Raw genomic sequence first — 144,179 nt, forward strand, 5'->3', positions numbered from 1 at the left:
TCATTGGCTGTGAAAGCGGAAGTGACTCGCAGGAACCTTTCTATCAATCTCAACACAAACATAAACGCTCGCCTCAAGGAAAACAGGTAAGATGACCTTTACTTCATAAACTGGATCTAGCTTTTTAGACAGATAACCGTATGTCATTACTCCCAACCCGCTCTGTATTCATCTAAACCGTTACGCTTCATTTTCATCAGTTTCTTTGAAAATGTAGTCTGTTAGCTGCTCAGTTTAGGCCATGAATGTCGTTACAGATGAGGATGAGGACTGTGATGCTCTCAGTGTTCACTCGGTCAGGTGTTAGACAGTGTGTGTGTGTGTGTGTGTGTGTGTGTGTGTGTGTGTGTGTGTGTGTGTGTGTGACAGGATGGAGCTGGCGCACAGTTTGCTGCTCAATGAAGAGGCTCTGGCTCACATCACTGAAGCAAAGAGAGCCGTCTTCATCTTCGAGTGGCTCCGGTTCCTGGACAAAGTGCTCATAGCTGCCAACAAGGTAAAGCCTTCTGTCTGTGAGAGTGAACTAGTGTCACAAACGACTGTCTGACCCGAGGCGTGTGCTCGTGCTCGTGCTCGTGCCCGCGCAGGTGGATGTGAAGGAGAAGCAGAAGCAGCTGGTGGAGCAGCTGACGGGGTTAATCAGCAGCTCTCCCGGGCCACCCACCAGGAAACTGCTGGCCAAGAACCTGGCGGTGCTCTACAGCATCGGAGACACCTTTACCGTCTTCCAGACGCTCGACAAGTGCAACGACATCATCAGGAGCAAAGACGACACCGCCGCCTACCTGCCCACCAAACTGTGAGTGTGCGCTCGCGCGGGCACGTGTCTGCACCTCACAGTCCTTGGAGGGGTTAAAGAGCTGGAAGGGCATTTACAGTTTTTTACAGACACTAGGACACATTTCTCAATACTTAGGTCACTTTTGCAAAACTCTTCACACAGTTCTCCTAACCAACTTTCAGCTTGGCAAAGCAGTTCATTTCCCATTAAAATGCACTACAACTACCAAAACACTTTCTTCAGGTCTTAAATCAGCTCATTCTTCCAGAACACTAGCAAAGCTTGACAGCCGACAGACACAGTTTGTCATCCACAAAACAATGACCTAAAAAACACTAACAACATGTAGCATTGTACAATGTTTTCTTGTGTAAAACAAGGACACATCTCTGTTTATAATTCACTGCAATATATGTTACTGGAATGAATCAGACATGATGCAGAATTTGTCAATATTTTATGTCGTTTATTTATTTTTTTTGCACAGAGTAATTCCAAAATACAAGAATTTGTATCCACATCATCCACTGATACTGATACAATTTTAATGCTAATCTACTAATGTCCAATTGTTATTATAGCATTTAATTTTAAGATTTAAAATATTTCATTCAAATATTACTGTAGAAATGTAGCAAATTGCTGTCTTATTCGGTTTTGTATTGTTATTGTTCTGAACATAAGTTTAACAGTTTTGAAAACAGTATGTGTACAAAAAGTTTTTTCAGTTGTTGTGTCTGAGTGAGAGAATAATTCATGAAATTTGAGAGATGTAGTCATTGAATGCATCTTGTGCCAAAGCAATGATAATCGATCCTCAGTTTAGCCCACATAGACTTCTGTTGTGCTCACTGTGTGAAGAGTTTTGCAAAAGTGACCTAATTGTTGAGAAATGTGTCCTAGCCTCTGTAAAAAACTGTAAGACCCCATTCAAATAAGAGTATTAGAGCCATCTATTGGCCAGAAAAATAATATTCGTATGTCATGCCTTAGTGTGGCCACTAGATGACTGTATAGCTCTAGTCAACATCTGAAGTGAATCAAAAAAGATCATCAAAGTTGTCCTAAGACAAGAACACATTTTGATGAAAGGTGTTGATCCACTTCAGGTGCTGACTAGTGTATTGTATGTATGTATAGACAGGGCTGTTGAGTGTTTTCTCTGTTGTCTGCTGGAGTTGAAGTGTACGTGTGTGTTCTGGAGCATCAGATGTGTGTGTGTGTGTCCGCAGCGCTGCGGTGGCGTGTGTCGGGGCGTTCTATGAGAGGATGGGCCGAATGCTGGGCAGCTCTTTTCCTGAAACCATCAATAACCTGCTGAAAGCTCTGAAGAGCTCCGAGGTACAGCAGGTCTCAGTCTTCTGCGGTCAGATGTAGTGCGGGGGGTCTCTGAAGCTGTGGTGTGTGTGTGTGTCAGTCTCAGGGTCGAGGTGAGATCCTGCTCAGTCTGCAGAAGGTGCTCGGGGGTCTGGGGGGCGCAGCGGCCTCCTGTCACAGAGACATCTACAAGAACGCCCGCTCGCTGCTGACAGACCGCTCCATGGCCGTCCGCTGCGCCGTCGCCAAGGTGAGACGTCTCACAGCATCTACAGGAAACAGACCGATCTAGACACAAGCAGTTCTGATTGCAGTTTCCTGTTACTTCTTAATAAATGTAATAAGGTCGGTTTGTTGTATTGCTGTCATTTTTATTTTGCATCTCTTTTCTAAAAGCAATAAGTCTCAAGACTCTGTGCATAATAACTTACACTATCAGTAAGATGAAATTTTATTTTGCAAAAAAAATGATTTTTTATTCAAACAAATGCTGATCTTTTGAATCTGCGAATCTTGAAAAATAAAATGCATCCCATTTTCACAAAAATATTGGGCTGCACAGCTGTTTTCTTGAGCAGTAAATCATCATATTTTCATGATTTCTGAAGATCATGTGACACTGAAGACTGGAGGAATGATGATGTAAAAACAGAAATAAATGACTTCTGAACAGATATTCACATATAAAAACAGCTATTTTAGAATGAAATAATATTTCACAATTTGTACTGTTTTTACTGTATTTTTGCTCAATGAAATAAGACTTTTAAGAAAGTAACATCTCCGTGTCCCTGAAGGTTTGAGTGATAGTGTGTGCACAGATTGTGTGAGTGGATGGATTGTCTAGTAGATCTAACTGTGACCTGATGGATGCTCATGTGATTGTTCCTGTGATTGGCCAGTGCTTGTTAGAGCTGCAGAACGAGGCCGTGTTCATCTGGACCACTGAACTGGAGAACGTGGCCACACTGTGTTTCAAAGCTCTTGAAGGATCTACGTACAGTGTGCGTGTGGCTGTGTCCACACTGCTGGGAACCGCCATGGCCACAGCGCTCATGCCCAAGCAGGCCACAGGTCAGCCCACATCTTTATGTGTACATGATGTATTTTCATCCGCCATGGCATATGCAGGAAATAACACCGTCATACTGTTCTCACAGTCTGCATTGCACAGAGTGTTTTCTAGCGATCTGCACAGAAATGGCAGTTTTGTGTCTTTACTCTGCTCTCATTTGGAGTGATTTGTGACTGATGTCAGTGAGGTGTGTCTGCTCTCAGTCATGCGTCAGAACGTGAAGCGGGCGACTCTAGAGGAGGTTCTGGAGCTGATGTCCACGGGCTTCCTGCGAGGAGGCTCAGGCTTCCTGAAGAGCGGAGGAGAGATGCTGAAAGGAGCCTCAGTCAGCCGTGAGGTGCGAGTCGGAGTCACTCAGGTGAGACTGAAAACACTCACTCTGACTCTGACAGAGATTGATTCTGAAGCGTGGAGCAGCAGAAGTGTTTCAGTCGAGGTCATGTTGGCCGTGTGTGTCTCCACAGGCGTATGTAGTGTTCGTCACCACTCTGGGCGGTCAGTGGCTGGAGCGTAATTTCTCCGTGTTTCTGTCTCATCTGCTGGAGCTGGTGGCTCATCCGCGGGCCACACAGACTCATGTGGAGGCGGTGTATTCACGCCGCTGCGTGTCCTTCGCCCTGCGGGCGTCACTGGGCGGTCTGCTGGGAGAGAAAGCTCAAATAGCTGCTGCGAAGGAAATCTGCCTGGCCATCAGCAAACAGATGAGAGCCGTGGGTAAGATACAGATCACACTGTAGACACTTCCTCTGTCTGAATCACAGCTGTGCTCGACAGTGTCCCATTACGATCTAGATTCAGGTTCAACATAAAATGTTTCGTTTTTTTGATAAAACACCTTCTCCTTCTTCTTGGATGCATTGTAAAACACAATTTGAAGGACATTTGAAGACCACAGTCAATCTCAGTTTGAGTTTTTTAATAGCAGTGACGAGGTCTCCATAATCTTGAGTTTTAGATAATTGCTTAAATCCCATTTAATAACAGCATGCTGCTTTCTGAAAGCAGTGTTCATGTGAAGTGTCACATTCACTCGGAGCAGTGTCAGACCTCCTGACCGTGTGTCGTCTCCCTCTCTCTCTGTCTCTCTCTCTCTCTCAGAGGCTGTGGTGAATGACCCCAGCAGTGAGGGCCGGGCCGGGGCCGCAGACGTGTCGGCCAGTCAGCATGTGATGGTGTGTGCTCTTAAAGAGCTGGGCAGTTTGGTCCGGAGTCTGAGCGCTACAGCTTCCCCTCTGATCCAGGAACCATCTGTCGGTAGGAGATTGAACACAACCACGCTGTGTTGGGCTGCCAGTCTTGCCCAAACTCAAAAATCAAAAGTCTTTGTATGTTTCAAAATCATTACCATCAATGCTCAAGTGAACTATCACCCACAACTGAACTGTGAACATCAACAAAGAACTATGTGTCTCTCAAAACCAGACATGCATGTCCACATATAACCATGAAAATCATACATAAAACACACATGACCATATATAAGCACTTGGAACTGCAGTCTCACGTGACTGTAACGTATGCTTCCAAATGTAAATATAATACGCAGGCTATTAAATTACAAAACTAAGGAAAATCCCTAATTCAGTATCTCAGAAAATTAGAATATAACTTAAGACCAATACAAAGAAAGGATTTAAAAAAAAATCTTGGCCAACTAAAAAGTATAAAAATGAATAGTATGAGCATGTACAGCACTCAATACTTAGTTGTGGCTCCTTTTGCCTGAATGACTGCAGCAATGTGCCGTGGCATGGAGTCGATCAGTCTGTGGCACTGCTCAGGTGTTATGAGAGCCCAGGTTGCTCTGATAGTGGCCTTCAGCTCTTCTGCATTCTTGGCTCTGGCATATCACATCTTCCTCTTCACAATACCCCACAGATTGTCTATGGGGTTAAGGTCAGTGAGTCTGCTGGCCAATTAATAACAGGGATACCATGGTCCTTAAACCAGGTACTGGTAGCTTTGACACTGTGTGCAGGTGCCAAGTCCTGTTGGAAAATGAAATCTGCATCTCCATAAAGTTGGTCAGCAGCAGGAAGCATGAAGTGCTCTAAAACTTCCCGGTATACGGCTTTGTTGACCTTTGACCTCAGAAAACACAGTGGACCAACACCAGCAGATGACATGGCACCCCAAACCATCACTGACTGTGGAAACTTTACACTGGACCTCAAGCAACGTGGATTGTGTGCCTCTCCTCTCTTCCTCCAGACTCTGGGACCGTTATATACAAAGGAAATGCTAAATATACTTTCATCAGAGAACATAACTGTGGTCCACTCAGCAGCAGTCCAGTCCTTTCTGAAGCGAGACGCTTCTGACGCTGTCTGTTGTTCAAGAGTGTCTTGACACAAGGAGTGCGACAGCTGAAACCCATGTCTTGCATACGTCTGTGTGTAGTGGTTCTTGAAGCACTGACTCCAGCTGCAGTCCACTCTTTGTGAATCTCCCCCACATTTTTGAATGGGTTTTGTTTCACAATCTTCTCCAGGTTGCGTTTATCCCTATTGCTTGTACACTTTTTTTCTACCACATCTGTTCCTCCCCTTCGCCTCTATTAATGTGCTTGGACACAGAGCTCTGTGAACAGCCAGCCTCTTTTGCAAAGTCCTTTTGTGTCTTGCCCTCCTTGTGCAAGGTGTCAATGGTCGTCTTTGGGACAACTGTAAGGTCAGCAGTCTTCCCCATGATTGTGTAGCCTACAGAACTAGACTGAGAGACCATTTAAAGGCTTTGCAGGTGTTTTGAGTTAATTAGCTGATTAGAGTGTGGCACCAGGTGTCTTCAATATTGAACCTTTTCACAATATTCTAATTTTCTGAGATACTGAATTTGGGTTTTTTCTTAGTTGTCAGTTATAAACATCAAAATTAAAAGAAATAAACATTTGAAATATATCAGTCTGTGTGTAATGAATGAATATAATATACAAGTTTCACTTTTTGAATGGAATTAGTGAAATCAACTTTTTGATGATATTCTAATTATATGACCAGCACCTGTATTTATCGGATACATAGTAATCTGAAAGTTACACCATAGAAATATTGCCTGTTTGCATAGCTTTAGAGTTATTAAACACATTTCTTAGTAGCTTGTTATGCTTCTTTTTCAGAAGGGTAGCTTCACTTGTCTGTAGTTGAAGTGCTTACATTGAAATGTTCACTGGAAATATTACCCTTGATCACCCAGAAATGAAGATCCTGCCATCATGTCATTCTGAACCTATAAGACTTGTATTCATTTTCAAGATATTTTTAATGAAACCTGAGAAGATTACCTTCCGTCTTTTGAAATCTGTTCCACCAAACACTTCAGAAATCACTTTAATCCAGTTTAATCCAAACCTCTCTTAATTAAAAATATCATTGTTGTTTAAAGATGAACAGAAGTGTTTGTTCCAGTTTGTGGGTGGGTAAACTGTAGAATAATAGTCATTTATCGTGTTAACTCCTTCATGCCTGCACCTTGGGCCCTGTGCACAGACCAGCAGGCCGGCTCTCACTCTCTGGACGTCTTGTGCTTGTGTTGGCAGGTTTTCTGGAGACGGTCACATCAGTGCTGCTGCACCCGAGCATGGCTGCGCGTCTGGCTGCGGCCTGGTGTCTGCGCTGCGTGGCTGTGGCTCTGCCGTACCAGCTCACACCTCTCCTGGAGCGCTGCGCCGAGTGCATCAACAACCTGAAGAACTCGCCCGAGGCTGTGAGCGGATACAGCTTCGCCATGGCCGCTCTGCTGGGGGGGGTGCATCAGTGTCCTCTGGGCATCCCACACTCCAAGGGCAAGGTCCGACCGAGTCACACTGAACACATGTCATGTGACTATAACTAGGGCTGCACGAGACACAGACTCAGTATCACAGTATCAAGTTTCAAAGCTTGTGATCTGATTAAATATGTGCTGCATGTTTCAGAGTAAAGCACAGCCCTGTGTTCATCTACATGTGCAGCTTGTGATGCCCCTTTCTTACATCTCAGAAGTACTGTGTTGAGATCTGCATGAGTGTAAATGAACACAGTGCCACGCTTCACTCTGAACCTGCAGTGCATGTATTTGCTGGTAAACAACCAAAAGAACTTGGTTTAACATTTGAAAATCAAGAAATTAAGATGTAGATACTGGTCGTGTGATTTTATAATTGTATTATATTTTAATTAATTACTCTTCTTTATTTGAAAGTATTATAGTATTGTTACAATATTTTTATTTAATGATAAAGGGTTTTTCTTTTACTCCCTTTATGAATACTGAGAGTGGTTTGAGTTGGTTCTTATGATAGTATAGCCAAGTTTGGGAAACCCATATTTTTCAAGTGTTTCCTAAATTGTTCAGCCCTAAAGGAAAATTAGTTTTCTTTAGTTATGTGCTATGCAGACCCCCCCCCACCCAACAAAAAAATAATTATTTCCAAATATAGCTAGCTATTCAACAAGTCTCAATGTGAGGTTTTTTAATATCATGCAGCCCCACAAATCACACAATTACAAAATTCAGTTCAATCAAAATAAGGCCAGCCCAGATGAACGGAAGTTAAACCCACATCTCTCAAATATGAAGAGGTCCACTAATAATAATGGAGTCTGAAAGGAATCATCCTAGACCTCCATAGCAAATGCATTACTGTTAGTGTGATTTGCATTCATATTTACAAAATAATGGACAAATCAAAACAAGACGGCACTTTCCTTTAAAGGTGCAGTAGTAGAAACTTGTTTTATCTTAAGTGTCACAAAAGGCTGAAAATCACTGCAGAAATCCAAGCTTCTGTTGCGGGATCTGTGTCAGAGTCCTGTGGTGTAACGGCTTGTGTGTGTTTCAGATGGTGGTGAGTATAGCTGAAGATCTGCTGCGCTCTGCGGCCCAGAACAGCCGTCTGTCTCTCCAGCGGACTCAAGCCGGCTGGCTGCTGCTGGGAGCCCTCATGACCTTAGGTGAGTCCGTCCAGCACATGACCTCTCTCAGACTCAGGCTGAAACAGCAGTGAAGTGAGCCTCTCTGATGTGTCACCCTCTCAGGACCGTCTTTAGTGCGCTACCACCTGCCCAAGATGCTGCTGCTGTGGCGTAACGTGTTCCCTCGCTCTCAGAAGGAGCTGGAGGCTGAGAAGGCCAGAGGAGACTCCTTCAGCTGGCAGGTGATGCTGGAGGGCCGCGCCGGCGCTCTGTGTGGTAAAACACCTCAGTTCATCCCAGTCACACTCTGCTATATTACTCAATATGCTTTGTGAAAAGCTCACATCACTTGTTCCTTGCAGCCATGCGCAGTTTTGTGGCTCATTGTCCAGAGCTGCTGACGGAGGATGTGATCCGCAGGCTGATGACGCCCATCGAGTGTGCCATGACCATGATGTCTCAGTGAGTGACACTACACTGTATTGATGAAATGATTGGGCCTGAGAAGGGCTTGGTGACTCAAACTGAGAAACTGATTGGAGTTATGTACAGTGAGGTCAGCTTTAATTTGGCTTGTCACACCCATTTAATTATGAAGCTTATCCAGAACATCTGTGTTTGTGTCTGAACCTTGTCTGGACACAGTGATTATTCATCAGTTTAAAACTCTATCTCAGTCTGTTTTACTGTATCACTGAGTTTTGGTTTTTTTCTCACCATGACCAGATTCTGAGAATTCACAGCTCTTGATTCAAAGTGACTATATATAAACTCAGAACTCAAAGTGGACTTTTTTTTAGATTTGTTGAGTCTTTCTACAGTAATATAGACCTACATCTTTATAGACAAGTGGTCTCCTGTTCTGCTGTGTTGGGTAGTCCTGATGAAATGCACAAAATGCATTCGGTCTGTCCTTGGTGTAGTGAAGTGTTGTTGTGGTGTGCAGTGTTCCTGCAGTGATCAAGGTTCATGGAGCTCATCTGAAGGCCAGCGCTGCCATGGTGCGACTGCGACTCTACGACATCCTGGCCCTGCTGCCGCCCAAGACATACGAAGGCAGGTCCTTCACAGACACCTTCACTGCTGCTGTCACGCTGATGTCTTGAGAGCTGATCATGAGTTCTGGTTCTCTCTCGATCAACAGGCAGCTTTAACGCTCTTCTGAGGGAGCTGGTGGCAGAGTTCACGCTCACAGATAACTCGGCCAACACCACCACATCTCTGCTGCGCTCGCTCTGTCATTACGACGACAGCGTGCTGATGGGCTCCTGGCTGCAGGAGACCGATCATAAGTCCATTGAAGATCAGGTAATTACTTTAAAGATGACCGATAGCAGTCCGATAATATCGTGCACCTCTTTTACTGCGGTGTTTGTGTCACAGCTGCAGCCCAACAGTGCGTCAGGCAGCGGCGCTCTCGAACACGACCCGTCCTCCATCTACCTGCGCATCCCTGCAGTGGAGGCCGTGCCCGGACCGCTGCCGCTCGGGGTGTCTGTGATCGACGCCTCTGTCGCTCTGTTCGGAGTCGTCTTTCCACACGTCTCTTTCAAACACAGGTGCTTTCAGTCAGCAGTGTGGTGGCCTTCCTCCTCTTTCTGTGTTTGATGTCATTTGGGGTCACAGACGACAGTGAGACTTTATTAGTCCATCTGTACATTAAAAAAAAAAACTAATACACAACTGTGCATGTTGCCTCTGTGAAGATAAACTCATCATGTCAGATAGCATTAGCCATTCTTCTGTGCATCATTTGTGATCTATTTCATGTCTTGTTGGTCTGTTCCAGGTTGCAGATGCTGGATCACTTTGCTGAATGTATTAAACAAGCTAAAGGAGTCCGTCAGCAGGCCGTGCAGCTGAACATATTCACTGCGGTGCTGAGCGCTCTCAAGGTGTCATGTCCTGACTGGAGTGTCTACTTGTGTAGTTCATCATCCTTTAGCAGAATATTGATGATGATTGTGTGTACAGGGTCTGGCTGAGAACAAGAGCAGTCTGGGCCCGGAGGAGGTGCGTAAATCAGCTCTAGCGCTGGTGATGGGTGCGCTGGACAACCCCAACCCCATCCTGCGCTGCGCTGCTGGAGAGGCTCTGGGACGCATGGCACAGGTCGTGGGAGAAGCTTCTTTCATCGCCAGGATGGCCCAGCACAGCTTTGACAAGTATGCAGCAGCTCTGCACTGAAGCTGAATGATAGAACGCATCACATTTAAAAGCATTACTTGTGTTGTACACTAGATTGGCTAGAAGCAGAACGCAAACATTCAAAAACCATGAACTGAACGCCCAATCAAATCACTGGCTCTGAATAAGGCCTGGGTGTCCGTTTCTTACCTTTCCAATCGACTGTGTAGAAAATTAGCTCTAAAGGGAAATATATATAAATAATGACAATTAAACGGCGCAGGTGAATGTCTGAGAAGAGTAAGAGCAGTGCAGAAGACTGATGTGAGCCTCGAGGGGTCAGGGAGACAACAGTGACCCACACTTTCAGAGGGAAAGTTTATGACTTTGTCTTCGAATATGCTATTTTACATATGTAACTGAATCGTGCGCTGATGCAAAAACTGTTAAAGATTCTTAGAACAGTAATATGTTTAAATTTCAACATAAAGTATTCACTCTTATTTAAATCAAAATACCAATTCATAGATACCAAACATGCGATATGTGAGGTCATATTAACTATTGATTCTACCATAAAGCATGCATAAAACAGTCTACAACACAAAAGACAATATACAAGAACAGTAATGATACAAACGATAACCTGGGATATGCATGTTCATTCATAGAAAGGTTTAGCTATTAATTAAGGAAAGAAGTCTTGTTTTGAAGTCACTTCCTGTTTGGTGAAGTGAATATTGGCCCATAAAGCCAGCCGTATCTGGTAATGTGTCCTGGCTGTTATGGTATCCAGTGGTCTAGGGGGTCAGTCCGGTCAGGGGTCTGCTGGATTGGTCCATCCGTCACAGCTGGTTTTGTCACTGTGTGGATGTTGTAGCCGTTTCCTCCTGTTTGATTGATTCTGTCTTCTGTCCAGGCTGAAGTCTGCGCGGGACGTGGTGTCCAGGACCGGTCACTCTCTGGCTTTAGGCTGTCTGCACCGTTATGTGGGCGGCATTGGCTCGGGCCAGCATCTCAAGACCAGTGTGAGCATCCTGCTGGCGCTGGCCCAGGACGCCACGTGTCACGAGGTCCAGGTGAGCTCCGAGACAGCAGGTGTTTGAGAGAGCTGTGCTGGTCAGGGCAGATGTGTGAGGAGATCCTGTGCTTGTTTCAGACCTGGGCGCTGCACTCTCTGGCTCTCATCGTGGACTCCAGCGGGCCCATGTACCGCGGTTATGTGGAGCCCACGCTGTCTCTGGTGCTGACGCTGCTGCTGACCGTCCCCCCCTCACACACAGAGGTGCATCAGTGTCTGGGCCGCTGTCTCGGAGCGCTCATCACCACCGTGGGCCCAGAGCTGCAGGGTACCTACAGATACACATCAGAGCACTTCAGATTGAAACACATTAGGATTTACAGCACACCATCATTTCATAATGCCATTGTTTTGGTAAAGCATCTGTCAATCAAGATAAAATTATGAGATGTGCGCTTATCAAATCACTAAAGGCTTTGATTTCATTACATAAACCTTTAGTCTATAGTGCTGCATGCTTCAGAGCACAGCACACTTTGTCCACTCGATCAGTTCGTGTTTGATTGATGCTTTCTCAAAGTCTTGTAGTGAACACTGTATATTATACATGATGTACATTATCTGCATATTACTTAAAGAAAAACATCGGGACAGTTAGGAAAAATGTGTTTTGTTAGTAAATGTGGAATAAATCTAGTCCTAATGTGATGATTAATCAAAGAAATAATCACTGGATGAATCCGTTTTCACAAATTGTTAGTTGCAACCAGTGCATCATTTAGGATTTCTCCCCATCCCTGGTTGCAGCAGTAGTGTTGAGAGGAGTATTTTATTATTTGCTGATCCAGGTAACAGCGTCAGCATCTCTACGATCCGCTCGTCGTGTCTGGTGGGCTGTGCCATCATGCAGGATCACTCAGACTCTCTGGTCCAGGCGGCAGCCATCTCCTGCCTGCAGCAGCTGCACATGTTTGCTCCGCGACACGTCAACCTGTCCAGCCTGGTGCCCTGCCTCTGTGTGAGTGAGCCCGTATGATCAGGAATAGACAGCTCTCCCATAGAGAGTACATGCAGTTAAATCTGTCTGTGTGTGTCCAGGTGCATCTGTGCAGCTCTCACCTGCTGTTACGACGGGCCGCGGTGGAGTGTCTCCGGCAGCTGGCTCAGCGCGAGGCTGCAGAGGTCTGTGAATACGCCATGAGTCTCGCCAGGAGGGCAGGAGACAGCAAAGACAGCACGAGCATCAGTGCGTCCCACGCCCGCACTCTTAACACACACACACACACACACACACACACACCGTTTCATCCAGTCCTAGAAACTCTAATCTCTTTATTTGATCCAGATCTGAACATCACAGAGACGGGTTTGGAAGGAGTTCTGTTTGGAATGCTGGACCGGGAGACGGACAGGAAGTTGTGCTCGGACATTCATGACACGTTAGGTCACATGCTCTCGTCTCTGGCTGTGGGGAAGCTTCCTCACTGGCTCAAGCTCTGCAAAGATGTCCTGGCAGCTACTACAGGTACAGCCGTTCACTGGCAGTGCTTCTGAGCTCTCTGACTAGAATGATTTAGTCCAGTACAACCAGGTCTTGATGGTCAATATTGCATTTTTCTAATGACTTTACACGGTAGGATAGAAAGAAATGATCTGAAACTGAGTACTGAATGAAGCTTCCTCATGCATTTATCCAGATTTCTTTTGAACGACTCAACCTAAACCTTTAGACTGTTCTTCACTAAATCCAGCCCAGTTTTTCCCTGTTATAACAGTCAATGTTCTGAATTCTTCTTATAATAGTTGTTCAGTGTTTTCTTTTCCTCCTGGCATCCTGTAACAAACCACTTAAAGAACAATCTGAGCCATGTGACCCATGCACACACAAAACATTAATAATAATGATTGTTATCATGGTGGCACTTTATTTCACAGTGCACTCAGGGTCTGTTAACTTTAGGGTAAGTGATATCACAATACAATATTGTTTTAACAGTGTGCAAGCTGAGACTGAGTATGTCACTCGCTACGCAAAACAGTACATTTGATAGATTTATTGATGAGATGTGTGAATCTGGTGATGTAAAATTGCCTTGTAGTGAAAAAGTTCATCTCTGTCTCAGACCGCTGCACAGAATATGAAAATATTTGGGAGTTAGGCTCAAGAAAATAAAAAAGACCAAGTAATATTAGATGACTACATAAGCTTGGAGCATAGTCTAAGGTCAGGGTTTGGTGTTCGAAACAGTGCCTAGTTTCCTGTAGTCTGCAGGATGTGTTACTCCATCTGTGCTTGTGTGGCAGAGGTGGGGGGGACGGTTGCATCCGTCGGCAGAAGGAAGGACGAGGAGGAGGACTCGGAGAAGAAGGATGAGATGGACGATGACATCATGTTCACATCACTGGGTCAGGATGACAAGTCCAAGCCGTCCGTGGCTCCTCGCTGGGTCACTCGAGTGTTTGCTGCTGACTGTCTGTGCCGGATCATTCATCTGTGTGAGAACGCAGACAAGGCCCACTTCGACCTGGCCGCTGCGCGGGTCGCCAACACCAGAAACCCTGAAGGTACACCTCTGAGTCTTCATCAGAGCAGGGGAGGGAGAACAGTCATCCTAGTTTATATTTGATTTAAAATCAGAAGAGAATATGATTTAGCTGCACCTGTCTTCTGCAGAGGACTTCCTGGTGCTGCACCTGTGTGATCTGGTTCGCATGGCCTTCATGGCTGCCACGGACCACAGCAACCAGCTGCGCATGGCCGGCCTGCAGGCTCTGGAGGACATCATCAAGAAGTTCGCCGCTGTGCCCGAGCCAGAGTTCCCCGGTCATGTGATACTGGAGCAGTACCAGGCCAACGTCAGTTTCTCAGTGTGCCTCGTGCTGTGAACGTCACTAATACACTGATTCAGTTCAATCATCACTCGTGTGTCACAAACATACTCACTTAATGTGTTTCATAAGAAGTTAAATACATTTTTTTGGGGTAAACATTTCCCCTTGCTAGTCGTAGTATTGACAGATTCTGATGTGCATCGAGATTATCGATAAAGAAAAAATGTTGTGTGTGACTTGGTTCTGTGCATCAGTTGAGACGTGAGCATGACACACTTAAGTGAACGTGAGAGACTGGAGAAGTCCTGCATACGTCATCAAAGAGGAAAACACATACATGATGAATGTTCACAACAGGATCTAGAATGTGCATTTAGAAAACAGATGGGGTGAATTGTCTTTTTATGCTGACATTAATGAATTCCTCTAATTTTCTCAAACCCCAGGTTGGTGCTGCGCTCCGACCGGCCTTTTCCCCTGATACACCGTCAGACATCACTGCCAAAGCCTGCCAGGTACACGCTACACCCTTCACACTCAGCACAGCCTGGCCTTCAGGAAAACACACTGAGGTTTCTATGAGCTTGCCTAATTTACCCCTCAATGGCACATATTAATACCTTTTATTTTGTACCTTTTGAAAGGATACTAGCCCAGTGACTGATCAAATTTCTTTCTGACTAGTGTTTTTTTTTGTACCTCATTTTAATTTTTCTAGTGTCAGAAATCACTTCAGCAGCACTTATATACACCAAACTGCACAGTTTTGTTCCAGTGTTATTATTTTGTTGTATTAATCTATATTCTGAATGATTTTAGAGAGGTATTGTTCATATGTCAGTTTATTCTTTAAAACATGATGGAAATACTGTATGTGTTGTTTTGGCCATTGACAGTATTTTCTGATTTATGAAGTGATAAAAATAGAAGCCCAAAATGATCCAGTGATCACATGTGTTCTGGACAATCATGTAAATGAGTGCATATTAAATTGGATAATCCCTCGATCACATGTATGAACGTGAGACACATAACCGGTAGTACAAGCGTGAGTTGATGTGCGGTGATTGATCAGCTGAAGGTCGGCTCTGTCTCTGTATCTCATGTTCCTCTCATGTGTCTGTGTACAGGTGTGCAGCGCATGGATCGGCAGCGGTGTGGTCAGTGACCTCAATGACCTGCGGCGCGTCCACACGCTCCTGGTGTCCTCTCTGGACAAGGTGCAGACTGGGAAGAGCCCGTCCAGCCAGCTGTACAGTGAGAGTGCCACTACTATGGAGAAGCTGGCGGTGCTGAAGGCATGGGCCGAGGCGAGTTCAGCAGCTACACTTACATGATCCTCCCAGTCTATCATCAGCTGTACTTACAGTCTGTCTCTGGTCTCAGGTGTTCGTCGTGGCCATGAACATAAAGAAGGAGTCTCAGTCCAGGCCTGCACGCCGTCCTCAGGCTGAGGATGAGGATGAGGGAGATGAAGGAGACGTTCTTCCTCCAGACAGCCTGATGACGCTGGTTCAGCCGGAGCTGCCGTCTCTCAGCCGTCTGTGGCTGGCGGTGTTGAGAGACTATGCTCTGCTCACTCTGCCGGCTGAGTTCTCCAGTCAGCTGCCTCCTGAAGGTGAAGTCAGGCCCGGGGACCCAATGTTTCTGCTTCTGCAGCTCACAGTTTAGGAGCCGAACACATTCATGTCAAGAGATTGGTTATGATCTACTGTTGTTGGTGGATTGTGATCTTGTTTATTAGATGGTAGAGAGATATTTTGCAGATAGGAACATGTTAAGTCCTCACTGAATATGTGCCCGAGCCTGTTTAATCAGTGAGACTGACGCATGATGTAATTTAAGAGTGTGTTTGTTCTGGATTAATTGTAATTGTTCAGGTCTTAAAGATGTTGAGTTGTACTCGCTCAGCGGAAGCCGATAACAGCAGTGGCTCTGAACCGTGTGTTCATCAGGAGGGGCTTTCTACACTCCTGAGACCATAGACACGGCCAGGCTTCATTACCGGAGCTCCTGGGCGTCTGTCCTGCACGCAGAGGCGCTGTGGCTCAGCAGCACAGGCTTCGGTTCGGCTGAAGAGTCTGCAGAGGGCAAGAGTGCCCCCCTCCCTGCTCCGGCTAACACCGACGACCTCGTCAAAGACAGACTGCACCTTCTTCTGGGTAAATTATCTACGACTCATTATGAGTGCAAGTGTGTGAAGGGCTCTAATGTCTCCGGTAATGTTTCAGGCATCAGCATCGAGTTCCTGTGTTTCCCTCGGGCCGAGGAGCCCATCGAGGATGTGATGTCATGTCTGCATGCTCTCTGCACACTGCTGGACTCACCGAGCGCTCGGACGCACATCGCAGAGGACCAGGTCAGAGCACTTCCTCTTCATCATGTGTTTCACATCAGGCAGTAGTGAAGCTTTCTAACAGCAGTGTGTGTGTGTGTGTTACAGCTGCTGGCTGTGGAGCTGCTCAACGTGCTTCACCGACTCTTATTGACACGCGACCCACCCAGTGTGCAGCTGCAGGTGACCACCGTCGTGCAGAAGACCATCCGGGCAGCCCAGGAGCACCTGGAACACATCAGGAGCACCAAGAGTAGGTGGTGTGTGTGTGTGTGTGACTACAGATTGTGTCGAGGCATTAAACAGGACAATAGTTTAAAAAAAGTGTGTGTGTTTTGTGGCAGCTGAAGAGGACGGTGGAGATGAGGAGTGTGTTTCAGCGCTCGGTGCAGGAGGAGAAACCGGCGAGCTTGTTCCAGGGAAGTCTCTGGTGTTTGCAGCGATGGAGCTGCTGGTGTTTATCTTGGTGCGTCACCTGCCTCAGCTGAAAGCTCAGGACACCGAGAGCGTCAGACAGCCTCCTCAACAGCTGTCTGACCACAGCAACCGTCTGGTGGCAGCCACGGTCACAGTCCTCGCCGAGCTGCCCTCTCTCTGCTCTCCTGCAGGTACACGTCTGTGTGTGAGCTGCTCTTCAGTGTTACTGTGCGACATCAGAGCATCCAGTGTTCAACCAGCACCAGTTTGAATGTTGAGCTCTGGTGTGAAAATAATGTGGCAGATCTACCTCAAACTCATTTAAAAACATCCAAAGTCAGGACCTGAGAGGATCCAGTCTCACCTTCTCTATCAGTTAAATTAACATAAAGCTGATAAATTAAGTACTACAGTCATTTGTATGTATAATGTACAATATCAGTAATCTAAAAGTTACTAAACAACATTAATTACTTCAGTAAAGATTTGACCGCAGAAAGACACTGGACGTTTGTACAATTACACTAAAAGAGCTTTGACTTGATAAACTCTCAACTATCAATGAGGCGACAGAAGGCAGGAGGAGACCCAAAGTTTGATCATGCTGATCATTTACAGGCCCGAGAAGCTGCTGGATTATTTCTAGGGTTAATTGAAGCGGTTTTATTTCTTGTAGGAAGCATGACCATCTTGCCCACGGTGCTCTTCCTGATCACTGGTGTGCTGAGAGACACCGCGGTGAAGACGGCAGATAACTGTGTGTGTGCGCCAGTGTCTGCGGCTCTGCAGGCCATCAAGACCATCCTCAGCTCTCCACTGGCAGCTAAGAGTCAGCCGCAGTGGAGCGCTCTGGTCAGGAGCAGTCTGGCCACCGTCCTGCAGCACTCGCAGCCAGGTGAGAGCACACGCGTGTCTGTGTTCAGCATCAGCGGCTCGGCTCGGCTGTGTCTGACGCTCTCTCTCTGCTGTAGACGTGTGCGGAGCCAGCGTGGATGAAGTCAGTCTGCTGACGGCCGTCACACTGTTTCTGCTGTCGGCCAGCAGTGCTCTGGTGGGAGTCTCTGTCCTGCAGGAGGGATGCATCGAGCGCTTCAGACACGGACTCAACTCTGCCGACCCCTGGGTGAGCGACACACACTGTGCTCTCATGCTGTCTGTTCTCCTTGTTGACTCCGGGTTAGCAGTTACAGAGCGCTTCTGCAGTGCTGGATGAAGTCTGAGGAGGAGTGTGTCATGTTGATGAAAGCACTGAGTTGCTCTTGTTTCGGTGTGTGTGTGTGTTGCAGACTCAGGCGCGCTGTTATCAGCTGCTGCTGTCGGTCTTCCAGCACTCGTGTCGCAGTCTCTCCACACCCTACATTCACTCGCTGGCTCCGCTGCTGGTGGAGAAGCTGAAGGCCGTCGAGCACAGTCCACCGTCCACACCTGCGGAGCTACAGGCCGTACAGGAAGGAGTTAAAGTGCTGGAGAGCCTCGTGGCCATGGGGGAGGAGCAGAACCGTAAGTGCTTAGGGTTAACTGCCAAAATCACTGGCCCAACTATGAAGCTACTGTAGCTGTAAGTGTTCAACAAGAACCAAACTTTGCACACATTCTCCTCTGATTAATAGTTTAGACACTTTTTAATGTAATTGTACAGTTGTCCAGGCTTTGCAGGGTTCTACAGAAAAACAGATTTGAACAATACAAAATAAAATCCTCTTCATGTTAATCTGTGATCCAGCTTCCTTTCCTGAAGCTCTTCCTGTCTGTCTCAAACAGGAGTTCAGTTGCTGGCTCTGCTGGTCCCGACCCTCATCTCATACCTGTTGGATGACTCCACCTTCTCCACGGCCTCCAGCTCCTCTAAAGGCCTGCACGAGTTTGCCCTCCAGAGCCTGATGCACACTGGTCCTCTGTACCCTGCTGCCTTTAAGACTGTTATCGGGGCGGCCCCGGAGCTCAAGACCCGGCTCGAGGCGGCCATCAGATCCAGACAGGCCAACAGTAAAGCCAAGACCGCCGCCAGACAACAGCAGCCCACTGTACAAGCGGCTCCCACCATCAAACTCAAGACCAGCTTCTTCTAGTCACTGCACACACTCGTCTGTCCATCACACTGCTTCAGAGTCATGTGGCTGTTCCTTTCTTCCAGTGAATTCAGTCAGCCTTATGAAGTGAATAAAGGTTACAGTGACATTACCATAAGCTTCGGGGCTGTTAGAAGCATCTGATTGTTTTTTGGGCACTTTTGAAATGCACCTTAAATGCACCTAAGGTCAAAATGAGGAACTTCCTTTTCAAAGCTCACATAACACCAGTGGAAATATTAAAAATTCCCATTTACCTGAATATTTCCTTGACTACATTCCCATGGTTTTTTTTTTTTTTTACGGTCTTGCTATGTTGGCGTTTTTTTATTTTATTTGTATTATTATTATTATTATTATTATTGATCATAATTTAAATCTCTTTTTCTTTCTTCAAATATGATACTTCTGATTTGGCTAACTGATGAGTGTTGTTTTAATCTACTGTTCAAGATTATTCAAAAAGTGTAAAGCGCTTGACTTGTGCTGTGAGTGTCTGTGTATTCAGACCAAACGTGAAGCTCTGTAAATGTAGTAGCAGTGTGTGGGTCTATTGTGTGTTTTAGAGAATTAGTTTGAGCTTTTAATAACTTGATTGTAACGTCTGCTTTCTTCCTGTTATTCTTAAAGAAAAACGATATGATGTATGACATGTGTCTGTCCACATATAATGTATCAATCAATATTTCTGAACTTTCCATACCAGACTGGACAGTTATTGATGAGCTGCACAGTTGTTCTCATGTAATTAATTAAACTAACAGGTATAAAACCTAACATACAAAAGTGTTGCCTGGGTTTGTTTTGTGCTGAACATGGAATAAGCCCTGATTTAATGAAGAGACTGCTGAAATAGTCCATGTTGTCTGATAGCATGCACTGCTCAGGATTCCCAAGCACAAATTATTGTAATGTATGGCTTTTCTCCACTGACATTAATTCAAAAATAGCTTTTTCTAGTTCCATCATTTAACTATACTTTCATTATGTAGAGTACAAGTACACAATCTATGAACTGCATCCAACCAGAAGTGAATATAGTAATGCAGACTATAAATTAAATGTGCAAATTGGTCTTCTGAGCTTAAAGAGAGCATTTTCACTTGGAAGGAATTTAACTGATGTGAAGTTGACTTAATTTCCTTTTTAATCTTCTGAGTAATGAACCCCACAGACCTTCATTTGAGATGTTTACATGTTGAGTAACTAGGTTTTTTTCTCTCATTGCTAGTTTATTCTGTTCCAGGTACTTGTGTTTTGAGGTTTATTTTATTTCATAGTATCTGCATTTTACTTCCTGGTTTCCTGCATTTGCCCGGTTTCATTGGTTGCCACAGTAATAGGTTATGTTTACCTGGTCTTTGTTTCTCATGATCCTGTGTTTATATAACTATTGATTTACCTCAGTTCACTGTTGCTTATTGTCTTTGTTTTTTTCAAAGCTGTTCTGTTCTTGTTTCCCCCTTTTTGTCTTCATCTTGGATCATCTTTAATAAATTGCTGCACTTCAATCCATGCCTCAATTTATCTCTACTCCTTAGCTGAACAGTACAGAATAAGCGACCCAATAATGGGTCTAGCAGCAGTACAAATTCTTCTTGCTCACTCGAGGACTATACACAAGGTAGCATCAGATGAGTATTTCTGTGCATTTTTCTATGCCCAGATCAAGGGACACCTGCCCATAGATGGTCCTCGGTGTAATTTTTCTGCATGTGTAAAATAGGTGTACCTATGAGGATCCCCTTCATAGTGGGTGGGGTGGAAGTTCTTCCAGAATTCCCTAGTCCTGTATGTCCTATTCTAAGTGTGGTGGTCACTAGTTCGTTAGTTACTGTATCTTCTCATTGTCATGGCCAGGAAAGCTGTTCTTCTTCTGTCGGCTCTGCCTTGCATATATGGGTCCCCTGATTCCACCAAGAGTTATGAATCTTCTTCCTTCATGTTTCACCATGGTGGTCACCATCTTTGCCAAGAGTCTAGAGGTCTCCTGCTGCCCTGTCAGCTACACCCCCCCAGCTCCACCAGGGTCTTCTTGGAAGTATCTGTACAAGCTTTGCATACCTCAATTTGGTTAATCTCATTATTTCTTTTATCAATTGTTTTGTGGATGGTTCTGTGTAAAACTTTATGCTCTGCCGTCTTGACCAGGTTTCCCTGGAAGAAGAGACTGTGAATTCTCAATGGGACTCTCCTGGCTAAATAAAGGATAAATAAATAAATCAGTGGCTTCAGTGTTGCTAAAAGGGCCTGATTACTGCAGAGATAGATGTCTGTCCAACGGGTTCTCCCATCTCTGCAAAGGACTTTGGGTGATCTTTCAGAACGACCACTGGGTTCTACTCAATGCCTTGAAAAACAGATCAACAGGCAGTTCCTTGGATTTCAAGGCTTGGTTTTTGTCTTGACAAAGCAATGTAATTTGTGGGCCCTTATATATTCAGGTGTGTGCCTTTCCAAACTAAATCCACCTATGGTAAAGAGGATCCATACTTGATTTTTAAATCCTTTCTTTAGCAGAGGAGAAAATGGCAGAAAGACGAAGAGGCAGAAGAAATGTGTTGCAGACAATGGATGACAGTGAGTTAATAAGATACTATAGATTAGATCGTGCAGGGATCATGTTTGTGACTGATCTTATTAGAGACGTGCTAACATCTCCGACAGCGCAGAAATGCCATAGCACCAGAAATTAAAGTAATCACTACACTACATTACATTTGGCAACTGGGAAAATGCAACAATGCAATAGTGATGCTTTGGGTCTGTCACAACCTTCTGCAAGCAGAGTGATCACACAAACAATTACAGCACTCTCAGAACATCTTATTGTGTCGCAGTTCATTTAGTTTTCACTGGACATTCCTTATAGGTGCGTACAAGCAGGGGGAACGAACCGTTAATAGTTTGTGCTCTACGCTCCCATGTCTGCTTCTTGTCCCTTTCTGTGACACCCGGCCCGCATTTTCCTTTAAGAATGGCCTTGTGTTCATCCACTAACTGGGCTAACAGTAAACACTGTTCTTCTGTCCAGTTCGGCTTTCTCGCCCTTCTTGGTTTTGATTCCATGTTTGATACATTAAAACCAACATTCAAACCGCCACTTAAATAGGACAGCAATCACTGTAATTGGAAAGAGTGGAACAATTTTTATCATTCTAAGTCAATCAAATACCTTATAGGAAATTAAAAGCATGGTAAATAAAAAAAGGATTTATATACACACATATAATGTGTGTGTGTGTGTGTGTGTGTGTGTGTGTGTGTGTGTGTGTGTGTGTGTGTGTGTGTGTGTGTGTGTGTGTGTGTGTGTGTGTGTGTGTGTGTGTGTGTGAGAGAGAGAGAGAGAGAACGGTCAAATAGGAAAAATTACGCATGTAAATTCAAAGTGAGAATTAGAATAGACCCTATACTTAAAATCACTCTTTTTTTCCTTCTTGGACAACCAACCAATCACAGTCTTCAAAAGATTGTGTCATACATAGCAATGGGGTCAACCCCGCCTCCTCACTAAGATGAAAGTTTTTGTCTTTTCCTTACTCAGAGTTGCTCTCAGATCGGTCCCGAATCGCTCTTAAGCTAAGACTCCTACGTAAAAGTTTTTAAGCTAAATTAAGAGTTTTCTGAGAGGATTCTTAGAATCTTTATGAATACGGGCCCTGGTGTTTTTTTCCTAAAAACTGTCTTAACTTTAAGATAACCCCACTGGTGTCCCAATTACAAACCTTTTTTAAATCCAACTGTAAAAAAAAAAATATATATATATTTTTCAAGAATGGCATCGCATTTATTAATCATACAAGATTAAGAGAAGCAAAGTTTGATGGTGGAGAGACTTTTAAAGGACCCAAAAGATGTGTTGCACTTTTATGATGAAATACTCATAAATATTTATATATTTCTTATATATATATATATATATATATATATATATATATATATATATTATATATCACGCGATGTACGTCGAATGAAGGCCTATCTGACAAATCTATGGCCTGTCTCCCCGTCAATTGGGAAACTTCCTGGAGGAGTTGGATGTGCTGCTTTCAAACTTTCCTGAAGATGGTACTCTTCTGGTACTCCTTGGTGACTTTAACATCCACCTAGATAAACCCCAGGCTGCTGACTTCAACACTCTGCTTGCCTCATTTGATCTCAAGCGAGTGTCTACTACAGCGACTCACAAATCAGGCAACCAACTGGACCTCATCTACACGCGCTGTTGCTCTGTGGACAACTCTTCAGTTGTTCCTCTGCACACCTCAGACCACTTCCTCTTTACTGCTAACCTAGCACTTTCTCCTGAAGCGGTACACACTCCAACGCAGGTCACCTTTCGACAGAACCTACGCTCACTCTCTCCATCTCACCTATCTTCTGTGGTTTCATCCTCACTTCCTTCACTCTCTCAGTTTTCAGCTCTGGACAGGAACAGTGCTACGGACACTATTTGCTCCACTCTAACCTCTTGCTTGGACAACTTTTGCCCACTGTCATCTAGACCAGCACGCACCCCCCCCCATCTGCCCCCAGCTGTCCAAGGTTCTCAGTGAACATCGCTCTAAACTCAGGGCTGCAAAGAGGAAATGGCATAAATCAAGAAACTCTACTGACCTCAGTGTGTATCAGTCTCTCCTCTCTTCCTTCTCTGAAAATGTCTTCACTGCTAAAACATTGTACTACCACAAAATTAACTGTTGTGATGCTCGGACACTCTTCAAAACTTTCTCTTCTTAACCTGCCTCCACCTCCTCCTCCATCGACTCTTACAGCTGACGACTTTGCAGTTTTCTTCACAAATAAGACTAGAACCATCAGTGACCAATTCTCCACATTGCAGACTGAGGATAACTTCACAATGACCAATGCACACTCTCTCTCTCTCCTCCTTCTCTCTACTCTGAGATGGACATTTCCAAACTTATCCTGTCCAATCAGCCTATTACTAGTCCACTTGATCCGATCCCCACTCCCTTCCTTCAAGCGTTATCATCTTCAGTCATACATTCACTTACTTACATTATCAACTCCTCTCTTCACTCTGGAACATTTCCCTCAGCATTTAAGCAGGCTCGGGTAAGCCCACTGCTGAAGAAACCATCTCTAAATCCAGCACTTCTAGAAAACTACAGACCGGTATCCCTTCTTCCATTCATTGCAAAGACACTTGAGCGAACTGTGTTCAACCAGCTCTCTTTGTTCCTTGTTCAGAACAACCTCCTGGACCGCAACCAAGCTGGCTTCAAAAGCGGCCACTCAAATGAGACTGCCCTGATCTCAGTTACTGAAGCCCTGTGACTGGCAAGAGCAGCTTCAAAATCCTCAATACTCATCTTACTGGACCTGTCTGCTACTTTTGACAGTTTATCACCCAATTCTCCTGTTCACCCTCAGAAAGATGGGCATCTCTGGAACAGAACTCTTGTGGTCCTACCTCTCCGATAGATCCTTCAGCGTGTCTTGGAGGGGTGATGTTTCTAAGTCACAACAACTTGCTACTGGGGTTCCTCAAGGCTCAGTACTTGGACCACTTCTCTTCTCCATCTACATGACGTCATTAGGATCTGTCATTCAGAAGCATGCCTTTTCTTATCACTGCTACGTTGATGACACCCAACTCTACTTCTCATTCCAACCAGATGACCGACTACAGCTGCTTGCATTTCAGCCTGTCTGAGTGACATCTCTAGCTGGATGAATGACCATCACCTTCAGCTCAACCTTACTGAGACAGAACTTCTGGTGGTTCCAGCTAACCCATCATTTCAACACAATTTCTCTATACAGCTGGGTTCGTCAACCATAACTCCTTCCAGGACAGCCAGAAAGCTAGGATTTGTGATGGATCATCAGTTAAGCTTCACAGGCCATATTGCTACAATGACCTGGAGATTTGCCTTATACAACATTAGGAAGATCAGACCCTTCCTGTCAGGGCAAGCCACCCAACTTCTTGTCCAAGCTCTTGTTCTCTCCAGACTGGACTATTGTAATGCTCTCCTGGCGCGCCTTCCTGCATGTACTATCAATCCTCTGCAACTGATCCAGAATGCAGCAGCGAGGTTTGTCTTCAATGAGACAAAAAAGCTCACGTTACTCCTCTCCTCATCAGGTTACACTGGCTACCAGTAGCCGCTCGCATCAAATTCAAGGTACTGATGCTTGCCTACAAGACGACCACTGGCACGGCACCAACATACCTAAACTCACTAGTTCAATCTTATGTGCCCTCCAGAAGTTTGAACTCTACAAGTGAATGACGCCTTGTGGTGCCATCCCAAAGAAGTTCAAAATCACTCTCACTGACCTTTTCCTGGACTGTGCCCAGCTGATGGAATGACCTCCCAATCTCAAATCGAACAGCTGAGTCTCTACTCATTTTCAAGAAACATCTAAAGACTCATCTTTTTCGCCAGCACTTAACCAACTAATACTAGCACTTTTCTTGTCTTACATATAAAATAAAATAAGAAAACCATGGCTATGCGTTCTTTACTAGACTAACGTAGACTTGTCATGGCACTTGTATACTGTTGTTGTTCTCTTGTTGATCTGATTGCTTCTATTGTTCTCACTTGTAAGTCGCTTTGGATAAAAGCGTCTGCTAAATGATCAGATGTCATAAATGTCATAAATGTCATAAATAATTACAGACTCCCACCACTGTCAGTTGCAGTTAGCTCAAGAAATTTGAAAAAAAAAAAAAAAATTCTGTTTCGATCATTCATTCTGTGATCATTGCAGAAATGTAATATAAATATTATGTAAAGTGACAAATACATATCTTTAGCAACATTATTGAAATAAATAGCAGCACAACCATAGATGTATGTGGGTACATTTTCATAAGCCTTCAATAGTACTACAACGTGAAAGCTGCATTTGAAAATTTTGAGCTTTAATTCGTCATGTCAAGTCATTTAAGTTTATTTATGAATGAATGAATGAATGAATGAATAAATTACTTTTATTTATATAGTGCTTTTAACAATACAGATTGTGTCAAAGCACTTTACAGTATTAAATACTTAAATTATTTGTCAATAATGCAAAATAATAATAGTAAAGACTCAATTTTCAGTTAAAGGCAGTTCATCAATGAATTAAGTTATGTCATCATCCAGTTCAGTTCAGTTTAAATAGTGTCTGTGCAATCAAGTCGACAATATTGCTGTAGATGAAGTGACCCCAACTAAGCAAGCCAGAGGCGACCGCAGCAAGAAACCAAAACTCCATCGGTGACAGAATGGAGAAAAAACCTTGGGAAAAACCAGGCTCATAATTTATAGTCATTCTGCTATATGTGCAGATGAACAAAAGTCGTACATCATAAGACCCCATATAGACAAACATATAACCCAATTAAAAATATATACATAGCGCCTGTATACAGTATATATAGTTGACCAATTGGGACCAACATTACAGTGTCCCATGAGCTGTCAGGGAGCACTACCACTTATTCTGCAAATAAAAAGCATGCCATTATTTCTTCAATTGAAATTTTATTGTGTTGATCCCAGAAGACTCTGGCATGGCTACCATGATGACTTTGGCTCTAGATTGGCGGCCATGACTGGACGAGGCTCAGGAGTGGCGGCCATGTTGTGAAGAGGCTCCATTACGACTTCCTGCTCTGTCAGCTCCAACCTGATCTCTAACTCCGCCTGGGTTGCTTATATTGCCGGCAGATGAGCGTTTTACTCACTCAAACGTTCTGAGGGCAGAAAAGAAAATTATTGGTTTACAGATTCAACCAATGAAATAGAAGCAGAGGTGGCATCAGGAAATTTGAATGTGTGGATGGAATACTTCAGGCAGATACATTACTGATTGCAAGGTAAGTGAATTTACCATGTATTTTCATGAAAAATTTATGAGTACTCAATATTCATATTATTGTTATTTTTAGTGTGCTATGGACTGCCCTTAGGGCAGAAGTACTTGATATTCATATCACTTGTGTCTGTGTGTGTGTGTGTGTGTGTATTATATGCCATCTTCTATGACCTAACCATTGTTAGATAATAGATAATCCACTGCGTAGATAATGTATTTTTTCATTTGTTCTATATAGTATTGATAACTTTTTCCCCATTTATATTAACGAGTTATGTTCTAGTGAATGTATGCATATTTTTAAAGGTATTAAATTTTTTTATTTTTTTTTTTACAATTACATTTATAAATCAGTAGACAAAATCTGTATTATTGATTTATCTTTTATTTTATGCTTCAGTTATCTGGAGGAGCTAGCAGGAACTGGACAAATCAAATGAGCTAACACTGAAGAAGGTCCAAAATGTTGCAAAAATGGAGATGTATGAACAATGGTCAGTGTTGGGAAGGTTACTTTGGAAATGTAATAGGTTACAGATTACAAGTTACCCTGTTTAAAATGTAATAGTAGTGTAACTTTTTCAATTACTTTATTAAAGTAATGTAACTAATTACTTTTGAGTACTTTTTGATTACTTTTTAAATTTGTGAAAATTAAATAATAATAAATAAAAGCATATACATCAACTTAAATACAGTTATCTAATAAGCATGCGACGTATTGTGTATAATAGACTCCTGAAACATTGGTGTTTTTTTTAAACTGCTGTCTCTTTGTATATGATGATAGTTTTCTCAAAATAAGTAAACTGCACATGAAGTGACACAGAGCAGTTCTAGAAATTATGTTTATGTGCTCGTGTACTCCTATATTGAGATGGCAGAGGTTGAAAACACTGTGAGCTTCAGTAGGCCTATGTGTAGTAAATGAAACCATGTCTTTGCCATTAATTTACAGGAGGGGCGGACTGGGAAAAAAATTCAGACTGGAAAATTCAAACTCATACAAACAAATTCATGGACAAAACTATTTTTTTTATGGACCTGACATAAAAAAGGTTTAAATCTTTAATTTGGGGACATGCTAAATAATTAAAAGTTCTCTCCTGAACTGCACCTTCACTTCTATTTTTCTCTTCAGTCTCTTTATTTTGCCCTGTTATCCATCCCTCTCATGACTTAAATACTCAAGATTGAACAAAACTATACTTTACAATACAATACTCTACAATACTACAATATCTTTATAGAAAAATCCTAATACTGTACACGAGTCATATTTTTCCCTTACAAAAATTGACCATCCTTTTATTAGCCTATATAAAAGTCAAATAACCTTGTTTTGTTTTTTGTTTTGCAAATGGATTTGTATTTATTTTTAAATAAATAATTTGTAAAATAATTTTACATTTTTGGTTACCACAGTTAAACAATAGTAAACATTTTCTCTGGATTTATAGTAAAATAATAAAACGTTAATAATACCGTTTATAATAATGATGTCCTTTATATAGTATTTTGAGTGATGACTGATGAGCAACGTGCTGCTGCTTGATTAAATAAATAAAAAAACATAGACAAAAAAGCATCTTTACAGATGAAACTGACCTGAAACCCTGAACTGTAGTTCTGCTTCTCTGCTCCAGCAGTCCACTCTATTCTCTCTCTCTCTCTCTCTCTCTATCTCTCTCTTTGTCTCTCTCTCTCTCTCTCTCTCTCTCTCTCTCTCTCTCTCTCTCACTCACTCTCTCTCTCTCTCTCTCTCTCTCTCTCCCTCTCTCTCTCCCTCCCTCACTCTCTCTCTTCCCCTCTCTCTCTCTCTCTCTCTCTGTCTCTCTCTCTCTCTCTCTCTCTCTCTCTCTCTCTCTCTCTCTCCCTCTCTCTCTCTCTCTCTCTCTCTCTCCCTCCCTCACTCTCTCTCTTCCCCTCTCTATCTCTCTCTCTCTCTCTCTCTTCCCCTCTCTCTCTCTCTCTCTCTCTCTCTCTCTCTCTCTCTTCCCCTCTCTCTCTCTCTCTCGCATTGATTACTCTGAGTCTGATCCAAAGCGTTTGGCGGAGGCGCGGAGAGCGCGCGAGTCATGACTAACACTTCATGACTTATTAGAAGTTTAATTATTAAATGGCGGATTCGCAAATGATCGCTTTAGTACATTCGGCAGGCAATTATACAATAATGATATTAAAATAGAGGGCCAAATCGGCTGCCAGGCCACCGGGAATTGTCCCGGTTCTCCCGGTGTCCAGTCCGCGCCTGATTTCCACAGACACGCAGAACGTGCAGTTTGATGTAGTCATCCAAAATGTGGCATATTCCGTCCGCGTTAGGCCTTTTTGTTTTTATGACTGGATTCTACGAACCAGACTGTGTTTCCGCATCCCGGAAATTATTAGGGCGGTATGTCTCAGAATAGTCAGTGCAATTTGGGAAAGAAATCAGTTAAATCTGTATGTGGATGTGTGTAAATATTCAAATGTAATCCCCTTTGTAATCGTAAAAAATTTCATAAGTAACTGTAATTTAATTACTCATTTTTTCTTAGTAACTGTAACTAATTACATTTACAATAATTTTGTAATTAAATTACGTAACGCCGTTACATGTAACTAGTTACTCCCCAACACTGACAATGGTGTATGTTTGGTTCTACCTGATAAAAGCACATAATAGCCAAATTCATGATTCATGGCTACGTAAGCGATTATCTGTATCTATTATTATTGTCTGTGATTTTGTTGCCATCTGAATCCAGAATGTCATTATTTTTCTCCCACCATCCCCATAAAAATCCTGGCCGAATTACCAAGGTCATGTGGTAATTTAATTGCTGTTCAAATCCACATCTCTGAGAAAGTTTTCAAAATTAACTGTTTAAATCCATTGTTAACACTGTTTAACGCCATATACTAACTGTTGTACTTTGCATGTGTAGCGTGGACACAGAGGAGTAAATGGCAAAATGAATACTAAACAAGAATTAATTTAATGCGGACTACGCCACCCCTTTCAAGTAAGGGGAACTAAACACTGACACACAGGTTCGTTACCATGGAGGGCAGAGACATGGGCATCATAATACAAAATGTTTATTAAGTTCACAATAATCAGATAAGACACTTTAAAATGACCAGACTAAGATATAACTCAATGGGTTAAACAACAACAACTCAGTACACCACATACATGAATAGAATGACTAAGGCTTAACTGTAGCAGGGTAGGCCAGCCGTAGAGTGATTATTCTTCACCCGCGTACACACACACACAAACTGTGAGATAAGTGATCACACACACACGGCAATCCACACTTTGTGCTCCAAACGCCACCACCAGGGTACTAGAACTAGCCTCCCTGCTCAGAAGCCTAAAACACAAGAGAAAACAATTAATCAAAATACACCAAACAAAAAGTTATACCAGAGCCTGATTGGAGACATATGGCATTCTTAAATTACAAATAAACAAGATTCAGATGAAAATGAATTGTCACTTAATAAAAAGATACACAGAGGGGTTATAAAAGTAAATTACAAAATAAGCCAAATCAAATGTAGCAAGAAATAAATCAATAAAGAAACCAATACAATAAACAACACAATACACAAACAGTATAAAGGAAACAGACAAACTCCAAAACCAAAGAAACCAAAGAAACCTCAGGCCGAAGCACCCAGCCCAACATGTACAGTGTGGAGTTAGTTGGAGCAGCTACAACCAAGAGTGGGAAGGACAAATAAACAAACACACAGCAAAACAGCAACGTCATCGTAATCCTGTTTTATGAAGGAAGTGATTGCCCCAACCCCCCACAGGACGGCATGCTCCCAAAGATAGTCCTGCTAAAAACAATGATTCATTAACTTGTCAAATTTACTCATTAAGAAAGAGTGAAACTATACATACCAGCTTTTGGTCATCAGGAGACAAGTTATACAGTTGCTCACAGCACAATTCTCCACAGTTTATTTGAAGATGAATGAACTCAAACCCAGCTGGAATGGGAGCATGGAAGTTACAGCGAGTCCAAATTCCACGCAAACACTTAAGTCAAACTAAACCTATCCGGGAATGATGGCAGCCTTACAAACCACCGCAAAGCAGATGATATTCAAGGTACAATAAATGAATTTGGTTAATTGATATGCCAGAGCTCTTGCAACATTAGCCAAACGGCTAACAACATACCTTTAAGCAGAACCCACACACACCAAGGGCGGAGCTAGCAAATGACGCATCCCAGGTAGCCTAATTGCAGCCTTTATATCAGCAGTACCATGTTCTGAAAGGCTGTCGTTCTAATTACAGGGGAGGGAACTTACCCACTCTGCCACACATGCATATTACTGAAAAAAAATGTTGACAAGAATAATATTTCATATTTCCATCAGAGTGATTGGGTGCTGTAAACATTTGAAATGGAACATTATTATGGCAGTAACAGGTATGCAATAAAACTTTAAAATATGTATAGGCCTACAATTACATAAAAATGCAAACCAAGTAGCTTTGTTTGCCTTGTGTAAATAAGAGGTTGCATTTACTTATTAATGCTAATCTCCACATTTTTTATGACACCCATCATTCTGAGAGATACAATTTAAGAAAACCATTTCAGCTATATTGGGTCTATTTTCCTATTTTTAAACCAGAGATTTAAATAAATAATAAATAGTTATATTAATACATTTAAATGTATTATTCAAAGAGTATGACATTTTATTTACAGCAAACAACCTGTAACTTCTGCTTTTTCCAAGAATGATATTCTGCAAAGAGAAGAAAAACTACTACAACTTTCAACAAAAATCAGTTATAATAATTTTTTCTTAGACTACTGTATTTTCAGCTGCATAGTTTAAACCAGTAGTGCCTAATCAACAGTAATATGAATATCAAGTACTCCTGCCCTGAGAGCAGCACAGAGTACACTAAAAATATTTTGAGTACTCCTGCCCTGAAGGCAGCGAATAGCTTAATAAAATAAAAGTAATATGAATATTGAGTACTCTTACCCTATGAGGACAGCACACAGTACACTAAAAATAACAGTAATATGAATATTGAGTACTCCTGCCCTGAGGGCAGCGCATAGTACACAAAAAAATAACAGTGATATGAATATCAAGTACTCCTGCCCTGAGGGCAGCACATAGTACACAAAAAATAACAGTAATATGAATATCGAGTACTCCTGCCCTGAGGGCAGCGCATAGTACACTAAAAATAACAGTAATATGAATATTGAGTAGTCCTACCCTGAGAGCAGTGCACAGTTCATTAAAAATAAGAGTAATATATGAATATTGAGTACTCCTGCCCTGAGGACAGTGCTAATGCAAATGCTAGCTGACTGATGACATGTCAAGGAGATATAAACAAGTTCTGTTGTCACTTATATCAGTATCACAGACAGTGCAGAAGCATTGGAAAAGCATGTTTTACTCCTGTTACCTCATAAACAGCTTTGGTGCAATCAACTGATGAAGCAGTCAAATAAAAAATCATGCTATGTGATATTTGGTATACTATTAGTATAGTATTTAGTAGACTATTTGTTCTGTGCATCTTTTTTGGCTAATAATCTTATTAAACATTAGAGATAATGAAAATACACGGCAAATTCACTTACCTTGCAAAAATGCCTTCCATGAAGCATCAGTAACGTTTCTGTCATTGTCGTTCTCGTTCACTTGTGTAGCTGTTATGTTTGCCTTGTCTTTTATTTTATTTCTTGTTTGGATTTGCCTGAGCTGGATTCGTACCCTGATTGGATTATCTGTTTTTTATTTATTTCCATCCATCCATCCATCCATCTTCTTTCACTTATCCAGGGCCAGGTCACGGGGTTAGCAGTTTAAGCAGAGATGCCCAGACTTCCCTCTCCCTGGACACTTCCTCCAACTCTTCCAGGGGAATACCGAGGCATTCCCAGGCCAGCCGAGAGACATAGTCCCTCCAGCGTGTCCTCGGTCTTCCCCGGGGCCTCCTCCCGGTGGGCCGTGTCCAGAACACCTCACCAGGAAGGCGTCAAGAAGGCATCCGGAATAGATGCCCGAACCACCTCAGCTTGCTCCTCTTGATTTGGAGGAGCAGTGGCTCTACTCCAGAGGCACTGTCCCCGACCACCACGCAATGCTGCAGAGACGTGGGTGTTGACCAGGTGACCAGGGGTGTTAAGATACTCAGGGCGGATCTCATCCACCCCTGGTGCCTTGCCACCAAGAAGCTTCTTAACTACCTTGGTGACTTCAGCTTGGGTGATGGACGAGTCCACCTCCGAGCCCTCGGCCTCTGCTTCCTCAATGGATGGCATGTCGGTGGGGTTGAGGAGATCCTCAAAGTTTTCCTTTCACCATCCGACGATATCCCCATTGAGGTCAACAGCTGCCAACCTCCACTGTAAACAGTGTTGGCAGGGCACTTCTTCCCCTTCCTGAGGTGCCGTGCAGTTTGCCAGAATCTCTTCAAGGCCAACTGATAGTCTTTCTCCATGCCTCACCAAACTCCTCCCAGACCCAAGTTTTTGCCTCCGCAACCACCTGAGCTACAGCCCCTTTGGCCTGCCGGTACCCGTCAGCTGCCTCAGGAGTCCCGCAAGCCATCCAATCCTGGTAGGACTTCTTCTTCAGCTTTACCTGAATTTGCAAGCACGATGTCAGACACTGTAATATGCTCTGGTCCCCTCCGTGCTTACCGTGGTGACGAGATGCATAGCAGATTGTCATCACTCAATGGCTGGATGTCTGAGTGGTGCCCACAGAATAACATAGGTTTCATAGAAAATTGGACCAGCTTTTGGGGCAGACCTGAACTGTTGAAAAGAGATGGTCTTCATCCTTCCTGGGGTGGCGCCGCAATTCTCTGTAGAAATATGGCAAATAGTCTTAGTGTTTATACTTGACTAACTGGGGCCAAGGTCAGGAAGCAAACAGACTGGCTAAACCGATCGTCTGCTAGCTGCCTCACGTCACAGATGTCAGTTAATTCTCAGCACATAGAGACTCTTTCACCTAGATATCACACTATAGAGACTGTGTCTGTTCCCCGAACTAGAAAATACAAAAAACATCCAAACCAAGTTAAGATTAACAATTTAATTGAGGTTCAACAAATAAAAAACATATGCAATATGGATAAACAATCCTCACAATTATATTCCTTCTTAGAAAAAAATGGTATATGTGAGGATTTCCAGTCAGGATTTAGACTGTATCATAGTACTGAGACTGCTCTCCTTAGAGTAACAAATGATCATCTGATCATGGATGTATCTCTCTATTAGTTTTATTGGATCTTAGTGCTGCATTTCACCACAACATTCTTTTGCATACACTTGAACACTTTGTTGGCATTAATGGAAGTGCATTAGCATAGCTTAAATCGTACTTATATGACCGCCATCAGTTTGTAGCAGTGAATGATGATGTATCATATCGATCACAAGTGCAGTATGGAGTACCTCAAGGCTCAGTACTAGGGCCGCTACTCTTCACACTTTATATGTTACCCTTGGGAGATATCATCAGGAAACATGGTGTTAGCTTTCACTGTTATGCTGATGATACTCAGCTCTATATTTCTTCGCGGCCCGGTGAAACACACCAATTTGAAAAACTAATGAAATGCATAGTCGATATAAAAAACTGGATGACGAGTAATTTCTTACTGCTAAATTCTGAAAAAACAGAGGTATTAATTATAGGACCTAAAAACTCCGCTTGTAATAACCTAGAACACTGTCTAAGACTTGATGGTTGCTCTGTCAATTCTTCGTCATCAGTTAGGAACCTAGGTGTGCTATTTGATCGCAATCTTTTCTTAGAAAGCCACGTTTCTAGCATTTGTAAAACTGCATTTTTCCATCTCAAAAATATATCTAAATTATGGCCTATGCTCTCAATGTCAAATGCAGAAATGTTAATCCATGCGTTTATGACCTCAAGGTTAGATTATTGTAATGCTTTATTGGGTGGTTGTTCTGCACGCTTAGTAAACAAACTACAGCTAGTCCAAAATGCAGCAGCAAGAGTTCTTACTAGAACCAGGAAGTATGACCATATTAGCCCGGTCCTGTCAACACTGCACTGGCTCCCTGTCAAACATCGTATAGATTTTAAAATATTGCTTATTACTTATAAAGCCCTGAATGGTTTAGCAGCTCAGTATTTGAATGAGCTCCTATTACATTATAATCCTCTACGTCCGCTACGTTCTCAAAACTCAGGCATTTTGATAATACCTAGAATATCAAAATCAACTGCGGGCGGCAGATCCTTTTCCTATTAGGCGCCTAAACTCTGGAATAACATTACCTAACATTGTTCGGGAGGCAGACACACTCTTGCAGTTTAAATCTAGATTAAAGACCCATCTCTTTAACCTGGCTTTCACATAACATACTAATATGATTTTAATATCCAAATCCGTTAAAGGATTTTTTAGGCTGCATTAATTAGGTAAACTGGAACCGGGAACACTTCCCATAACACCCTATGTACTTGCTACATCATTAGAAGAATGGCATCTACGCTAATATTTGTCTGTTTCTCTCTTATTCCGAGGTCACCGTAGCCACCAGATCCAGTCAGTATCCAGATCAGAGGGTCACTGCAGTCACCCGGATCCAGTACGTATCCAGACCAGAAGGTGGATCAGCACCTAGAAAGGACCTCTATTGCCCTGAAAGACAGCGGAGACCAGCACAACTAGAGCCCCAGATACAGATCCCCTGTAAAGACCTTGTCTCAGACGACCACCAGAACAAGACCACAGGAAACAGATGATTCTTCTGCACAATCTGACTTTGCTGCAGCCTGGAATTGAACTACTGGTTTTGTCTGGTCAGAGGAGAACTGGAGAACAACTGAGCGTGGTTTCTCCCAAGGTTTTTTTCTCCATTCTGTCACCGATGGAGTTTCGGTTCCTTGCCGCTGTTGCCTCTGGCTTGCTTAGTTGGGGTCACTTCATCTACAGCGATATCGTTGACTTGATTGCAAATAAATGCACAGACACTATTTAACTGAACAGAGATGACATCACTGAATTCAATGATGAACTGCCTTTAACTATCATTTTGCATTATTGATACACTGTTCTCTTAATGAATGTTGTTCAGTTGCTTTGACGCAATGTATTTTGTTTAAAGCGCTATATAAATAAAGGTGACTTGACTTGACTTGACTTGACTCGATGTCTCCAGCCTCCATCAGAATCTGGCCGAAACTCTGCTGGAGGGGGGAGTTGAAAATCTCTCTGACAGGTGGCTCAGCCAAACGTTCCCAACAGACCATCACAATACATTTGGGTCCACCGAGTCTGCCTAGCTTCCTCCCCCACCATTGGATCCAACTCCGGCCTAGGGTGTCCTGGTGCCACGTGCACTGATGGACACCCTTATGCTTGAACATGGTGTTCGTTATGGACAAACTGTGACTTGCACAGAAGTCCAATAAAAGAACACCACTCTGGTTCAGATCAGGGAGGCCATTCCATTTATTTATATATTTTGCATGTTTTCTTTAATAAATTTTGTTGCATTTAGATTCTCTCCTCAGCTTTGCCTCAACGTAACAGCCTGTCGTTTTGTTATGAGAGCAAGCTGTTGCAGAATGTGCACAAATAATATGGTGAGCTTTCAGAATTCAATGGACATTGCAGGATAGACAGGGTCCTTTAGCACAGTCTGATAGTTTTCTTATAGAGTTGTTTTTGCAAATGAATTATTCAAAAAAGCAAGGTTTTAACTTCAGTATGCATTACCTTGAGATTCTTTATGAGTAGCACCTTCTTGTACACCACTGGAGATGAAGGGAACCTAGTGAAAAGTGCTGTATGCCATCTGCCATGACATTCGCAAATTATACCTGGTGCTCAAGAACTGCTGGTTTTATCTGGCCAGAGGAGAACTGGCCCCGACTGAGCCTGGTTTCTACCAAGGTTTTTTCTCCAATGGAGTTTTGGTTTCTTTCTGCTGTCGCCTCTGGCTTGCTTAGTTGGGGACACTTAATATCCAGCAATATTGTCGACTTGATTTCACAGATACTATTTAAACTGAACTGAACTGGACGATGACATCACTGAATTCAATGATGAACTGCCTTTAACTAAAAATTCAGTGTTTACTATTGTCATTTTGCATTATTGACACACTCTTTTCTTATTTAATACTGTAAAGTGCTTTGACACAATCTGTATTGTTAAAAGCACTGTATAAATAAAGGTGACTTGACTCAACCAATTTTTTTTTGGTATTTTTTAGCTACTAAAGCAACTGTATCTCCATTTAGATTTTTGTTTTCCTCAAGTTGCTTGTGTCCTTATGATGACTAAATTTCCATAAGAGAACAATAAAAGATAAGAAAAAATTTCCCTACCTCTGTACCACATCTTGGGCAACTCAATACAGCTATACTAAGCAAATCTGCACATGTTTTTGTATAGCCAGAATGTAATTTGCATTTGTCATTTGCTTGTGGATGTAATGAGCAAGATACAAAGAACAGACGCCAGATCACATGCAAAATCACAATTCCATGTTATGGTCTAAAACACAGCTGTCATCATCTCTTGCCACAGAACAAAAAAATATTTGTAAATTTTCTGTGATCATTGCAGAAATATAATATAAATATTACGTAAAGTGACAAATACATGTCTTTAGCAACATTATTATAAAAAAAAATAGCAGGCACAACCATAGATGTATGTGGGTACAATATGCATCATAATTTTCATAAGCCTTCAATAGTTCACACTATGACGTGAAAGCTGTAAATTGAAAATGAAAATTTGTCCACTTGTGCGAGTGTGTTCAAAAGCTCTGTTTTCGCTGGACTTGTTGTAGACGATAGACTAAAATATAAAGAAAAAGATGTGTAGAGAAGAAGGTATCCAGATTAATGTGGATGTAGCCTGAGCAGTGGTTACTCGAGCCAGCTTTAATGCAGTGGGAAAGTAGCCAGTAGTGAAAGATGTGCTGATAAGTCAAGAGTCAAGAGTGACTAGCAGTGTGGGTGAGATTTAGTAGATGGGAGGGGATCAGACATTGGACGGCTGGCACAGATAACTTTGGAGACCTTGTTTTCTTTGAGGGGTGAGAAAGAAGAGTGGAAATGTGTGGGTGAAGGTTGGTTGTAGAGCACTGGTTGATGATGGATGCCATCTTATAGCTGCCAAAGTCATCAACTGTCAGAGAGAGAGTGGAGCTGTGCGAAGTCCCTTCATGCTTCAAACGCTCCACCATCATCCCCATCCCAAAGAAATCCAAAATTACAGGACTAAATGACTACAGGCCTGTGGCTCTAACGTCTGTAGTCATGAAGTCATTTGAAAAACTGGTGCTGGCCCACCTGAAGGACATCACTGGACCCTTGCTGGATCCTCTTCAGTTTGCCTACAGAGCAAACAGGTCTGTGGACGATGCAGTAAACATCGGACTGCATTATGTTCTGCAACACCTAGACAGACCGGGGACCTATGTGAGGATCCTGTTTGTGGACTTCAGCTCTGCCTTCAACACGATCATCCCAAACCTCCTCCTGCCCAAACTAACTCAGCTCTCCGTGCCCACCTCCGTCTGTCAGTGGATCAACAGCTTCCTGACAGACAGGCAGCAGCTAGTGAGGCTGGGAAAATACACATCCAGCACCCGTACAATCAGCACCGGAGCTCCCCAGGGCTGTGTTCTCTCCCCACTGCTCTTCTCCCTGTACACTAATGACTGCACATCTAAGGACCCCTCTGTCAAGCTCCTGAAGTTTGCAGATGACACCACACTCATCGGCCTCATTCAGGACAGTGACGAGTCTGCTTACAGACAGGAGGTTAAAGAGCTGGCTGTCTGGTGCAGTCTCAACAACCTGGACCTTAACACGCTCAAAACAGTGGAGATGATCGTGGACTTCAGGAGAAACCCCCCTGCACTCCCCCCACTCACCATCATGAACAGCACTGTGACTGCAGTGGAGTCATTCAGGTTCCTGGGCACCACTATCTCTCAGGACCTGAAGTGGGACATTCACATTGACTCCATTGTGAAAAAGGCCCAGCAGAGGTTGTACTTCCTTCGCCAGCTGAGGAAGTTTAACCTGCCACAGGATCTGCTGAAACAGTTCTACTCCACCATCATCGAATCCATCCTCTGCACTTCAGTAACTGTCTGGTTCAGCTCAGCTTCTAAATCGGACCTCAGAAGACTACAGAGGGTAGTCCGGACTGCTGAGCGAATCATCGGTTCAACTCTCCCATCTATTCAAGAACTGCACTTATCCAGAGTGAGCAAAAGGGCTGTTAAAATCACTCTGGACCCCTCACATCCAGCACACTCCCTCTTTGAACTGTTGCCATCTGGTCGACGCTACAGAGCACTGAGCACCAGAACGACCAGACACAGGAACAGTTTCTTCCCTCAGGCAATCCATCTTATGAACAGCTGATAATAACTGTGGGACACACTACACTATTTATATTTATATACACTACACTTTTTATCCAACACACATACTTAGCGTACACGTAAATCTTTTGCACATAATATACATGTACATACATGGAACACACTATACTACTTATATTTATATTTATATACACATACACTTATTTATCCAAACACACATACTTAGCGTACAGTTACAATTTTTCCACATAATATACATGTACATACATAAATGCTCTTTTTAATATACCTGCCATACATTGTCAATTTGTATATTGTCAATCCTTACCCACCTATTTGTATTTTTTTGTATTTTTTATTCCTTATTGTGTTTTTTGTTCTGTCGCTGTTATGTTGCACTGCGGAGCTCTGTCACGAAAACAAATTCCTCGTATGTGTGAACATACCTGGCAATAAAGCTCATTCTGATTCTGATTCTGATTCTGAGAGTAGAGAGGAGAATTTTGTGAATAGTTTCCATGTTTCAGGAGTCAGTGTTCGGTAGAAAACAGTATGTGTTTGTTTGTTTGAGATCTGTGTGCCTTCTGTATGAGCTGATTACTGACAGGTTCTCACGACCTCATTTCCATCACCTATGCTTCATTTCCTGTTTCTATGTCCAAATGACCAGACCGTTCATTCACTCACTGCAAATTCTCATTAGCTGAGCTGTGTTTCCTGTTTCCTGCCATTGTATGTTTGATTGTGGCTCTAATCTGCAGTTCAGTGCAGTTTAGTTGATTGCATTTTAGATTTGGTAGCCTGTTTCTTTTGGGATGTTCTTTTGGACTGGTTATTTTTGGGCTTAAAGGGACAGTTAACCCAAAAATTTAAATTACCCCATTTACTCACCCTCAAGCCATCCTAGATGTATATGATGTTTTTCTTTCAGACAAATACAATCAGAGTTATATTAAATAATGGCCAGGCTATTCTATCCTTTATAATGGAAGTGGATGGTAGCCCAAAATTTGAAGTCCATAAAATTGCACCCATCCATTATAAAAGAAATCCACATGGCTCCTGGGTGTAAATAAAGGCCTACTGACAACTTTATACAACTTTATAAACCTTAATCTCTGGCTTCGGCTAACTGTCGTACACACATTCATGAGAGAGTGGTGTCCAGCGGATGATGTTGGCAAATGCGTGATTAACATGGAAGTGATGAACATGGAAGTGATGAACTTGGAAGTGATGAACTTGGAAGCGCAGAGGAGAGAGCGAAACAAAACACTGGTCAGGAATTAGTAGTACAAAACAAGGATTTGTAAAAAAAATAAATAAATAAAAAAAAAATAAAAAGAATTTAGGAGGATTTCGATATAAGCCAAGAGGACAATGGTTTTCCTGTGCTGTAAACAAAACTTGATTCTCACTAGATTAGCATAATCTCGCCAGAGCTTATGCTACGCCTGTGTCCTACATCATCTGCTGGATGCCACTCTCTTGCAAATGTGTGTATAACAGTTAGTGGAAGCTAGAGTTTAAGGTTCATAAAGTTAGGGTTTATAAACATTAGTTATACATAAGTTTAAGGTTTATACACTAATGCATCGCATTGCTTCAGAAGGCCTTTATTAAACCCCGGAGCCGTGTGGACTTCTTTAATAATGGATGGGTGCAATTCTTTGGACTTCAAAATTTGGGCTACCATCCACTCCCATTGTAAAGCATGGATTAGCCTGGACATTATTTAATGTAACTCTGATTCTATTAGTCTGATAGAATGATGTCCTATATACTTAGGATGGCTAGAATCATGGGTTAGTTTTCATTTTTGGGTGAACTGTCCCTTTAAACTCCATATTTAGTGCCTGGATCATTATTTCTAGCATTGCACATGTATGATAAATACATTAAATAGAAAAATATGTTTTTTTAAGGGTAAATGGGGTTTTATATTATTAAGGGTTTTTGAAATCACTAAGAAAACATATAGTTGAGCCTGTTAATAACTGATTACATCAAGAAATATTGATTATGCATCAAGTTGCAACACTAATATATATATATATATATATATATATATATACTGTGTATATCTCAAATCCAAAGCAAAGTGAGGAAAATAAATCAGTTCTTCACTGTGGACAATTACTTGTTTTCATTTGATCACTTTGTACATGTATTATATTAATATAGTTATATTTATAAAGCATCTTGCCTACAGCTCAGAGTCACTTTACAATAAAAGGAATACATAACAAAAAAAAAAAGTTTTTAGTAGGGATTTGAATACGGAAACTGAGGAAATGCTATGAAGTGAGTGTTCCAGAAGTATACAGTATAGGCCTACTGCTCAGATAGAGGACATTTACGACTAATGCATTAAAACTGTAAAACAGTATGGACAATATGACACTGACATTAAAACCTGGCTTATTAGAATAGAAGCACAATGCCTGGCATCAGTGAGTTTATTAAGGAACCTGTGGGGGGAGCCACATCCTGCCCTTCCCCGAGCCCACTAAACAAACACATCAAACTCCTGCAGCGGGAAACAACCTGTTCACCGCTCCCACATTCCTGCATCGATGATGGCGTCATGAAGTGTTCCTCAAACATCACTGACATTCCCATACTTACATCAAACCCTCATCATCCACAGGACTGAGCTCCAAACTCCTGACTATTCTTACAGCAGGTGAGAGGGGTTTTATGGTATGTTGTCTAGTATATCATACTCTACAGTACATGAACGTTAAGTATTATATGAGTTGTGATATTCATTTTATTTTGCACAAACATTTTGATTTAGAACGTAATTTAATAGAAGTAAGTGTTAAACCATGAAATCATGAAACAGACCCTGTGCAATAACAGATCACATGTTGTTTTTTCTGTGTTACTGTGTATTAACGTGAAGTATCTAACTTTAGGCTGATGGTTTGAATTAAACGCAATTTTCTAAGTGTTTGATGGCTACTTGTAATAGCTTTTTAAATAGTTTAATAGTTTAAATAGCATTTCTAGAGAGGTATGCGAACTGCATGAGCTCTGACTGGAGTTGAGCCAATGAAAGCAGATTAAAATGTTCTCACATGTACAGCAGTGATGTAACTTCAGGTGTTATGTTGTTGTTTTGATTTGTTAACCCATGCAGAACTATCATGATGTTGGAAATCTACCTGGTAATGACAATTGCTGCCAGTGCTGTTTCTCAAGAGGGAGAAGAGACTGTATCATATACGGCAAGTGTATTTGCAGTACATAATAAATATAAATAATACATATTAATGAGTATAGAATTTTGTTTATTGCAGCTCATATACATTTTAATTTGACAGATAAAATGCTCTTATACAGTGATTTATTTGTTTTCCTCACAGCAGTGCACAGAAGGCTATGAATATGATCCCATTAAAGAGGTATGCAAAGGTAATAAAATAATGTGGTTGATACAATATTCTCTCTCTGGCCTTTTATGGTCAACAGTTGTCTTTTGCCTATTTTCATGTCTCTGAGAAAATTATTCTAAAGCCTAATGCCAGTTTTCTCTCCATGTTCATGAACAGATATTGATGAGTGTGCCCTTGTCTCTGATGCCTGCAAAGGAGGCATGAAGTGCATAAATCACTATGGCGGCTACCTCTGCCTCCCTCAGAATGCCCAGATTTTTGTCACCAATGGAGATGAATCATCCAAGCCCACAGACACCATTCCCCAAACCCCCCTTAACCCGCTGAACCCCACTAACCCACAGACCCCTCAAACTTGCACCCAGTCAAACCATAGAGGTGTAGCAGCTGGAGCCACACAGTGCTTGCTGGGTTTTACACTGGATAAGCAAAACTACTGCCAAGGTAAGCCATTGTTCTTAACACAACAACAGTATATGTGGTAGCATTAGTCTCACTTATGGGCTGGCTAAGAGAACTCTTTTTTTTTTCTTCAATGATTGATTTTCTGCAAACAATGCAGTTTTTGCTAAATTTTCTGATTTAGTTTGAAAAGGTTCTAAAAAAATTTCTTTTAAATACTTTGAGTCAGATAACAGGAAAGCCATAAAATAAAATTATAATTCCAGTAAAGGCAAATTTATATAAATAGAGTTTATATATGCAAAATAATATTCAGGGCCCTGCACAGACATTTTGGGTGGCATGTACTCAATTGAAAAAAAGGGCACCCCTTTTATTTATATATATTTTTTACTAACTTGTCACAGTGTCACCAGACTCCTCCGTCACTCCCTTGTTCCGTTCACAATCACCTGCACATCCACCTCGTCAGCAGCCTCATCAACTCCTGTATAAAAGAACACACTTTTTTAACCTGCCTAACCTGCCTACTTACCTCCTGTGATTACCTCTAGCGTTGCCCCTGTCTCCAACGTCCTCTATTGTGTGTCTACTCATCCAAGTCTTCATCCCTGAGAATTGTCTATACTCCAGCTAATTCACATGCAAAGACAGTAAACCTCTTCATTCTCCAGTATTGCATTGGTCCAATACTACTTTATTACTTACCCATTGCTACTCACCCATTTTCTCTGTTAATAAAATCACTGTGTCTATAGCCTGCTAAGTCTGTCTCTGAGTCCGGTTTTTCCATAACAGAAGTCCAGAACAAACACAGCAGCATGAGTTCCACAGACCAATTTCAGGAGATTGTGGATTCGCTGCGATTGGCCTTAGCATCCACAAGAACATTGATCACCACACCAGTCACTCCTACAGCAACTGTTTGTGTAGTCAGTCCTATGGCCAACCTGGTGCTCTACTTTGGTTTGGAGGAAGGCTGCAACAGATTTTTTTTCTAAAATTCTCACTGGTCTTCAAAATGCAGCTGCACCAATTTCCCACTGAGAAATCCAAGATCTCCTTTGTCATCTCTCTTATCAGGGCAAGTGCTCCAGTGCACGGAAACCATTTGGAACAAGGATGGCCCAGTCACCCAGCCATTCAGCAGCTTTGTAGCTCATTTCTCATTTCAAAACAAGGAAAAATTTCATTTTTGCACTCTGGCAGCCACTAGTGGGTGGAATGAGTGCTCGCTCCTCAACCCAAGTTGCTGCTGCATTTCTCTGGCTACAATGATGCCATCAGTCTCTAGTGCTTTCTTCAACTCTCCATCCGTGTGTATGGAAGACCAACAGGGCCAACAGTCCTCCTCCTATGAATAGCCAAAGTATGCCAGCTCTCCAGAACCAGGTACAGAGCCCATGGTTGTGGACAATGCTCATTTATCCTCTGCTTAGCGGCAACAGTGGCTGGTCCAGGGTCTTTGTTTGTTCTGCAGAGTATGATAGCATATCATCTCTGTTTGCCCTATCCGTCCTCCTCAACCTGTGGTGATTTTCATTCATACTCTTAATTCTCATGCATCTCCACTCACCACTGAGGTCATCCTTACTGCTCGTGATATCTCTATTTCAGTACTCTCCCTCCTCAATTCTGGATCAGCTGGCAGCTTTATCTCGGGGGAGCTCTGCCATCAACTCCAGCTCAAAAGAAGTCCAGTCAGTAACAGGAAGACTGCTCAGCTTCTGTCATGTGTGTTTCCGTGTGGGACCCATCAAGCTCTGGCTTGGCCAACTCCATCAAGGATCCCTGGATTTCCACGTTATGGAGCGATACACCATTGGCATCATCCCAGGGCATTCATGGTAAATTAAACACAATCGAGGAAAACAGGAGAAGTCCTAAAGTGGTGCGAAGGCTGTTACCCTGACCATTGTCTGGTCTTCTAGTTCATGTAAGGACCACTTACCTTCTGTGATTCTCTCATGCGATTACTGCCAGCATTTCCCCTGTGTCTCCAATGTTCTCCACTGCATGTCTACTCGTCTAAGTCTTCATCCCAGTAAAGTGTGTGTACTCCAAAAGCCTTTTCATGCTCCATTTAATCACTTCATTCTCTAGTATTTCATTGTTCCATTAATACTTATCCATTCCTACTCATCAATTCTCTCAGTTAATAAAATCCCTGTGTGTATTGTCCGCTAATCCTGTCCCTGAGTCTGGTATTTCCATAACAAAACTGTAGATAATCATTAAAAGGATACTCGATCCCAAAATGAAAATTTTGCCATTATTCACTTACCCCCATGTCGTTCCAAAACTGTAAAAGCTTTGTTCGTTTTCAGAACACAATTTAAGATATTTTTGGATAAAAACTGGTGGGCTTGTCCCATAGACTGCCAAATAAATAACAGTGTCAAGGGTCCAGGAAAGTATGAAAAACATGGTCAGAATAGTCCATCTGCCATCAGTGTAAATGCATCTAAAATAAATTCCACCGAAGATACAGCTTCTCTGCCCCCTTTGCAGTGAAAAGATTTTCTTGATAATTATTTCATTTGATAGATAACAGCCCTATAGTGTCTTATTATTATGATTATGTCCTTGTAAAGGTAGAAAAAATAAATACTGTGAAATGCCTATCCAATTATGAAACTGTCTTGCACAACCGAGCACAAAAGCACTCGAGAGCCTGGTGTAGAAGGGAGGTCAAGACTATAAGCTCGTATAAACATGGGGAAGACCATCCCACAGCTTCACAGATCTCCTGGAGGGGCACCCCCAACAGTAAAGCTTTTGAAGCTGTCACACTTCTAGTAGAATGAGCCCTTAATGCTAGAGCCATGCCTCATAGGCACTAGATATCTCTTTCACAATATATTTGCTAATGTTTTCTTTAGAGGCTATCGACCCCTTCTTGGGGGTCCCAAAACATACCAGTGACATGTCAGTTTTCCTCCACTGAGATGTTTGAATATATAAGTATCAAGGGCCCTGACAGGGCACAGTAAATAAATGCCTCTCTTGGCCTACAAAATCAGAGATGGTGCGATTTTGAATGGTTCATGGTTTATGACCAGATCAAGAACCCCATGGACAGAACCTAGGCTGGGACTTTACCATTACTGTTAGGCTTTATCCTACAAGTGCTACAAAGGAACAGAGGTATCAAATGGTGTCTCCCCAAAAATCCATTGCATAACAGGGCTTGAAAGGACCACCACATAGACCTTAAGAATGGAAGTGGATAGACCCACAGAGAAACAGTTCTGAATGAACTCTAGTACTGAAGCCACTAGGCAGGTAACTGGGTCCAATTCCCTGCACCATGAGGTGAAAACCATCTTCTTGGAGGGAATATGCAGTGACACAATGCCCCCAGCACAGGTCCCTAGGACAGAGACTTTCTTCCTCCTCACCAAGGAACGAAGGCAACCGTGCATCACATTTATCATGTGGAATTGGTTTAGTTCTGAGCCACCACTGTAACTCATGTGCTGCAGGCCAAAATGTATCACTTGGATGCAGCTGCCATGAGACCAACTGCTGAAATCAGCCAGTCATCGATACAATTGAGTACATAGATGGCCTGGAGTCTCAAAGAAGTCAATGCTGAAACTATGTACTTCATGAAGGTGCTAGGGGATAGTGCTATCGGTATGCTTCATCCCAGAAAGCAAACCTCAGGAATTTCCTGTGTTGAGGAAGGATAGATCTGTGGAAGTATGCATTCTTCGGATCAAACCAGTCCTTGGATCTGATTTGGTTCACAATGAAAGGGATGGTACAGACTTTTGAACCTGTATCTTCTCAGAGTATGGTTTAACAGACGTAGATCTATTATGGAATGCAACACCTCCATCTTTCTTTGTAATAATAAAATACCAACTGTAGAAACTAGAATCACTCTCAGAAGAAGGGATTGAACTTCCTGTTCCATTACCCAAGCTTGCTTGGGGGCCACCATTGACAATATTACATCACATTTTGATGGTCTAGAATCAAACTGGACTCTGTATCCCCTTTTCTATTGTATGCAGGACCCACTGAGACATATTTCTCAGAAGTTTTCAGGCTGCCAAAAATGTCTTCTAAGAGAATAATCCTTTCGAGGCTGACCTCTGGTGTATCTTGGAAACTGATCTTGATGACCTGAAAGAGATTACTGCTGCCTTTATGAGTAGCTGTATGTAGATGGCTGATTGCTGCCCCCTGGCAGGAGACAAAGTGTCTCTTCATGCACACCAGTACTGACATGGAGCAGCCGATGACTCAGGATGTCTCCTTGGTGGGCCAGAGATACAAGTCGGTGGCCTGACGGCAGTCATAACTTGCGTTAAACGTACTTTCCATCCAGTAAATCCAGTAGCTACACTTCGGGCTTTGGGTTCTATGTGGAATGATTACCAATTGAATGTTCCGCTTTTCATGTTAACTATTTTCATGATACTTGTCAGTGACCCATTCCCCTTAACTGCATTTGAATTTCTGGCTTTAATAAAATACAATTTAATGTTATGATGTGCACTGATCAGACTGTGTGATTGTGTGTGTTTGGGCAGATGTAGATGAATGCTCTAAAGGCCTACACACATGCAATGCAGACCAGCTCTGCTATAACACCAGAGGCTCCTACACCTGTCAGTGTCATCCTGGATACCAGAAACATGGAGAACAGTGTGTGGGTGAGTTCACACTGCAATATAGTCATCAAAGTGGCAATATATATAATACATACAATCCCATAATAAGTATATATAATCATTCTGGTAAGTACTGGATAGTACTGTTTTGGGCTGTTCTAGGAAACAAAACTTATCTGGTTAAACTTGTCAGCCAGTGTGGTTTTTCTGGTCAATGTGGTTGCTGGTTAAACTGGAGGTATTTTGAACTGGTCTAGGGGGAACTTTATTTGGGAGGGGGCACTTTCAGTTACCTTTTTTAGTGTCTATTATATCTTTAACTTAAAATATAAATACTTCTGTAAAACAGTATTACACTTATTTTTTATGTAAATAATATGCTAATAATGTCCTAATACTGATAATTGGTTTTAATTCACAATAATCTCAGAGTTGCACTGAAATTTAATTTGTATAATTTTTTTCTTAAATAATAGACACATTTGCTGGAAATATTATTAACCCATAATTAGTGTTGGGTAACAATAGTGCTTAGGGGAAGTCATGTCTTAGTGGTTAGAGAGTTTGACTCCAAACCCTAAGGTTATGGGTTTGAGAATTCCACTTCAGACTTGGTCCAAAAAGAAAATAATCTTCATCTATGGAACAAAAAGTTTTCCTATCACCCTGTAAATGTGTTAAGAATTCTAAAGTTTATTCAAGCAATGTGTGTGTAAACCTCTTTACAGATAGAAATGAGTGTATGCTATCACACTACTGCATGCACAGTTGTGTGAACACTGCTGGCTCTTATTACTGTGAGTGTAAAGATGGCTACCAGCTCGCCAGCAACAACCACAGCTGTGTAGGTGAGTCAAAGACCTAACCTGATTTCCTGTCTGCACAGTTTTGCACAAATGTGTGTGTTCAATGGGATTCAAGATGACCTGCAGTATCTCTATAAACTTCTGTTTTGTATTTACTCTCACCCACTTGCTAAGTACAGGCATTTATATGTATGCCTGTTCTTAGCAACATAGTCTATATTTTAATGCACAACCCTTTCTTTTTTAAGTAGCACATTACATTGAGCCAATTAATTCAAAAATTGCAAGGTGTTGAAGGGGATTGTCTGAGTTAATCCGAAAAATATTAAAACATTTAATAGCAGTCTGTGTTTTTAAGAGTTATATTGACTGTAGAAGATTCATTATTATGCAACATACAGGAATCTTCTTATATATTAGAGTAGTACTCATAATCTTTTTACTCTTATTATAACTCTTAATACCATAAAGTGAAATACATGTCAGTATGATAAAAGGACAAGAAGGCATATCTTATATTACCATGCTTAACAGTTCTGCCAAGAATTTGATTTCAAATATTTAACAAAGGAATTTAAAAGATTTCATAGGGCGGACAAGAGGAGCTTCAAATTAAAGGTGTATCTGTTAGCACAACATATTTCAAAAGGCCAGAGACCCTTTGGTATCGATCCTAGGGTTTAGTGCCCACCCTCTTTGTTGATTTAAGGGGGATTTTCAAAGGTTTAATTTGCAACTCCATTGTTCAGCTGTTTTGGGGATACTAAGGAATGTGAAACATTAGCCTGATATCTAACCTCTAAATCAAAGCTTGAAGATCTTTACCAATAAATTATGTTCGTTGATCAACCACATCAGGAATTCTTCAGTGACGAAAGGTTACCTGCGAAGGTTTTTTTGTGATCTTTTTTTTGTGACTTTTTTGTGACTTTTTTTGTTAGAGAAGAAATATGTGAACTAACTGTCCAAATAAATTGTTACTATTAACCAACTAAATTAACCAACTTAACTATTGTTACAAAGCAATAGTACACTTGGAATTGTGCTGAATATAACTATGAGTAAATTACCTGTATAACTATATTCAGTAACTGTGTATGCATTTGGCTTGTGTTTCAGATGTAAATGAGTGTGATCTGACTCAGCCATGCCAACATCAGTGTTTCAACCTCCTGGGCTCATATATCTGTCAGTGTGATCAGGGTTATGAACTTACGTCAGATTCGGTCTCTTGTGTGGGTAAGTGCTAATGCTGGATGTCCCTGTGTTTGGTTTGAGTGCACTTTCTGCTTTCCAGGTGTATAGTTTGTGCACGCTTCTAGCAGTGAAACAGGCTCGGTGCTTAAGACATGGAAATGAGAGCTGACAAAAGTGGTGCAAAAACTTAAAATTATTTATTTCCAAAATTTGATTGATTTATTAATTGAAATTGATTTCAGTTAGAAATAAAGACGAGTGAACACCAGAGTTTTAAATCATCAGTCCCCAAGAGTAAAGTCAAGTCAAGTGTGCTTTATTGTCAATTCTTCCACATGTACAGCACATACATACAGAGAATTTAAATAGCATTACTCTCAGACCCTTGGTGCATACAGATATCACTTACAGTGGAGCATAAAAATATAGATAGATACAGATTAAATATAAAATACAACTATACAAATAAGGGCATGTAATAAAATAAATAAAATTTAAATAAAGTTAAATAAAGCAGCAAAGGCACATGACAGATAAAGTTCAAACCAGTGAAGTAATCAAACAGTGCAGATAAAATGATTGTAGTGCAAAAGAGCTTTATTCAGTCTGATTAAAGTGACAAAGAGATCACAGAGCAGTTCTTTATTTAAACTGACTGAAGAGGTAGTTGAATGAGGTAGTGAGCAGACCAATGCTGCAAAAAGTGTGTGGTGCAGGTCACAATTTGTTAGTGGAAGTGGGGGGGGGTGGAAGGACCTGGGGATGTGGGAGCTGGGGGGGGGGGGGGGCAAAAGAGGAGAGAGGGGGTTCAGAGTTCAGTGGTGCCTGGGGCAAAAGAGGGGAGGGGGTGGGGCAATGTCGGGAGGGAGTTCAGCTCGACAGCCTGATGAATTAAGCTGGCCTTTCAGTCTGCTGGTGCTGGCCTGGAGACTCCTGTGTGATGGGTGAAGAAACTGTGTGACAGTGGGATCACTGGCGATGCAGAGGGCTTTGGGGGTGAGACAGGTTCCGTAAATGTCCTGGAGGGAGGGGAGATAGACACCAATGATCTTCTCAGTTGCTCTCACTATACGTTGAAGAGTCTTCCGATAGGATGCGTTGCAGGAGCCATACCACACAGTAATGCAGCTCGTTAGAATGCTCTCCATGGTGCCTCCATAGAAGGTGCACATGATGGGGGCTGGGGCTCTGGCTCTTCTCAGTTTGCTGTGCTTTCTTGGCCAAGAGAGTGCAATGACTAAATACAAACATGTAAAAATGGTCCTTATTGTGATTAGAGTTATACTTACAGAAAGAGCACATTCATTACTTGACTTGTTACTCATTTTATATGTATGCGATATGTTTAGGTGTTTGGATTAGCACTTCAGATTACCTGTACTAATTCGCTCTTCAACTTTAGCTCAAACATGCCAAACATCGATCAAACTGAAATGTTTTTGCATTTTGTGCAGTTTCATCTCAAATTCAAGTGTTTGAGGTCAAAATTTTGTTTAGATAGCCCTAAAAGTAATTCTTTATCATTAGATGGATTGTTTTCAGCCTGGCTTTAGACAAAGGTAATTTGTCTTTACTCTGTGTGGTTTAAATGTCACTGTTTGTTGAGTTTGGGTTGTTCTGCTGTTTGTCCAGACATAGATGAGTGCGCATTCTCCAGCTACATGTGCCAGTATGTGTGTATTAACAGCCCCGGTGGATATTCCTGCATCTGCCCAGAGGGATATCAGCTGCAGAGAACAAGAATGTGTCAAGGTATCAGCCTCCTCCTTCATAAAATATAACACTCATCATTGCCTGGCCTCTTTTCTATCAGTCCACACCCAGATATTTCACATCAGAGCAAGACTGGCCAGGAATTCCTAACCACATGCTAATGGAAACAATGCAGAGTTCACATGGGTTACAGTTTATTTTAAGTTGTTCTTGTTGCAGTTTAATTATACATTTAAGCACTGAGTTAAATTAATTAACAACACGTTCTTACTATAGGGTTAGGGTTTGGTTTAGGGTTAGTTACATGTAATTATGCATGATTTACCATTATTACTAGAGTACATGTAACATGTTACAAGAACACTAAAAATAAAGTGTTACCTCAAAAAGGCTGTTTATCTTTTCTAAACAGAAGGAAAGCTGTTCAGATGAAGCTTATGTTGTGTATATTGCCATTTAAATTTCCAGTAACAGTATTACTTTTGTAATTCAATGTATTTCTGACTAAAATGGGATATTCAACATGAAACGATTTTGAGTGTATTTTTGCCTGGATCAGGGAGCAAGTTGTTTGGCCTGTTGGAAGGCCTGTATTTTCATATATACAGTAGATATGCCAAATTGCTAATCGCACTCTTTTCTCTGGTATCATAGACATCAATGAGTGTGACACAGGCCATGAGTGTAGGGAAGATGAGATGTGCTGGAACTATTATGGAGGTCATCGCTGTTACCCTCAGAACCCGTGTCTGGAGCCTTACGTGCTGACATCAGAAAAGTAAGTCAATCTGTGTTTATATCCTATTACTAGATCTAGAGATGAAGATCACAGAAATTGACCAGAGACACTTAAGCATGGAAAAAAATGAAGAGTAATAGTAATATTATTGCTTTCATTCCTAGTCGGTGTTCTTGCCAGTCTGCGGGTGCGTGTCGAGGCCTGCCGCAGTCTATTGTTTACAAATATATGAGCATTCATTCAGAGCGCACCGTACCAGCAGATATCTTTCAGATTCAAGCCACAAACATCTTCCCCAGTGCACACTACACCTTCAGGATTAAAGCTGGAAATGATGGAGGAGAGTTCTTCCTTAGGGTGAGTAACAAGCCTTTTATTTTTGTATTTCTCAAACTGTTAAAGCCATTTCATTTGATATCTCTTTGACAAATCATGTTTTTGGCAATGGCCAACGTGTTTAAAATGGTGGCTTATTATTGTTATTTTATGGTTTTGAATTACAAAGCGAACATGGTGGTAATTGTTAGTCAAGTCTTATGTTAACAAATTAGATAATTCTTTATCTCTTCTCACATTCAGTTTTAACAAAGCTTCTTGTTAGGCAAGGTAAGGCCTGATTTGTGTAGCACATTGCACAAATGCAGGTAATTCAGTTTTCTTTCCCCAGTATCACATCATCAAATATAAATGTCTTGATCATGCTGAATATAAAAATTTATCTGTGTCAGTTGCTGACACATTAGGCAAGAAATTAGACATTAGACAAGAAATTAGCTCCTCCCTGATTGTTTCCCCAACACTGTGGTAATATAAGGGAGCCTGTCATTTATATACAAAACAAGACAATGATACATCTTTCATATTGTTGTAAATGAAATAAAAATTAAATGAGCAATAAATAATGAACTGAAAAGTACTTTCAGATCTTTTTCCACTGATTTCTTTGGGATTTTTTCGTTGAGTGAGGATAAATTAATCTTATGAATACCCAATAAAATGTCTCGGTTACGTCTGTAACCTTGGTTCCCCGAGATGGGAATGAGACGATGCGTCGATAATGCCTTGGGAACGCATACTGCGTGAGTGCGTCTGAAGCATCCATGTCAACTAGTCCAATGGCGAGAGTGAGCGTCACGAGTGACGTCACGACCAGGAATTGATAAAAACCCCAACCGGAGCAACCGGTGTTAGCTTCGACAGTGCCGAAGCAAGTCGATCACAGGAACGAAGGAAGTATGGCAGGGAGACGCATTGTCTCGTTCCCTTCTCGGGGGAACCAAGGTTACAGATGTAACCGAGACGTTCCCCATCGAAGGAGAGACGATGCGTCGATAACGACAATATCCAAACCGCCATAATTACAAGTACCTGAGTGTCAGCCAGAAAGAACTAACACCTCAAGAATTAAAAAACCTGAGACGGGAGTAGCGTCCAGGTCTAGGCTATAAAACCTGACGAATGTGAGTGGCGAGGACCAGCCTGCCGCATCACAGACATCCTGAAGAGAGGCCCCAGATGATAAGGCTCTAGAGGCCGCCATACTCCTACTAGAATGAGCTGTGACTCCCAAAGGGCACGGTAGGTCAGAAGACTCATAGGCAAGATGGATAGCCCCAACTATCCACTTACTAAGTGTCTGTTTAGTGGCAGGAAGACCTATCTTAGGTGACCCGAAACAAACAAACAGCTGATCGGATTTCCGAAAAGAAGAAGTCCGATGAACATAAGTGTCCAATGCTCGCACCGGGCACAAGAGGTTAGACTTTTCCTGGTCCGATGATGCAAACGGGGGAGGACAGAAAGCCTGCAGAACAATAGGTCTCGGAACAAAGGTCGGTACCTTAGGGACGTATCCCTGCTTAGGGTAGAGAAATGCTTTGACCATCCCAGGTGCAAATTCAAGGCAGGTGGGAGAAACCGAGAGAGCCTGAAGGTCTCCGACTCTTTTAAGGGATGAAATAGCAAGAAGAAAAGTAGTCTTAAACGAGAGAAACTTCTCAGAGACTGTATCTAGGGGTTCAAAAGGAGCCCTAGAAAGGCCTTCTAAAACTATAGCAAGGTCCCAGGCCGGCACTCTAGTACGAGTTGCAGGTCTCAGCCTCAAGGTGCCACGAAGGAAACGAGAGATAAGAGGGTCTCGACCCAGAGATGCACCACCCACCGGGGCGTGGAAAGCCGAAATGGCTGCCACGTAAACCTTTAAGGTGGATGGACATAGACCAGAAGTGAAGCGGTCTTGTAAAAACTCAAGAACTGAGCCAACAGAGCAGTGGATGGGGTCATACTGATGTTGGTAACACCAAGAAGGAAAAACATTCCATTTGAGTCTATAAAGTTTCCTCGTAGCTGGAGCTCTGGAGCTAAGAATGGTCTCCACAACCTCAGTGGAGAGACCACTCTCTATGAGTTGCGCTCCCTCAGAGGCCACACCCAAAGCTTCCAAATCCATAGTGGACAGTGGGTCGTGTACTGAGACGCAAACAGATCCACTTCTGCTTGGCCATAAAATTCCCATATGAGCTCCACCATGAAGCCTCCATTCCCCTGGCCTCAGCACCTGCCTCGACAGGGTGTCTGCTCCAATATTCTGAGTCCCTGGTATATACACTGCCCTCAGAGAGCGTAATTTCCCCAGGGACCACAGGAGGATCTGGTGCGCTAATTTGCAGAGTGGGCACGAGCGCAGACCCCCCTGACGGTTGATGTAAGAGACCACCAATGTATTGTCTGTGCGGACTAGCACATGATGGTCCCTCAGGTCTGGCAGGAAGTGCCTCAAAGCTTTGAAGACAGCCATCATCTCCAGGCAGTTGATGTGCCAGGAGTGATGATGGCTCTCCCACAGACCCTGAGCTGAGCGGCCTTCCATTAACGCTCCCCAGCCGGTAAGGGAAGCATCTGTCGAGATAGTAACCCGATGACAAAGAGCTCCCAATAACGGACCCTGGGACAGGAACCAGTGTTCTCTCTATATGACCAAGGCGCGGAGACACCACCGCGTGATCTTGATCGTACAAAGTGGGTTTCCCCTTGGGGAGAACCCTCTGGTCCTGAGCCACCACTGTAAAGGTCTCATGCCCAGCAGGCCAAAGGGGATCACATTGGACGCTGCTGCCATGAGACCCAACAATGTCTTGAACTGTTTCACAGTGCGTGACTGGCCTAGCTTTAGCTCTGATGTGGCTGTGAGGATATTGGCTATATGAACGGGCGAAAGAGTGGCTAGCATCTTGACCGAATCCCATACCACCCCAAGAAAAGTGGTCCTCTGTAATGGAGATAGCACACTCTTCTTGATATTGAGCTTCAAACCCAACTTCTGCATATGAGCGAGGACGACATCTCGATGCCGAACTGCCAACTGTTCTGATTCCGCTAAAATCAACCAGTCGTCCAAGTAATTCAGAATACGTATGCCCTGCAGCCTGAGCGGGGCCAGAGCTGCATCTACGCACTTCGTGAATGTGCGGGGTGATAGAGCTAGACCGAAGGGAAGTACCCGATACTGGTATTCTTTGCCCCCGAAAGAAAACCTTAGGAACTTCCTGTGCTGAGGGAGGATGGAGATATGGAAGTACGCATCATCTATCATGACGAACCAGTCCTCGGATCTGATTTGAGTCACGATCTGTTTGAGTGTCAGCATCTTGAATTTTAATTTCAGAACTGTACGATTCAACAGACGAAGATCTAAAATGGGACGCAGCCCTCCATCCTTTTTTGGAACAATGAAATAACGGCTGTAAAAACCCGATGCCCTGTCGGAAGGATACACCTGCTCTATAGCATTCTTCGCTAAAAGAGATTATACTTCTTGCTCCATGACCAGAGACTGCTCGGGAAGCACTACTGTGAGCAACACCCCATTGTAGCGTGGGGGACGAGAACCGAACTGGATTCTGTAACCCTTCTCTACTATCTGCAGGACCCATTGAGATATATTCGGCAGACTTTTCCATTCTGTCAGACATGCTACTAAGGGAACCAGCCTCTCAAAGCTGGCCTCTGGTGTAATTTGAACAGCTAGTTCAGGGACCTGAAGCCGAAGCGCAGGAACTACCCGAGCTAACTGCTCTTGAACCCCCCTCAGAGGGAGCGAGCCTGACGTGCTCTACCAAGGGTTGCGGGGTTGGCAGAACGGCCCCGTGAGAGCACGGAGACGGGATGGGCACCGTATACTGAGGTGTACACCGCACCGTCTCGGTTGGGGCAGCCCTCACAGGTCTGACCCATTTGGCGTCAGGACCTTTTCTTCTGAGCCGAAGCTTTCTTAGCGAGAAGAACGTTCCTCAGATCCGGCTTCTGCTTCGATTGCTTTGGCTGTGAGTGCTGGCTCGGTCCCCGTGATTTTTGAGGAGGAGCGCAAGACGCAACACTCTCTTTTTGAAACACACGATATGAGGAGCATGACGGCTGGGGCTGCCTTGCATTGCCTTTCAGCCCTCTTATATCAGAATAAATGCACACTTGAGGGCTGAAAAGATGTGACAAATATGGCTTTTTCCACGATCTAGACAGCTCACTGTGAAGATCAGGAAAAAATGGAAGACCCCGTGATGTAGGTGACGTATTAGAAGACAGAAAACGCTCGTCTAATTTGCTTTTAGGACGAGTGCTCTGTTTGTCAGATGGCCAAAATATATGTAATTTATCTACAGCTCGTGTTAATACATCATCCAACTCCTCATATGCTGGGGAAAGAGATGGCTGATCCTCTTCCCCCCTGATTGTGTCACCTTCAATGCCCGTTACATCTAACTCCTCGGAGCTAGAGCAACGAAGCATTGGGCTCTCCCCCCGGGCGGAAGAAACCGCGGAGCGGGCTTCCGACACCGGAGATCGAGCTATGGATCTCCCAGGTAAGGGAGGAGAAAGAGCCCTCGGACCCGTCTCCAACCTCGCTGAGAGATCCATTTGCGAACCCAAGGAATGCCTCGGCAGAAGCGGGTCCTGCACCCTGAGGAGCGCGAGGCTCGCCGCTTCTCACAATGCTGCCAATCAGTCTCCTCGAAGGCTGATACCGCATGCTCCACTCCCAAACAAACTACACAAAGCTCGTGTGTATCCCCGCCCATTAAATAACGCCGGCAGGGAGAAACACACTGTTTGAATAGTTGTTTCGCCATGATATAAACTTGTACAAGACAACAGTAAATATGACAGACAGGTTTGACACAGATCGCTTGCTGAGGCACAGAAAGCTAACACCGGTTGCTCCGATTGGGGTTTTTATCAATTCCTGGTCGTGACGTCACTCCTGACGCTCACTCTTGCCATTGGACTAGTTGACATGGATGCTTCAGACGCACTCACGGAATATGCGTTCCCAAGGCGTTATCGACGCATCGTCTCTCCCTCGATGGGGAATGCACATTTCACAAAGTACATAAAATAATGATCTGCTGGCTTACACTCATCTAGTCAATGCAAACTGCTGTTGTGGATCTCAAATGCCAATGTTGCCCAGCCCTGATCTGTCCTAGCTACTGTACACTGATCAGCCACAACATTAATGGGTGGAGTGAATAACATTGAATGTATCATCACATGGTTACATTTAGTCATTTAGCAGACATTTCTATCCAAAGGAGCTTACAAATGAGGACAATGGTAGCAATCAAAATCAACAAAAGAGCAATGATACACAAGTGCTATAACAAGTCTCAGTTTGCTTAGACACAGTACATGTAGCAAGGGCTTTTAAATAGTATAATAAATAAAAAGAAAACAGAATAGAGCAAGCTAGTGTTAGAGGTCTTTTTTGTTGCTTTTGTTAATTGTATAATAAATGAAAAGAAAACAGATAGAATACAAAAAATATTAGAAAGCTAGTTATTTATTTATTTATTTTTAATAATAGAATTAGAACAGCGAGTGAGTGAGTCAGTGAGTGTAAATTAGAGGGTCAAATAAAGATGGAAGAGATTTGTTTAAAGCCGATTCTTGAAGATGGCTAAGGACACAGCTGCTTAGATTGAGTTGGGCAGGTCATTCCACCAGGATGGAACATTTAATTTAAAAGTCTGTAAAAGTGACTTTGTGCTTCTTTGGGATGGCACAATCAAGCAACACTCATTTGCAGAACGCAAGCTTCTAAAGGTCACATAAGTCTGAAGTAATGAATTTAGGTAAAGGGGTGCAGAGCCAGTGGTGGTTTTATAGGCAAAAATCAAAGTCTTGAATTTTATGTGAGCAGCTATTGGTAGCCAGTGCAAACTGATAAACAGAAGTGTGAGGTGCATTCTTTTCGGCTCCTTAAAAATGTATTTTTGCTACCGCGTTGTGGATTAATTGTAAAGGTTTGAACTGGCTGGAAGACCTGCAAAGAGAGCATTGCAATAGTCCAGTCTGGACCGAACTACTATTATTGACTATTGACTGACTATTATTAATTCCTCATTATCATTAGGATATGTCCCCAAAACCTTCAAACTGGCTGTTATTAAGCCTCTCATCAAAAAACCACAACTTGACCCCAAAGAACTAGTTAATTATAGACCAATCTTGAATCTCCCTTTTCTGTCCAAGATACTAGAAAAGGTGGTATCCACACAATTATATTCCTTCTTAGAGACAAATGGTATATGTGAGGATTTCCAGTCAGGATTTAGACCGTATCATAGTACTGAGACTGCTCTCCTTAGAGTTACAAATGATCTGCTCTTATCATCTGATCGTGGGTGTATCTCTCTATTAGTTTTATTGGATCTTAGTGCTGCGTTTGACACAATTGACCACAACATTCTTTTGCATAGACTTGAACACTTTGTTGGCATCAGTGGAAGTGCATTAGCATGGTTTAAATCATACTTATATGACCGCCATCAGTTCGTAGCAGTGAATGAAGATGTATCCTATCGATCACAAGTGCAGTATGGAGTACCTCAAGGCTCAGTACTAGGGCCGCTACTCTTCACGCTTTATATGTTACCCTTGGGAGATATCATCAGGAAACATGGTGTTAGCTTTCACTGTTATGCTGATGATACTCAGCTCTATATTTCTTCGCAGCCCGGTGAAACACACCAATTTGAAAAACTAATGGAATGCATAGTCGATATAAAAAACTGGATGACGAGTAATTTCTTACTGCTAAATTCTGAAAAAACAGAGGTGTTAATTATAGGACCTAAAAACTCTGCTTGTAATAACCTAGAACACTGTCTAAGACTTGATGGTTGCTCTGTCAATTCTTCGTCATCAGTTAGGAACCTAGGTGTGCTATTTGATCGCAATCTTTCCTTAGAAAGCCACGTTTCTAGCATTTGTAAAACTGCATTTTTCCATCTCAAAAATATATCTAAATTACGGCCTAGGCTCTCAATGTCAAATGCAGAAATGTTAATCCATGCATTTATGACCTCAAGGTTAGATTATTGTAATGCTTTATTGGGTGGTTGTTCTGCACGCTTAGTAAACAAACTACAGCTAGTCCAAAATGCAGCAGCAAGAGTTCTTACTAGAACCAGGAAGTATGACCATATTAGCCCGGTCCTGTCAACACTGCACTGGCTCCCTATCAAACATCGTATAGATTTTAAAATATTGCTTATTACTTATAAAGCCCTGAATGGTTTAGCACCTCAGTATTTGAATGAGCTCCTTTTACATTATAATCATAAACATACTAATATGCTTTTATTATCCAAATCCGTTAAAGGATTTTTAGGCTGCATTAATTAGGTAAACCGGAACCGGAAACACTTCCCATAACACCCTATGTACTTGCTACATCATTAGAAGAATGGCATCTACGCTAATATTTGTCTGTTTCTCTCTTGTTCCGAGGTCACCGTGGCCACCAGATCCAGTCTGTATCCAGATAAGAGGGTCACTGCAGTCACCCGGATCCAGTACGTATCCAGACCAGATGGTGGATCAGCACCTAGAAAGGACCTCTACATCCCTGAAAGACAGTGGAGACCAGGACAACTAGAGCCCCAGATACAGATCCCCTGTAAAGACCTTGTCTCAGAGGAGCACCAGGACAAGACCACAGGAAACAGATAATTATTCTGCACAATCTGACTGTGCTGCAGCCTGGAATTGAACTACTGGTTTCGTCTGGTCAGAGGAGAACTGGCCCCCCAACTGAGCCTGGTTTCTCCCAAGGTTTTTTCTCCATTCTGTCACCGATGGAGTTTCGGTTCCTTGCCGCTGTCGCCTCTGGCTTGCTTAGTTGGGGACACTTCATCTACAGCGATATCGTTGACTTGATTGCAAATAAATGCACAGACACTATTTAACTGAACAGAGATGACATAACTGAATCCAATGATGAACTGCCTTTAACTATCATTTTTGCATTATTGACACTGTTTTCCTAATGAATGTTGTTCAGTTGCTTTGACGCAATGTATTTTGTTTAAAGCGCTATATAAATAAAGGTGACTTTGACTTTGACCGAACAAGAGCTTGAACAAGGAGTAAATAAACAAAATAAAGGGCCTGATCTTCTTGATGTTGAATAAAGCAAATCTGCAAGACCGGACAGTTTTAGCAATGAGGTCTGAGAAAGTTGGCTGTTCATCAATCATATTCTGTTTTTGAAGGAGTTATGGTTAATGTGCCTAACTGGATGGTGAAATTGTGATGAAACAATGCATTTGCTGGAACCACAAGCAGTTTTGTCTTGGCAAATTTGAGTTGAAGGTGATGGTCCTTCGTCCAGCAAGAAATGTCTGTTAGACAAACTGAGATGCGAGCAGCTACTGTTGGATCATCCAGATGGAATGAGAGGTAGAGTTGAGTGTCATCAGCATAGCAGTGGTATGAAAAGCCTTGTTTTTGAATGACAGATCCTAATGATGCCATGTAGACAGAGAAGAGAAGTGGTCCAAGAACTGAGCCCTGAGGCACCCCAGTAGTTAGATGTTGCAACTTGGACACTTCACGTCTCCAAGATACTTTGAAGGACCTATATGATAGGTAAGACTCAAACCAATGGAGTGTGGTTCCTGAGATGACCTTTGCCAGTAGGGTTGACAGGAGGATCTGGTGGTTTGCAGCGGCCAGATCAAGCAAGATAAGTATTGGAGATTTGGATTCCGCTTTTGCCAGTCTTAGGGCTTCAACAACTGAGAGCAAGGCAGTCTCAGTTGAATGTCCACTTCTGAAGTCAAATTGCTTGCTGTCAATGAGGTTTTTCTGTGTGGGAAAGGCAGAGACTTGGTTGAACACAGCTCGTTCAAGTGTTTTTGCAATGAAAGGAAGAAGGGAAACTGGTCTGTAGTTCTACTAGGGGAGTACCATCCTCAGGAAATGTTAAGACCACCACATCTATTTCATCAAAAAAGTTACCTAGGGGTCCTGGGGGTCGATAGACAACTACAAAATGTATTTTAAGAGGGTAGGTAACAGTAACTGAATGAGATTCAAAGGAGCTGTTGATACCCAAAGATGGTAAAGGAGTAAATTTCCAATCATTAGAGATAAGCAGACCAGTACCTCAACTTCTTCCAGTCAAACGGGGGGAGTGGAAGAATGAGAAATTATTGGAGAGTGCTGGAGGTGTAGCAGTGTCCTCTGGTTTGATCCAGGTCTCTGTCAGGGTCATGAGATTTAACTTTGAATAACTAATAATAGAAGTAATGAAATCAGCTTTGTTTACCTTGCCGTTGTCCCTGCCCGGTGGAGTCACACAGTAGAGTCAATGGTCTTTGCACTCTTCGTTCTTCACACGAGGTGGGCTTCACTGGAGGGCTGCTGCGACTGCTCCCATGGTATACTAACCTTTTTTATACCCGTCAGACAAAACAGAAATTGAATTCAGCTGAACACACTTTACTGTTTATGACAACAAAGGTCTAAGCAAGCGCACGACACTGACAAGATATGCAATAGAGTATGAGACACAGTAAACAAACAAGCATTTCCTAGCAACGACAACTGCACCAAAGACTAACGAGACAAGAAATAAATACACTTTCGATCTGCTTTTAACTTCCGCTGATTTAACTGCTTCTCTCAAAAGGTATTTCTTTATACTGTCTTTTGCTAGCACTTGAACACACTTTACTGTTTATCACAACAAAGGTCTAAGCAAGCGCATGACACTGACAAGGAATGTGATACATGGTTAAGGGGTTTCATATCTTAGGTAGCAAATAAACAGTTAGTTCCAGAATTACATGGAGGAAAATGGGCAAGCGAAGAGATCTCAGTGACTTTGAATTGACGACTTGGTCACCGCAGCTCCAACACATCAAGGGTGTACTCACAATAGTCAAGTCGAGTCACCTTTATTTATATTGCGCTTTAAACAAAATACATTGTGTCAAAGCAACTGAACAACATTCATTAGGAAAACAGTGTGTCAATAATGCAAAATGACAGTTAAAGGCAGTTCATCATTGAATTCAGTGATGTCATCTCTGTTCAGTTAAATAGTGTCTGTGCATTTATTTGCAATCAAGTCAATGATATCGCTGTAGATGAAGTGACCCCAACTAAGCAAGCCAGAGGCAACGGCGGCAAGGAACCGAAACTCCATCGGTGACAGAATGGAGAAAAAACACCTTGGGAGAAACCAGGCTCAGTTGGGGGGCCAGCTCTCCTCTGACCAGACGAAACCAACAGTTCAATTCCAGGCTGCAGCAAAGTCAGATAGTGCAGAAGAATCATCTGTTTCTTGTGGTCCTGTCCTGGTTGTCATCTGATACAAGGTCTTTACAAGGGGTTCTGTATCTGGGGCTCTAGTTGTCCTGGTCTCCGCTGTCTTTCATGGATGTAGAGGTCCTTTCTAGGTGCTGATCCACCATCTGGTCTGGATACGTACTGGATCTGGGTGACTGCAGCGACCCTCTGATCTGGATACAGACTGGATCTGGTGGCTACAGTGACCTCAGAATAAGAGAGAAACAGACTAATATTAGTGTAGATGCCATTCTTCTAATGATGTAGCAAGTACATCGGGTGTTAAGGGAAGTGTTCCCGGTTCCGGTTTACCTAATTAATGCAGCCTAAAAATCCTTTAACGGATTTGGATATTAAAAGCATATTAGTATGTTATGTGTAAGTCAGGTTAAAGAGATGGGTCTTTAATCTAGATTTAAACTGCAAGAGTGTGTCTGCCTCCTGAACAATGTTAGGTAGGTTATTCAAGAGTTTAGGCGTCAAATAGGAAAAGGATCTTCCGCCCGCAGTTGGTTTTGATATTCTAGGTATTATCAAATTGCCTGAGTTTTGAGAACGTAGCGGACGTAGAGGATTATAATGTAAAAGGAGCTCATTTAAATACGGAGGTGCTAAACCATTCAGGGCTTTATAAGTAATAAGCAATATTTTAAAATCTATACGATGTTTGATAGGCAGCCAGTGCAGTGTTGACAGGACCGGGCTAATATGGTCATACTTCCTGGTTCTAGTAAGAACTCTTGCTGCTGCATTTTGGACTAGCTGTAGTTTGTTTACTAAGCATGCAAAACAACCACCCAATAAAGCATTACAATAATCTAACCTTGAGATCATAAATGGATGGATTAACATTTCTGCATTTGACATTGAGAGCATAGGCTGTAACTTAGATATATTTTTGAGATGGAAAAATGCAGTTTTACAAATGCTAGAAATGTGGCTTTCTAAGGAAAGGTTGCGATCAAATAGCACACCTAGGTTCCTAACTGATGACGAAGAATTGACAGTAGGCACAGTTGCCTTGAACTGAGCCTGAGTAAAATTATCCCCTCACCCACTCCACCCCTTTATACAAACCCGATTCCAAAAAAGTTGGGACACTGTACAAATTATGAATTAAAACAGAATTCAGTGATGTGGACGTTTCAAATTTCAATATTTTATTCAGAACACAACATAGATGACATATCAAATGTTTAAACTGAGAAAACTTATAATTTTAAGGGAAAAATAAGTTGATTTTAAATTTCATGTTTCATGATTTCATAAATTTCATCAACACATCTAAAAAAAAAGTTGGGAAAAGGCCATATTTACCATTGTGTGGCATCCCCTCTTCTTTTTATAACAGTCTGCAAATGTCTGGGGACTGAGGAGACTTTGCTCAAGTTTAGGAATAGAAATGTTGTCCCATTCTTGTCTAATACAGGCTTCTAGTTGCTCAACTGTCTTAGGTCTTTGTCGCATCTTCCTCTGTATGATGCGCCAAATGTTTTCTATGGGTGAAAGATCTGGACTACAGGCTGGCCATTTCAGTACCCGGATCCTTCTTTTACACAGCCATGATGTTGTAATTGATGCAGTATGTGGTCTGGCATTGTCATGTTGGAAAAATGCAAGGTCTTCCCTGAAAGAGACCACGTCTGGATGGGAGCATATGTTTTTCTAGAACTTTGATATACCTTTCAGCATTGATGGTGCCTTTCCAGATGTGTAAGTTGCCCATGCCACATGCACTCATGTAACCCCATACCAGCAGAGATGCAGGCTTCTGAACCTAGCGCTGTTAAAAACTTGGGTCGTCCTTGTCGGCTTTAGTCCGGATGACATGGCGTCCCAGTTTTCCAAAAATAACTTCAAATTTTGATTTGTCTTAACACAAAACAGTTTTCCACTTTGCCACAGTCCATTTTAATTGAGCATTGGCCCAGAGAAAATGGCTGCGCTTCTTGATTGTGTTTAGTTATGGCTTCTTTTTTGACCTATAGAGTTTTAGCCGACAACAGCAAATGGCACGGTGGGTTGTGTTCACCGACAATGTTTTCTGGAAGAATTCCTAAGCCCATGTTGTGATTTCTATTACAGTAGCATTCCTGTTTGTGATGCAGTGCCGTCTAAGGGCCCGAAGATCATGGGCATACAGTATGGTTTTACGGCCTTGACCCATACGCACAGAGATTGTTCCAGATTCTCTGAATCTTTGGATGATATTATGAACTGTAGATGATGATAACAGAGCTCACTCCAGTGTCTGCTCCAGCCCCAGAGGACGCTCCAGTGTCATCTCCAGTCCCTGAGTTTAGCCCAGTAAGGGCTCCTGTCCCCAAATTTAGCCCAAAGAGGGCCCCAGTCCCTGATTTTAGCCCAGTGAAGGCACCTGTCCCTGAATCCATTCCAGAACATACTCCTGTGCCTGCGCCCCTAGAGCACCCTCCAGAGTCCGCTGCTCGATAGGGCTCCAGCCGCATAGGCTGGGGTGGGGGCAGGCCTTGGAGGCTGCTCTGCCATGGCCTTCTGAACTGTCTGCACTGCCATGGCTCTCTGGACAGTATGCTCCACCATGGCCTCTTGTGCTCCCCACACCACAATGGCTCCCTGGAAGGTATGCTCTGCCATGGTGCCCCGAGCTGCCTGATCCACCATGGTGCCCCAAACTACCTGATCCGCCAAGGGACCCAGATTGGGTACCTGGGGACGGTACTGCTGGAGACCTGCTCTCCCGTGTCTTTCCTGAAGGGCCCTCCAGAGTGCTCTCCTCCGGGGAGTAATGCCAGACTCTGTTCTGTGTTTTGCTCCCCATGTGTTTTTTTGGCCATGTTTTGTCCTTCCTGTTCCTGTCCTAATCATTTGTTCTAGGTGTTCCCTGTTTAGTTTTATTGACCCAGGTGTGTCTCATCATCCCCTTGTCATGTCATGTGTAAATAAAATGTTCCCTGTTCTTAGTTCGGTGTCCAGTATTGTATATTGTGCAGTATTGTGACATTCTGAGTTCCTGAGTGTTAGTCCATGTTGTTTCATTAAAGACTGTAGGTTTTAAGCAACTCCAAGGTCTCCTTGTTTCCTTGTTTCCTGGTTTCAAGTGAAACATAACACAAGGAAGGACAGTCAGTGAACCAGCATCAGGGTCATGGCCCATGATAGAAAGATGTCAGAGCATGCAGTGCATCACAGTTTGCTGCGTATGAATCTACGTAAACTGGTCAGAGTGTCCATGACAAACCCCGTCAGCCATGAGAGCATCTACAGTGGGTACATGAGCATCAGACCTTGACCATGAAGCAGTGGAAGATTACCTGATATTTTAGTTCAGATGGATGGCGGGGCATGTGTGAGTTATTTACCTGGGAAAGAGATGGCAGCAAATTCAAATGCAAAAAAAAAAAAATGCTGGTGGAAACATAGTTATTCTCTGGACAATGTTGTATTGGGAAACTTGATGACAACACTTTTAGCAGGATATTGCACCCTGACACACTGCAAAAACTGTTCAGGAATGGTTAAGGAATATGGCAAAGAGTTTGAGGTGTTATTTTGGCCTCCACGTTCCCCAGATCTCAATCTGACTGAGCATCTATTGGATGTGCTGGATCAACAAATCCAATCCATGGATGCCCCACCTCACATGCAGGACTTAAAGGATCTTCTACTAATGTCTTGATGCCAGCTACCACATGACACATTCAGAGGTCTTAATCGACACATTAGAGCTGTTTTGGCAGCAGGAGGGGGAGCTACCCAATGTATTTGACAATGAATCCTATGTCTACTAATACACTACTTTCTTTTTTTCTTTGGTTTCTGTAATTGCCAGTCTGCTGTAAACAAAACAGATTGTATTACTTCTATTACTAGTCATTCAAGACTAAACCTCATGGCCCTGACAGAGACCTGGATCAAACCAAAGGACAATGCTACAGTTGCAGCACTCTCCAATAATTTATCTTTTTCCCACTCCCCCGATCTGACTGGAAGAGGTGGAGGTACTGGTCTGCTTATTTCTAATGATTGGAAATTTAATACTTTACCATCTCTGAGTATTAACCCTCTGGAGTCTAAGGGTATTTTTGGGGTCTGGAGAAGTTTTGTCATGCCCTGACATTTGTGCTTTTTTCAGTTTTATTATAAATATCTAAATTAATAAAGTCTAATCTCACTGTAATCAGCACAGACTGAGCTATAATAATATGTGAGCAGCATGTATGTACATGATTGTGTTTTTGAGAAAAAAATGTTATGCGTAGTTAGTGAAAAACTAAAAATGTTAAATCACTTGAATAAGGTAATAAAACACATACAGAACATTGGTTCCCGGGACTTTTTCTAACTGGAGCTTGTAGCCTAGAATTTTTCTTTCTAAATTATGTGAAAATCATCTTGTTTACTCACTTACAGAAAACAATATATTGATTGAAATTTTCTTAGACACTATTGTTGGTAAAAGTCATATGCGAGTAGGCGTCAACTACCATGAATATCATTGTGATTTACACCTGAGAAGACAAAGGCCTGCATAATGAGCTGCATAATGAGCCTTTCAGACAGCTGTGCCACTGTGAGGGAGGAGTTACAAGAAAGAATGTGAGGACAAAATAAATCTACATAATTTTATGTTTGTAGTTTATTTAGAATATATTAAATTATCCCACAACATAATTTAATATCCACTTGGGAGTGCAGTTAAACAGTTTATCAGGAGCAATCAAAGCTGACTTTGAAACTGAATTTTTTGCATCATTACTCCAGTAATCATTCAGAAATCATTTTAACAATCTTATTTTTTACACACACACACACACACACACACACACACACACACACACACACACACACACACACACACACAAAAACATTTATTGTTATTATTATCATTATTATTATTATTATTAATGTTGAAAAGAATAGTTTTTTTGAAAAGAATATTTTTTTCAGGTTTTAGGGGGGATGAATTGAAAGAACAGCATTGTTTGTTATATTTGTTACAGTTACATTTATTTGTTACATTTATATTATTAACATCAAGCTTTTGAATGGTATAGTATTGTAGATTGTTATTGAAAATTCATAATGTTTCACTTGCTTATAAATTTAGTCAGGAATTATAGTTTGGAAAAGGTCTTTGGAAAAAGTCAAACTAGTAAAATGTTTACACGTTATGTGGAAACTAGTACATGTATATAAATAAATAAAAAGAGACTTACTCATGTTTATGATCTCTGCTGAATAAAGTGCTTCATTCTTTTTTTCTGAGGAAATCCAAATTTCAACTCTTCAACCACATCACATCTTTTGGGGTGAATTATGTCTTATTCCTTTCATCGCGAAGCAAACAGTAAAATAATAAAAACTTGAAAAACAGTCTGGCTGCGCTGTTTTCTGTTATGGGCATATTCAAGGCACGTGCTTCAGTTTGAAACAGTAGAATCTGAATCTCAGCGCGGGGCCGTGGTCGCATTAGAAGATAATGAAGCTAGATGTGAAAAACATCATTGCGTTATTTTCATATGGATTACTTTTTCACAGAATATTTGTTTTCGGCAGCACTTGATTAGTTTAAAAGTAGACATGTCAGGCTTTCCATAGATATTTCTCTCATGTCTCTTCGTTGAGTATTCAATGAGTTACAGTTCATTTTAATGACGCGTGTCTAAATGAAGATCAGCGCAGACAAAGGCTGCAGACAGCACACCTTGTTTGTTATATCTATTTTATAAGTACACAAACTTTTGTTGTTCTTATGTCTGTATACAAAAAAAGTAGACCCTTTACAGATTCGATTGAAGTACTGCTCTTATCTGTCCAATCAAAACTGAAAGTGTAATTTAAGTTCTTTTCGGGGTTATCAGGAGAAAATGCTTCATAACGCGTTAATCGACTTCAGAGGGTTAACATTTCCTTTGAATCACATTCAGCCACTATTACCCACCCTCTTAAAATCAATTTTATAGTTGTTTATCGACCCCCAGGATCACTAGGTAACTTTGTGGAAGAATTAGATGTGCTGCTCTCAACCTTTCCTGAGGATGGTACTCCTCTAGTTATGCTTGGAGACTTCAACATCTACCGAAGATAAACCTCAGGCTGTAGATTTCCACACTCTGCTTGCCTCTTTTGATCTCAACCGAGTGTTACTATGGCTACTCACAAATCAGACAACCAACTGGACCTTATTTACACATAACACTGCTCTACAGATCATGTACTGGTTACTCCACTGCACACCTTGGATCACTTCCTCCTCACTCTTAACCTCAACATGGTTCCTGACACAACACATACCTCTTCACATGTCACTTTTCAATGTAACCTACACTCACCTTCCTAGCTACCTGCTATGGTTTCATCTTTGTTTCCTCCCCCTAAACAGTTATCATTGATGATAACAGTGCTACTGATACTTTCTGCTTCACTCTTCCGTGCCAGCTCATACCTCCTCTTCTGCCCAGAGGGCTGTATTTGACAGGCTATAAGCCATGAGACATAAAAGGTGGGGTGAAATCGCAAAGACTTGGGTAGCAGGAAATGGTAGGAAACAGGATATACTTTCCTTGTAATCTTGAATGGTCCTATGAACCTGGGAGCGAATTTGTGTGACTCAACTTTGAGGGCAAGGACCTTGCTTGAAAGCCAGACTTTCTGACTTTGATGCAGAGTTGATGCTGGTGTGTGCTAATGGTTGGCCAGTTGCTGTTGTAGCTGTGAAGCATTAAGAAGCACTCCTCCGGCCTTCCTCCATACTCTGCGATACCATTGAACAAGATATTTGGGCAGCTGGGACTCCCACCTCAGACTCCTGATTAGAAAACAAAGAAGGTTGATACCCATATTGACGCTCAAAATGTGACATACCCGTTGAGAAATGGCATAGAGTATTGTGTGCAAATTCTGCCCAAATTAGGTGTTTACTCAAGGATGTTGGGTTGGATGAGACCAGGCATCTCAAGGTTGTCTCAATCTCTTGGTTAGTTTATTCCATCTGTCCAAAAGACTGTGGATGAAACCCAGATGATAGACTGGCTGTAGCCCCAGTCAGCTGGCAGAAGGCCTTCCAGAACCTGGATGCAAACTGAGGACCACAGTCTGACACAACATCTTGGGGGAAACCATGCAACCTAAAGACATGCTGCAAAACAATCTCATCAATGTTTGGAGCTGAAGGACGTTTTGGTAATGGTATAAGGTGGCAAGCCTTTGAAAATCCATCCGCCACTACCAAAATCACCTTGTTACCTTGTGAAGGTGGTAGGCCCATTACAAAGAAACAGAAATATGTGACAATGGCTTAGCAGGAACAGGGAGGGGTAGAAGGAGACCTTATGGGCAGGATCTCTAATCTTTATGCTGAGTACAAATAGAGCAAGCAGCAACATAGGTACTGATGTCCTCAGCAATTTAGACTACCAGAAACGTCTGCCAATGAACTCTAGGGTCCTACTATCTCCTGGGTGGCATTGATGAGGAATGTCCCCTCTGCAAAACATCAAAGCATACTGCTTTAGTATGTGCCTTTCTAACAATTAACTCTGTTCCCCATTTGACCGGTGACACAATCCGGTTGGGGGGAATGATCTTCACCAGGCTTTTGATTCTTTGAACCTGATAGGAGAGAACAAAATCAAAGCGGTTAAAGAAAAAAGCCCATGGGGCCTGGAAAGAGTTATGTCTCTTGGCCTCTTAGATATAGGCTAGATTCTTGTGATCTGTCCATACAACAAAGGAGTGTTTGGATCCCTCCAACCAGTGCTTCCATTCTTCCAACACTAGTTTGATTTCTAATAACTCCCTGTTACCAATGTCATAATTTCTTTCTGCAGATGAGAGCTTATTTGAAAACAAAGCACATGGATGCAATATGTTGTCTCTTACGGCATGTTTGGTAATTACAGCTCCCACTCCTACCTCAGAAGCAGGAACCACTGGAAACACATAACATTCTTCCTAGTGAGAGATGTAAGTGGAGCAGCAGTTGCACTGAATGAATTTTCGATAGAAACTGGAAAAGCCAAGAAAACGTTGTACCTGCTGGGCGGAGGTGGGCTGAGGCCAATCTCTAACTGCTTGGGTCTTTGCAGGGTACAACTGGATATGACCTTTAGATATGATGAAACCCAAAAAGGAAACCTCTTGAACACGAAACTCACTTTTCTCCAGTTTGACAAAGAGATGGTTTCTGAGGAGCTGCTGGAGTAACAGGCGAACATGCTGCACATGTTCCTGGAGGTTCTTGGAAAAGATAAGAACATCATCCAAGTATGCAAATACAAATCTGTTCAGCATTTCACTTAGTGCATCATTAATCAAAGTCTGAAATACTGCAGGAGCATTTACCAAATCAAAAGGCATGACTTGATAATCATAATGGCCAATGGGTTTATTAAAACCAGTCTTCCATTCATCACCATTACGGATGCGGACCAGATAATATGCATTGCGAAGGTCCAGGTTAGTAAACATAGTAGACCCCTGAAGCAGCTCAAGGCAGTAGACATCAATGGAAGTTTTTTATGGTTTTTATTGAGAGACACCTGTAATCTTTACAAAGTCAGAGCCCACCATTTTCTTAGCAAAAAAAAAATAAACCAGCTCCAGCTGGTGATGTTGAGGGGCATATAAAGCCAGATGCCAGGGACTCCTGTATATAATCCTCCATGGCCTTCCTCTCTGGTACTGAAAGGGAAAACAATCTCTTTCTTGCAAGGCAAGTTCCAGGCAACAAGTCGATGGCACAATTGTAAGGTCTGTGCGGTGGCAAGGATAAGGCTTTCTCTTCACTGAACACCTCTAACAGGTCTGCATAGCCAAGGCAGTGCTTCCCAAACCTGTCCTGGAGGCCCCCCTGCCCTGCACATTTTGTATGTCTCCCTAATCAGACACACCCAATTTAGTTTTTGCAGTCTCTACTAACTTGCTGATGAGTGGAATCAGGTGTGTTAGATAAGGGAAACATACCAAAATATACAGGGCAGGGGGGCCTTCAGGACAGGTTTGGGAAGCATTGGTCTAGGGGAACATGTGAAAACTCTAGAGAAGTCCTGGGTAACTATAGAGCAGTCATTAACAAGCGCGGTGGTAACCTGAAGTAACCTGGGGGAAACAGAAATTCCAACATTCGGAGCAGAGAGACATTTATCACTGTCAGGCCCCCATTTGAGAAAGTTACTAGAGGGCCAGTCTATCTGGGAATCATGGAGGACTAGCCAAAGGAAACCCAGGATTAAAGGGAACCCACGATTAAAGGGCAGACTTGATTGCATAAAACTATATAGTTTCTAGGTGACACCCAACCTGGAGATATAAGGAACAGGATATATATAAGGAATATATAAGGAACAGTGTGCAGACTCACCTGTCCAGACCCCAGAGACCTCCCATCTAGTGCCATAATTGTCAGGGGGTCATCAAGGTTGGTGAGTGGCACCCCAAGATGTCTGGCGACTTCCAAATCCATAAAGTTACCATAGACAGTGCCCAATGGAAAGCAACAGTTAGTGTATCATGATTCTAGTCACTCTCCATAGCTAGGGTTCAAATATGGGTATCAGAGCTTTGCACTGCAGGGATAGGAGGTGCTAGTGGAGCCCGGGGTTGAGACTCAACTTCCCGCTGTGGGTTTGAAAGAGACTGAAGATGTTGTAGGATCTCTGTGATTGCCTGACCCAGTTTTGATACCGCCGCTTCTTGTTGTGCAAGGATTTGTTCATGTTTTTCCATGGTGGCTGTCTGGCTTGAATCAGCAGCAAGGATGCACACTGTATTTAATAAAGGTTGAGCTTTCTCTGCTGGGCACGTATCCATGGTTCAGTCCTACTGTAATGATCCAGATGAGATCGAACTTGGGTCTTTGGCATGTGTATCCTTGTTGCTTACCGCTGCTCCACTGGAACAGGTTGAATGCAAATGCGGAGGAAATAACCAAGAGGCTCAGAATCTGACTCTTAAAGTTCTTTTCTTTTTTTTCTTTTTAAATATAGTCTTAGAGGCATTTAACAGGAATTTGCCAAAGAGGAACTAAAAAAAAAAATAAACACACCTTGGTAGAAAAAAGGTAATCCAAACAGAAAAGCTGTCCTTAAATGTCAGGCGAGAGGGAAATGATGAAAAAAAAACTATCCACAAATCCTTTGCAGCATCAAACTCAAGCAAACATCAAGACTGAACAAGAACAATAGGCAGTGAGGCATTTAAATAAGGTTGGCCATTAGGCCATTTTGTTTTGTTACTTGTAGCACATCTGTACTGAATCACTCAGTACAGGTGTACTACAAGTAACAAAACAAAATGGTGTTCTGGGGTTGAAATTCAGCCATCCAGTGGTGAACCCAGGGAATCTCAGGCAGAACATTACTAATGTATATTGATCACTCCTCTCTTCATTCTTTGCTAATGTCTCCACTGTTAAAAAGACATACTATCACAACAAAATTAACAATTCACCTAACTCTCGCATGCTTTTTAAAACATTTTCCTTCCTTTCTTTGTCCTCCTCTTCCCTCTGCTCCATCACCTCTAACAGCTGCACAATTTGCCACACCACAAACTGTCAAACACATCTTGCCTGCAAACACTCATTTTTATTCTTCTCTCCACTGTCTGAGGCAGGAGTCTCTGAACTCATCCTTTCCAATCATCCTACTATTTGTCAGCTTGATCATATTTCATTTCATCTCCTTCAAGCCATTTCCCCAGCCATTGTACCTGCACTTACTCACATCATTAACACATTCCTTCACACTGGTGTTTTTGCCTCAACATTTAAACAGGCTCGTATAACCCCGTTTCTTAAGAAACCCACTCTTAACCCAACTCTTTCATTGCAAAAACACTTGAACAAGTTGTGTTCAATCAAGTCTCTACATTTCTCACACAGAGTAACCTCCTGGAGAGCAACCAATCTGGCTTCAGAAGTAGATATTCGACTGAGACTGCCATGCTCTCAGTTGTTGAAGCCCTATGACTGGCAAAATCGGCTTCCAAATCTTCTATACTTATCTTGCTGGATCTGTCCGCTACTTTTGATATGGTGTCCCATCAGCTTCTCCTGTCAACCCAATTGGAAAATGGCATCTCAGGAATCGCACTCCAGTGGTCTTACCTCTCAGATAGGTCCTTCAATGTATCCTGGAGAGGTGAGGTGTCCAAGTCACAAAATCTAGATACTGGGGTACTTCAGGGCTCCTTTCTTGGACCACTTCTCTTCTCTGTCTACATGGCATCACTAGGTTCTGTCATCCAGAAACATGGCTTTTCATATCACTGCTATACTGATGACACTTAACTCTACCACTCATTCCATCCTGATGATCCGAAGATAGCTGCTCGCATCTCAACATGCCTAACAGATTTCTTTTTGGATGACGGCCCATCACCTTCAACTCAACCTGGCCAAGACATAACTTATTGTGGTTTCAACAAACCCATCACTTTTTTTAAAATGTCACCATCCAATTAGGCACATCAACCATAACTCCTTCATAAAAAAGCTAGATACCATGGAGATGTGATTGATGATAAGCTGACTTTCTCAGACCACATTTCTAAAACTTCCTGGTTCTGCAGATTTGCTTTATACAACATTAGGAAGATCAGGCCTTTTCTTTCAGAACATGCTACACAACTACTTGTTCAAGGTCTTGTTCTATCCATACTGGACTATTGCAGTGCTCTCTTGGCAGGTCTTCCAGCCACTTCTATCAAACCTATACAATTAATCCAAAATACTGCTGCAAGATTAATCTTTAATGTGGCAAAAACAACACACATCACACCTCTGTTCATCAATTTGCACTGTCACCAGTACCTGCTTGCATAAAGTTCAAGGCATTAATGTTTGCCTACAAAACAACCATTTTTTCTGCACCCCTTTACCTAAATTCATTACTTCAGAGTTATGCCATTATTGCATTCTGCAAGTGAATGATGCATTATTGTGCCATCTCAAAGATACACAAAATTACTTTCACTTACTTTTTCATTAACTGTTTCCTCCTGGTGGAATGACCTGCCCAACTCAATCCAAGTCCTTAGCCATCTTTAGGAAATGACAAAAAAACATCTGTTCCATCTTTATTTGACCCTCTAACTCTACCACTTTCTATTCTATTTTAATTGTACTTTATCTATTTATCTCTATTTTTTTAAACTAGCTTTCTAGTTTTTTATTCTATCTACTTGTTTTTCTTTGTGTATGTGTGTGTGTGTGTGTATGACCCTGGACCACAAAACCAGTCTTAAGTCGCTGGGGTATATTTTTAGCAATAGCCAAAAAACATTGTATGGGTCAAAATTATAGATTTTTTATGCCAAAAATCATAAGGATATTAAGTAAAGATCATGTTCCATGAAGATATTTTGTAAATTTCCTACTGTAAATATATCAAAACCTTACCTTAAATGGCTACCACAGTCACCAGATCTCTATCCAATAGAGCACCTTAGGAAAGTGGTAGAATGTGAGATTTGCATCATAGAAGTGCAGCCAACAAATCTGCAGCATCTGCGTGATGCTATCATGTCAACATGGACCAAAATCTCTAAAGGGATGTACACCTTGTTGAATCTATGCCATGAAGAATTAAGGCAGATCTGAAGGCAAAAGGGTTCCAACACCTTGCTACATGTACTGCGTAGGTTAACCGAGACTTAAATTTGTGCTTACATATTGTTGCCCTTTTGTTAGTTTGGATTGCTTCTATTGTCCTCATTTGCAAGTCGCTTTGGTTATTTGGAGCTACTGTATGTTGGTATGTTGCAAATATGAACCACACAATTCCATGTGACATGGATTTATGTGTGCTCTACCTCATGTCTGCATGCAAATAATGTAGATTTTGATTAAAAGGTCTAACTACACTTATTTCTCATCACCATCATTGAGGAAATTTGATGATATTTTGGGGGATATCTCTGATTTCCATGTATTTGTCGTTAATTGCATTAGCGGTTCAGCAGCATTGGTGCGATGCTGGTCTTGACAAAGTCCCTGGAGGGCCCCCAGGAGCTGATCGTTGATCTGGAGATGATCACTCAACACACAGTGATGAACTATCGCTCAAGCTCTTTACTAAGGCTCACCATCATCGTGGGACCCTACCCCTTCTAACACTACTGCTGCTTCACACATTTATACACATACATAGTGCTTGCATTAAAGTTACACGCAGCAACGGTGAGATGTTATGAACTGCTGACTGTTCTAATGTGTCTTTGTCTTACAGTCATAAAAAAAATATCTGAATCTTATTCAGGGCTCCAGACTGCCACTAAAATGGTTTCCAATGTGACAAAAAAAATTACATTTTATGTTAGTAATTTAAAATCTAAACACAATATTTCACTAATATTGGTTTTGTCATATTTCATCTTCGTCTGTGTCGCAGGGTTGATGGTGTAGAGAGGATATTTAGTGTGATGGATCTCCTTGATCAACCACTGAAAAGTATTCATCAGCTGAGTAGAATGGATGCCTTTGAATGAATTTCTTCTGTATGTGAAGGATGGGTGATTGTTTTGTCACACACAAGTACAGCACATTTACAAAAAGCATCATCTTATAAAGAGTTTATTCACATTTGCAAGTACTGATTGCTTTCAGAGTTTGTCAGTCAAAAAACTGGGGACAGTTTATAAGTTTGAGAACAAACATCTCAAATGCTTAGACAGCCACGGCGTCATGAACTGATGTGGTGGGAATAACACGACTGGTGCCATGCTTCAATATAAAATGACACAATTTTCTATTACTAAACTATAACCATTTCTGAAAATGACCAGTTATGTTCTGTAACAGTTTTATATCAAATGTAAATTGGGAGTCTTTTTAATCAGACATTTTCAACAAAGAGTCATTTAAACCACATCACAGGAAAACCCACAATTGGCACCTTTTTGTTCCATTGTAATCTTTTTCTCTCTCTCTCTCTTTTTTTTTTTTTTACATCAAAATCCTTTAGTTTGATTGTGATCAACACAATGCTACAAATGCTTTAATTTGCAGTTTCAAATCTTGCCTGACTGACAGGCTTTTTTATTTTATTTTTAATCAGAGGCATGTCAGTAATAATTGTGTGTCTGTTATTTTCAGAGTGAAATAACATCAGCTAGATTACTGCAGTCTATTTGTAAAACTGAAAAGAGATTACACTTAACTGAAAGTTGTAGGACAGCTCTTAATTGGATAAGTTGTGCATAAACTTGTAATAATGATCTTGACAAGGAGCCCTGCTAATTTAAGAACAAGCATTTACTCAGGGCCATGTCTTCATTAAATGTGAGTCTTAAGTCGCCGGGGTATATTTTTAGCAATAGCCAAAAATCAGTGGGATATTATGTAAAGATCATGTTCCATGAAGATATTTTTTTTAATTTCCTATCGTAAAAGTATCAAAACTTTTTTTTTGATTAGTAATATTCATTGCTAAGAATTCATTTGAACAACTTCAAAGGCGATCTTCTCAGTATTTAGATTTTTTTTGCACCCCCAGATTCCAGATTTCCAAATAGTTGTATCTTGGCCAAATACCGGCCAATCCTAATAAATCATACATCAATGGAAATCTTATTTATTCAGATTATGTATAAATCTTACTTTCTAAAAATGTGTGCACGTGACTGAATGACTCTACTGTATAACAGCTTTCTTTTGCTGAGTTTTGCCTAACTGTTGTCAGCAGACAGTAGTGTTTTGCATTTTACAGTTTTTGGAGTCCTTTCTTTCTAACCCTAATCTGCTAATTTTGGTCACTAATAGATATAATACAGTGGTCATAGATTGAAGCTCAAATTTGAGATCTATCAGTTGATGTGTACTTTGTCAAACATAGAAAGTGAAAGTGGTGACCTCTGTTAAAACTTTGCCAAAGTTGTTTGGGTATCGTATGTTGGTTAAGTTACATTGCTGTTCAAATAAATAGGCTTCAGCCTGACATTACTCACTAGCTGAAACACAGATATCTCAGAGCTTTTAAGGATGAAAAATACAACATTTATATAATGTTATGGAACTTTTTGGTCTTTAACAAAATGTGATTTTTAATTGTTGACCATGATTATTTGTACACTGAACAAAAACAGTTAAAAATAAAGGAAAATACATTGATTATCTTCTTAAATGCCCCCCCCCCCCATGATTTTCTTCTTCTTTATATAATTCATATAATATTATAATCACTTCCTGTTTATCTAAAAAAAAACAGCATTGGACCCAACACACCTTCCTGGAGTTTCTAATAATTCTGAAGACATTGATTAGCTGGGTCTACATAATTAGCGCTCTTTCCAAGCAGAAAGCAGAACTCATCCTGAATCATTGAAAAATTGCCTCTTGCAATTTGACAATATAAAACATTTAAGATTCTGGAAATAATTTATTTAAAGTTAGTATCAGTGTCTGCAAAATATAGGCATGAAACTGCATGCATAAACGTATCCAGTAGAACAACATCACAGTTTCATCATGTGGTGATAAAGCATCTCTTCATCACTTTACAAATATTTTTATCTGGCTGAAAACAGTACTGACTTTGATTGTACAGTTAGTAGTGAATATGGTTCAAATAAACAGGCAAACACTACACTACTCAGACTGTCAATGTGTATATCAAATTTCCAATCTACATATCAAATATGTCACCCAGATGCCACATAAAAATACACTGTTTACAAGTTGAGAAAGCAGTAAACAAATTGTCACATTCATTTGAGATAAACATTTATAAATAGAATATCATGTATTTCAGTGAAAGTACAGCAGTCACAAAGTAAAAACACAACATAAATTTACGAGTGCAAGAGAAGATCATGTAAAAAAAACCTTGGATAATTCCAGTTGTGGTTCCTAATTAGCACCATCATGCAAGGAGTCTTCATGCTGAGAAGAGGCAGGTGAATCTGACGAAAACCTCCTAGTCCTTCATCATAATTTATAGAACAAGACATCCCAGATTGTCCTTCCAAATTTGAGTCCTTTTATTTAGTATTTTAATTAGTGATGTACTGATCATAGCCGATTCAGAATCAGATTTTATTTTCTTGTTTTAACTAGCAAATTGGCTGATTTTTTTTAAAGCAAATTTATTTAATGGCTATTTGCTTTATAAAAAACAAACTGGCATTAAACAAAAATTTCTGTAACCATTTGAAATTAGAGGCAATCACTGCATTTTAATCACAATCCAAACAAAAATGCTACACACGTTGCACGAGCAGTTGTTTTTTTATTTGAATTAGATTGTATAATTTCAAGATTTAAAACAAAAACAGAATGGTCTGACTTTAGGATTCTTTTATAATTTTTTTTTTTTTTTTTTGCTACATAAAGCCACAGACTGCAAAAAATAAACAAAAACAGCAGGTCTGCATGAAACACAAATTCACTCTCTGACAGCAGATGGCGCTTATGAACCAGCAGTGTTATCATTTCCTTGGTTATCGCTGTAAACAAAGTAGACTTGTGCTTTATTTGGAGGTAAGAGGAGAAGAAGATTGCCATCAAAACTTTTCGAGACTCAGGCATTAGGAGCATTTTTCTTTATCACTGCCCCATTAGATCCCGAAAATAACAGAAAAATACAGTACAAAGAATGTAGAAATGTAATGCATTTTTGTACATATTTTACTGTTGTTTTTGGGATCTCTTGGGACAGTGATAAAAATGTATATTATCTATTCAATCGCAATCGACCACTGGTCTAGAGAATTGAGTCATAAAACAAGCTTCATTTACTTAAAAAAATCAAAGTCTTTCTTTTTTGGATTTCAGAATTAAATATGACCTGGATGTGTTCTTCGTGAGAGCCATTCGTGAGAGCCATCTTTTATCAGTGTCCTCAACTGTCCCAGAGAAGCAACTCAGCTACTCAAGTCAAGGACCAGGTGTTCATATATACGTGTTTGCCCCTTAAAACTAGAGCCAAGAAGGAACTCCCTGTTGTCAATAAACACCAGAGAAAAAGCTTACAATCACAGCTGAAAAGATTGCCTCTCAGATCCCTGGACAAACACAAAGAGTTTCAGTTTACTGTAGACAATCAAGCTCTTAAATCACTAACAGTTATTAAAATGATGTTGCATTGCTAAATGCGTACATACACTTTAGTCAAAGCTTCCATCCCTCTGAAAAGATCTCTCGGTAGTGTCTCCAAATTATTGTATGCCAGACTTCTGCAATAACATACGTAAAAAATATTAAATGTTTTCCTCAATTTTTATAGTATAGAAAGGTCTAATGAAGAATACAACCTAGATTGCTGACTGCTTTTATTACAGAAATGCCATGAATAATCTACTAAGAAAATGTTCCTTTTATGATGCAGTGTTCCACTTGTAAACAACAGATAACGTGGATCAACAACATGCCAACGGTATTATACAGAAATACTCACAAATGTATCAATGACTTGAGTCCTCTGAAGGCAAATGGCGATATGGACTTGATTTGGTTATTTTCAATGAACCTGGGAGAAAAACAAACAGCAAAGTCAGCTCAATGCACAATACAAACCATTCCAGTCGTTACACATGAGAATCATCAGATTAACTGTTTTCTCTTGCAGTGAGACACTTACAGATACTCCAGATGAGGAAGACCAAGAAACGCATCTTCATTTATAGAATCAAAGTTGTTTGCTGTGAAAAGTCTAGAAGAGATGATATAGAGTGAGTTCGGGTGAGTGGGAGAGCTCACACAGTGGGCTGTTTGTCTTGTTTGGGATGTCTTAGTAGGTAGCTAATATCATAGTATATTGTAAAACGGTTTAAAATTGGATATAAACTGCCTTGAAAAATTTTTTTTTTTGTGTAAATTTCATATTTATTATGATTTTAGACTACAATAACTGCAGAATGACTGAAAATGCTTGAATGTGACAAAAAATGTGTCTGAATATTTAATTAGTTTTTTTGGAATAAAATAATAATAATAATAATAATAATGATAATACACCTAAATCAGGTTGAAAGTTTTTAAGATAACAGCTTTACTTTCATGTTTTATAGCATATGGTCATTTACAAGGGATAATATTTCAGAATCAGAATCAGAAGATCAGAAAGAGCTTTATTGCCAAGTATGCTTGCGCATACAAGGAATTTGTTTTAGTGACATAAGCTTCCAGTAAACAGAGACAACAACACACAGACAAAAAAAAAAAAAAAAAAAAAAAAAAAAAAAAAAAAAAAAATTTACTGGAGATTTACAAATTGGCAAATAATTAAGTGTATAAACAATTGTGCTATAAATGATAATGGAATAGGATTGAGTGAGATGCAGGAATGTTCTAGGATGGAGGGGTAACAAATAAATATAAGGATATTGCACATTTTCGCATAAGCATAAGTTTAAGTGGGAAACATTTAACTGTTCATGAGGTAGATTGCCTGGGGGAAGAAACTATTCTTGTGCCTTGCTGTTCTTGTATTTGCGGCTCTGAGGCGCCGGCCAGATGGCAAAAGTTCAAAGATGGGGTGACTTGGATGTGAGGGATCCAGAGTGATTTTCTGAGTCCTTTTCCTCACTCTGGATGTGTACAGTTCTTGGAGGGTGGGCAGGGGAGCACCAATAATCCTTTCAGCAGTCCGAACAGTTCTCTGTAGTCTTCTGATATCTGATTTTGCAGCTGAACCAAACCAGACAGTAATTGAAGTACACAGGACTGACTCAATGACGGCTGAGTAGAACTGTTTCAGCAGCTCCCCAGGTTAAACTTCCTCAGGAACTGCTGAAACAGTTCTACTCAGCCGTCATTGAGTCAGTCCTGTGTATTTGTGTATATTTCACAATGTGTTAACAATAAATTTTGTCAAAGGATTAATACACTTCCAGAATGAAAACTCTGTCATCATTTACTCACCTTCTTCCAAACCTGTATGAGTTTCTTTCTTCTGCTGAACACAAAAAAATTTATATTCTGAAGAACGTCGAGGCACCACTGACTTCCATAGTACCCCCGCCCCACTATAGAAGTCATTGGTGCTCATCAACTGTTCGGACACCAACATTTTTCACAATATCTTCTTTTGTGTTCAGGACAGTGTTCAGGTTTGAAACAAGCGGAGAGTGAGTAAATGATGACAGAGTTTTCATTCTGGAAGTGAACTAATCCTTTAAAACAGTTAAAGGCAGTATATCTGATGCTCTATGAAGATATTTATGCAATGCACACTTCACTTCATTTTAATAAATTATTTTAACCATGCACAGTTAAGCTTGCCTATTGTTTGGTGATTGTATTGTATGTTTAATGTATACTGTTATAACAGAATGAATACATTTATAAGACATTATACTCATCAAAGGTGTAAGGAAGTCTCACTACATTTATGACAAAGCAGTTAATGTGTATCAAAAGGCATTATGAACATTATATATATATATATATATATATATATATATATATATATATATATATATATATATATATATATATATATATATTGACACCCTTCACAAGGAGTTTAAGTCACAAAAATGAATTGCCAATAAGCTGGCTGTTCACAGAGTGCTGTATACCAGCATGTTAACAAAGTTGAGTGGAACGAAAAAGTGTGGAAGAAAAAGATGTACGACCAACCGAGAGAACCGCAGCCTTATGAGGATTGTCAAGCAAACTGGATTAAAGAATTTGAGTGAACTTCACAAGGAATGGACTGAGGCTGGGGTCAAGACATCAAGAGCCACCACACACAGACATGTCAAGGAATTTGGCTTCAGTTGTTGTATTCCTCTTGTTAAGCCACTGCTGTACCACAGACAACATCAGAGGCGTCTCACCTGGGCTAAGGAGAATAAGACCTGGACTGTTCCCCAGTGGTCCAAAGCCTCTTTTCAGATGAGAGCAAGTTTTGTATTTCATTTGGAAACCAAGGTCCTAGAGTCTGGAGGAAGGGTGGAGAAGCTCATAGCCCAAGCTGCTTGAAGTCCAGTGTTAAGTTTCCACAGTCTGTGATGATTTGGGGTGCAATGTCATCTGCTGGTGTTGGCCCATTGTTTATTTAAAAAACAAAAGTCACTGCACCCATTTACCAATACATTTTGGAGCACTTCATGCTCCCTTCTTTCTTCTGACCAGCTTTCTGAAGATGCTGATTTCATTTTCCAGCAGGATTTGGCACCTGCTCACACTGCCAAAAGCACCAAAAGTTGGTTAAATGACCATGGTGTTGGTGTGCTTGACTGGTCAGCAAACTCACCAGACCTGAACCCCAGAGAGAATCTGTGGGCTATTGTCAAGAGGAAGATGAGAAACAAGAGACCAAACAATGCAGATGAGCTGAAGGCCACTGTCAAAGAAACCTCTGCTTCCAGACCACCTCAGCAGTGCCACAAACTGATCACCACCATGCCACACTGAACTGAAGCCAGTAATTAAAGCAAAAGGAGCCCCCTAACAAGTATTGAGTACATGTACAGTAAATGAACATACTTTCCAGAAGGCCAACAATTCACTAAATGTTTTTTTTTTTTTTTTGGTCTTATGAAGTATTCTAATTGTCGTGAATTGGTGGGTTTTTGTTAAATGTGAGCCAAAATTATCACAATTAAAAGAACCAAAGACTTAAACTACTTCAGTCTGTGTGCATTGAATTTATTTAAAAACACAAGTTTCATAGTTTGAGTTGAATTACTGAAATGAACTTTTCCTCAACATTCTAATTGATTGCGAAGAACCTGTACATACAAACTGTATTGATCAGACAAAGCATGGGTTTATATCTACATAAAAAACATGCTCTCTCTCGCACTCTCTCTCTGTGTGTGTGTGTGTGTGTGTGTGTTGAAGTGATGCTGATTAGTCTTACAGAAGATGGAGGGCTGGCGTGTGAATGAAACTCTCTTTGGGGATTTCATTAAAGCCCGACTTGACGAATGATCTGCAAATAAATACATAAATCAATAAATGAATAAACCAAGTTCTGCACACAAACTGAAACCGAACCATAATTGTAACAACTGATAACGACTGCTAGTGCTATAGTCACGAGGACTGCTGCGCTCACAGAGAGATGACATCTGGCGGGAAGCTCCTCGGTATTGATCCGGTATCGGCACACAGGGCGTTATCTTTACTGCACGTGCATGACGCGGGGCAGCGCGCGTGTCTCCTCCGGCTGCCACGAGCGAGCATCAGCGAGCAGAAGAGGCAGAAGAGCGCAGCCTTCATCATCTTCATCTCAGCGCAGCATTTACTGACAAACACTGCCCTGAATGTCCCTGCTCATCGACAAAGTCCCGAGGATCACACTGCTGTGAGACACGATCTCATAACGTAAAGAAATTAACCAAATAACAATGTATTGTTATTGTGTTTATCCAGATTTGTGTTATCTGCACAAAAAGGTAGAATCCATAGAAGCCCAATCAGCGGACAGAAGCACAGCCAACATCACAAGTGGAGAATGGGCGGGGCTTAGCCGAGCCACTTATTGTCTCAAATCGGATTTGATTTAATTATTCAATAGAGATTTGCGACGCGGATTCCCATTTGCATGTCAGGGGATACACATTGAATTGATAGTTTTAAAATGTTTTAAGTTTTTCCAATTGTTTGTACTTGCAAAAGAGATTTGAATGTGAGCAGTGAAGGTTCTGCATCGTGAGTCTCACAGCGCCATCTGCAGGAGAGAACCCGCATGTCTCGAGAAGCACCCGGCTGCAGCCTGCAGATCGGGGCGAAAATTACTTTTCAAAGTATCTTTTTAAAGTGAAATATGTATTTTTACAACTTACTTGTGAATTATTTTTATAGAATTTTCAGATTCTGAGATGTCAGAAGTGTAGCATGCCCTTTTCCATTTTCTGGAAATGTTGTCAAATGATGCTGAAATTATCAAAGTATGTGAACTTAATTCATGAAAACATTAAGCTGTGGAATGCCATGTATTAGTGATTTTGTCATCTGTTTTAATAATGATTTATTTAAAGTGTATTTTAACTTGCTTACCCGACTCATGTAGAATTCTGGCCTGATGCTTGGTCCAACCCTTATCTGGCTGTGGTGCCTCCATCAACCTGACGCTCTTTAGTAACCGGTCCAAGTCTTTGTATGGAGGCCACCATGAGTGGCCATCTGAGTACCAGGACTTTGCTACAGGACCGGTACTCCCTTCTCCGACGAACTCCACTATCAGGTACATGTTCTTTTTGTTGTTGTTTTGTTTATTTTAGCTGGAACAACCTAAAGCCCCATAAAGTGTAACGATTATTATTACATTTCAGTTGTTCATATGCATGATTCAGTTACCCAAAATAAAAGTAGCAAGTCCAAAAAAAATTAGTGTGTGTGTAAAAGAGGGACTGAAACAAAATTACCGTCATAAGGAACTAAGAAAGCTTTCGCCTCAATGTTCTCAAACTTGCAGAAATGTGTTGGTCCTGAGATGCCATCAGCTAGATGAATACCAAGTTCTGAGGATGGAAGGGGATAATCAAAAAAAGGTTCATGATTGTTGAAGGTAGTGTAGGCCACGTAAATGTCATCCCTTGCTGAAATTATATTTTGCAGCTTTGCAACTTTCCCATCAATGTAAACAAAACTGTTGGCCTGGTCTAGTTTAAGAGTGTAAGAGCAGGTTTTTATTTATTTGTACTGTGAAGATCCATGAAAACATTCAGGTAGAGGGCCAGCCATGTGTTGTTTTCTGAGCAGTGGTGGGTTGTTTTTCTCCTTTTTTTTGCTGCAGCTTTGCATTTCTGAGAACCTTCTCACAATTTGACTCAGTGGACATGTAGGTTTCCGCAGGAGTCTCTTCAGCTTGTTAAGGTGATCCTCATACTGGAAAGCACTGAAGTTGTCGAGGACACCATGGTGTTTTGCATCTTCTGCAAGATGTACAAGACAGTGGACGTTGTAGGACAGGAATTTGGGGCCGTATAGCTGTCCAAAGTGTGTGACAAAAAGTCGCAGAATATCATTGGCATAGTCGATGTGATCACCAATTAGGCTGTTATTGCACAAGATGAAGATTCCCACAAAAAACAGCAGGAAGTTTTTGTACACCTCCGTGCTGAGTAGGTCTTTCAGCATAACAGGGCCTGTGTACAATAAAAACTGTCTAAACTCGGTCGCCTTCCATCGATCTATTTCCCTCGCTGCCCTTGGTTTGCGCGCAAATTCCATAGGCACATTTTTTTGGCACCAACCAACCTTTCTGTCAGCACAGTGGCTTGAAATCCTGACAGCCTGCAAGTTAGAGGACCCAGTCGAAGCCACAAGTGGAGAAGCTGCCTCATGACACCAAGGCACACAAGGTGCATGTAATCAAGGGGGAATCCAGAGACCATATCCAAGGATGTTTCTTCTAGTGGTGAGATGCCATGGTGGTGATCTGGATCAGTCTTATTTCTGAAGTTGTCATTATTTCTAAGAGGCATGTCATTTCTAGGGAATGTCATCCTGTTCTCCAGGTGCACACCATCCTGAATGCACTTTTCGCATCCATGGTAGCCTGCATGGCCCTTCACTTTTTTCAGAAATGCACGTGCAGGTGCGTCGCAAATCATTGAGGTAAGCTGTAAAGTTTACTTGAGTCCTTCAAATTCAAAACCATGACTTAAGTCTTTTATTTCACAGATGAAGTCCTCAAGATACTCATCCAGTGAGCTTGGTCCATAAAGTCATTGTTGTCATCAGCGATGCTGCTTGTGTCACTGTTCATGCCACCATACTGTTCCATGTTCCATGATGATGGTAGTGATGCTTCCATTGACTGGAGTTGTTTGCCCACCTTAGCCTTGGCTTTTCTTCGCAATGTCCAGTAAGATGGTTTTTTGCAATCCATGGTACTGTGATATTTACACACACAGAAAATGCAGTGCACTAACCTGATAAGCCAAATGCAGTGGTTCTCAACTCAAGTTTTGGAAGACCCTTGCATTGCACATTTTGGATGTCTTTTACATGTGGTTTAACTCATCATATAATAGAATCCCCTTAACCCAACAGAGCATGCTAGATGAGACGGACATCCAGAATGTGTAGTGTTATAGGTCCCCAAGATTGGAATTCAGAACCAATGTTTAATATGCGTGACAATGCGTAATGTCTAATAATTCTGTCACAATAAATACACATACCTTGGTTTTGATCAAGTGTGAACTGTGGATATCGTTGAGTGAGTGTGGTTGACTGTAGAAAACTTTCAGTGATTGGGGAAGCAATATAACAGGTAATGTAAGTTTTGTCGTTGTGTTTAAAGTATTGGATCTAAATGTTTGCCTAGAAATAGCATGCAAAAGCTTAATAAATATGTGTGGTCACTTATTTTAGATAGTTTATCCATTAAATTCAACTAGTTGAAAATTTTTCTCTAATTCCAACCAGATGATAATTGTTGGATGAGGGTTGGAACTTTGGGTTGATCTGCCCAAAATTTAATGACATGAGTAGGGATATACTGGTATCAGATTTTCATGTTGCGATTAATTACTAATGCTTTATCACGGTATACGGTATTATCACAATATTGAAATTTAGTATTAAAAAATGGTTATAATGCAGTATAACAGGTTTAAAAACTTTTTTTCGTAAAAAAAACTGAATATTTAAATAAAAATACAATAAAGCAATACAGAAAACTATATAAAGTTAAGGTTTTACACAGATTAAAGTGCAAAAGAACTATAAAGACCAATAGGTATTACGGTTGCACTTTTTTTACAGTACGTGTACTAACACATACTTATAGTGTACTTAGATAACAAAAATAACAATTTATTTCAACTGCTATTCTTCCCGAGTTACATCTTTTGCCATTTTGGACAGTACCCAAGAGCGTAATTGATGTAATCAGCACATGAACATGCATAATTAGCATTCGTGTCAGCGTGCGTATGTAAGAATTGTTGAATACATTGTTATTTTTGTTTTCTTTGCAAAACTGAAGTTGAGCCACTGATGCCACATGGACTGTTTTACCCATGTCTTTACTGCGTTTCTGGACCTGCATTACAGTTGAGTTGTTGTCTACGGGAGGGTCAGAGAGCTGTCAGATTTCATCGAAAAATATTAAATTGTGTTTCGAAAATAGAAATGACGTGGAGGGTGAGTAATTAATGACAGATTTAAAATTTTTGGGTGAACTATCCCTTTAAAAATGTGAATTCCTGATATCAAAAATCAATTGTTATGATGAAACTGGCAAATCAGAGATGCAGGATGCTAGTATTTATGTATGTAAGAATCTCTTTACTAACTTGCTGCATGATGTTGTTGTAATTGATCTAAACCCAAATACTGGGTGGTCATTTAAAATATATACTTACAAAGTCAAAGACGTTCTCAAGATGTGGCTCTTAAAAGAGCCGTTGTGGTGTATGTAGCTGCTGTAGACAAACAAAAAAAAGAGAAAATGAAGAATGCATTTAAATGAGATGTCTGTACACATTAAAATGTTTTCACTTTCATCAGTGATTATTGATTAATTAGGATGTTATGATGAATCTGGCAAATCAGATGCAGGATGCTAGTTTTGTTTCCATTTCATTCACACATGCATTTAATATATATATTTTTTATTCCTTTATTTATGTATTCCTTTAATGTCTTCATTAAGACATTACTAACATGCTGCATGATGTTGTTGTAATTGATCTAAACCCAAATAATGGGTGGTCATTTAAAATATTAACTTACAAAGTCAAAGACGTTCTCAAGATGTGGCTCTTAAAAGAGCCGTTGTGGTGTATGTAGCTGCTGTAGACAAACAAAAAAAGAGAGAAAAAGAAGAACGCATACGAGTGAGATATGTCTGTACACATTAAAATGTTTTCACTTTCATCAGTGATTATTGATTAAACATGTTGTGATAAATCTGGCAAATAAGAAATGACATTGACTCCACTTACAACAATAAGACGGCAATCGACACTGAAAAAGAGAGAGAAGATAATACCACTGGAGGTTACTCTATTAAATCCTAAAGTTTATAAAGTCTCTGATGGATATGTATAATATTATTTGATAAAGCATGATAAGAAGAAGAATGCAGAGCGATGTTTCTGATGAGACCTTACAGCCCACCAGGGGCGTAGTTTATGGGGGGGATGGGGGGGAGGTAACCCCCCCAATATTCAAATCCATCAGTTACAACCCCCCCAATATTTCAACTTGAAAATCACAGTAGATCAAATGAAAAATCTAATATGAAAAAATAGAATTCATTTATTTTGTAAAAATAATTTTGTTCCTAATCAAATATGAGTATGTAATAATAAATCAGACAAAAAATACTCCCCCTCCATTGAACCGATTGGTAACGCCCAACCAATGAGTCGCACTTTCACCAAACAAGCGAGTGGTGTTTGAATGGGAGAGCACACGGTTAATGTTAGCGCCAAAAATGAAGAAAGCGCTGCACAGAGGACTATATTTAACTGCTGGTCAGAGAGGGATGCAAAAAAAATTAAAGCATGTACTGAGAATGAGGTATGAGAATATAGTGTAATAGTTAGTACACACCACATATATTTTAGCTAGCTAATCCATTGCAATGTATTTAGCTATAACTATCAGTATAACAAGTTACCAAAGCAGCTGTTTTGCTAGTATATTTTTCAATAGTGTCTGTAATTATCAACGACAAAAGTATTCACATCGGTGTTTGTTTTCTTACTAAATTAATCTGACTTTTGAACGAATTGGATGAATTAACGATTTAAGTGGCTAACTCATTAAAACAGTGAAACACTGCCGCCTACTGGCGGTTTCAATACTTAATTTCTTTCTTTTGATAATCTCTACTATGTTAGAATTTTATGAATGATGATTATACACAAATTTCATAACGTTATGAGGTGTATAATCTCTTAACATGTTTTTATATCAGATTCGAGGTAAATATAGCAGCAGGGTAGAAAAGTCAGCAGAGGGAGAGGAGGAGCAGGTGATCAGGTAAAGAAGATGCCATTCAATCAATACAATAAAATAGGAAACAGTATAGAAAAACAGCAGCTTTGTAAAGTTAGGGTATACATTAATGCCTTTAATGTTTTAAAGATGTGTTTCCCTTTAAATTTTTTTAAATGCATTAAGGTGGAATGTAAAAATCTTAAAATAAATGTCTAAATGTTGTCTCTTTCATATTTGTATATGTTGAATTTGTAATCAGTTAAAGCATGTTGCCAGATAGATAGATAGATAGATAGATAGATAGATAGATAGATAGATAGATAGATAGATAGATAGATAGATAGATAGGAAGAAATAAATTATCCAATAACAATACACATAAATGTTTTTTTTTTTTTAAATAACGGGCAGCATACAACGTTCAACCCCCCCAATGTTCAAACCAAATCTACGCCCTTGCAGCCCACTAACAAATAAGCCACGGTAAAAATGCATTTTCATTCTTGAGAATCACCGATTTCTATAAATGTGTCAAGGCTTATGAGTTCTCTCTCTTTCTCTCTCTCGCTTTCGCCCTCGCTCTAAGTGCACGCGCCAGCGTGTTAGAGAGAGGGTTTACGCGCTCGCAGTTAAACCTGACAACGCACTACTTTCTATACAATTGTGAATAATGAAGATATTATTAAGAATAATTGTATGATTGGTCTCTTAAAGTAACGTTAACATGACATAACTCTAAAATGAAAGAGCGTCTCTCAAACGGAGCGGATTGGCTCTATCAGCAATGACGTCACACGGATGTAACGGCATTTCGGTGTTTAACGGTTATATTACGGTGTTTAACGACTGTAACCATATATTAAACGACGGAAAATCGTCTTTGTGAAATGTGATACATTTAACGGAAAAGAAAAATTTCTATTAAGTCCAATTTTTATTACAATTTAACTGGTTTCATGAGTGAAAACCCCTGCTATTTATTTTAGTAGTATAACCATGCGCGTAATTTGCACGGGTGTTACGGGGGTCATGACCCCCCCAAAAATCAGATTCAGCTAATATAACCCCCCCAATATCATCACATCATTCAGATTAAAATAGATATGAAATATTCAGAATGAATACTTTTGTTCATTTTCTTTATTAATTTCATTTGCCAGCAAGAAAGATAGTATCATATTTTAAATAATCTGTAATGTACCCCCCGCCCACCGCACCGATTTGGTATTACCAAAGTCTCTGGTATTACCCAACCCGCTTTCTGTACCAAGTTTGTTCACTATTTTGCGCAGTCGATGGGATGAATGGTTGGAGAAAGCTGACGGAAAGATGAAAAGGACACTGAAAGGCAGCCAGACAACGATTTTTTATTGTTTGTCGACACCAGCCAAAAAAAAAGAAAAAAGAAAAAAAAAAGAAAAACGAAAAATCCTGACCAAACGGAGGTACCCTTAAGTTAGCTGTTAAATTAGCTCAGCGTTTCTCAAAGTGTGGGGAATAGAAACATGACAAACAGGTTTTGTGCCCATCTTTTAAATTCCGTTATTTATTGACCATACACTCAAAACAAAGACACATTTAAATGTAAGCCTTGACGTTACTTAACCTCTTCACACGTAAGTTTAAAAGTATTTCAAGGCTACCGTTATTGATCGTAGTATCGCTTTATGGTTCCCATGGAGACGCGCCATTCATTGCTTGTCACACCGTAGCCACAATAGTGCTGAATGACTGATGATCTGCTTTTATTTCCTTTTTTATTCAAAATTTCACAAATGTGTTAGCTATAGCAGGATATATCTGATATTCCGATTGTCAAATATGTGCAAGTGGATGTGTTTTGTTGTTCAAACACCTTTATAACGATCGCATTGCTTGAGCTGTATGCGCAACGTATTTTAGGTATCTATCTTATTAAAATACCTAAAAAAATACGTACATTATTAGGAATTTACCACCTCTGGTTCAATTTGAGATTATTTTTATTTTTGTTTGCTTGTTTGTTTTTTTGTTGTTCTTTTTGCATGGATTTTGCAAAGTGTCAAAATGAATCAAAGCACAACTAGGTTAATGTTAGTCCACACTTGTATTGATGTTATCAGAGGCTAAATGCAAACACAATTATTATTATTTTTTAATCTAATTTTGAGTCTTATTTCATGCAAAGTGATAATATAATTGCACTTTCATTTTCTTTATTTGAAATTTTTTAATGCTGTTATTTGATGTTAAGTTTTTAAAATGTGATGTTAATAAAATACATTTTAACAGTTAAACTTAAAGCCTAGTTTATTAACATTGTGTTGGGGTGATTGGGGACAGGTGGGGCTCGAAACCCTTTCCTACCTCTGAAGTGGGGAATGGCAGAAAAGTTTGAGAAACACTGAGTTAGCTGATGATTTGTTTTGTTGACTGGAGTTGGCTGGCTAGATGTTCGTTTGCCAGTGTCCTATGAGGTAAAGCCAGAGGGTGCCAGGGACTGTGTAGAACCAATGTCACTGAATTGTAACTGCTGTTTGCTCCAATACAGTCACCCGTTTTGGGGGGGATTGCATAATTAAATTATGCAAATTAGCATGTTACCTTTTACACAAGAAAATAATACAATAAATTAATAAATAAATAAATATGCCGCGAGTTTAACCCACCCAATGGTAGACCCAAAGTTACGCCCTTGAGTATAACCCTCAGAAAAACGAACTGTTCCCTCAGACAGATTGTTATTATAATTAAAATGTATTACTTTCTTTCTTCATAGTTTTAAATGTCCTTTACTTTTGTTGTCGGTCCATACTTTTAAAAAGTCATTTAACTAAATAGGTTAAGTAAAAAGTAATTTACCTCAGGAAAACGCACTGCTGGGGATGTCACTCAAAGTGGAGTCAGGCTGTGCGCGCGGTGGGCACAGACCCCGGCTTATATAAGCCCACTGCCCGGTTTCGCGGGCTTGGCACGCGAGTAAGAATTTAAGTTTTAAGAAAAATATTTATTTTATTTTATTTTTATTTTTTTTTTATGTACAATGATATAATGACACACTGCGTTAACTTTGCATTAAAAATAATAATAATGATAATAGTGTTTTCCTATTATATTCAAAGCAATGGTGTTACCGAAAATATAAGACATATAATTTTTTGTTTTGTTTTAATTCTTTCTTTTCCTCCCAGTCTGAGAGTTCCTCTTTGTTAAATATAATTGGGCAACCCCATAGGTGGCGATGTACGCGCGCGAGTCGCCAATGAGCCAAGGGATGAAGAAGTCGTCAGGGCAAGTTGTGGTGGAGTGATGGTTGAGAGGTAAAGTACGAAAGGTGGAAATGTATAGTTTTATGATAGTATGTTTGGTGGGATTGTTGAAAGATTTTTAATAGTTTACTAATTTTAAACAGTTTTACCCGATCATATGTTGAAGCAACGCGTTTTGCAACCAACCGCGGTGCACGTTCAGTTAGCAACAAACATAACATTTGATCCCAAATCAACTCCGATACACGTCACGTTAAACGCATAGCAAAATTAAAAAAATCAAATATTATTTTATGCTCTATAATTGTTAGAAATGTAAATGTATGCAATACTATAAATCCATAAAATTCCAAACCTTGTGACCTAAAGACATGCATGTGCACATTATGCAGAAAGTTTTTCGCTCAGCCTTGTGCAATATAGAGAATAATCATAATAATAATGATATTTATTGCCTTTTGCTATGAAAGGGACATTTTCTTGAACATTTCTTAATGAAGACATTGTAATTTAAAAATAAAAACTAGCATCCTGCATCTTTGATTGCCAGATTCATCATAACACGCATAAATATAAACAAAAAGACTCAAGATATAGCTCTTTAAAAAACCTGTGTGTGTGATAATGTCATATAGTTAGTTAAAAATTGCTTTGATTTATAGGGATTTAATTTAGTGACTTTACCATTTGTTTTAATGATGTTTATTTACAGTGCAATCTATTCTGCTTACCCGACTCATGCAGACTTCTGTCCTGATGTTTGGCTGTAGTCCTTCCATCATCCACTCTTCTGCAACCGGTCTATTTATGGAGACCACCATGATCTAATCTATACAGATCTAGTTGTCTCTTCTCCCACAAACTCCTCTTTCAGGTATATATTTTGTTGTTGTTGTTTGTTGTTGTTGTTTCAACAACGTTGACTGTATTTTTGTATACCAAAACAACTAGGGGGTGTCGACAAACTTCCATTGAGTACCATTAGACCACTCAAGAAGAATTACCTCACATAACCAAGATTTAATGTTGTAAAGCAGATTTTGAGCGGATCTCCTTCATTCTGCCGCCAGCTCACCAGAACCTCAGGATGCACCAGCTGTGGATATTACAGGCCAAACTTTGGGTGAGGATCTTTCTCCCACTGTTCACCACCAAACCTCTTCCTATATGTAAACAGTTGTTTAGCACACTGTTGTCTATATTTGAATGGTTAATTTTTAGGCTGCAACCAGTAATCTTAAATAATTTTTTAGATTCATTTGATAAAATGTCACATTTTATTTTCTTTATATATTAAAAAGGCACGTTATTCCACAACATTTCCAGTCTTCAGAGAATGCAAATTGAAGAACAAATATGTTTGGAATGTAGGATATGTGATACACCATGAAGAAAATAAAACATAAATTATAAAATAAAGTTTGTCCGGAGTTGAAAAGCAGAAGCCAGTTTAACCTAATTATTATTATTTTTTTTTTTAAAAGTAAAGAAAACAAAAGGACAAACTTTTACTACTCATAGGTAGGCTATGTTCACACCTTCACTGTTTGGGAGTAACAACCGCATCTACTTACAGATGTGAGTCTCAACTGCTTACAATAGTGTTTCGATTGCTGTCTGTGTGAACAAGTAACTATATGAACAAGTAACTAAAGTCAAGCAGTATTTAAATTGTATTTATTTACAGAGGTATATGAAGTCACACTTGTCTGTTTGTGAAGATGTTGTGCAGCGCAAATCCATGAATGAATGTTCTGAAGTGAGTTAAACTTCAACAGATATCCCCTGCTCAGGATGTAGGGAGCAATGAACACTTTGTAGGGACCATGTCAATGGGAACACAGGTTATGCACGGAGCTCTCTTCTAACGAGCTGATTATCTGAATCAAAAAGAGAGACTTACAAAAATATGTGGAGCTGGTGGGCACGAGGACTGGAATTGAGAACCGCTGCTCTAATTAAAGCAAAGTAGTATAGTAAAGTATTATCAAAGATGGCGACATCCATACAACTAAAAGTCTTGCTATCACAGTTGCTTCAGTAAAGAAATATTGTTTGCAGTTTGCTCTGACAGATGCTTTGACAGATGTGTGTGGACCTGAGTCATGTTTCTCCAGAGCACAACTTACATTTGATGGTAGAGTCCTTGTCTCATTTTGGAAAAAATTGAAGAGAATAGGAGTGCAATGATTCTGACTAAAATTTACATTGTACTAAAATATTTATTTTAAATGTAGGTTTAATATTCTATGTTATATTTATGAGAGCATTAAATGGGGTATACATGTAATTACTACAGTTACTACTCGTAAAACAATTGCTATGTTAATTTACTATATTCAAAATATACGTGTATATTAACGTGAATAGATGTTCCCCATAACAGTGAACATTTAATGGGTGTTTTGTTTTTAGGATTTTTAATATGTTTTATGCTTTAAAATGGCAAGCAAAGAGTTTTTTGTTTTACAATGTCATGTTTGTATTTTAACCTTTTTTTGGCTAATGTGTAGCACAACTTACATAAATACATTCACTATATTTGTTTTCTTTGACTTCAGTTTTCACATTGTTTGGAGGACAAAATCGGAAAGGATGTAGGGGCCCACAGTTTGGGCACACATACACAGTTCAGCTTTGGGTTTGTTGCTCTGTGCTGTTTAATGTATGGTAGTCAGAACTTTGTTCAGTTTTATTCATTACTGTCAGCTTTCACAGCAATACTGCTAAATGAGCAATTATCTCTATCAAACATGGACCTTAAAGGGATGGTTCACCCAAAAACATTATTCAAATAAATATTGTGGCAATCATGTTCATGAATCTGATTTCAGTGGCACAGCTGTGTAGTATCTAGTAAAGAGGTTGCTGACAGTATTGTGCGCATTGTACATGATGTTCACTGCCCAGTATTGTATTATTGTTTACACAGTAAGTTTTCAGTAACATTATTTCCTTATAAAATGCTCTAACATTTTTTTTCCTCTTCTTTTCTCCACCAGACACCCTAGGACAACATCCTAAGCACAGATCTACCTATAGCCCTCCATCATTCCCACATCCATCTTGCAACAGTTTCATGAAGTGCAGTCCATAACCAGTTCACGGTCTACACATTGTCCATTGCAAATGTTATGGATTATTCTAATAGAGATCTTTCTATTATTTTTTTGAGACTGTTATTATGTACTCCGTTATGTTGTGAATAAAGTCAACCCCCCCCCCACCTCGATGCTTTCAGCAGTTAATACATTAAAGTGTGTCCTTAATGTTTTATTATTTAAAGATTGTTTTAAAGTTTATTACAGGCTCAGTTTATTTTTTTTTCACTAGAAAATAAAGTGTTGTATTACCTGTCATAATCAAGTATGATACTTTTGTCAGTATCATTAATTCTGAGGCAATATGAATCAAATTAACATTTGTATAGGGTTTTCATCCGAAGGCTTCCTCATTCAGTTAAACATCAAGGGTTTTCTTTGCCTTTGTCACCTTTAACTTTCTCATTGGAAATTGTGAGCATCATTATTAGGAAGAAAATAAGAATATGAAAATGGCTTTGGATTTCAATGTATTGCATGGAATCAAAGAACCACACAAACCTTTGACCTTCATACAGACATGGTATAAATTAAAGTGTTACTCAAATTATCAAGCTTGTAATGTTAAAAATACACTTGACTGCTGTCTAGAAATTCTAAACAGCAGTCAAGTGTGATAGGTTACAAGGTTTAATTTGTGCTTTCTACAAGATGACAGATAAGTAATATTAACCAATGATATCGCAAGTAAATTACAGTTAGCTTGAAACGAGTCACTTTAAATAAGAAACAGGAAAATGATTCCTCGTTATATTTCTGGCATAGCTCTTTGCAACAACGGTTGCGTCTGTGTGACATGGTAGTGCTTTAAAACTTTTAGTTTTCCTCATTTATCTGCTTGCTCCGATCGGCGCTGCGTGGCAGCACGTAATTTCAAATGTTGAAGATTCATCGTATAGACGTCGTATAGACGTAAAGAAGACGGCTCATTAACAGCTAAAAACATTCGATCGAATGCGATGTTCACCAGATGCTACGATCTTTCACAGACGTCTCCGCGACGTACCTGTGCTATCTGGGGAAGAGTAAACTTGCAGCAGCTAACATCTCTTGATTCAATAAATCAGACATAGTGAGTCAAGTTAACAATAAAAAACTGCATTATAGGAAAGGCTTTGTAATACTGTACAGCGTTTTTAGCTTTTTAAACAGCGTTCTCCGTCCTACACTAACTACGCACACATTTCCTATCATGTAAGTCAATGAAAGACGATTGAACCAATCAGAGTAGATGTGGTGCGGGGCTGCACGTGCAACCCCGCCCCAGGTGCAGCCCCGCCCCGATCTGCAGGCTGCAGCCGGGTGTACTTGGGTGTCTCTGAGAAACCGTCCACACTCAACACTCGAACAGGGACACGGAGAACAGTGCTGACCGAATGACATTTGATACAGTTTAAAAGGATGAGTGTTCCACTTCTACAGATTTTTCTGCTTTTCCGTGGGTGCTATATATATATATCACATTGCACAATTATGGCTGATTTAAACATAGCCATGCACACACAATTATTAGTCATTTCTTATAATTAATTATTATTATTTCTCTATCTTTTCTTTTTTGAAAGAAGTAAATACTTTTATTCAGCAAGACTGTGTTAAACTGATAAAAGGTGATTGTAAAGACATTGTTAGAAAGAATGAATTTATTTTCAATCATTTTATTCATTAAAAAATCCTGGAAAAAAGTATCACCGGTTCCAAAAATGATAATAGATCATCATATTAGAATGTTTTCTGAAGGATCATGTAACACTGAAGACTGGAGACATGGCTGATAAAAATTTAGCTTTGAATCACAGAAATAAATACTATTTTAAAGTGTATTAGAATAGAAATCCATTATTTTAACTTGTAGGCTAATAATAATTCACAATATTACATTTACATTTATTAATTTAGCAGACGCTTTTATCCAAAGCGACTTACAGATGAGGACAGTGGAAGCAATCAAAAACAACAAAAAGAGCAATGATATATAAGTGCTATAACAAGTCTCAGTTAGGTTAACACAGTACACCTAGCATGGGATTTTAAATAATATAATAAATAAAAAGAAAACATATAGAATAAAAAAAGAATAGAGCAAGCTAGTGTTAGAAGTCTTGACACACACACACACACACACACACACACATACAATTGCATATTAAATGAAAAGAAAATATAATACAAAAAGATTAAAAAAGGTAGTTAGATTTTTTTTTAAGAATAGAATTAGAATAGTGAATAAAACTTAGTTGCTTAAATGGAAAAGGTAATATACTATTAATTGTAACAATGTTTTAAGTAAATCGTTCATAACGGTGTTAATTAAATGGTACATTACACAATTATTTTGAATAAATGTAAATTATTGTCTGGAATTTAATGACTATAGCTTGAACTAACATTATCTGATTAAGTTCAATATATTAAACAGAAATAAGCTTTGCTAATGTTATCCATTTGTGTTGATAAAAAAAAAAAACTACTCAAGTCACTTTAATTAACTTTATTCACCTTTGGTTTTGAAATATAATTAAGTCAAAAAGTAATTTTGACCTTCAAGGTACATTACTATATCTGTGATTATCATGACTGATAAAATTATTACAAATATGTAAGCAAAACTTACATACGAATACAAAGTGAACAAATACAATTGAAGACACCAACATAAATCCACATATAAAATACAAATAGACTAATATAAATAATAATTCAAAAATATAAAACTTGTTTGTGAATCTCTTTCACCATCTGATAATGTTAAATCCCATTATAGCTTTATAGTCCCAAAAGTGAATCTGAACTTTGACAACATCAAGAATGTTTAACACGTATTGCCTGCCGCAATAAAAAATAGAGGCAAATCCTTATTGTTTTTTAGCTTAATAAACTCCTTTAACTATAAACTTTTCTCAAGGAAAAAAAAAAACAATTTGACAACTCGGACTAACATGACTTTCAAATAAATGGAAAAATGATTGTTGCACTGCATGTCCACTATGTGCCAGATTTCATTTGATGTGTCTCATCAAATTTTATCACAAAATACATCATTGGCATTGGGACAATGAGATATACAGTAATTTATCCTTCTTTTTTTTAAACTGTCAGAAACACAATTAACCTAAATAATCATGTATATGCAGTAGCCTAATATATTTAACCATTGCATTTTAGTTGCAATTTTGAGAGCCAAACTCCTGCCAAGAACAAAATACTTTTTTTTACCTTGAGGCCTCAGTAGACTTTAGCACTTCACATGTTTCAATTCCCATCAAAAGGATGAATTTCAAAAAAAAAAAAAAAAAAGATGTTGTAGCAAGTTCGTTTGGAGGAAAGGAAGAGGACAAAGGGGTCGGCTGGACTGCTGACGTATTTATTTAACAAATATAAAATTAAAGTTCACAAACACCAACTGGTGACTTTTATTCTGACATGTCGGCACCACACTTTCGGTTTATTCTTTCCGCTTTCGGTTTCCGGTTGGCGTCAGCAGTCCGTCTCTCTCTCGCTTGCTTCCGTCTCTCCTGGCGTTTTATACTCTCTCCACGCCAATTACTAGAACAAGAAAAAGGTGATGATAATTTTCGCCCAAACCACTCACTTACCGCTCGTCTCCTGATTCTCTCTCCCGCTGCAGACTTCGCTAAACCACGCCCCCCCTGCCACATACCCCCACCGCCTGACTCAGGCCGGGGAGCCATCCGGCCTGCAGCCCCCCCCCCCCCATTTCTGGAGAGGAAGTCGGCCACCGCCATCTGAACACCCGGCCTGTGGATCACCTTGAACTTAAAAGGCTGAAGAACTAGATACCAACGAGCGATCCGCGCGTTGGTATCCTTCATGCGGTGGAGCCACTGCAGCGGAGCGTGGTCCGAACAGAGGGTGAACTCCCGTCCCAGGAGATAATAGCGGAGGGTGAAGACGGCCCATCTGATGGCAAGGCACTCTTTCTCGATGGTGCTGTACTTAGCCTCTCTCTTCGAGAGCTTCCGGCTAATGTACAGCACCGGCCGTTCCTCTCCCTCTATCTCCTGGCACAGGACTGCCCCCAACCCCTGTCCGACGCATCTGTCTGCAACAGAAAAGGGAGAGAAAAATCAGGAGAGTGTAATAACGGCCCACCACACAGAGCAGCCTTGACCTGAGTAAAGGCCTGCTGACACGGCTCCATCCACTGGACCGTATCTGGCACCTCCTTTTTAGTGAGGTCAGTCAAAGGGCTGGTGAGGTCCGAATAATTAGGAATAAACCGTCTATAATATCCCGCCAGCCCCAAGAACTGCCTTACCTCCTTTTTGGTCTTGGGACGTGGGCAGGTCGCAATAGCGGCTGTCTTATCAATTTGGGGTCGCACCTGCCCATGCCCCAAGTGGAAGCCCAGATACCTTACTTCCACCCGCCCAATCGCACACTTCTTTGGGTTAGCCGTGAGCCCCGCTCCCCTCAGCGACCTCAGGACAGCCCTCAGATGCTACATATGCCGCTGCCAATCATTACTAAATATAATGATATCATCTAGGTAGGAAGCCGCATACGCAGCATGGGGCCATAGAATCCTGTCCATGAGGCGCTGAAAGGTAGCTGGGGCCCCGAACAAGCCAAACGGAAGGGTAACAAATTGGTGTAATCCAAATGGCGTTGTGAAAGCTGTCTTTTCTCTGGACAATGGAGACAAGGGGATCTGCCTATAACCCTTTGTTAAGTCCAATGTCGAATAAAAGCGAGCCATGCCCAGCCGATCAAGCAACTCGTCAACCCGCGGCATTGGATACGCGTCGAATTTCGACACAGCATTCACCTTGCGGTAATCTACACAGAAACGGACTGAGCCGTCCGTTTTCGGAACTAAAACTATCGGGCTCGCCCAGTTACTATTAGATTCTTCTATTACCCCCATTGTCAAGCATAGCGCCTAATTCAGCCTGAACTACTTTTTTCTTGTGCTCAGGTAAACGATACAGCCGGCTGCGAACTACCATGCCCGGCTCGGTCTCGATATGGTGCTGAATCAGGTTAGTACGGCCCGGTAGGGGCGAGAAGACGTCGGCAAACTCTGCCTGCAATTTCGTTAAATCAGTGAGTTGGGATGGCGAGAGGTGATCTCCACCTGGAGCCAGGGCGAGGGATTGTGGTTTGATATTCGCCTCTGGCCCGAGATCATCCTCTCCGCCAATCACCGTTGCCAACATCACTGATTCCGCCTCATTCCATTTTTTAAGGAGATTGAGGTGGTAGATCTGACGGGACCCGTTCCTATCGGACCGTATTACCTCATAATCGAGATCTCCGACCTGTCGTGCGACCTCGAACGGTCCCTGCCACTTAGCCATTAATTTGGAGCTCGACGTTGGGAGTAATACAAGTACTTTCTCTCCCGGTGCACATTTGCGTAACCTAGTTCCCCTGTTATACAGCTGGCTCTGGCGGTCCTGGGCTTGTAACAAATTCTCCATTGATAGCTGCCCCAATGTGTGGAGTTTTGTTCTCAAGTCCAGCACATACTGAATTTCGTTTTTGCCCTGAGATGGTCCCTCCTCCCACGTTCTCTCAGTACGTCGAGCACCCCCCGGGGCTGGCGTCCAAAGAGAAGCTCGAAGGGGGAAAACCCCGTGGAGGCTTGCGGGACCTCTCGCACAGCAAATAACAAGGGCTCTAGCCACCTATCCCAATTTTTGGCGTCTTCGTGAACGAACTTACAGATCATGGATTTAAGCGTGCGATTAAATCGTTCGACCAGGCCGTCGGTTTGTGGGTGATAGACGCTAGTTCGAATCGACTTAATGCCCAATAATCCGTACAGTTCGCGTAGGGTACGTGACATAAACGCCGTGCCCTGATCGGTGAGGATTTCTTTTGGAATCCCCATCCGGGAGATAAGACGAAACAGGGCATCCGCAACTCTTTTAGCGGAAATGTTGCGGAGGGCCACCGCTTCAGGATATCATGTTGCATAATCAACTATGACTAGTGCAAAGCGATGTCCTCGTGCCGATCGCTCTAATGGTCCGATGAAGTCCATACCAATTCTCTCGAAGGGGACCTGCATTAAGGGAAGAGGGCGCAAAGGCGCTTTTGGGGCGGCCGGTGGGTTTACCAACTGACATTCCGGACAAGATGCGCACCACCTGCGCACGTTGTCATGAATGCCCGGCCAAAAGAAACGGGCCATGAGGCCATTTAGTGTTGCTGCCTGTCCCAAATGGCCCACCATAGGATTAGAATGAGCCGCGTGGAAAAGCATTTCCCTGCGGCCCTTTGGAATTAACAATTGGGTTGTATTCAATTTTGTCCGAGCGTCTTGGGTCACTCGATACAACCGGTCTTTTAAAATGGCAAAATACGGATAGGAGAGCGGGATGGCAGGTTGGAGAGACTGGCCATCGATGGCGCGGACCTGTTGAAACGCATGTTTTAGGGTCTCATCCTGAGACTGCTCCAGAGGAAAGTCATCACGCTCCGAGAGAATCAGTCTCCCGATTTCGTTCGGTTCCCCTGAAGCAGAACCCAGTGGTCCTGGCTCAGTTTCCCCCACCTGTACCCGCGCGGTCTCCTTCCACGCATTATTTCCCCAAGAGGCATCCGCACATAACGACCCAAATAAAACCGTAAACGCAGGCCAATTTGTTCCCAAGATTATCGGATGCCGGAGGTGGGGACTAACCGCCACCTCCACACTATGCTTTTGTCCCCGGAATTGAATTATAATTGGGACAACCGGATACTCCACCACATCCCCGTGTACGCACAGCACCTTAACCACGCGGCTTGTATCTAATGCCCCCGGTTGAATCAGGCTTTGATGGATTGAGGTTTGGTTACATCCTGAATCCACCAAGGCCGGATATGTACCCCCCTTGATACTCACTGGTATTTGGTACTCGCCAGCCTGACCGGGGGTGACATGCGGGACACGAGGAGGGCCGGGTGGACGTGACCTAGGGAGAGGGACAGGGCGAGAGAGAGGGGAGAGAGGGAAGGAGAGAGAGAGTTAGTAGGTGGGGGTGCGCCGACCCCTGGGCACTCCACCATGTGGTCCTCCGATGGCGACGTGGGGCGGTGGCACTGGACCCACTCGGCCGTCTTTTTGGGAAGCCGATCGATGAACTGCTTCAGCACCACCAGGTCGACGACATGCTCCACGTCGCTTCCCTCGGCTAGTAGCCACTTGCGGCAGGAGTCCAGGAGCTGTTGGGCCATCGCAAAGGGCCAAACCGGCTTCGCCCAAGTCCAGGGACCGAAACCGCTGGCGGTGTTGTTCGGCGACCGGCCGACCCGCTGGATGACGGCCCTCTTTAGGTCGTCGAAGACCAGGAGGTTCGCCACCGGAAGTTGTTGGGCGGCCACCTGGGCCTCTCCAGAGAGCAGGGGAATGAGGCGCACCGGCCACTGCTCTCGGGGCCACCCGCAGGCCTCCGCCGACTTTTCAAAAAGCTCCAGGAAGGCCTCCGGATCGTCTTGGGGCCCCATCTTGTGCAGCGGTAGGTGCATGGGTGCGGCGGGCGGCCCGGCGGCCTCGGCGCGAACCTCCCGATCGATCCAGCTCCGGAACCTCTCGCGGTCCTCCTGCTGGGCCTGGACAATGGCCTGGAAACGCCTCTCCTGATCCGTCCTTAGGTCCAGCAGGGCCTGGTGTTGTTCGCAGTGCAGGACCAAAGGGAGGCGATGATGTCCGCAAGCGGCGTGGAGGACGGGCTTTGCATGGCGGCGGCGGCGGTCCTGCTTCCTTCCTGGGTTTCGGCACCATTGTAGCAAGTTCGTTTGGAGGAAAGGAAGAGGACAAAGGGGTCGGCTGGACTGCTGACGTATTTATTTAACAAATATAAAATTAAAGTTCACAAACACCAACTGGTGACTTTTATTCTGACACGTCGGCACCACACTTTCGGTTTAATCTTTTCGGTTTCCGGTTGGCGTCAGCAGTCTGTCTCTCTCTCGCTTGCTTCCGACTCTCCTGGCGTTTTATACTCTCTCCACGCCAATTACTAGAACAAGAAACAGGTGATGATCATTTTCGCCCAAACCACTCACTTACCGCTCGTCTCCTGATTCTCTCTCCCGCTGCAGACTTCGCTAAACCACAGATGTGGCAGCCCCCCCTGCCACAGATGTGCAAAGAATAGACCAATATATATATAAAAAAAATTCTAAAATATAAAACTTGTCTGTGAATCTTTCACCATCTGATAATGTTCAATCCCATTATAGCTTTATAGTAAATCTGAACTTTGACGTCAACAATGTCTAACAGGTGTTGCCTACTGAAATAAAAACTAAAGAGGCAAATCCTTGTTTCTATATGGAGGGAGGTTAAATTAACTGAAGTTTACAATCAAGAGGATTTATGCTGCCGAAAAGTCTCACTTCACCGTTAGAACATACTAAGTTCAGACTTATATACTAAGTTACTAGACTACATACATGCTGACTTATCTAGAACATTTTTATGAAAAATACAAGGTTTATAGTTTGCATCAACAGGAGAAATAGAAAATCAGCAATGTTTACGTAACAAAAAAAATCTTCACTTTAAATTGTTTGAGATGGTTTCATTATAACAAACCAGTGTTTGTTGTATTTCATATCTTTTGATTCTGAAGAAATCAGAAAACAAGAGAAGTTTAAATGCCAATTACCACAACCAACATTGTCTTTAGATTGCTAGATGTTTTGTCTAGCAGCAGTGCAAAATCCAAAGAACTGAGCCTCCCCAAGCAAGTCGATGACCAACTGCAGTCCTGTCTGCTTATTACAAACCATCATTGATCACAGCTTTATTTTGTCTAGCAGCAGTCCAAAATTAAAGTAACAGTCAACACAATTAAAGTGTCCAAAGCCAGGTCCAGTCTTGTCTGGTGCAGGTGATTTTACTCATGCAGTTTGTTTTTGAGGACCTGCACTTTAGTGGAGAGCTTGTTCCCATCCAATTCCATAAACACTTTCTGAAGAAATTCGAAAGTGTATCGCAGCTCCTTGGGATAGCTCAAGTTTAAACAGTAGATCAAGCCAAACAGGACTGCACATCCATTTGCAACCTCTCTCAGATCTCGCAGCACTGTGCAGCCTTCAATGATGACGCCAACATCCTCAGGTGGATCTGAAGCATCTGCTCCATCATGTCGAACAATGTAGACACCCAAAGCCAGTCTCTCCATTTCCGTCATTGCATCAATACCAATATCCTCAATAGCCTATGCCAAAGAAAGAGACCCATTATTAATTATGCATCTATGACACTAACCCAATAAATATAATAAACAATAATCTATATTATAAATCTATAAACAAACCCAAAAGATGTTAAGTTTACAATTAGAGAACACAATACAATTAGAGAACCCAAGAAGTATATTTGCTTATTATTTTGCCTGTGTTTAAATAAGACAGATTTTTATTTCTTTGGCTTAACTTTACAAAATGTTATACACTAATGTAGAAATTGTTGTCCATTATGTTTTTGGTTGATCAATTATCATATTAATTTTTTTTGAAAATTTGATATATTGCCAACATTGGCAAAAATCAATATAGCATAACATGCATGTTCTGAGCCTACAACACATTTCAATTCACAGGTTTGTGAAATTAAAATATAAGAAATACATATTTTCTGTATCAATTTGTTTATGATTGACATAGAATGCGACTTACCCAGTACTCCTTAATAAAGCTGTCAGGCTTTTAATTTAAGTAGACGCACAACGCCTTTAGGATGCATGTCCGTCGTACTTCAACACTGGGATTCTGTGGGAAACCAACAACTGATTTTGAACATTTTATTTGAGGAAACAAATCTATTACGACCTTATTCTACCATGCTTTTATTTAATTGATTTGTGCAATTTTCATGAAATGTCAGTTGTAAATCTGCAGGTCAGCTTGTGGTGTTGAATCTGCATTTGTCAATTGCCTGATACACACTCATTCCTTTTAAGGACATCATTTTGAGAAAATAATTTCACTGTTTAGAGAGCCACATTTTACATAAATAGCTCAAGTGTTTCTCAAGCTTATACCATTGACACCTTAAAGGAGGCAGTACTGTTAAGTTTGAACTAAAATAAACGTAATTGAATGGATGAATGACAAATTGCATCAGGCAATTCAGAAAAGCAGATTCAACACTTCACAAGCAGAGTTGCAGATGTACAACTGACATTTCATGATAAATGTGCACAAAATATAAAGTATCCTTTTTATAAATTAAAAACATTTACAGAAATACATCTACTTGTACAAATCATAGAATTTTGTATTTGTGGATAGCAAATCATATTTGTAAATAGTGTAGTATTTGTATTTGCAAATTATTTATCTTTCCATAGAAAGGTTAAAGACCATAATACAAAAAAAAGCATAATTATGTTTAGAGTAAATGTTAAACCCCTAGGGTTCAGAGCCCAATACACCCAAAACACATACCATGTCCATTTCTGCAATGATTACGTCGATATCACGTCTTGCTGTTCCCCCCTTCTTTTTGAATACCCTCAATAGCTGGCTATAGTAATGATCCAGTCGGGACATAAAGGTTGAGAACAGGGGGACTGTGGTGATGAGGGTGAATTCTGCATTTACCTGTATTAAAACACAAATTCACTATGAGTCTCTTAAGTTAAAACAAACATATTTAAAATGATCACATATGGTGTAGAGCAGGCATGTCAAACTCAAACTCTGTGGGTTACATCTGGCCGTGGTACAATTATATCCAGTTTGCCTCAAAAGTGGAGCTGGCGTGTCCATAATAATAATATTAAGACAGCACTATGAGACTGTTTGGCACTCAGTACCATTTCTTAATTTTGGCCCTCTCTGAAACTTGAGTGTGACACCCCTGGTGTAGAGGGAACATGAGTTTGCTTTTGGCTAAATGTTTTTAGTTGGTGGTTCAATGTATCTGTAACCAATTTATATGGATGTATGTGTAATGTGCATTGTAATATAGAGTAGAACAACCACATGCATGGATTCTTACCACATTGCCTCCAAACCTTTGTCAATTAAATATGTGCTCATTTGTTTTATACCCAAATACAGTATTTAGACATTAATTCCACGTATTTAAATTAAATACAGATGATGAATAATACTTTACCTGGCTCTCAGAAAACAGGGCTGGCCATCTGTTTTTGAACTCTGCTATGAAGGGCATATCTTTAACGACTTCCTGTCTTCTATAGGCAAAGGTTCTTTCCATTTTACTTTTGATTAGCTGTTGGTTGTTCTTCTTTTTCACCTCCAATATAAGTGCTTTCCTTTCTTCCTTGAGGCTCTCTTTAGTTTCGCCTGCAGGGTAATCAGGACAATAGTTGACTTCTGCTTTACGTGGCTTCTTAACCAGGGTTAGGTCCATGACTGTCACGGTTGGTAAACCGTGATCTCTGGGTTTTGCACTTTGTGGGTGAAGTCTGTGTGTTACACGTCTGCACTGATTAGTTTGTGGGCGTCTCCGTTAATTGTCGTCTGCAGCATGTGTTGTTTGTGTCTTTAATTAAACCTTGTTCATACTCGCACTTGTTTCCAGCACCTCCTTCACCCAGTCGTCACAGAACGCTCTCACCCACATGGAAGCAGCGAGCACCACATCACTATCTGACTTCATCCATCACAGCGTCAATCGTATGGATCAGCAGCAGGAGAGCATGGTAAACATCGGACGCGCGATCCAAGCGCTGGTGACACAGGTGTCCGAGCTCACCCAGCGAATTCATCAACTCACCTCTCCTACTGCGCCCATCGCACCGCCTGCGCCACCCGTCCCCCGGGAGACCTCCCAGGACCACTTCCGGCCAGAGCCCCGACTTCCGGCGCCAGAGAATTACTCCGGTGAGCCAACCTTCTGCAAAACTTTCCTTAATAAGTGTTCCATACACTTTGCCTTACAGCCCCGCACCTTTGCCACTGAGGAGTCGAAGGTTGCGTTCACCCTGACTACTATCCGGCAAAGCCGCCCTATGGGGGACGGCGGTGTGGGAAAACCAACATCCGTGTTGCACCTCGTTCCACACCCTCTCGGAGGAGATGAGACGGGTCTTCGATCGAGCCGCGGCCGGCAGGGAAGCCGCCCACCAGCTCTCAGACCTACATCAAGGGAAATCTTCTGTCACGGATTACTCCATCCAGTTCCGCACCCTGGCAGCTGCATGCCAGTGGAACGAGGCGGCGCAGTGAGATTGATTCCTGCATGGGCTGGCCGACCGTGTTCAGAAGGAGATCTACCTCCTCGAGCTGCCCCCTACACTCAACGGTCTTATCGACCTAGCTCTTCAAGTTGATGCCCGGATTAATCGTCTGGGTAGACAGACCAGTCCTACACGCCATCCCATCTCTCCGGAAAGGGGCCGCTCGAGTCGAGAGAACACGGTCGGTCCCGTCGACAACCACGAACCCATGCAGGTGGGTAGAGCTCGGCTGTCCCGGAGGGAGAGAGAGCGGAGGTCCCAAGGATTGTGTCCATACTGCGGAGGCTCAGGACATTCCATCGATTCCTGCCCGGTGAAAAGAGCCAGCCTGGTAGTAAAGATGAGGCTACTATCGGGTGGGATCTCCGCCGGGAAGTCCTCAACTACATCATCGACTCTCTTTCCGGTGAAACTGCGGTGGGAGAATCACACTCACGACTGTCACGCCCTTCTGGACTCTGGAGCCGAAGGTAACTTCATTGACTCTATCATTGCACGTCACTTGAACATTATGTCCTTCCCATGTCTCAGCCCATCCATGTCACCGCACTCAACGGCCAGGAACTGCCACAATCACCCACCATACAGAACCCATCACTCTGCTCACATCTGGCAACCACTGTGAAACCATATCCTTTTTCCTCATTGACTCCCCTGTAGCTCCCATTGTTTTAGGTCACCCCTGGTTAATCAAACATAATCCACGAGTGGATTGGGGTTCCAAAACTGTCACATTGTGGAGTGAAAGTTCTCATGAGTCTTGTCTGGTTTCTGCTTGTCCTGTTGTGCCTGTTTCTGTCTTTCAGAAAGAGAACATGGTGTTAACAAACGTGCCCGCAGAATACCTGGACCTGAAGGAGGTGTTCAGTAAGTCCCGTGCTGCTTCTCTTCCTCCGCATCGCCCCTACGACTGTGCCATAGATTTAGTGCCAGGTAAGTCTCCGCCTAAAGGCAAACTATACTCTCTTTCTATTCCGGAGAGGGAGGCCATGGAGAAATAAATTTCTGATTCCTTGGCATCGAGGTTCATCCGCCCTTCCTCTTCTCCAGCGGGGGCGGGATTCTTTTTTGTGGGTAAGAAGGATGGTTCTCTGCGACCTTGTATTGACTACCGAGAGCTGAACAACATTACGATAAAGAACACCTATCCTTTGCCACTAATGTCTTCAGCTTTTGAGAGGTTACAGGGAGCATCCGTATTCACAAAACTGGATTTACGTAATGCTTATCATTTGGTCCGCATCAGGAAGGGGGATGAATGGACAACCGCCTTTAACACCCCTAGAGGGCACTTTGAATACTTGGTGATGCCGTTCGGGCTCTCCAACTCACCAGGGGTTTTCCAAGCACTCGTTAATGACGTGTTGAGAGATATGGTAGATCAGTTTATATATGTTTACCTGGATGACATACTGATTTTTTCTTCATCTCTCCAGGAACAAGTTCAACATGTCAGACGAGTGCTCCAGAGAATGGGCTTTTTGTCAAGGCGGAGAAATGCGTATTCCATGCACAGTCTGTTCCCTTCCTAGGGTATATCGTCTCATCCGAAGGAATACGTATGGACCCTGACAAGGTTAAGGCGGTGATAGATTGGCCATCTCCAGATTCCCGTAAGGCTTCATGGCCTCCCGGTAGATGTGGTTTCTGACAGGGGATCTCAATTTATATCCAAGTTTTGGAAAGAGTTTTGTAAGTTGCTAGGAGTGTCAGTTAGCCTGTCTTCGGGTTACCATCCCCAGAGTAACGGGCAGTCTGAGCGAGCCAACCAAGATTTAGAGAGGACGTTGCGATGTTTGGTCTCCAAGAATCCTTCTTCCTGGAGCCAACAACTCTCTATGGTGGAGTACGCTCACAATTCGTTACCAGTGTCAGCTACGGGCCTTTCTCCGTTTCAGTGCAGCTTAGGTTACCAGCCACCAGTTTTTCCCAGTCTGGAATCTGAAGTCGCGGTCCCCTCCGCTCACGCGTTTGTCCAGAGGTGCCACCGCACCTGGACCAGAGCCCGCGAGACTCTGCTCCGGGTGAGGGAGCGCACTAAGGCCAAGGCCGATCGCCACCGATCAAAGCCTCCCGTCTACGCCGTGGGTCAAAAAGTGTGGCTTTCTACCAATAACATTCCTCTGCGATCCGTATCTAACAAGTTAGCTCCCAAATTTATTGGCCCATTTACTATCACCAAGATCATTAGTCCGGTGACAGTCCGCCTCAAACTACCTCCAGCGTACAGGAGGATACATCCCACCTTTCATGTGTCCAAAATTAAACCCGTGTTTTATGCACCTATTAATCCGTCTACTCCGGTTCCCCCGCCGCCGCGTCTCGTAGATGGGGAACCGACATATTCGGTTAATCGTATTCTGGACTCGAGATGGAGGGGGCGAGGATTCCAGTACCTGGTGGACTGGGAAGGTTACGGTCCGGAATAGAGGAGTTGGGTACCTGCTAGGGACATATTGGATCACTCCCTTATTGATGATTACAGTCAGCAGGTAGGCCCTTCTGGGAACTCCAGGAGGCGTTCTTAGGGGGGGGGGGGAACTGTCACGGTTGGTAAACCGTGATCTCTGGGTTTTGCACTTTGTGGGTGAAGTCCACAAACTGATTAGTTTGTGGGCGTCTCCGTTAATTGTCATCAGCAGCAGCTGTCACTCATTACTCTTCCTCTATATAATGGCTTGTCTCACAGCTTGTGTTTGTGAGAGTGTTGTTTCATGTCGATAACTGTGCTTTGCTTTTATGTTGTTCTGCGTTTGGATGTCCGTGTCTTCCCCCGGAACCCCGTCCACTCATCGCAACCATCACAGGCATCACCACTTACCTTCGGCTCGGTTCCCTGCAGTTCCTTTGTCACCCTCTCCTGCTGCCAACTCACCACCACCATCTGGGTTCCTCACCGCCTTCCACCATCTTGGATTATCGTCTTCCCAGCGTTGTTTGTGTTCCAGTTTGTGTTGTTTTTGTCTTTAATTAAACCTTGTTCATACTCGCACTTGTTTCCAGCTTCTCCTTCACCCAGTCGTCACAATGACTCATGGCACCTTGCTTTTCTTTTACAGCGTTGATGCTCAACTCGGGGCAGCCAATGCTCCTTAGTCTGGTGCGGTAGTTTGCCATTTTGTACTTTAAACAAATTTTCCAGCCATAAAAGCCAGTGACAGATCCTTTCTCCTTTAAAAAGGGATGCTTTGTTTTCAGAGCCTGAGCCACATTATCAAGCTCTGTACTAGAAGGATAAACTTTGTATTTGATGATTTCTGATGCCAGACTATCTAGTATATCAGACCTCAGTTTGTTCCTTGTTGTAAGAAGAGTTCCACTGCTGCAGAAGGCTTGTTTTGCCTTTTCTAACTGAATCTGTTCCTCATAACTGAACTGACGTATTTCAAAGTTTGTGGGCCATGGCTGTGATCTAAGGGCAGTACCTGAAGATGTAGATTTAGCGGAGGAAAGTATTCAATTCAATTCAATTCAAGTTTATTTGTATAGCGCTTTTTACAATACAAATCGTTACAAAGCAACTTTACAGAAAATTATGTTTCTACAATATTTAGTAGTAGTTTGTGCACGTTTGACAGGATTTTAGAAAAAAATAAATAATAATAATAATAATACAAGACGTAGTCAGCTAGACAATGAACTATCAATATTATTAATTAATAGTAATTATATGATGCAGTCACACATGTAGCAATAATTGTTAGTTCTGTTGTTGATTCAAGATGTAGATTTAGCGGAGGAAAGTATTCAATTCAATTCAATTCAAGTTTATTTGTATAGCGCTTTTTACAATACAAATCGTTACAAAGCAACTTTACAGAAAATTATGTTTCTACAATATACAATTATTGCTACATGTGTGACTGCATCATATAATAACTGTGGGACACACTACACTATTTATATTTATATACACTACACTTTTTATCCAACACACATACTTAGCGTACACGTAAATCTTTTGCACATAATATACATGTACATACATGGAACACACTATACTACTTATATTTATATTTATATACACATACACTTATTTATCCAAACACACATACTTAGCGTACAGTTACAATTTTTCCACATAATATACATGTACATACATAAATGCTCTTTTTAATATACCTGCCATACATTGTCAATTTGTATATTGTCAATCCTTACCCACCTATTTGTATTTTTTTGTATTTTTTATTACTTATTGTGTTTTTTGTTCTGTCGCTGTTATGTTGCACTGCGGAGCTCTGTCACGAAAACAAATTCCTCGTATGTGTGAACATACCTGGCAATAAAGCTCATTCTGATTCTGATTCTGATTCTGAAGGTTAGGATCATCTGGGGTCCTCTGAGGGTCAGCATCATCTCTTCTCAGGTGTTCTGGATCCAGACTGGAGCTTGTGTAAATCCTAGTTACCGCGGGATGTAAATCCCGTGGCAAAACATAGAAACAAAATAGAGACATCATTAGCATAGCTGCTGATCCAACAAATTAAAATTAGTTTAACCCAAGCTAAAGAATAAAAATGCAGATGCAACTACACTCACAATTTAAGAGATACATTATTCGAATGCTTGGCGAAAGAGATGCGTTTTTAATCTAGATTTAAACAGAGAGAGTGTGTCTGAACTCGAACATTATCAGGAAGGCTATTCCAGAGTTTGGGAGCCAAATGTGAAAAGCTCTACCTCCTTTAGTGGACTTTGCTATCCTAGGAACTACCAAAAGTCCAGCGTTTTGTGACCTTAGGGTGCGTGATGGGTTGTAGCGTGGTAGAAGGCTAGTTAGGTACGCAGGAGCTAAACCATTTAGGGCCTTATAGGTAAGTAATGATAATTTGTAACTGATACGGAACTTAATAGGTAGCCAGTGCAGAGACTGTAAAATTGGGGTAATATGATCATATTTTCTTGACCTCGTAAGGACTCTAGCTGCTGCATTTTGGACTACCTGTAGCTTGTTTATTGACGAAGCAGGACAACCACCTAGAAGTGCATTACAATAGTCCAGTCTAGAGGTCATAAATGCATGAACTAGCTTTTCTGCATCAGAAACAGATAACATGTTTCGTAGCTTGGCAATGTTTCTAAGATGGAAGAATGCAGTTTTTGTAACATTGGAAATATGATTTTCAAAAGACAAATTGCTGTCCAATATAACACCCAGATTTCTGACTGTAGAGGAAGTAACAGTACATCCGTCTAGCTGCAGATTGTAATCTACAAGATTCTGTGTGGTGTTTTTTGGTCCAATAATTAATATCTCTGTCTTATCCGAATTTAATTGGAGAAAATTATTTGTCATCCAATCTTTTACATTTTTAACACACTCTGTTAGCTTAGATAATTGGGAAGTTTCATCTGGTCTCGTTGAGATATATAGCTGAGTATCATCAGCATAACAGTGGAAGCTAATTCCGTATTTTCTAATAATATTACCAAGGGGCAACATGTATATTGAAAATAGAAGGGGACCTAGGACAGATCCTTGTGGCACTCCATATTTTACTGATGATAAATGAGATGACACCCCATTTAAGTAAACAAAATGGTAGCGATCGGACAGGTAGGATCTAAACCATCTTAGAGCCTGCCCTTGAATACCTGTATAGTTTTGTAATCGATCTATGAGTATGTCATGATCTATGGTGTCGAACGCAGCACTAAGATCAAGTAAGACTAGAAATGAGATGCAGCCTTGATCTGACGCAAGGAGCAGGTCATTTGTAATTTTAACAAGTGCAGTTTCTGTGCTATGGTGGGGCCTAAAACCTGTCTGAAATTCTTCATACAGATCATTTTTGTGCAGGAAGGTGCTCAATTGAGCAGAAACAACTTTTTCTAAAATTTTAGACATAAATGGAAGATTTGAAATAGGCCTATAATTTGCCAGTACACTAGGATCTAGTTTTGGTTTCTTAATAAGAGGCTTGATTACCGCCAGCTTGAATGGTTTTGGGACGTGACCTAAAGATAACGACGAGTTAATGATATTGAGAAGCGGTTCTTCGGCTACAGGTAACAGCTCTTTTAGTAATTTAGTGGGTACAGGATCTAATAAACATGTTGTTGGTTTAGATACAGTGATAAGTTTATTTAGCTCTTCCTGTCCTATATTTGTAAAGCACTGCAGTTTATCTTTGGGTGCGATGGATGAAACTGAAGTGTTAGACACTGTAGAATCTACATTTGCTATTGTATTTCTAATGTTATCTATTTTATCAGTGAAGAAATTCATAAAGTCATTACTATTTAACGTTGGTGGAATATTTGAATCAGGTGGCGTCTGGTAATTTGTTAATTTAGCCACTGTGCTAAATAAAAACCTTGGATTGTTTTGGTTATTTTCAATGAGTTTGTGGATATGCTCTGCCCTAGCAGGTTTTAGAGCCTGTCTATAGCTGGACATACTGTTTTTCCATGCAATTCTAAAAACTTCCAAGTTAGTTTTTCTCCATTTGCGTTCAAGACTACGAGTTACTTTCTTGAGAGAGTGAGTATTACTGTTATACCATGGCACAGTACGTTTTTCTCTAACCTTTTTCAATTTGATGGGGGCAACAGCTTCTAATGTATTAGAGAAAATAGTGCCCATGTTGTCAGTAATTTCATCTAATTCATGTGTATTTTTGGGTACAAATAGCAGTTGAGATAGATCAGGCAGGTTATTTGCGAATCTTTCTTTGGTGGCTGGAACAATAGTTCTGCCCAGACGGTAACGCTGAGACATATAGTTAATATCAGTTATACGCAGCATGCACGATACAAGGAAATGGTCTGTAATATCATCACTTTGGGGTACAATATGTATAGCAGTAAGATCGATTCCATGCGATATAATTAGATCTAGTGTATGATTAAAACGATGAGTGGGCCCGGTGACATTTTGCTTGACTCCAAAGGAGTTTATTAGGTCAGTAAACGCAAGTCCTAATGTATCATTTGCATTATCAACGTGAATATTAAAATCTCCCATGATTAGTGCCTTATCAACTGTAACTAGAAGGTCTGAGAGGAAATCTGCAAACTCTTTTAGGAATTCTGTATACGGCCCTGGTGGTCTATACACATTAGCCAGAGCAAGAGATACATTAGATTTCTTTTGCATGTCTGACAGTGTAACATTTAGCAGAAGTATTTCAAAAGAGTTAAACCTGTATCCTGTTTTCTGGGTAACATTGAGAATATCACTATATATTGTTGCGACACCTCCGCCACGACCAGTCTGACGGGGCTCATGCTTATAACAGTAGTTCGGTGGAGTAGACACATTTAGACCAAAATAATCATTTGGTTTTAGCCAGGTTTCAGTCTAGCAGAGTACATCAAAACTATTTTCTGTGATAATTTCATTTACAATAACTGCTTTGGGTGTGAGTGATCTAATATTTATGAGCCCAAACTTTAAAAATTGTTTTTGTTCATTTACTTTACATTTTTCTGGTTTTATTACGATAAGATTTTTTCTAGATCCTACATTATATTTTGACCTCACTATTCGAGGAACAGACACAGTCTTAATAGTTTTTACAGCGCAAGTAATTTTATCATTTAAGCGGGTGGAACAAAACTCATCATAATAGTTATTAGAGAATTGTCTTACTAGTCACATGGAGCGAAGTGTCCTGGAGATGTTGTCAGAGAGCAGCTCCGCTCCGATTCTGCTGGGGTGTAATCCATCAGCGCGAAACAGCCTAGGACGCTCCCAGAAAAGATTCCAGTTATTAACAAAAAGCAGTTTCTGTTCTTTACACCATGACAACAACCAGTAATTTAAAGCAAAAAGTCTACTGAACCTTTCGTGTCCTCGTCGATACGTGGGCAGTTGTCCTGACACGACGATCGTCGTCGCGGGCGTCGTGCTGCGAACCGTCTCGATCAGGCTGCTGAAGTCCCTCTTCAGCATCTCCGTCTGCCGCAGCGTGGTGTCGTTAACCCCGGCGTGAAGCACGACCGCTCTGGGGCTCTCGTCGGCCTTCAGGATCGCGGGTATCTGCACAGAGACATCGAGAACACGAGCACCAGGCAAACAATGAGTGTGCACTTTACCTTCGGCTAACGTAACACTTACGTGTCGGACGATGGAGTCTCCGATGATCACAGCGTCGCGTCCTGTCTTGCGGAGGGGAGCGAAGCGGTTCCGGATGGAGATGTCGAAGGCAGGAGGGGGAGAAGTCATCGCCCGGGACCCGGCTCGCGTCCTCCGCTGTGGATGCACCCAGGGTCCGTGGTGTCCCGGCGTCGCAGTGAAGGACATCTGGGAAGATCGCGTCCTGGGTGCACCGGGCCTGTGCAGAAAAACACACGGAGTAGACGTGGTGGGACTGTTAGCAGCACGCTGTATACTTACCCCGCACTTGTGAGCGTCAGCCCGGGATGATTCCAGCACGGCTCTCCGCTCTCTCAGCTGGGCCTGCCTCACCTCCAGGTCACGAATCTGCTTTCCCACGGCCTCGAGCTCGAGCTGCACAGAGTGGAGACATTCATCCGCCATTAAAGCACGTAACAGTGAGTACAGCAGTGGTAATGTGTGTGAATAAACTATTAGCAATGTAAGCGCAGTTAGCTGCAACAGCGCTTGCTGATGCTAACGGGCTAAAAGCTAATAGCGGACCCGGGAGATCAAAATAAAACTAGTGATAGCGAGGCGCTGTCACAGTGTCTGGGTTGTGTTCCCTGGGGTTCCACTAGGTGTCCTCAGTTCCCACGGTGTTTATCATATTATCACTTCCTGTCTCCTTATTTGGTCACCTTCCTCCTTGTTTAGTTAATTGATTGTTCCCCACCTGTCTCCTGTTTCCCCATTATCCTTTTGTGTATATAACCCGGTCTGTCTTAGTATGTGTCACGGAGTCGTTGTTTAATTCATGTCCGTCATCTTGTCGTGCTCTTGCCTTGTGTCCTTGTTTGTTTATGTTTGGTTTGGTTTTGTTTGGTATCGACCTCTGCCTGGACTGTTTACCCTTTTGGATTGCCCTTAATAAAAGACTTACTCGCAATTGGTTCTATCTCCGTGCCTCATTGGATCCCTGCCGTGACAGGCGCTCTGATTGTTTTTGTTGTAGAATACAATAGAGGATATATTCACACGTTATATAAACGGAAACGATGGTGTATAAAATTGATTTTTGAGTTAGAAATAGTCAATGAAAAGAATATAGTGACGGAGCTCAAACGCAGTACAGCCGCCAACAACAAACAGGAAGTGACGTCTCGTCGGAAGTGACGATAATCAGTATGTTTGTGTCTGATGCTGAGGACAGCAAAAAATCATCTTCCCCTTGTGGAACAGTAGTGAGTGTGAGTGTGATTGTCTTATCTGGCAAGTTAATAACTTTGACTGTGCTCTTGTCTTTGATTTCTGAAGTTTCTGTTAAGTTCACAAACTCATTGTCGAAATCAATGTCTCTATACTGCAGCCTGAAATTTCCAGACAGGCCGAAGTGTCTTTCAATCTCTCCTTTAAGGTCCTCTATGGAATTGGATATTCCATTGGGCAGAATTAATTTTGATGCGTCGTCTACTCCAAATATGACTCTCAGAGTTGCAGACATCTTGAATTCTTTCTGCAAAACAAAAGGAAAGTTTCTTTAAGAAAAATTCACTTTGTCTCAAAAGGCCTAGATGCCTCCTTTTCTTCCCGATTAACATATGTTTTATGATAGCCCTATGTAATAATAAAATGTAATTCGTTATTTTATTATGAATTTGAGCACACTTTTGGAACACTACATTATATGATTAACCAATTAATTAGAAAAGTAAAGCCTCCACATACAATTTTAAAAATGTTTACCTGTCACATGTACAAATCTTTTTAAAGTCACCATTCGTAGGGATCCAACTTTGTAGTCAGCCAAAGGACACTGGTCAGCAAGCTCCTTCAAACCAACAGCTGCAAGCTCTCTTGTTGGATGTAACTCATAAGCTCGATAGTGCTCTCTGTACCATGAGTTAAGTTTTTTAACAATGAAAATCAAATCATCTTTTATAATGCACAGCTGAATTATTTCGGAAAATTCTGGAAGACCCCCACATGATCCATGCACAACTATCATAGCTTTTTTGTAGTTTATGCCATTAACAGTGACACTTTGGGCAAGGTTTACATCAGTGATGTCAGGGTAAGTCTGGGTAATTGTGTGCAATACATCCTCATTAAGGACATCAATGGGGACTTTTGAAACTTTCGTAACATCCAAGGAGGGCTTTTCATTGTCAGGACAAAGCATATTATAGGAAACCATTAACTGATGCTTTGTAGCTAATGACAGAGTTATGTTCCTGAAGTTATTTAAATGCCTAAAAACTTGCTTAAAGAAGCTGTGTTTGGCCTCAAACCGCATAGTCCATAATGACACGAGGGGACCAAAACATTTAATCATTTCTGGATAGTGTTCCAGAAAATGATGTTTAGGCAACAACTTTTGTTCAAGAAAGAGTTCCTGATAACGTTCTCGATGCTCTGAGATTTTGCACTCCAAATATGCAATCGATTCTAGACAATGAACAGGGGCAACAACCAATTCAGCAATATCCTTTAAATCCAAAATCACCTGCCAAGCAGGTTCATCAGTTGGAACAAGTTTACCAATGATAAAAGGAAGTAATCGAAGAAGACACCAGTTTTCGTGGGCATTGCCATCCACTGTGCGTTTCTTTTGAAAAGTTTTAGGTAGCAAATGAGGGCGGTTTATTTTATCCCCCTCTTTATATGGAAAAGAATTGATAAGATTATTAAGGTGTTCAAGAGTGAAGAACTTCTTAGATAAAAGCACATTAATGCACCGTGCTAGTTCTACAGGAACTATGCCCTCAAACAGATCGTGGACAATATCTGGGGGGTAACCACTTGTCACATTAAAGTGAGACAGACTGTTAGTTAAAACACAAGACGTTTTTACACCAAAGCAGCTTTCCGCTTTTTCTTGAGCCGTCTTTAAGTGAAGCTGATGAACTTCGTTGGTTCTACGCTCAAATACCCCTGATTTCACTTCGTTCCCCTGAATGTCACAATTCTGAGCTGTACAAAACCGACAGAAATATTTTCCCGAAAAACTCTCGACAAATCCAGCTAGCCCATGAGCCCCCAGATTATCCGCAACAACCCATTGTGCTGTGCCCTTGATAAATGACCCAAGTTGTGGAATAAACAGCCCTTGCTGCTCCAAAGTCACTATATCATGCAATAGAGGCTCAAAAATTTTTTGTAGCCATAAGCTTTAACATGATCAGTTTTGCACCACAATGCTAAGTAGATTGAGGACAGGACTGAGCTGCTACCAGGAGGCAAGTTACCTAAAATCCAGTAGACTGCACACAGTTTGTGTTTTTTGCGTGAAGTTCCCAACGGATTGTAAACCTCAAAGTGGTCGATGTACAAACATAAGCTAATCCTTAAATCCTCACCTGAAAAGAAAGGGTTGTTTTTGTGGTACTCACCGTTCTGAAAAGACGCATAGTGGTCTACATTTCCAGAAGAAACTGCATGATTATCAAGAAGCTTATCAACTATCTCTTTACGTCCAAGTAGCTGCTGTAGAGAATTCAGTAAGGGAATGTACTGAAAGGTTTTGTTGGACCTTGCCTCTAGTACATACTCAACAGGTTCCACAACCTTAAAATTTTCTTTATAGTACTGTTTACGTTTGAAGGCTGAGGCTAATGGACCACCCTTAGCTATAGCTATTACCAAAGGATTATTGGTAGAAATGGCTAAGATGAGTTCATTAATTATTAACTGATTAACCTGAAGGTTATGCTTATTGAAAATGTCAAAAGCTGTACTGTTTGATACAGGCACTGCATCTTCCAGTAACTCAATTGTAGAGCTTGGTACATGTGAAAAAGTCTCTAATTTCAGAAGGACTGATGACAATTTTTTAATTATTGTGTCTTGCAAGTTCTCATTTTCTACCTCAGCTTCAATCAAATTGTCGCAATCTAAATCAGAAGCAATTTCAGCAGTTGAATGCTTTTCAGATAGTTGATGCTCAGCATTTGTATCACATCCTTTCAATAGTCCAACTTTAAAGTCTTTTATAGTGCAATGTGCATGCTTCCTATTCTTATGGGATTTGAAAGTAGCATATATATTGGTTTGAAAACAACAATTTTCAAACATACAAGTTACTGTTTTATAACTCCTCAGATGGTTGTTTACATGAGAAGAGTAATCTGTACTAGATGCTATTTCACTTCCTAGACACAAAGGGCATGTCAATATTACTTGTTCTGTAGTCCTTAAATGTAAAACATCAACATGACATTGACTCAAATGAGTTTTAAGTGCATTCCATGTTTTGAATGAGCATGGGCATTCATAGTATGTGCATGGATATCTGGAGTGTCCCTGACCATAATGGCCATGGATTAATTTATAGTGTTTTAGTAATTGGTACCTTGTAGATTCACTTTCAGGACAGTGTTTGCACCTCCACATTCAGAGCCTAAAAAAAAAAGACATGAAAGTGTTAATGAGACAGAATCCTTTCCAAATCTATAGCAATTATATTTGAGCCACTGACTGGCTGATCTCATGATGGGTGCAGTGTATGCCCACCTTAATAACAGACAGCAGCACTAATTTAATACTATAATGGAGTTTAAAAAACAAAACAAGGACAATACTAGTTTAAAACTGTAGCCTACTGGAGCTAAAAAAAAACATTAAAAAAGAACATGGCTATGCCATATGTTATATTAGGCTAATGTAAAATATCAATAAAAAATAAAGCGCATTGTTTAAAGTTAAATTACAACACAACTAAACTAAACTAAAATAACTACACAGAATTCTAATATTTCGGTAATTTAATGACCACTTCTAACACTTAACTATGACAAGGATACAGGCTAATTCTGTGTTAATTAAGCTAGCAAGAAATCGTTTTAAACTTTCAACAAAGTATACGTCTAAGCACAAAAAACATTTAACAAATGTACAATTGTAAAATATATTACAAAAAAAAAAACGTTCTACTTACCAAATAATTTATGGATGATAACGGATTTACAAAAGTTGGCCAAGGACAGGTGGAAAATGGAAAGCGCTTTGGGACAATCTTCAATTATTCAATCAATCTTCATATTTGGTGTGTTGTATACAGCATAATGAACCGTGCAGAATCTGATAACTGCTGCTGCTGGTTCTGTGTCTTGCCTTTTGTTTACCAATTTATGTTGCACTGATTTATTTTTATTTTTATTTTTTTAAATAATTTAATTACAGTTGTTATAAAGTCGAGTCATGCAGTTCAAGTCAAGTCATTTTCTTTATTTAGTCAAGCAAGTCACAAGTCCTTAAATTTGTGACTCGAGTCAAGTCAAATAACTCGAGTCCTCCACCTCTGGAAAAAGAAAAAGAACATTCTCTGTTATTCCTCTAAAAATATCATCCACCAAAATCTCACTATCATTGTTACTTGCCTCTTTATTGACTCTGTTTAATAAAATAACTTATCGGTTGACTGCAGTCTCTGTCTTCTCGCGCCTATATTTTTGACAGATAATAATAATAATAATAAGAAGAAGAATTGTCTTGCTTTCGTCAAAGAAATCAGCAACAGGCGATATCTCTGACTAACGTCGATACCCAATACTATCATCTACCGGCACAACCCTAAATTGAAGGTTGTGATGACAATTAATTTCTTTTGGAAATTCTTTATTGTCAAATGTGTGTTGAATGTAAACTCCTATTAGGATAACCATTCAATGTGAATTTATCTGAGAATATTCTTAAATAAGGAAATCTATTCATTGATTGGTCCATGCGTATTTCGTCATCCAAAATCCTGTTTGTGGCACAGCAAAGTGTCGTGAATCAACTCTTAAGACTGACTGACACTGACAAAATAGGCTCATTTTCCAACTCCCCTAGAGTTAAACAGTTGAGTTTTACCGTTTTCGAATCCATTCAGCTGATCTTTGGGTCTGGTGGTAGCACTTTAGATTAGCTTAGCATAGATCATTGATTCTGATTAGACAGTTAGCGTCTCGCTCAAAAATGACCAAAGAGATTCTATATTGTTCCTATTTAAAAACTTTACTCATCTAGTTACATAGTGTACTTAGGACCGACGGAAAAGGAAAAGTTGTGATTTTCTTGGCTGATATGGCTAGGAACTATACTCTCATTCTGGCGTAAAAATCAAGGGACTTTGCTGTTGTACCATGGTTGCAGCAGACGCAGTGATATTACACAGCACCTGAAAATAGTCTCAGCTAGGTAACTTCAAATAAGCCTATTTTCAGGCACTATGTAATATTATTGTGCCTGGTGCACCCATGGTACCAGTTGTGTAGTTTAGTTTTTTGTAGTGAGTATACTGTGATTTTACCCACCTTGCCTCATATACTCACCTGTCTCAGTGCAGTTTGCACTACAAGTATACTGAGAGCATTCTGAAAGACTGCTTTTGTGATATCAACATTTCAAATTATAAGCAACACAAGACAACACAAGCCAAAGGCATTTACAGCTGGGGAGACTGCTCTGATTTTCTACTGTTGAACTCAGCCAGTTAAGAGCTACATTTATCCTAAGATGTTATGTAAATATGGTCCAGGTTTTATCAGCTGGCAATTTTCAATACACATTTAAGAGTGCCTGTTTTTATGTTCCCTAGCCTGACTTTCAGTCCACAAGGCTGGACAGGAGTTCTCATCTCTCTCATCATCTGAAACAAGGAGATATAAACATTGTATTTGGTTTACTGCTATACACACACAGTATCTGTTTTATGTCTCCTCTTCACCCACATTCACTGATCACCCACACTAATGTTAGTGCAGTTTTTAGCCAGCATACTGTTATATTATTAAAACGTATTATTATTCTTCTCCATCTCCTCCTGTGTTAAAAACACAGCTTCATGAAGTTTCAAAACCTTTGCAAATCATTTGTTAAAAAAGAGTTTAAAAACAGTGGTTCAGAGAGCATATCAAACTGCCAGAGTCAGTTAATTAATAATAACAATAGGCTAATTAAAAAACACATATTATTCAGACACTTCTTATTTAATGGTATTTTATTATTTACATTTAATGTATTAAACTTTCACTAAAACATTTGCAATGGGTTTGCAAAAAGTTTTTTTTTTTAATGTTTTTATGCATGTTTTGGCCTGAGCCCATGGTCACAAGCCTGATTTGGGCCAGAAGATCAATGGATTAATCTGGGTCACACTCCTCCTAACATTGAGTCCTTGTGTGTTTTGCTGTGCTCCATGTTGAGCCATCATTGACACACATTTCCCAGGTCTGGCTGACAGGATACATACTATTGCTGACAGGAGGCCAGCAGTACCAGCTTGAGGCCACATTCGGGCCAAGACTCCTTGTTATGTGGGATGATGGTTAGTGGGGCAAATGCTGGAGGGTTTCTCCTAAAAAAACATTCAAACAGTGTTGTGACGAGTGGGGCGGGGCCGAGGGACATGGGAGCGAGGCCGGGGGAGTGATTGGAGATGAACTACACCTGTTCGTCCCACCGGTCTCGAGGCCCATGGAGGAGATGGAAGGATATAAAACTGGAGCGACGACAGTGAAGGACGAGAGAGGACCAGGCCTGGGCTTTTAGTTGTGTTTTGGTTTTTATTTTGTGCGCACCAGTCGGCCGTGAGGGGCTGGTGCGCTGTTTTGTGTTTATTTTGTTATTAAAATGTTTTTGATTGTCCGCCGGTTCCCGCCTCCTTCTTCCGGATGAATATGAAGGTTTTATCGTTACAGTGGTGCCGAAGCCCGGGAGAAGGAGGGACGCGCTGCTGAAGATCCCTCGCCGCTGTGGTGAATCCGCGGTGCCAACGAGCTGGCGAGGAGTGTGCCGCCATGGACGCTCGAGGCGGTGGGCTGGAGCGAGTTGCCGGGGACGGGCGAGCTCGCTACCGGCCGCCCACGATGTGGAGAGACGGCTGCCGTCCGTGAGGGAGCGGAGGAGTCGGCGCCGTTCGCCAGGTGGCCGGAGCCTGCTGCCATCCGCCGGAAGGGGGAGGAGCAGGGAACGGGGGACTCCTGCCGGCTGCCCAAAACCGGAGGAGCCGTCGCCGTCCACCGGGCGGCGGAGGAGTGTCGTGCCGTCCGCCGAGGGCCGTCCAGTGCCACCGCCAGGCACCGCGGAGGAGATCGCCCAGCTGGTGGAGGGCCGAGCAGCGGTGCGTCTGGGAACCGGAATTTTTTTTTTTTTTTTTTCCTCTCTCCCCTCTCTCGTCTCTGTCGCTCCTCCTTCCATCTCCTTTTCTCTCGCCTCGTCTGTCCTACCCCCAGGTTCCCGCAGGTCCCCGTGAGCGGCCCCCCCCGGAGGGAGGGGGGGGGGGGAGTAGAGCGCAGTCTCGGGAGTACCCCCCGGCCTGCGAGGGGCGATGGGGGTATGTGACGAGTGGGGCGGGGCCGAGGGACATGGGAGCGAGGCCGGGGGAGTGATTGGAGATGAACTACACCTGTTCGTCCCACCGGTCTCGAGGCCCATGGAGGAGATGGAAGGATATAAAACTGGAGCGACGACAGTGAAGGACGAGAGAGGACCAGGCCTGGGCTTTTAGTTGTGTTTTGGTTTTTATTTTGTGCGCACCAGTCGGCCGTGAGGGGCTGGTGCGCTGTTTTGTGTTTATTTTGTTATTAAAATGGTTTTGATTGTCCGCCGGTTCCCGCCTCCTTCTTCCGGATGAATATGAAGGTTTTATCGTTACAAGTGTGTTTTTTTAAATGTTTTTATGCATGTTTTGGCCTGAGACTTGGTGTTTGTAGACATATTTCAAAAATTCATTCAAAAAATTTAATAAAATTGTTTTCTGCATCTCCCAAAAAAGCATCAAATATTTGCAATATTAAGAGGATATGGCATTTCCAATTAATGTAGGCCTTTACATTCGTATTACTATTAGGCCTATTAATACAGAAGAGTCAAGTTTTAAATAGGAAAAACATAGAAACTCTTTGGTAAATTTTGAGCAAGATGGTAACTTCAGATTCAATGATCTATGCTAAGCTAAGCTAAAAGTGCTACCGCCAGAACCAGAGATTGGCTGAATGGATTCGAACATGGTAAAACTCAGTTTATTAACTCTGGGGGAGTTGGAAAATGAGCCTATTTTCCAAAAAAAAGTGGAGTGTTCCTTTAAAATTTAGTCTTACGCTTTGCTTAAATTATGACTGAGATGCTTGATAACTAATATTTAAGTGCAGCTTTGAGGTAAGAACTTTTTTCCACTTAAGTCAATTCTTAGCAGTGTTCTTGAGAGTACTTGTCAGAGGCTTGATAAATACCGGCCCTGGAAGCCCAAGGCAAATCTGAAAAGACTTCTGTTCCAGCCCTGCTTCAACACAGCTCTCTGTAATTATTATGTGTTACTGAAGAGATTAATTAGCTGGTTCAGATATGTTTGATCAGGGTTGGAGCTGAACCTCGCAGGATGGTAGAGCTACAGGAACAGGATTAGGCACTTCTGCAATAAGGAAGATATATAAAATCAAGTACAAATATTAATTCAAGGTGTTTACTGGAGATATCAAATAACAGTCCTTAGTGATAGGATCACGATTAATGAATTGAATGAAGGGACAAATTAACAATACCACATGCAGACAGAATACAAACAAGATGTCTGGCCATCCTTAAAATATCTGGTAAACAGAGATTTGCAACAACATCTATGCCACATGGACAATTCAAAAGATAAACCACACCAGTAGAGCTTCAAGCTATAAAACAAGTCATTCTGTGCTATTTTAAGTCATACAACTAACAAAAGTAGCAACCTTTTTAGAATTGTGACAAGAATAACAATGTCTTACAGAAAAAAAATAAAAAATAAAGCAAATTTTGGACGTGCATCCTCTGTAATTCAGACTTTGCGCATCGACTCGGGAGTGTGATGTCCGCGATGAAGCAAATCCGGTAATTCTGCAAACAGCAGAATACTTGATAACATGAGTCAGTTCGCCTTGGCTACTGCAATTTTTGCTCTCTGTATATTTACAATAAAACGAAATAGGATATCAAATACCACTGCCTCCTTTCGTTTTTCACTTAAAAATAATAACAGCAGCAGAAATGCACTTAGTTCAGGGAAATGTGTATATATACAGCCATTACAATGAAACGAAATATTTTATCAGTTGCCTCTTTTTGTTCTAATTTTAACATATAGATAAATTTACCCAAATGACTAGCCAAGGTGAAGCTGCTCTCGTCGGATACATGAGCACTGAGCTCCTGCTGATCTTGTGGAGCTGACCGTCTCCAAAATCGGCAAAACACATTTTAAATAGGTGCTGTCTTTATAAATAAACCGCAAATTTGAGTTTTAAACAATCACATTTTCGCCTGAAATACTTTTAAAATTACATTTCATGACACAATAATAGTAATATTTTGAAAATAATCTGAATAAATGGTGGCTGAAATCACAATGCTGCATGAACTCAACCAATCAGCATGTTTAGCGCCCAAGCCCCACCCCAAAAGTTCCGGAACTTTGAAAAAGTACAGAACTTTATTTATTTCCTGGTTCCTGTGGTGGAAACACACCAAGTACTGGCCCAAAGTCCCTAGTTCCTAGGTAAAGTTCCAGTGGTGGAAACGCGACTGTAGATGCTATTTATACAATGTTAAAGATTGTTTATTGAATACTCCTTCGTTGTGTGCTTGGTTTTAGCAAGCAACCATTCCCCTGGCCAGCATAGTGCAAAGAATTATGGCCCAAAAGAATGATGTAGTGTCCCAAACCTGGATTAAAAACTATTGTCACAAATGTGCTATAACTGTCTGAGTCTCAAACAATTAATCACCCATACCTGGCCTGGCAATGGGCCTGGATAGTTTTTAGTATTGGTACAAATTCTCCTGAAGAATTAGATTACAGCAAAATTTAATACTTTAATACCTTATGATCATTTTATTGTGTGCTTTTGGTGTATTTTATGACACATATTAATAAAATGCTTCATGGTTAAGAAAATAATGCATGATAATTATCACAGAATTGTTTAATCAAATCAAGATTTTAAAGTGTAGTGTTGTTTAAAATTAATATTTAATATGACAAGTCATAACAGAATGAAAAATTATAATTAGGCCAAAGATAAATAAGTCAGCTGCATTGAATTGCATTTATATGGCTCATGGTCACAAGCCTGATTTGGGCCAGAAGATCAATGGATTAATCTGGGTCACACTCCTCCTAACATTGAGTCCTTGTGTGTTTTGCTGTGCTCCATGTTGAGCCATCATTGACACACATTTCCCAGGTCTGGCTGACAGGATACATACTATTGCTGACAGGAGGCCAGCAGTACCAGCAGTACCAGCTTGAGGCCACATTCGGGCCAAGACTCCTTGTTATGTGGGATGATGGTTAGTGGGGCAAATGCTGGAGGGTTTAAAGTAGAAGATGCTTTCCCCAGGAATCAGAATAACAGACTTTATCATAAAGGTATGCTTCACAAGAGTCTACATTAGTGTGACAAATCCTTCACTACATGATCACCTGATCATATACCTTATGTAACTTCAGTTGGTAAATCATTTCAAAACTGATGATTATATGAATATCACTTCTCCTATTTTAGGTATGGTTTTCTCAAGCCCAGACACTTGTCGATTTAGCGAGATCTGGTGAAATTACATGACTGCCACTTTAAATTTTTTGTTTCGCATATCATAATTTATTCATATGTGTCTTTTCCTGGATTCATGTGCACCTGTTTTAGTGTGAATTTTTTATTTTTGCTATGGAAACCAGAATGCAAATTATAAATATGTGTCTAAACCCTCAAACATACAAAATCACAAAAAGCATTAAAGTTTATGCTCTAGATTTTACTTCTGGTGCTGTATTAAAGCACCAGATGTAATTTAACAAAATATACGCAAGTAATCTTTATTATTATTATTATTATTATTATTATTATTATTATTATTATTATTATTGAACAATGTTATTTGTCTGACAAAATACTGAAGTCCCCAGAGAGTCTATTATCACTTATTTGTCATTGGTAGTGATCTCATTAAATGTGTAACCTAACAATCAAAAGTGTTAAACAGACTCGTGCTGATGCAATTAGTGCTGTTGTAGAGATGGTATCTTAGACTTATTCCCCTTAGGATTGGGTTACTCATCATTAAAACACTTAGACTGAAACACCTAGTTTCTGTATAAAACAAACAATATTGTCACTTTAATAATATATTTTGACTCACCTAAAGGATTATTAGAAATGCCATACTAATACTGTGTTTGACCCCCTTTCAGAACTGCCTTAATTCTATGTGGCATTGATTCAACAAGGTGCTGAAAGCATTTTTTTAGAAATGTTGGCCCATATTGATAGGATAGCACCTTGCAGTTGATGGAGATTTGTGGGATCCACATCCAGGGCACAAAGCTCCCGTTCCAGCACATCCCAAAGATGCTCTATTGGGTTGAGATCTGGTAACTGTGGGGGTCATTTTAGTACAGTGATCTCACTGTCATGTTCAAGACATCAATTTGAAATGATTCGAGCTTTGTGACATGGTGCATTATCCTGCTGGAAGTAGCCATCATAGGATGGGTACATGGTGGTCATAAAGGGATGGAGATGGTCAGAAACAATGCTCAGGTAGGCCGTGGCATTTGAACGATGCCCAGTTGGCACTAAGGGGCCTAAAGTGTGCCAAGAAAACATCCCCCACACCATTACACCACCACCATCAGCCTGCACAGTGGTAACAAGGCATGATGGATCCATGTTCTCATTCTGTTTATGCCAAATTCTGACTCTACCCTCTGAATGTCTCAACAGAAATCGAGATTCATCAGACCAGGCAACAATATTCCAGTCTTCAACTGTCCAATTTTGGTGGGCTCGTGCAAATTGTATCTTCATTTTCCTATTTGTATTGGAGATGAGTGGTACACGGTGGGGTCTTCTGCTTGTTGTAGACCATCTGCCTCAAGGTTGTGTGTGTTGTGGCTTCACAAATGCTTTGCTTCATACCTCGGTTGTAACGAATGGTTATTTCAGTCAAAGTTGCTCTTCTATCAGCTTGAATCAGTCGGCCCATTCTCCTCTGACCTCTAGCATCAACAAGGCATTTTCGCCCACAGGACTGCTGCATATTAGATGTTTTTCCCTTTTCACACCATTCTTTGAAAACCCTAGAAAATGGTTGTGCGTGAAAACCCAGTAACTGAGCAGACTGTGAAATACTCAGACCGGCCCGTCTGGCACCAACAACCATGCCATGCTCAAAATTGCTTAAATCGCCTTTCTTTCCCATTCTGACATTCAGTTTGGAGTTCAGGAGATTGTCTTGACCAGGACCACACCCCTAAATGCATTGAAGCAACTGCCATGTGATTGGTTGATTAGATAACTGCATTAATGAGAAATTGAACAGGTGTTCGTAATAATTATTTAGGTGAGTGTATATTCTACATATTATAATGTGTATGCAATTTGTTAATGGTAACTGTTAGAGCACTGAGACTTCTTACTAGTCTTCTATCCTTCAGCCATCTGTAATTTGTGATTAAGGCTGATCTACGGTTAAATAATCATCTGTACTTCCTCTCAGCTTGTTTTGTACATGCATCCATTTTTTGTGTATTAATTCTTCACAAAGTTCAAATCATTGACTAATGCACTTTTTATGCACTTGTCTCGTATTAATAAGTCTTAATAAGTGAGTCACTGAATCATTCAATATGTTCGAAAGGGCTGATTCATTCAGGAACAAAGCAAGTGGCTGATGATGACTTTATGAATGGGTAACTACATCAGTCACTTTATCCAGTGTTTCCCCACTTCGTACTTTGGGACCCACCTTCCAGAATCCTTTTAAATTTGTTTGTTGTTTCCCCCTGATCGACACTATAGAGCACCATAACCAGAATACTAGCTTTCCCACAAACTCCATTTCCCATAACCCCATACCGGGTGCTGATTATGGGCACATTTGTTGCTCATTCATGGGACATTCCCCATGCTCATTGCAAAGTCTTCTTTGCTCTTCTTGCTCTATTGTTTAAACTCTTGTATGTAGTGTTTGCTGCCTACCCTGACCCTCTGCCTGTACTCTGACTTTACTTTTGCCTCGTCTCTGATAACGCTGTCTACTGGTAATTTAACCCTGCCTATCTTAATGCTGATCTTTTATAAATAAATCTGCAGATGGATCCTCACTCAGTTGACTCTTCAATACAGTTTTAGATTAACTAATTTATTAATTAAAACACCTAATTGGTTTGTTGGGGAGACATCTAAAACATTCTGGGAAGTGGGTCCAAAATCCTTTTCATATTCATTCAGGAATGAAAAACCACTGTGTATTGCATGGATGCACAACACTTTTACTGTGGATTTGTTAGGAACCATATTTTAGGTATTTTGACCCATATCTCTTCAGAAAACACTGTGTGTTTCCAGAGAAATTACAAAACTGTGATAAATAATTAGAATTGTGTATTAACATACAAAAAAAAATACTGGAATATAGATACAATATCTGATAGGTCTATGAATATTAAAGTAGGGGGTGGGTTGATGGCTGAATATTCAAACCTCACATTAAGTAAAGTGGTCAATGAGTTTACAAAAGTATAAAACTGAGTCATATTAGTAGAAAGCATCCTCACACAGAGTCTACTCTTCAAATGTCTGACTGAGGAATGTGGACAATCATTCCATTACTGCATTCCAAACAATAATTTGTCTTGTAGCAAAAGTATCAGACCAGAAGCGGAGTACATTGTTGTGTACATTTTTGTTTCTGTAACATCAGTGTTCACTGTGTTTCTGAACTTGCTGGTGATTGTCTCCATCTCACACTTCAAGCAGCTTCACACTCCGACCAATGTGCTGATCCTCTCTCTGGCCATGGCTGATCTGATCACAGGACTGATTCTCATGCCAGTGCAAGGAATGAAACTCTTTGAGCCATGCTGGTACTTTGGAGAAATATTTTGTTCAATATTTCCTCTTATTCTGTATGTTTGTAGTAGCATCTCTTGGTAATATGTTTTTTTATGTCCATGGATCAGTTCATTGCTGTGAATGACCCTTTGCGATATCCACTGAATGTCAATACAAACAGAGTAGTTGTTTCTATTGTTGTAAACTGGTTATTCTCCTTTGTATATTCATTTGATCTTTTGTATGAGTCATTAATCTATTCAGAAATAAACCACTTATGTATTTGAGAATGTGTATAATAAATCATTGTATAATAAATTGTATAATATTGTATAATAAACTGAATTGTATAAAAAAATCAAAAGAAAACAGAATACAAAAAGATTAGAAAGGTAGTAAGAATTTTATTATTATTATTATTATTATTATTTTTTAAGAATTGAATTAGAATAGTGAGTGCTTAAGTTAGAGGGTCAAATAAAGATGGAAGAGATGTGTTTTAAGCTGATTCTTGGAGATGGCTAAGGACTCAGCTGATTGGATTGAGTTGGGGAGGTCATTTCCACCAGGAGGGAACATTTAATTTAAAAGTCCGTAAAAGTGACTTTGTGCTTCTTTTGGATGGCACAATCAAGCCACGTTCACTTGCAGAACGCAAGCTTCTAGAGGGCTCATAAGTCAGAAGTAATGAATTTAGGTAAAGGAGTGCAGAGCCATTGGTGGTTTTGTATGCAAACATCAATGCCTTGAATTTTATGCAAGCAGCTATTGGTAGCCAGTGCAAACTGATAAACAGAGGTGTGACGAATTCTTTTCGGCTCAATAAAAATGTATCTTGCTGCCTCATTCTGAATTAATTGTAAAGGTTTGTTAGAACTGGCTGGAAGACCTGCCAAGAGAGCACTGCAATAGTCCAGCCCTGGACAGAACAAGAGCTTGAACAAGGAATTGTGCAGCATGTTCCGAAAGAAAGGGACTGATCTTCTTAATGTTGAATAAAACAAATCTGCAGGACCGGACAGTTTTAGCAATGTTGTCTGAGAAGGTTAGCTGATCATCAATCATAACTCCAAGGTTTCTGGCTGTTTTTGAAAGAGTTATAGTTCATGTGCCCAACTTGATGGTGAAATTGTGATAAAACGATGGGTTTGCTGGAATCACAAGCAGTTCTGTCTTGGCCAGGTTGATTCGAAGGTGATGATCCTTCATCCATTAAGAAATTTCGGTTGCACTTTATTTTACGGTACGTGTACTAACATGTACTTATAGTGTACTTACAGTGTATTTATCTAAGAAAGTTCTGGTAACACAAGGTAACTTCATGGGGTAGGGTTAGGCTTAGGGGTAGGTTCAGGGTTAGTACCTAGTTATTACATAGTTATTGAAATTACTATAATAACAGGAACAGGACTGTAAAATAAAGTGCTACAGAAATTTCTGTTAGACAAGCTGAAATGCGAACAGCTACCTTCTGATCATCAGGATGGAATGAGAGTTATAGTTGAGTGTCATATTTTTGAATGGCAGAACCTAATGATGCCATGTAGACAGAGAAGAAAAGTGGTCCAAGAACTGAGTCCTGAGGCACCCCAGTAGTTAGATGTTGCGACTTGGACACTTCACCTCTCCAAGATACTTTGAAGGACCTATCTAATAGGTAAGACTCAAACCACTGGAGTGCAGTTCTTGAGATGCCCTTTGCCAGTAGGTTTGACGGGAGGATCTGGTGCTTAACAGTATCAAAAGCAGCAGACAGATCAAGCAAGATAAGTATTGAAGATTTGGATTCCTGTCTTGCCAGTCTTAGGGCTTCAACAACTGAGTGCAAAGCAGTCTCAGTTGAATGTCCACTTCTGAAGCCAGATTGGTTGCTGTCAAGGAGGTTGTTCTGTGTGAAAAATGCAGAGACTTGGTTGAACACAGCTCGTTCAAGTGTTTTTGCAATGAAAGGAAGAAGGGAAACTGGTCTGTAGTTCTTTAAAAGAGATGGGTTGAGGGTGGGTTTCTTGAGTAATGGAATTATACGAGCCTGTCTTAATGATGAGGGAAAAACACCAGTGTGGAGGGATGTGTTAATGATGTGAGTGAGTGCAGGTACAACTGCAGGTGAAATGGCTTGAAGGAGATGAGATGGAATAGGATCAAGCGGACAAGTAGTAGGATGATTAAAAGGATGAGTTTGGAGACTTCTGCCTCAGAGAGTGAAGAGCAGAATGTGAATGAGTGTATGTTTGTTAGTGATATGTGCTTGACGGATTGTGGTGTGGAAAATTGTGCACTGACGTTTTAAATTTTATTAATGAAAAATGTGGCAAAGTCGTCAGCTATTAGAGATGAAGCAGGGGGGCAAGGGAGCAAGGAAATTTTTTTAAAAAGCATGCGAGAGTTAGGCAAATTATTAATTTTGTTATGGTGGTATGTCCTTTTAGCAGTGGAGATATTAGCAGAGAAGGAAGAGAGGAGTGACTGATAGACATTAAGGTCAGTGGTATTTTTGGATTTGTGCCACACCCTTTCAGCAGCTCTAAGCTTAGAATGTAATTTTATTAATAAGATTCGGGAGGAGCGCGTCAGATACTTAGCCTAACCAACACAGGTGGACCATAATCAAGTAATCAATCCCATAGTATAAATATCGCTGACTTACCTCTATCCACTGACGGTTTATCAGCATCCCTCCTCCACCCCATCTCCTCACTTCAAGTTCACTTTATAAATAGACGGGGAAGGGGGGGTACTCTAGGTTCGGGCCATTCCCGAGCTCGGAGCCCTTCCCCGGACAGCACGCCAAATACGCATTCCATACCTCAGCTAATTATATGTAAGCGTGAACTATTGAAACGATGTTGGCGTAGAACATCAGATAACCAAGGGGCAGAAGGGGTGGTATGGGCTGGCCTGGAAGACAAGCGGTAAACAGTGTCTAAACAAGATGTAAGAGTTGGGTAGAAAGTATCAGTAGCACTGTTAGCATCCAAAGATGCTAACCGTTGAGGGGAAGGAAGCGAAGATGAAACCATTGCAGTTAGCTGGAAGGGTGAGAGTTAGTGTAGGTTACGTCGAAAGATGACATGTGGAGGGGTAAGTGATGCCTCAGGGACCATGTTGAGGTTAAAAGTGAGGAGGAAGTGATCCGAGGTGTGCAGTGGATTAACCAGTATATGATCAGTAGAGCAGTGTCGTGTGTAAATAAGGTCCAGTTGGTTGCATGATTTGTGAGTAGCAGTCGTTGACACTCAGTTAAGATCAAAAGAGGCAAGCAGAGTGTGGAAGTCAGCAGATAGAGGTTTATCTAGGTGGATGTTGAACTCTCCAAGCATAACTATGGGAGTACCATCCTCAGGAAAGGTTGAGAGCATATATATATATATATATATATATATATATATATATAAGTATATTATATATTTAATAAACAGATTGTCTCTTAGGCTAGCCCAGTCAGGTGTAGCTATAATGAGTTATTATTTTAAAACAGAGGGTTTTTACAAATGTTTGACCAATAATAAGAATTACAAAGAGCTAGCTTGTCAGTAAAACTTTGTAATGCCATTTGATATTGCCACCTGCCCCGACCTTTGTCTGGTACTGTTTCTGATTTTGGATATCCTCTGCATACCTGACGCTGTGCTCTGATCATTGCCTGTCTGACCATTCTTAATAAACTACTGCATTTGGATCCGAATGTCTCTGACTCCATGCTACAGAAGACTTGGACCCACTTTATATTAAGTGGCCTTAACTACTATATACTTATTTTAATTAATAATTTAGTACAATGTACTTATTGTGTACATACATGTTTTTACATTGTACTTATATTTAAAAAAAAAACATACATGTAATTACATCTGTATTTAATTTCTGTTATTACATTTATAATTACACTGTTGACCCATACTTTACACCTTAACCCACCCTTAAACTTACCCATACCTCCAACCCTCTCCCTAACCTTACCCCTATCCCACCTCAATAGCAGCAAAAGTGTTTTACAATACAATATGAACACAATAAGTACATTGTACTTATTTTTTTTATGTAAGTACATAGTAGTTAAGGCCACCTTATATAAAGTGGGACCGAAGACTTTGCCATACAAGGATCCAGCAGACTGGTATCCTCTCGTTACTGAGATGTCTGTTCCCACTTCAGGGTCAGCATATCAACTCTCCAGCTATATCATTGACCCAGTAGATCAGCTATTGCACCTTCATCAAGGAGCCCTATCTACTGAATATTTTCAATATGTTCAACAGTTCTGTGAGATATCATATCAAGTACAGTGTTATGATGAAGTTTTGTTTGAGGACTTAATGACCCAATTAAGTCATGCTTACCTAGAGGGGAGTTTAATGGCAGTCTAAGGGACATCATGGAATATGCTCTTTTGTTGTGTGGCTCTTCGTTCACTGTGGGTGAGGCAGAGAACAGTGTTGAAACCCCAAAAAATTTTTTTGGGGGGCCAACATTGTCAAGCGCAGATGACAGCGGAGCTTAAACCACCAGAGCCACTGCACAAGATGGCTGCCAGCCCAGCGCCACTGCACAAGATGGCCGCCAGCCCAGCACCACTGCACAAGATGGCCGAGCGCCCAGCGCCACTGCACAAGATGGCCGCCAGCCCAGCGCCACTGCACAAGATGGCCGCCAACCCAGAGCCACTGCACAAGATGGTAGCCACAGTTGATCTTCCAGGCTCAAATCAGGCCCCGGTTGATCTTCCAGATTCAAGTCAGGCCCCCGTTGATCTTCCAGAGTCAAGACAGGTCCCCATTGACCGTCCAGAGCCAAGTCAGGCCCCCGTTGACCGTCCAGAGTCAAGTCAGGCCCCCACTTACCGTCCAGAGTCGGGTCAAGTCACCGCTGACCGTCCAGAGTCGGGTCAAGTCACCGCTGACCGTCCAGAGTTGGGTCAAGTCACCATTAACCCCATGTGTCAAGTAAAACCACAGTTAAACTTCATGAGTCAATTCAAGTCACCATTGATCTTCGTGAACAAAGTCAAGTCACCGTTTATCTTCATGAACAAAGTCAAGTCACTGTTGATCTTCGTGAACAAAGTCCAGTCACAGTTGTTCTTCGTGAACATTATCAAGTCACAGTTGATGTTTATGAGCCCAGTCAAATCACTATTGAACATCCAGAGCCTTGTCAAGTCTCAGCTGAACTTCCAGAGCCTTGTCACATCCTGTCTGTTGCACCCAGCAATGTTCTCTCAGCCTGTTGTGTTGCTGTCAAGGAGACTGTTACTTCTGTGAAACCTCCAGAGGTGGCGCCAACTGCTGCAGAACCTTCGGAGGTTTCAGTAGTATCCATTCATGAACTATCCTGTCATGGCCACGGAGGCCATCCAACAACTTACTGTCTGTCCTGTCATGGCCACGGAGGCCATCCATCAACTCCCTGCCTGTCCCGTCAAGGCCATGGAGGCCGCCTATGAACTCTCATTCTGTCCTGTCACAGCTGGAGGCCATCTATGAACTCTCGTTCATTTCTGTCATTGCTATGGAGGCCATCTGTGAACTCTATGCCTGCCCTGTCATGGCTATGGAGGCCATGTGTGAACTTTCTACCTGCCTTTTCATGGCCACAGAGGCCTCCATTAATCTGTTTATGTTATCTGTTCCAGTCCCATCTAACCAGACTTGCTCTCCTGTGCCATCGACTGGTGGGCTTCTGTCCCATCTGCTCAGCTGTGGTGGTCCTCTGCCCCACCCTGGTGGGCTTTTTTTTGATGAGAGGATTAATAAAAGCAAGTTTGAAGGTTTTGGGGACATATCCTAAAGACAATGATGAATTAATAATAGTCAGAAGAGGATCTATATTTTAGGAGCTTAGATGGAATAGGGTCTAACATACTGTACATGTGGTTGGTTTTAGATGATTTAACAAGTTTACACAATTCTTCCTCTTCTATAGTAGAGAATGAGTGGAACTGTTCCTCAGGCGATCTATAGCATGCTATCTGATGTGATACTATAGCTGCATGGTTACAATTAATAAATCTCTAAAAGTATCGATCTTAGAAGTGAAGTAGTTCATAAAGTCATTACTGCTATGCTGTGCTGTTGGGAAATGTCAAGACTTGTTGATGTTTTATTTTTCATTAATTTATCCACTCTATTGAATAAATACCTGGGGTTATGTTTGTTGTCTTCTAAAAGAGATTACAAGTAATCAGATTTGTAATCTGCTCAAATTTTGCTCCAGCTGTGCTCCATTTTCAGAATTGACAGTTTCAGCTATATGAAGTATGTACAAAACTAAGTAATGAAGGTCTTGAATTTATGGCAGCTTTCACTGGCCAAGGCCTGCCCATGAGGCTGTTTGACTGACATGTCAAACAACCAATCAAATTTCCTTTCATAGCTCGTCAAGTGTCAGGGCATGAAAAAGTCATCACAATGTAAAACTCTCTGACATATTTTAAAGATTCTATGCCGCAAACTTTAAATATTTCAAATACTTTGAAAATCCAGTAGTTAGTTAGTAGTTAGTTGATCCTGATAAGTGCTTGTCATCACAGTTTTTTCATGAGGGGGTTTGGCTTCATGGCATCTTTGTTTTCAGGAATGTTAATGAACAAGACACACGCCTCCTGGAAATCCTGCATAATTCAACCAATCCAACAACGACTTCCTGAAGTGTTTTCACTTTTCTGTGCCATATGCATCAGACATTTAGTCAACGGTCTGTGGGTGTGATGTCTGAGACTGAGATTACCAACCATATAACCAGTTCGACAGCCATTTAACAGCTTTGGTAGATCGTTCATATGCATTTTTCTAAAATTAATGTGTGTTCTTCTAGTGCAGATATTTTTATAAATGGTGAAAAGATAGAAACTGTTACTGAGCTTAATTATCTTTGTTTATTGCTGGATCCAAATCTTAGTTTAAAAAAAACATGTCAAGAAATTGGTTAGGACTATAAAATATAACTTGATACATTTTTGACAAATTAGACAATGTTTACCCACTGATGTAGACAAGACATTTATGCAGCAAAAACTGTTATTAAACCTTTAAAGTCTCTTCATAAACAGACCTTAAAAATATAAAAAGCCTAACCAATACCATCACTGTAGGGGTTTTGGAGATTTTTTTTCTTTATACCTTTTTCAAATTTGTGTATGGTATATACAATTTTAAATGGTTTGGTCCCTTCTACACTTGTGAATTTGTGCATTTTCACCCTACAGTCTCTGTAAGGTCTACAAGATCATCATCTTCTAGGGATTGTTGTCGGGTCTCGGGGCTAATCACCTGTCTTTTTGGTGTGGGTGTGTGTGTTGGGATGGTGACTGCTCACCACGTCTGCCTGTTTGTGTTTTCCCCGCCTCCCTTGTTCCCCGTGGTTAACCATAATTGCTCGCCACCTGTTCTCTATGTCCTTCTAATTTTTTCCCCTTTATTATTCCCTGTGTTTCTCTGTCTATTGTCAGACTGTTGTTATTCGTTCCAATAGCTCCGATCATCCAGCAGTTCTTTGTACTCACCCTGTCGTGTCTTGTCCTCAGGCTCCAGTGTGTTTGGCTTATTTCTCTGCTCTAGTTCTTACAAGCCCAGAGCTCCTAGTAGCTTCAGCTGTTCATCCTGTCACTACGAGTGAATCCTGTGAAACGTGACTCATCTGCTGTTCATCCTGTCACTACGAGTGAATCCTATGAAACGTGACTCATCTGCTGTTCATCCTGTCACTACGAGTGAATCCTATGAAACGTGACTCATCTGCTGTTCATCCTGTCACTGCGAGTGAAACCTGTGGAGCGTGACTCTTTCTTCTCTGTCTCCGCTTTGTGAATAAAGCCTTGAGTTTACCCGCACCTGAATCCAGCCTGCTTTCTCCTGACAGAACAGTCTGACCATATTATGGATTCAGCGGGATCTGGTCCGCTTCGCGCGGCTCTCGCTCAACAGGGAGTGTTGATCGGGCAGCATGCCACTCAGCTCAACACCACCGCGCTGGATGTGGAAGTTCTCAGTGCCCGAGTCTCCGAACTCCTCACACGGGTGGACGATCTTCAGCAAGAGGCAACGAGCCGGGGTCCCGTTCCTCACACCGGTATGTCACACGAGTCCGAACCCCATGCCAACAATCCACCGGTCTACGATGGCGATCCTAACGCCTGTCAAGCGTTTCTCCCCCAATGCTCGCTGGTGTTTTCTCTGCAGCCCCGGCGTTACGCTAATGAAGAGACCAAGGTGGCTTACGTCCTTACACTCCTCTCGGGCCGTGCCCGCGAATGGGGTATCGCCGTTTGGAGATCGCGGGCTCCCTGTTGTGCCACCTTCGCGGTTTTCAGTCAAGAGATGGCCAAATTGTTTGATCGCTCTGCTCAGGGTGACGAGGCGGCGGCCCAGTTATCACGACTGTCTCAGGGGAGGAGCTCCGTGACTGACTATGCTATCCAGTTCCAGACTTTAGCTGCGGCATGCGGCTGGAATGAGAGCGCGCTGCGCGCTCGTTTTCTTGAGGGGTTGGATTTCGCCATTTCGGATGAGCTCGCGGCCATAGAACTCCCGCGGGAATTGGATCAGCTCATTAGTCTCGCGCTCCGCATTGAGGGTCGTCTCAGCCGGCGCCGCAAACAACGGCAAACACCCGCCCCGTGGCGCCACCTAGAGCTCTCTTCAGCCAGTTTAGCCAGCCGACAGCCCTCGCAGGAGGAGCCCATGCAGTTGGGTCGTCTACGGCTTACACCACGGCAGAAGCAGGAGCGTCTGTTGTCGGGGGCGTGTCTATACTGCGGCAAGGGAGGCCACTTCGCCCTTCAGTGCCCATTAAAGGGCCAGGGTCCACCAGTGAGGCGGAGCGTCCTGGTGGGCACTGTTCTCAGCTCAAGCTCTCCTGCAACACGCACTCAGCTGCCGTTCCAACTCTCCTTCCAGAGTCATTCACACACTGGACTCGCCCTTGTGGACTCAGGGGCTGAGGGGAACTTCCTTGATGCTGCCTCTGCTCAACGTTGGAAGATCCCGCTTGTTCCTTTGGCTAGCCCCGTTTCAGCATGGTCATTAGCTGGCCGTCCCCTTACCACCATCACCCACGTCACTCCCAAGATAGACCTCCATATTGCTGGCAGTCATCATGAGCGGATTGAACTGTTTATTATTGATTCCCCTAAGGCTCCTTTAGTTCTGGGACACCCATGGTTGCACAAGCACAATCCCCACATTGATTGGGTCTATAATTCTGTTTTAGCCTGGAGTCAGTCTTGTCACGTGTCATGTTTGGGTGCTGCTTTTTGTCCTGTCTCTGTGTCTTGTGTTCCTCAGGAGGATCCCTCTGACCTGACTGGTGTTCCGGCGGAGTACCACGATCTTCGGGCGGTCTTCAGTAGGGCCCGGGCCACCTCGCTACCTCCGCATCGCCCCTACGACTGTGCCATTGATCTCCTCCCGGGCTCTTCTCCGCCTAAGGGTTGTTTATATTCCCTTTCAGGTCCAGAGAGAGAGGCCATGGACAAGTACATACGTGAATCACTTCAGGCTGGGCTCATCCGCCATTCCTCCTCTCCCGCTGGTGCAGGGTTTTTCTTTGTTCAGAAGAAGGACGGCTCCCTGCGCCCTTGTATTGATTACAGAGGTTTGAATGACATTACTATCAAGAACAGGTACCCCCTACCTTTAATGTCTTCTGCTTTTGAATTGTTACAGGGAGCTCGGGTCTTCACCAAGTTAGACCTGCGCAACGCCTACCACTTGGTGCGCATTCGGGAGGGGGATGAGTGGAAGACGGCATTTAACACCCCTTCGGGACACTACGAGTACTTGGTTCTTCCGTTTGGTCTGACCAATGCTCCAGCCGTTTTCCAGGGACTCGTCAACAGCGTGTTGGGTGACATGATTAATCATTTTGTCTTTGTGTATTTGGATGATATTTTGATTTTTTCTTCTTCTCTCCAATTACACACCCAGCATGTCAGACGGGTTCTCCAGCGGTTACTAGAGAACCAGTTGTTTGTCAAGGCGGAGAAGTGCGAATTCCACGCTGAGTCTGTTACGTTCCTTGGCCATATTATTTCTACGGAGGGGATCAAGCCTGATCCCGCTAAGATTGAAGCTGTTGCCCAGTGGCCGGTCCCTGACTCCCGGAAGGCTCTGCAGCGTTTCCTGGGTTTTGCCAACTTCTACCGGCGTTACATCCGGAATTTTGGTCAGATCGCTGCACCGCTGACAGCCTTAACCTCCACTAAGGTGTCTTTCAGGTGGAACCGGGAAGCGCAGGTAGCCTTTGACATTTTAAAGTCCCGTTTTGTCTCTGCACCTATTCTGATGGTTCCAGATCCGGAGGCCCAGTTCATTGTCGAGGTTGATGCTTCTGACGTTGGGGTTGGCGCAGTTCTATCTCAGCGTTCCCTCCATGATGGGAAGGTTCATCCTTGTGCATTCTTCTCTCGTCGTCTCAGCCCTGCAGAACGTAACTATGACATCGGCAACAGAGAGCTGCTGGCGGTACGATTGGCCTTGGGTGAGTGGCGTCATTGGTTGGAGGGGTCAGCGCAGCCCTTCTTGGTCTGGACGGATCACAAGAACCTTGAATACATCCGTTCGGCCAAGAGGCTGAGCTCGCGTCAGGCCCGCTGGGCGCTCTTCTTTGCCAGATTCAATTTCACCCTCTCGTACCGGCCGGGATCAAAGAACACCAAGCCTGATGCCCTCTCTCGCCTGTTCGGTGCTCCGGGGGGAGAGTTTGCGGCCGAGGCCATCCTTCCTGAGGGGGTGGTGGTCGGGGCTCTTTCGTGGGGTATCGAGCAGCGAGTTGAGGAGGCCGGTCGAGGGGTGCAGGTGCCGGGAGAGTGTCCGGCGGGCAGGTTGCTGGTGCCGGCTGCGCTGCGCTCTGAGGTCCTTGAGTGGGGTCACTCATCCAGGTTAGTCTGCCATCCAGGTATTCGGAGAACGTTGTCTGCCATCCGACAGCGTTTTTGGTGGCCTACTATGGCCGCAGATGTTAGACAGTTTGTGTTGGCCTGCCCCACATGTGCCCAAAGTAAGCCTGTCAATCGCCCTCCTGATGGTCTACTGCATCCTCTCCCTATCCCTTCCCGTCCTTGGTCACACATTGCCCTTGATTTCGTCTCTGGGCTTCCTCCGTCGAAGGGAAACACTGTAATTCTCACGGTGGTGGATCGCTTTTCCAAAGCGGTTCATTTTATTCCCCTGCCCAAGCTACCCTCCGCCCGGGAGACCGCCCAACTGGTGGTGGATCACGTCTTCCGTCTCCACGGGTTACCGGTGGATGTGGTTTCTGATAGGGGTCCCCAGTTCGTCTCCCGGTTCTGGAGGGAATTTTGTAGACAGATTGGGGCCTCTGCTAGTCTGTCATCTGGTTTTCATCCTCAGACCAATGGGCAGTGTGAGCGGGCCAACCAGGATCTAGGAAGAATGCTCCGCTGTCTAGCATCCAACAATCCGAGTTCCTGGTGTCAGCAGCTCTCCTGGGCAGAATACGCCCATAACACCCTTCCTGCGGCCGCGTCAGGTATGTCCCCTTTTGAGTGTGCTGTTGGTTATAATCCACCTCTGTTCCCATCACAGGAACCCGACGCAGCGGTTCCATCCGCCCTGGCTTTCGTCCAGCGCTGCCGTCGCACCTGGGAGAGAGTCAGGAGGATTTTGGTCCAAGCCTCTGACAGAACCAAGGCTGCAGCTGATCGTCGCCGGTCCTCTCCTCCTACCTATGTGTGTGGTCAACGGGTTTGGCTCTCTACCAAGGATCTGCCTCTCCGGGCGCCTTCTCGTAAGCTGGCACCCAGATTCATTGGGCCTTTCCGCATCACCAAGGTGGTTAGTCCGGTGGCGATCAGGCTCAAGCTCCCTCCTACTCTTGGTCGGGTTCACCCGGTGTTTCATGTTTCCAGGGTCAAGCCTGTGTTCTCTTCCCCCCTTAATCCTGCTTGCAGTCGCCCCACCCCCCCACCCCCTCGTCTTGTGGATGGATCTCCTACCTATACGGTTAAGAGATTACTCGATGAGCGGCGCCGCGGCAGGGGGTTTCAGTATCTTGTGGACTGGGAGGGGTATGGTCCAGAGGAGAGGTGTTGGGTGCCGTCCCGGGACATTCTGGACCGTTCGTTGATTGAGGACTTCCGGCGGCATCGAGGTAGGCCCCTTCCTAGAGCGCCAGGTGACGCTCCTGGGAGGGGGGGTACTGTCGGGTTTCGGGGCTAATCACCTGTCTTTTTGGTGTGGGTGTGTGTGTTGGGATGGTGACTGCTCACCACGTCTGCCTGTTTGTGTTTTCCCCGCCTCCCTTGTTCCCCGTGGTTAACCATAATTGCTCGCCACCTGTTCTCTATGTCCTTCTAATTTTTTCCCCTTTATTATTCCCTGTGTTTCTCTGTCTATTGTCAGACTGTTGTTATTCGTTCCAATAGCTCCGATCATCCAGCAGTTCTTTGTACTCACCCTGTCGTGTCTTGTCCTCAGGCTCCAGTGTGTTTGGCTTATTTCTCTGCTCTAGTTCTTACAAGCCCAGAGCTCCTAGTAGCTTCAGCTGTTCATCCTGTCACTACGAGTGAATCCTGTGAAACGTGACTCATCTGCTGTTCATCCTGTCACTACGAGTGAATCCTATGAAACGTGACTCATCTGCTGTTCATCCTGTCACTACGAGTGAATCCTATGAAACGTGACTCATCTGCTGTTCATCCTGTCACTGCGAGTGAAACCTGTGGAGCGTGACTCTTTCTTCTCTGTCTCCGCTTTGTGAATAAAGCCTTGAGTTTACCCTGAATCCAGCCTGCTTTCTCCTGACAATTGTGTTGTTCCTTTTCAACATTCTGCCTTTGGGTTATCATCTTTTTTCAGTGAAAGCTATTAATCACTGGAACAATCTACCAGAAGACATAAGGATGTGCACATCTTTGTGCACATATACAGACACAGTCATGGACTTCAGTTCTCCTGGTTCTTTTGAGTTTTTTCCTTATTTGGACATTTTCCTTTTCTTGTTGAGTTAATTGCTTTCTCCCCACCTGTTTCTGTTCTTCTAATTACTTTCCTTGTGTTTTATAAACCCTTTCTGTTTAGTTCTGGATTGTCGGTTGTTGAAGTAGCATTGTGTGAAGTATCTTAGCGTAAAGCAAATCTGAGTTTTGTATGTGCTTTTTTTCACCATTATCATCATTAAAATCTCCCTTTTTGGATTTTCATTTGGCTCCCTTCTTCTGAAGATACGATATGTTACAGAATGACTGACCGAAATGGAAAATGCAGGCTGAGGGGGAACTGAGGAGTTTGAGGCAGAGCGGTCGCAGTTTGGAGCGATATGTAGAGGATGTCCTTGAGCTCGCAAACCGAGTG

The 144,179-nt window shown here is 41.6% G+C and overlaps 4 protein-coding genes and 2 long non-coding RNA genes across 15 annotated transcripts in view; 3 read left to right on the forward strand and 3 right to left on the reverse strand.

Annotated features, from left to right (window-relative positions):
- Positions 1 to 18,922, forward strand: part of heatr5b (HEAT repeat containing 5B) — an 18,958-nt gene extending 36 nt beyond the window's left edge. Inside the window, exons 1-36 of one of the 3 annotated variants that reach the window (XM_059518186.1) lie at positions 174 to 334; positions 370 to 496; positions 588 to 799; positions 2,014 to 2,122; positions 2,199 to 2,348; positions 3,001 to 3,172; positions 3,377 to 3,531; positions 3,638 to 3,887; positions 4,272 to 4,427; positions 6,709 to 6,959; positions 7,993 to 8,104; positions 8,189 to 8,341; positions 8,428 to 8,527; positions 9,012 to 9,125; positions 9,214 to 9,373; positions 9,449 to 9,624; positions 9,855 to 9,960; positions 10,040 to 10,230; positions 11,112 to 11,271; positions 11,352 to 11,541; positions 12,062 to 12,231; positions 12,312 to 12,459; positions 12,559 to 12,738; positions 13,518 to 13,778; positions 13,888 to 14,069; positions 14,492 to 14,560; positions 15,176 to 15,355; positions 15,432 to 15,663; positions 16,001 to 16,207; positions 16,277 to 16,404; positions 16,489 to 16,642; positions 16,743 to 16,988; positions 17,474 to 17,692; positions 17,769 to 17,920; positions 18,084 to 18,297; positions 18,559 to 18,922. In XM_059518186.1, the coding sequence (XP_059374169.1) occupies positions 246 to 334; positions 370 to 496; positions 588 to 799; positions 2,014 to 2,122; positions 2,199 to 2,348; positions 3,001 to 3,172; positions 3,377 to 3,531; positions 3,638 to 3,887; positions 4,272 to 4,427; positions 6,709 to 6,959; positions 7,993 to 8,104; positions 8,189 to 8,341; positions 8,428 to 8,527; positions 9,012 to 9,125; positions 9,214 to 9,373; positions 9,449 to 9,624; positions 9,855 to 9,960; positions 10,040 to 10,230; positions 11,112 to 11,271; positions 11,352 to 11,541; positions 12,062 to 12,231; positions 12,312 to 12,459; positions 12,559 to 12,738; positions 13,518 to 13,778; positions 13,888 to 14,069; positions 14,492 to 14,560; positions 15,176 to 15,355; positions 15,432 to 15,663; positions 16,001 to 16,207; positions 16,277 to 16,404; positions 16,489 to 16,642; positions 16,743 to 16,988; positions 17,474 to 17,692; positions 17,769 to 17,920; positions 18,084 to 18,297; positions 18,559 to 18,866 (6,183 nt within the window). In that variant the 5' untranslated portion in view covers positions 174 to 245 and the 3' untranslated portion in view covers positions 18,867 to 18,922. Of the gene's footprint in view, positions 87 to 173; positions 335 to 369; positions 497 to 587; positions 800 to 2,013; positions 2,123 to 2,198; positions 2,349 to 3,000; positions 3,173 to 3,376; positions 3,532 to 3,637; positions 3,888 to 4,271; positions 4,428 to 6,708; positions 6,960 to 7,992; positions 8,105 to 8,188; positions 8,342 to 8,427; positions 8,528 to 9,011; positions 9,126 to 9,213; positions 9,374 to 9,448; positions 9,625 to 9,854; positions 9,961 to 10,039; positions 10,231 to 11,111; positions 11,272 to 11,351; positions 11,542 to 12,061; positions 12,232 to 12,311; positions 12,739 to 13,517; positions 13,779 to 13,887; positions 14,070 to 14,491; positions 14,561 to 15,175; positions 15,356 to 15,431; positions 15,664 to 16,000; positions 16,208 to 16,276; positions 16,405 to 16,488; positions 16,643 to 16,724; positions 16,989 to 17,473; positions 17,693 to 17,768; positions 17,921 to 18,083; positions 18,298 to 18,558 lie in introns of those variants that run through there. The other 2 variants (XM_059518184.1, XM_059518185.1) reach the window with 2 other exon arrangements.
- A 22,720-nt stretch (positions 18,923 to 41,642) lies between these two features.
- Positions 41,643 to 77,508, forward strand: efemp1 (EGF containing fibulin extracellular matrix protein 1). Of its 3 annotated transcripts, none has more exons than XM_059518187.1 (11): positions 41,643 to 41,786; positions 42,246 to 42,333; positions 42,472 to 42,520; positions 42,658 to 42,945; positions 47,448 to 47,570; positions 48,257 to 48,376; positions 49,454 to 49,573; positions 51,164 to 51,283; positions 51,899 to 52,022; positions 52,148 to 52,340; positions 75,553 to 77,508. In XM_059518187.1, exons 2-11 carry the CDS (start codon positions 42,253 to 42,255, stop codon positions 75,712 to 75,714), a joined length of 1,380 nt encoding a protein of 459 aa, XP_059374170.1. In that variant the 5' UTR covers positions 41,643 to 41,786; positions 42,246 to 42,252; the 3' UTR covers positions 75,715 to 77,508. The 3 variants fall into 3 exon arrangements, with proteins under 3 accessions (XP_059374170.1, XP_059374172.1, XP_059374173.1); XM_059518189.1 differs by having other exon boundaries at positions 42,475 to 42,520; XM_059518190.1 differs by lacking the exon at positions 41,643 to 41,786 and having other exon boundaries at positions 42,258 to 42,333; positions 42,472 to 42,510.
- Positions 77,509 to 79,438: 1,930 nt separating this feature from the next.
- Positions 79,439 to 83,778, reverse strand: LOC132111047 (leucine-rich glioma-inactivated protein 1-like). The gene is made up of 7 exons (XM_059518219.1): positions 83,606 to 83,778; positions 83,408 to 83,479; positions 80,177 to 80,248; positions 79,994 to 80,065; positions 79,701 to 79,772; positions 79,554 to 79,601; positions 79,439 to 79,442 (listed from the first exon to the last, which is right to left on the reverse strand). Exons 1-7 carry the CDS (start codon positions 83,776 to 83,778, stop codon positions 79,439 to 79,441), a joined length of 513 nt encoding a protein of 170 aa, XP_059374202.1.
- A 557-nt stretch (positions 83,779 to 84,335) lies between these two features.
- On the reverse strand, positions 84,336 to 92,774 carry LOC132111022 (uncharacterized). Its single transcript, XR_009424709.1, has 6 exons — positions 92,296 to 92,774; positions 88,452 to 88,473; positions 88,240 to 88,299; positions 87,870 to 87,929; positions 84,550 to 84,783; positions 84,336 to 84,426 (listed from the first exon to the last, which is right to left on the reverse strand). It is a non-coding gene; the product is annotated as an uncharacterized LOC132111022 (long non-coding RNA).
- LOC132111021 (uncharacterized) lies at positions 84,349 to 96,149 on the forward strand. 3 transcript variants are annotated; one of them, XR_009424708.1, is made up of 5 exons: positions 84,349 to 84,440; positions 84,563 to 84,736; positions 92,669 to 92,753; positions 93,415 to 93,576; positions 93,740 to 93,985. It is a non-coding gene; the product is annotated as an uncharacterized LOC132111021 (long non-coding RNA). The 3 variants fall into 3 exon arrangements; XR_009424706.1 differs by lacking the exon at positions 92,669 to 92,753 and having other exon boundaries at positions 93,740 to 93,982; XR_009424707.1 differs by lacking the exons at positions 84,349 to 84,440; positions 84,563 to 84,736; positions 92,669 to 92,753 and adding an exon at positions 95,264 to 96,149 and having other exon boundaries at positions 92,912 to 93,576; positions 93,740 to 93,825.
- An 8,073-nt stretch (positions 96,150 to 104,222) lies between these two features.
- LOC132111023 (uncharacterized) lies at positions 104,223 to 121,017 on the reverse strand. 4 transcript variants are annotated; one of them, XR_009424711.1, is made up of 5 exons: positions 120,372 to 120,545; positions 106,890 to 107,049; positions 106,201 to 106,369; positions 105,443 to 105,535; positions 104,223 to 104,982 (listed from the first exon to the last, which is right to left on the reverse strand). XR_009424711.1 is itself a non-coding variant. In XM_059518192.1 (5 exons), the coding sequence occupies exons 2-5, from the start codon at positions 120,410 to 120,412 to the stop codon at positions 104,659 to 104,661; spliced, it is 681 nt and encodes a 226-aa protein (XP_059374175.1). In that variant the 5' UTR covers positions 120,413 to 120,419; positions 120,957 to 121,017; the 3' UTR covers positions 104,223 to 104,658. The 4 variants fall into 4 exon arrangements, 2 of the variants coding, with proteins under 2 accessions (XP_059374175.1, XP_059374174.1); XR_009424710.1 differs by having other exon boundaries at positions 106,214 to 106,369; positions 120,372 to 120,540; XM_059518192.1 differs by lacking the exon at positions 105,443 to 105,535 and adding an exon at positions 120,957 to 121,017 and having other exon boundaries at positions 106,214 to 106,369; positions 120,372 to 120,419.
- Between the last annotated feature and the right edge of the window lie 23,162 nt (positions 121,018 to 144,179).

The sequence above is a fragment of the Carassius carassius genome, chromosome 30 (assembly GCF_963082965.1).
Source record: "Carassius carassius chromosome 30, fCarCar2.1, whole genome shotgun sequence".
NCBI lineage: Eukaryota > Metazoa > Chordata > Actinopteri > Cypriniformes > Cyprinidae > Carassius > Carassius carassius.

Bases quoted from the DNA above. Each gene is read 5' to 3' on its own strand.
- efemp1 (XM_059518187.1), top strand. From the start codon at position 42,253: ATGATGTTGGAAATCTACCTGGTAATGACAATTGCTGCCAGTGCTGTT. The intron at 42,521-42,657 runs GTAATAAAATAA...GTTCATGAACAG, and splicing joins CATTAAAGAGGTATGCAAAG to ATATTGATGAGTGTGCCCTT. The intron at 51,284-51,898 runs GTATCAGCCTCC...CTGGTATCATAG, and splicing joins GAGAACAAGAATGTGTCAAG to ACATCAATGAGTGTGACACA.
- LOC132111047 (XM_059518219.1), bottom strand. From the start codon at position 83,778: ATGAAGATGATGAAGGCTGCGCTCTTCTGCCTCTTCTGCTCGCTGATG. The intron at 80,066-80,176 runs GTAAGTGTCTCA...TTTTTCTCCCAG, and splicing joins CTTCCTCATCTGGAGTATCT to GTTCATTGAAAATAACCAAA. The intron at 79,602-79,700 runs GTATGTACGCAT...GTGTTTGTCCAG, and splicing joins ATGGAAGCTTTGACTAAAGT to GGATCTGAGAGGCAATCTTT.
- LOC132111023 (XM_059518192.1), bottom strand. From the start codon at position 120,412: ATGTGGAGGTGCAAACACTGTCCTGAAAGTGAATCTACAAG. The intron at 106,370-106,889 runs GTAAAGTATTAT...GTTTTAATACAG, and splicing joins CCCTGTTTTCTGAGAGCCAG to GTAAATGCAGAATTCACCCT. The intron at 104,983-106,213 runs GTATGTGTTTTG...TCTTTGGCATAG, and splicing joins TCATTGCAGAAATGGACATG to GCTATTGAGGATATTGGTAT.